This window comes from Manacus vitellinus, unplaced genomic scaffold (genome assembly GCF_001715985.3).
Source record: "Manacus vitellinus isolate BGI_N305 unplaced genomic scaffold, ASM171598v3 scaffold_12_pilon, whole genome shotgun sequence".
In the NCBI taxonomy this organism is placed as follows: Eukaryota; Metazoa; Chordata; class Aves; order Passeriformes; family Pipridae; genus Manacus; species Manacus vitellinus.
The window spans coordinates 9,634,515-9,778,693 of NW_021938949.1; the positions used below are offsets into that span (position 1 = coordinate 9,634,515).

General features: G+C 39.8%; 2 protein-coding genes across 4 annotated transcripts; one reads left to right on the forward strand and one right to left on the reverse strand.

Moving 5' to 3' along the window:
* Positions 1-12,919: 12,919 nt before the first annotated feature.
* On the reverse strand, positions 12,920-88,423 carry TRRAP (transformation/transcription domain associated protein). Of its 3 annotated transcripts, none has more exons than XM_029957781.1 (71): positions 88,372-88,423; positions 87,354-87,498; positions 86,965-87,014; positions 85,897-86,007; positions 85,227-85,331; positions 84,512-84,595; positions 83,749-83,805; positions 83,045-83,170; positions 82,637-82,714; positions 82,317-82,405; positions 81,616-81,712; positions 81,116-81,254; positions 80,195-80,273; positions 78,942-79,176; positions 77,857-78,184; positions 77,643-77,740; positions 76,809-77,003; positions 76,065-76,256; positions 74,475-74,640; positions 72,977-73,233; positions 72,250-72,450; positions 71,159-71,310; positions 69,918-70,117; positions 68,673-68,890; positions 68,350-68,547; positions 67,185-67,445; positions 66,044-66,205; positions 65,712-65,808; positions 65,148-65,269; positions 63,876-64,046; positions 63,089-63,157; positions 59,123-59,242; positions 58,679-58,798; positions 58,159-58,323; positions 57,586-57,767; positions 57,121-57,319; positions 56,581-56,709; positions 55,702-55,968; positions 54,925-55,131; positions 54,049-54,207; positions 53,828-53,962; positions 53,519-53,629; positions 52,514-52,660; positions 51,182-51,395; positions 50,369-50,494; positions 49,013-49,159; positions 47,638-47,840; positions 46,867-46,988; positions 45,818-46,031; positions 44,905-45,084; positions 44,395-44,541; positions 43,607-43,726; positions 43,028-43,315; positions 41,593-41,730; positions 41,191-41,303; positions 40,571-40,706; positions 37,418-37,609; positions 35,156-35,351; positions 34,639-34,904; positions 33,813-33,913; positions 31,040-31,241; positions 29,768-29,932; positions 28,564-28,654; positions 26,861-27,060; positions 25,837-26,098; positions 19,066-19,291; positions 18,287-18,504; positions 16,557-16,741; positions 16,102-16,305; positions 15,004-15,198; positions 12,920-14,251 (listed from the first exon to the last, which is right to left on the reverse strand). In XM_029957781.1, the coding sequence occupies exons 2-71, from the start codon at positions 87,451-87,453 to the stop codon at positions 13,967-13,969; spliced, it is 11,514 nt and encodes a 3,837-aa protein (XP_029813641.1). In that variant the 5' UTR covers positions 87,454-87,498; positions 88,372-88,423; the 3' UTR covers positions 12,920-13,966. The 3 variants fall into 3 exon arrangements, with proteins under 3 accessions (XP_029813641.1, XP_029813642.1, XP_017922821.1); XM_029957782.1 differs by lacking the exon at positions 88,372-88,423 and adding an exon at positions 88,050-88,068; XM_018067332.2 differs by lacking the exon at positions 88,372-88,423 and adding an exon at positions 87,858-87,885.
* Positions 88,424-89,591: 1,168 nt separating this feature from the next.
* TMEM130 (transmembrane protein 130) lies at positions 89,592-98,146 on the forward strand. The gene is made up of 8 exons (XM_029957836.1): positions 89,592-89,679; positions 90,912-91,202; positions 92,452-92,620; positions 93,642-93,811; positions 94,451-94,535; positions 95,512-95,714; positions 96,727-96,839; positions 97,583-98,146. Exons 1-8 carry the CDS (start codon positions 89,592-89,594, stop codon positions 97,757-97,759), a joined length of 1,296 nt encoding a protein of 431 aa, XP_029813696.1. The 3' UTR covers positions 97,760-98,146.
* The last annotated feature ends 46,033 nt before the right edge of the window (positions 98,147-144,179 follow it).

The window sequence follows — 144,179 nt, forward strand, 5'->3', positions numbered from 1 at the left end:
ACTACATGATTCACAGAATTACTTTCCTCCAGATATCCATTTATATACTTCCTTTACCCGCTTTAATCTTTCTTTGCCTCTTTTTGCCCAAAGAGAAGCTGCTTTAAATTTATATTTTCGGCTCTGTTACTTTTTATGCTTCAGAGAGTCACAATGTTAAAAAAAATATACTCTTTCTACTTAGCCTGATACCAAATGACATCAGATTTATTTCTGCCTTTAATATGGCATCTAAATATACCCCCTTTCCTTCTGAGACATGACTTCCAGTTTACTAAGAGGGCCTTCAGGTTTCTTCAGGCATATTATGTAGTATTCCCTTAAAGGATAATGATGGGGAAAATAATTGTAATCAAGTTTATATATTTCATTGGAAATGGGTTATTTAAAATTCAAATGCACATTAAATAATAATAATTATATAAGTAATAAAAATTCTCCTTTGCATAAGGGGATTTGCTAAACAAGTATTAAAAACTCATTTTTCAAAGTGCCTGCAGATAAGAGTTTCAAGGAAGCATGTTTATTTTCTCACATACAAGGTCTCTCACAGGTGCTTTTTTGAAAACCCGTCTCCATCTCGGAAGACCTGCGTGCTCACAACTCATTGTGGGACCAATTTACAGAAACCCAAAGCTGCTCCAGGCCAGCTGTGCAGCCAAACAGAGCAGTGGGCTCAGGAATCCTGGCCAGAATGGGAAAGAGCCTGGGCACAGTGTTTAGCCCTTTCCATCATTACAGGTTCAGTCTCCCCCTGGGTGGCTGTGCTGCTCTGAAGCAGCATCAGCACATCACCCTGTGTGTGCTCTGCTTCGTGGTCAAGGAGGCACCAAGTTATCAGGGAGGGAATGGAGGCTTTGCCACACTCATTTCACAGTCTCCTGACACATTCCCAGCAATTTGTACATTCCCAGCCAGCTGAGTTGGTGCATCAAATGTGAAAACTGCAGAGAAGCTGAGCTTCTGCAGTGGGAAATCCAAGATAAGCCTTTTCACTTGATCCAACAAGAGACCAAGAAGAGGGAGTAGAAAGGCTGAGGAGAAGAACCACAAAGTCCCACACTACTGAGTGATTCCAGACAGAGCCAGAATTGCTCTGTTTGCACCAAAGACAAAGCTCAGGTGCCCCCCAGACTGTGGGAAGGTCTAATCCCACTCACAGAAACCAACTGTTTCACAAAGACTTGTCATGTAATAACTGACCAAAATTCTTCTTGCTTTCAGGTGTGATACAGGGGCGACAGGGCAATTAAATCTTAATTGTGCTGAACATGAACATGTTGCCATTTGGGTGCCCATCAAACAATCATCATGTGTCAACAGAAAATCATGAAAATCACAACATACATTAAACAAAGTCCTCTCTCTCCTCTGAAATATTAACCTTTATTTTCTCAAGAGTAATTACAGTAGTAACACTTTCTGTGTCTCTGTCTTTCAACCTCCTAAAATTGCCAGAAAAAGACAAAAGCAGCCTTTTTCCATCTGTTGAACAGGCAGTCAAATTCCTGGCATAATATGAACATGAAAAATATTATCGTGGAAGACTTGAAGTTGTCTAGAGTAGAGAGAGCTGAAGGTGAGAAAAAAGTGAAGCCACGTTTGCTGCTCATATATTCTGTCAAATTAACAAGAGATAATCTGTGGATGGTCTACTGCCTATTAATATTGGTTTGCAATTTAAAATGAGATCTGGGGCTTTGAATGTCACTGACTGAGCCTAGATCATGTCATTACATAAAACCTGACAGCCTTTGTGGAGCTGGGTCTGTAGGGGCAGCCTTAGTGCAGCACTGATAAATGGTTTTTAGATTTCAACACTCAGTAAATAGCCTTACAGACCTACTCAATGCCTTATTTTCTCAAGTCCAGTCAACCCATATATAAATTACAAGAGGCTCTTGTCTTTTTCACTGTTATTATTTACTTTAAAAGAGCTTATTTAGAAGTTCTCAAGAATCCATACACACTTATTCACCAACGTAATTGCCTGGAAACTTTTCAGCCTTTCTGGTGTGACATTTCTCACCTTGAAAGGGACATTTGCATTGAGAGTTGAAAACAATTTTAAAACTCAAGGCTGAGAACACCTAGGATTGCTATTACTCATCTTTACCAAGCACTGACAGTTTTAAACCTCCTGAGCACTGAGATAGCTCTGCAATTTCCTGGGGGAGTCAAGTATTGTGAGACACCATTGTTTTCGTGTGATAGCACTTTCAAATCATTAGTCCACAGAATTCTATACATATCTGTAAACAGGTATGATTTATAGCTTGTAGGGTGGAAAAATCAGATTTAAAATATTACATTTTTAAAAAAAAATTGTACTAAAAAGCCCCTCTGGATTTCTGAGGAAAATGCCTCATCACTTTACATTGGGACAGCTCAGATGAATAAATACCCCGCTGTGGTGGGCAGCATGTAAATCTAGAAAATGACAGTTCCTTCACAAAAATTTTAAGCTCTACATTTAAAAATATCTATTTGAAACATCACAAGGGGTGGATAATGCAAATATCAAAGTATAATTTATTATATTAAAAATTAAATTGGATCCACAACCTTTTCTTTTTTTTTTCTTTAAAGAAAAATAAATGGAAATAATGTACTCTACCACATTTCAGGAGAAAGGATACTACAAACAACTCAGAATTTAAATAAACTCCCAAAGGCCACCAAAGCTGGATCCATGTGTGATTTGGGATGATGTTTTCAAACCTTTGGAAAAGGACAACAGGTTTGAGATGCAAAATCAAGACAGAAAGAAATCAGGTATGGACATTAGACAATAAAATGTCTAATGTCTTTAAGGGGTCCAACAGCCCTTCTAATAAAATAGACTAAAGCAAATCAAGAGTAAACATGAGACTTCTGAACTGTACCACTGTAATTAATAGAGAGTAATAAACAAAAGTTCTCAAGGAGCCACACTGCAGACACAAAAGAGAGATGCCAAGAGGAAGTTCTGAAGGACAAACTAAACTCAGCCCTCCCTAACTCCTGCCAATATTTACTCAGGAGATGTTCAAAGGCCTGCCCCATTTAGATCTCAATTAATTTAACTAGATTATTATAATCCATCCTGCTTAAGTTCTCCTTCCCTTTTAAACCACCAGTCCCATCCCTGGACACAGCTCCAGCCCTGGATGGTACCCAGGGGGAGGCAGCTCTGGCACAGAACCCTGGGCAGTGTCACCATCAGTAATTAACAGCCAGCACGGAGAAGCTTAGAATGAAACATCCCAACTTCCCTCATTTCTAGCATTTCACCCCACAAACACCTCCATAAAGCATAGGAATACAAGTAACTCAGTCAATACCAGTTGGTTACTTAAAGCCTCCCTCAGTATGTGCAAGGCTTCATCATTTTTTGGAGAGATCTTCTCAAATTCTTTGTTAAACACACCTCGGTCCAAAGTTGCCCTTTATTTTTTACCTCATGCAAATTCATTCTCTCAGAATAACTCTTTACCTTTAATCACAGTGATCTGCTCCCCCAGCACTGTAGCAGGGTCACAATTACATTAATTAATTGGGGAGCCCCAAGGCAAAGCAGCCCCAAAGCATAACGTAGGCCAGTGCAATTTAGTAAGAACTAGAGGTTCTTAAAATACCAGCTGCAGATCAGCAAATATAAGTCCACAGTAACCCAGTAAGAAACAACAACTTTTCTACCTTTTAACATTTAAAAAGGTAAATACAATGTCAGACATTAAATTAGCATGAAATAGAGTGTTTGTGAAGCTGAGAACATCCCAACTGCACCCTGCCAAAAAAGCTGCATTTCACTATGTTTCTGGTTGAACTAATAGAAAAATAAATAAGTAAATGGATTCTGACTATTTTTAAACTTTGAAAATAAAATTTTCAATATAAAAAACCTGTTTGAAATAAAAATATAATCACAATATTTTTTTAAACTGGTTAGAAAAGAACAACCATTCTATTGAAATAATTTCATAAAATTTGAATGAACCAATGAAATGCTTTGATGGTGCTGGCTCTGTATTTCTCATCACTTTCTGCTGACATTTTGACCTGTTTTTACCTTGTGTACCAGAAATACATGGAAGGGGTGAACTCTGGCTTCCCACAGGATGTGGTGGTGGTGTGATACCACATCTGAAGCCTGGCTGAGACAAGGCTGGAATGTGCAGGACCATGACCTAAAGTGACCACATGGATGTTCACAGAGCAGTTTAGAGAGTGGAGCTTCAGTTAAACACCAAATTATCTCCCAGCAATAACAAAACTCTTCTGAAATAACACTGATCATACTGAGAGATCAATGGCAAGAAACTGAGCCCTGGCATATTCCACTAATAACAGTGCCCTTATCCAAAGATTAGTTTGGCTAAAGGACAGGAAGACAGTATATTTATAAGGCTTAATCTGTCAAACCCCCATCAGTCTTTTTCCTATTTAGCCTCCACAACGCAGCAGACTAAAAAATATTCCCCTCTGCTGCTGTAATCAAAGTGATTGTGTTTCAGATCAAAAACATTTATTTACTGAATGGATTAAAGGCTTAAATTGTATAGGAGCACTCTGTCCAACGTTTTGTGCTTGTGCTGGAATTCAGCTGCCCTTAATCTCCATATCATTGACACAGTACGTTGATAAAATGGTTTTCCCATTGTGGCCTGTTTGTTTGGGGTGTACACAGAATTAAACCAACCAAACTAAGATTCCTGGGCCATTTTCTCCAGCGAGGTTCACTCCTCAGCCAGCTTTACTCACATCCCATGTCCTGCACCCAGCAGCTGCATCCACAGAGCACAGAGAAGCCTTGGCTGTGCAAAGCCACCTTCATCCTGAAAGCACCGTGGCCAAACTGCCCCATTGTTTTGCCTCACCTGATGAGCTCTACCCTCCCCCAGGTTGGGCAGATCATCTGTTTGAGAACTTTATGCTGTTTGTGAGTCTGGAAGTGGCTCAGGGATCTCACAGTCAGGGCAAACCAGATGTGCTGTAGTTTACAGACACCGAGGTGGTTCAGCCCAGGGAAAAATGGAAAAACAGGCAAAATCACTGCTGAAAGGGCAAAAAGCCAATGGGATACAAAGTCTGCCATTACAAAAGCCAAAATGTGTCCTTGCCTAGGCCAGTGTCTCTAGACTTATACTGCTTCTGATCTCCAAAAGATACACCTATGGGCATAATAAAGTACTAAACATCTGTTCTCCTCTCTGTACCTGGCTTCAAGGAAGGCTAGTAATTGAAATGTATCTAAAAAGTAAAAATATTAGAGCTATCCTTTCACAGGCAAGAGGAATGAATTTCGTTTTGATTATTAACTAACTACAAAAGACATTCTATCTCTTTATGACAAGCATCCACTGCATGACTCTTGCACTCCTTTCATAAACAGGGACAGAGTTCACAACGCTGACACCCAAAAAAATCCATGACTGACTCCAGTGTCAGCAACCAGCCACTAAAGATGAAGCACTTTTCCCCTCAGCTCTATTGTTTCAGGCTCTCTGCAAATCCAGGCAGACATCAGGTGATATCTATCACACAGTGATAGCTGCTGCAAGAAAATACAGATAAATACCCCTCCTTTTCTTCTCCTCTAATAGGAGGAGGTACCATCCACGTATCTCCCTTTGCCAATAAGTTTCCAGTTCTCTGCAGCTTTTGCTACAAGAATTGTTGACTTAGTAAGCAAACAAGGTACACCAACCTAGTGTTACTGTCTAATGATCACGAAAGAGGAAATAAATTAAAAAGTGTCCAGATCACTCTTTTACTCATGTTTTTTCTATTTTACAGGGCACACGTTGGTGTGTTGCTACTGTTGTTTAAGATTATGATGCCTTTAAGGTTTATTCTGTATCTTCAGGCCTCTGCTCTTCTGTGATTAAATGCATAAAAGCAAGCAGAATAATAATTATGTAATTTATGTTCATACACTTCCTCCCACTGGCACGCTGCTTCTTGACTGAAATTTTATTTGATTCATGAACAGCTACCTATTAAAGATGGTGGAAACAGATACTGCAAATCCCTAAGAGCAATCATGAAAAAATATTTCAGCTACACCACTGATGTCAGGTCCATTTGCACATTTTTATCACTGATTCATGTTCTGTAATCTACCACCTCAACTGACAGCATTCATCCCTGCTGGTTCTGAATAACATTAAAAGCATATAGAGAGGTGAATCATAACTGAGGGTGCAGTTCCTACCATGGATTCGGGCAAAATATAATTGTTTACCAAATTTGCAAACATGGGAAGAAAAATGTTGCAACCAAGGCAATTAACTTGGTGTTTGTGTTGTCTTTTGCTCCAAGAGAAGTGTAATACCTAAAAAGTCCTAAACTAACACAGATAAATTAAATGGGAAGAACTCTGCTAAAGGTAAAAGAGGCAGCTTTTCTTTTCTGTGTCTGCATCCAGTTCCTGGGTGGTGAAACCAACCCCAGCTGAAGAGCAACACATTATTTATACAGGAAGGACATTTACTGTAAGTAAGGGAAACACTGGGAAGTTGAAGGCAATGTGTCTCGTTGCAAAGGAAACGCATCAGTCCTTTGTCTTACTGTAATCTGGAATGAGGGGTTATGCCACTAAATTGTGAGTTGCTCCTTAACAAATCCCTTGAAATCTGTGGTTCTCTTATTTTACAAAAACAGGACTAAAAATTGGTGAAAATCCTCTTCTCAAGCATTGCTTATCATGCTGCAATAAACACACAAGCACAGCCTAACCAAGTATCCAGTCTTATTCAGCAACAGCCTAAAAAGTTGCAAAAAGTTTTCTAAAATAAATCTTCTTTTTAAGAAGTGGGATTTTAGACACTAAATTAAATTAGATATTAAATCAACCCCACTAAAGAACTATTGCATCAAACTACAAACTTATTTCACAAAGAGGGCACGTCCAGGGTTAGAAACAATTACCAAAGCAGAGATCTCCTCCTGGGGTGGTTTCAGGAGAGTGCTACAAACAAAGCTGAGCACCCTTGTGTGTAACTATTCCTACAGCAAAGCACCATTTTCAGAACTTCATTCAGGTCGCAGAAAAGAACTGATGAATCCCATAGTACACATAACTCCTCAGAAACACACCTGAATGAAAGCTGAACTTGTCTTACTAGATAACTCTCTTTGCCTGACTGACAGCCTGTTCTGAGAGCTGAGCACAGAATTTGTCTGTGCTGAACCATCCCACAGCTCTACAGCATCACATCTGTCACAAAAAGAAGGAAACAGCCATTTCTGCCTTTTCAATTGTTACCTTGTTCATAACACACCAGCTCAGTGAAACAGCCAAGGCAGAGACAAGCAAGTCATCATCTCATCCCAAACTAATGTTTATTTTCTTGAAAGGCTGTGAAAGGCTCAGGAGGTTTGAGCCCTTCCCAAATAACCAGATCAAAACCAAGCAGTAGAAGGTCAGAGAAAGGGTCTCCACTATTCCAGTCTGTTTAATGTCTTCAGGTTTAGATCCATTTCCAGAATACAAATGACCACAATGCATATTTTGACAGGCCTATTAAGATGTTTTGCTGAAAGAGGGGAACTGTCAGAGCTGTAGAAGACTGGACTAGTCTGCATGACAATTTTTGTGCCACACTGTACTCAATTCACAGGTTTAGGATTAAATTATTGCCCCACCACAGTCATTTAAGGACCTCTCATGAGCATATTTAGTATCTATAGCTACACTCAGCAATTAAGAACCACATCTTTGCAACAGGGCTGGTTTAAGTTGCTTACTGTCAGATTGGCTCCACTGGGATGGGTCAAGTTCATCTGAATGCCACATAGTCCTGAAGCAGGACTGTGGAATTCTGTGAGGGAAGCTCTGTGCCAGCTGACACCCCAGAAATAGCCAACCTGAACTGCAAGTGCCACCACAAGAGGAGGGTGTGCTTCCTTAGAGGAGAACCTTGATTCTGGGCAACATTCAAATTCAAGTTAAGAGGGTACTAAAAATGAGCTATTTTCGTAGAGATGCAGGTAAATCCTTTACCAAGGTATCATTCAGACACTTCTCCAAGCATTCTTGACTGCACAAAAAACCCACTGCAGTTACAAGCCACATAAGCAAAATGCAGAAACTGCCTTCTAAAAAGCCAGAATCCCAACACTTCCACCAAAAGCTTATACACCACACTAAAAAAAAAAAAAAATACTATTTTCTCTTCAGAAATTCCCAAAGGCTAAAGCAAGAGCAACACATCTCACACAGGGTGCATCTAGCTCCACATCTGGAAACCAGATACAGCCTGCAAGGCAAATTCTTCTGACACGCCTCACTTTTCTTATTGTCACAGATACCTCCTGGGTATCTGTGCATGTCCATACATTTACTCTCTGCTAGTTGTTCCCAACCATATGCAGTGAAAGGGAGAAGAGGCTAAAGGGGCTATGGGAGACCACAGAATTTTGGACACTGCCTCAGAAAAGTTTCTTCAGACTCATTTAATGCCAACAAAATTGAGTTTAGACCACCCAGACTGCAGCATCTAAACAAGAAAGGCAAGAGGATTATTTTAACTGAGAGCCACTTTTTTTTCACCCCCACCCCCGTAAGTATCAAAAATAACAAAACCTTTTCCTCCCCTTCCTTCATAGTGGGGAGTTTGCATCACTCACAGAGTTAGACAAGGAACTCTGAAGCCCTGACCCCCAGCCCTCCACACAATCTCACAAAGACAGGGAGTAGTTCCTTCACATGCTCAAGGTAAAATATTAATGGATAGCACAATTTACTGCATGAGATTTTAAAAAACAGCCTTTACAACAACACATGCAGATAATTCACAAAATTTTAATATGAGTCTTTCTCTACTTGATAATTGCTTTTTTATTATTATTATTATTATTACAGAAAGGACTAGGGGCAGCTACTACACAGAGAAATAACATTTCAGTGACACCACCAGACCTCAATTAAAAGTTCTGTGCTGCTTAGTATTGCTTCAAGGGATGGTAAAGCAATAGTGACCCACTCTAGAGTGGTTTATGAATTGCTACTGATGAGAACTCTTGCTGAATAAGCAGAATAGATTCTTTAATGCCAATTTCTTACAAACAGCAGCAAGGAGCGGAGAGACAGTAATTAATGTGCTAGTATCAAGAGAAACACTGAGCCTGCAAAGGTCTGCCCTTTCCAAGATATCAGACCGAGAAAGCTCCTTTAGTACAGCTGGTACTGTAAGAGTTCAGGTGGGCTCACTGAGGGTGAGCAGTGACTGATTGATTAAGGTACAATCCCAACAGCATCTTAGAGCCTGGATAAGCATCCTTTCCCAAAAAAATAAAACCAGGCTGCAGGCAGCAAGTGAAGCCTGGTATCAGGGTGTGGAGCACATGAATTTTACAAACCAAAGCTAATATCACCTCCAAATACAGCACATCTATAACATGTTCAGAAGCACAAGAATCAGGTGGATTGGAAACAAGCTTCGTTATGGGATAGTCACAGTTTTCTTCCAAGAAATCCAATCAGCACAGATAAAATGTTAAGATAAGTGTTCATACAAAGCACTAACGAGGTTTGCATTGCTGAAAACGATGAGAAATAAACTGCTCCTGCCCTGGTCAGTCCAGCAGACCACACTGCCGAAATGGGGAACAGGGGAGAGGCACCCACACTCCTTATTGTTTCTCCCTTGGAAGCACAGACACAGCAAACTTTGCCACTTCATTTCTTACAAGCAGCATAATAGGATCCTCCAGGGCTAGACAAAGTCAGGACAAGTTTTATGGCTCACTCAAGAAAGATTTGCCCAGAGCACATTAACCACATGTAGTGCTCCAGCAGAGTAAGAGGGAAAAACATTACCAAAGGAAAAAAGAAAACCAACAAACAAGCAAACAAAGCATTTTCTAACATCAAAATGTCCCTTAACAAGCTTCCATGTCCTCAGAGTCCTGGCCATGCAAGACCCAGCCATCAGAGTAAGTTACCACAGCTAAAAACATTTGCCAGGCTGCTCCCTGTGGTCAGCAGAACAGTCTGGGCTGCAGGGATTTCACTCAATATCTCAACAATTAACATAAACCTCAGTTTTTGAGGGGAAACAAAAAAAAAACCAATGAAACCAACCTTAGGGGCAGCCTCCTTCTTCCCGTTTCACCAGGCTCAGCTTCGCCTCTGCCACCTCTCCTGCTTCCTTGCCTGAAGTTCCCTTGTTTTTGCAGTGGATTCCACTTGGTTGCTCCCAGCCCCTTGGAGAAGGGCAGGGGCAGCACGTAATGGTGCCTGTCAGCCACCCCTTGATCCTTTCTCTTCTCCTCCACAGGGATCACCCAGCAGGATCCCTCCTGGCTGCTGCTTTCCCTGGGCACAGGTGGGATGAGTTACCCAGAGCTCCCTGATGAGTTGAGGGGCCCCACCTGTTTCCTCCCACAGCCCCTGTGGCCCAGGCCCAATTTACACCCCCTACACTCCTGTGTCATGTGTTTTCTGAGGGGTAATTGAAAGAAATAAAAGATTTTTCGGAGTAAAGCATGAGTTGATAACAGGGGAGGGAGAAGTTTGAAAGCAGAGAGGGAGTGCTACATGCCTGACACAAATGGTGCTCCCTCAGCACTGCTCTCGAAGCTCTCGGGGAAAGGCAACGCTCAGTCAGAGAAAATGAAAAGGCCACAGTCGAGAGATGAAATTCTAAGTTAACAGTTTCACAGATTATTTTTTTTCTGCGTTTCCACACCTTGAGCCCTCCTTTAAGAGAGATCCCAGGTAGCACTGCCATTTGACCCCCAGCCCAGAGCGAGCCTGGAGCAGCTGCACACGGGGCCACGGAGACCCCAACACATCCAGCCACATGCCAGACCCCCATTGTTTCACATGTGCTCTCTTGAACCTCTTAAATGTGAAATGCACCCACACTGAGCTGATTAAAAGCTCCTGTGAGTGTGAATTCTTCTCTCTGAATAGGTTTCCACACCACAAAAGAACATTTCATACATCATATTTGAAACAGATTGGAGCCTTAAAAGCAACTTTATTCTACTGCCATTATGAAACAGAGCTTTCATTGTCTGCTGCTGAAATGCTTTGAGTCATCTTCTTCCAGTAATAACTAATCTCTCACTCGCTCTCTCTGTATCTGACAATTCATGGACAGCCCAATTACAGGAGAGGAAAGCAGCACACCAGTTTCAGAGGGTGGACTCAAACACTCAACTAATGTTAAATGATTTTGTTTTGGAGCATAGTTCATTTAAGCAAATAAATTCTGATAATCTAATTTGAGAGCAGACTGTAATAATAAAAAGTTAAATTGCAGCAGCATTGTCTAATAAAGACAGAGCCAAATATGATTACAGAAATCAACAAATAATACAGCATAATTTGAGAAACCTGACAACTATTTATTCTCCATGTAATATCCACAGCTTACACTTTTGTCTATAGTTTTTTATGCCAAGTTTTCTTCTTAGTTACCAGTATTTCTGTGCCTTGAGTGACTTCCCATAAAACCCACTGCACACCAACACGTGTATGTGTGCCAAGGTCTACCAACATGTACATCTCTGCATTTTATACAGACTTAAAACAGGGCTGGCACAACTTTGGTGTCAAGGACTTGTCACTAGTTACCCTCATGAAGATCCAGCTAAATCTGTTCAGGGCTCTACAGCAGTTAAAAAACATAAACACAACAGGAGGGATTTTCAGAATGGCATAATGCCTGTGCACACAACTTCAGAGACAATTTTAAATTTGACCTCTCTTAATTCTCAAGCATTTGATTTTGTGGAGTAATAACATGGGCTTTTTTGGTGTAATATCTAATCTGAGCGAAGATATCTTAAAGGGAATACTTAGAATGAATTGACAATTAGTGTAGTTCACTTTCAAGTACCTGCTCAGCAAGATGCATTCTGAGTGCAGATCTGAACTAACGTGATAGAGGGAACCCTTATCTACAATCATAAAATATTAAATGCAGCAAAGATAGATGTCACATGTTCGTGAAGGTAATCAGGAACTTCATCTCCTGTACTATGTCAAACCTGCTAATGGGCAGCTGCTGATGAGACAAGATGTGTCAGAGATTTCCTCCAGGCTCTGGAGAATGCTCATGGATAACTAAAAGCTTTCAGATTCAAAGCTTTCAGATGGAGCTGGTGGTAAAACTGTGGGTTAAGATTGTGTAACCCTTCTCCCAAAATGAGGTAAAGCCATAGCATACACTCATGAAAGAAGAGAAACAGGTGTTAACATTTGCACATTAACACCATCAGGGACCTCATTAACTCTTTTTCTCTTATTGCCTCTGCTCCCTCCCACCCCATGTTTTCTTTTAGAAATATATTCGACTAAACAAGAGATGGCACAAATCTAAAACCAGCAAAGTTTGTCTCTTTTAACTTGTTCCCATTGTGATTTCTATCACGGAGAGAGAAGTGGCTGAATTATCTGCTCACTTCCTTTCGGGGAATGCTGCAATCTCTCAGAGTCACACATATCTAAGACGTGCAAATGATTAAGAAATGACACTGCAACTCCTCTGACACAGCCTGTGCAAACGTTACAATCCTCAATAAAGGGAAGCCAACAATTCCCTTCAAGTCATGAAGGCTCTGAGCTGTGAATGACTGCAGACAGAGCATGTTGTGACACATGCAGGAAGCGCTGTTTTATAAGAAAGTTCAGATTATTCTTGCCAACATGATTTTGATCAGGAAGCAAATCTTTGCCCACCCCCGAAAAGATATGTTTGTTTTCCAAATCCTGTTATAATCCTTAACATTCATTTATTTGAGCTTCCACTTGTACATACTGGCATTCAGCATGACTCCTTCTATCCTACTCACTTCCATACATAAGGAACAGAGAAACCAAGCATGGGAGTGAAGAGGTCATGCTTGATTCATTATACAAAGAAGAACCATACTCTTATTCTGGTATTAATAATGTTCTAAATGAAATGAATACCATACAGAGTTTTACAAAATATTTATTTTGAAAAAATCACTCTGTACAAATTTAACATTCTCAACATCGAAGTTTTATAAAAATGCTAACACAACAGAAAGACAAGTGAAACATTAACTGCTCTTTTCTTAAATTACAAAGGACCAGATTCATTCTAAAGAAGCTACTGTAATTCTAAACAGTAAAGAGAATTTCATAGGATTTCATTTTTTATCTATTACAGCCAAATACACGTATGAAAGGATGGCTTTTTCCATCCTTTTATAAACTTCCCCCCCAAACACTGTCCACAGCTAACCCAAATACTCTAAATGGTTTACACTTTTACTGTACATAGCTTGTGCTTCAGGAAAAGTCAGCACAATTTGATCATCATTTTCTCAGTGCCTAACAAAAACTCACCTCTATAACATTTGGTACAAAATTGTCTGTACAAACTAACATTGCTCATGTAAATTTGAAGCAAACTTAAAGGAAGAGAATTTATTTGTGCCTTCAATTTGGCATAATGAAGAGAGAGTGATTAAGTAAAATTTCACAGAGTAAAATTCAGTAACAGGAATACTGTATCTTTCTTTTTTAAAATTACTTACTACTGTATAAAAAATTTATATACTGCAGGTTATTAGGAATGGCAGACCCTAAATCTAACAATGCTAGTTTCATAGTCTTCATCATAAAATAAGATTTTTCTGTATATTATTTTTCTCTCCTCACTTTAATCTACTTGTGAAAGCTGCTGTTGCATATTAAAACAAACTTCTTAAACAGAAGGAAACATCTAATGAAATTAAAAAAACAGTAAAACCACCGTACTACTGTAAACACAACAATAAAAACTGACAGAAGGCAGCGTGACAGGTAAGCCACGGGCTGGAAAGCGGTTTTTTTCACATTTTCTTAACACAATGTATGGCTCACACCACAAACAACAGCAAAAAAAAAAATCAAAACCCAAAACAAACAACAACAAAACAAAAGAAACAAAAACGAAAACAAAAAAAATACAAAAAACCAAACCAAACAAACAAAAACTAAACTGTTGAAACTTTCAAGTCACAGCCAGGGGTGCCAGGCGGGGTCCATCCGACACAGATTATCCAGGCTGTTTGCAGCTGCCACCAGAGTGTTGACTTTGCTTTCTCCTCCTTCAAACTGAGCCAGGTTGTGCAGTCGAGTCATGATGGCAGTGACAGCCTTTTGGACCAGTGACACCAGCTGCTGGCTGTCCATGTTCTCGGGCTGCCCAGCTGCTGAGAGTGGAGAGGATGTGTCCTCTTGGGTTTTTTTGTGCCATGCAATTATTTCGTCCCTCAGCACAGTTTTTAGGATGCCATCAACCTAAATGAGGAAGAAAAATCAGACTGTTACATTTAATCCAAAGAACCATCAGGTTCTCTCAGATTACAGAATTGTAACTAGATTTTAATCAACAGCATTTTGACACTTCTGCAATTTCAGTCTTTGCAAGATGAGTGTGGCTTCCAACAGTCTTTTATTATTTCTTCTCAAGGTGTTTCTTTACATAAAAAAGTCGTGTACATTCTATTTTTAAGTGACTCCACTAAATTCATGACTTTCCCCACACACACTCACAGAAGTCTTGGGCAAAGATCAGGAGTATTTTGCAAAGCTGGGTTTTTTTGCACAGTCATTACACTCTCAGGGAATACTGTTTTCTGCCAAACAGGGCAAGAGCATTGACTACAACATACATACATATATCTATTATATATGCATGTGTGTATATTGGCCAGTTCTAGACTTGGATGAAAAAGAAATGCCTGCAACAAATAGTTTCCTGGTTTTTCTCATCACTGAGTTGAGTTATTGATATTAATCTGTCAACTCCAACAGTCTCAAGCTTCTAAACCAAACTTTTAGGTGTCCAGTCTGACTCAAATGTTTTCCCGTAACAACTAAAACGTTTCCAAAAAGGCACCTTTCCAGCATTTCAGCTGGCCTTTGTGACAACCTCTGGGTAACATTTCAAAACAAACACACACCTTTCGGTTTCTACCCGAACCAAAAATGTTTAGTTTATAAAGTGCCAAATACCAGCCAGCAAATAATCTTGCAAAAGGTGCACAAACCTTGAAGTTTGGCTGTGCAAAGCAGCGAGCTACTGCAATCATGGATGCAGTCAGGGGCCCAGACACCCCGATGGTGGTGAGGAATTCCGAGATGTTTGGCGTGAGCCGGAACGGGACGGGACGGTTGGCGTCCAAATCTCCGGTGGCATCGTTAATGTCGAAGCGAAAGTAAGCCACGTTCAGCTTGCCAGTGTCCTGGGTTTAAAAGAAACATGCCCCAAAGTAATTAAAGGAACAATTTTCCATTCATAAAGCCAAAAGAAGATGGATTTTTGTTTACTGTTAATACTCAGAGTATCAATAGTATTTCAATAGCTTTTCACTCGTTTAGCCAAATGGTTTTTGAGGAAAAAAGTTATAAAAGTATGCAAAAATCAAGTATGTATTTCTCTCAAAACATTGTGTCCAAACCCCTTACTAAATACAGGTTATTGTTATACCAAACTTGAGGAATAGTTTCTTCTGTAGCACAATCTGTAAGGAGTCACTGCCAACAGATCTCTGGGTCAGCGTTCAGTATCAGCAGCTGATTTTATCTGGAGGGATTAAAGAATCTTAATTGCTACACAGACTACAGCCCTCCATGCATTAAAATGACATTGAGACTTTTAAAAATACCACCTTAGGGTGGCAAGGCTCATTTTAAATGTTGGGTTAAAACAGAAAAAAATCTCTATTAATAGGAGTTGTAGCAATGCTGAAAAGAGAACAGTATTTGAAAAGGGATATGGCCCTTTAAGAAAATAAAGCCCCTAAATTTTATTTTTCTTAAATCTGTTTGACACAGAGGTATCTTCAAAGCAATATCTTTGAAGGAGGACTAAAAAGAGAGACTTATCAGTCATTTACATGAAGAATCCCAATATCTAAGAAGGGTTTTACAGACAAAGTTCTAAATTCACAGAAGGTAGAGTTGATGCCCACAGGGACTGCAGTTTAAATTACTACCTACAAGATGTGCAATCACATATAAATGAAAACCTTACTGAAATGCACTTTTAATTATATATGTTGAATTTTGACTCATTTCAGAAGTACAGTCCAAATTTCCACCTGATGAAGGACAACAGCACACACCTAGAACAAAGTACAGCATACCTGGGCAATCTGCAGCATTTCAGGGTTGAGTCTATTTAAGTGAAAGATGAATTCTGCAAAGCCAATCAGGGCCAACTGGATAGTGAACATCTTCCTGAAAGTCCAGTAATCCGTGGCATTGGGGAACGTGTGCAGGGCCCATTCCTTCAACATGCTCCGTGGGACCATGTTACTCTGCACTTCCTTAAGGATGTCCCTGAGAACCTACACAGGAAAAGTATCAGTTGAAAGAGGTCATTTTTAATACACTTCTTAGCAGCAGACAAATAGACCAAAAGCAACTACCAAGCTTCTCTTAACTGCTGTATCTCATTTCAGGAAAAGCACCCCGAACTTGAACTCTGAAATGTTTGGTGCTGTTTCTGCCTCACACCTAACGAGAGGTGAAGAGTCGGGCTGGGGCACAGGGACCAGCAGAGTGCTCAAGGAAAGCCCTGGAATCAAATTCGTTCTACCTGATGACTGGCTTGAGTGCCCCGGGCCTGCACCGTGGCCAGCCGGTCGTAGTAGCGGGAAATGGGGTTGTCGTGCTCGATGCCCTTCTTGGCACAGCGCTGCTTGTAGATCTCCACCAGCGACAGCGACGACGGGTTGTCCTCGACCAGACGCATCTGCGGAGAAACCGCCACAACACGGGGCACTGGGAACGGGACAGAGAGAGCAGAACAACTTAGCAGCTCATCAGAGCCCAAACACTGAGACGTCAGCCCTTACAACGCTCCTGAAGTGTGCCAAGAGAAAATCTTTATTACTGCACTCATAACTCACAAGCTCAGTTAAAAAAGTATTACAGCAGTGTGGTGGGGTTTTTTTATCTTAACAGAAACATCAACAGTGTTGTCAAAAAAACCTGAGCACCCATCATTCTTCCTACTTTTCTTTAGCTTTAGTACCAGGGTAATGCTTGGTGCAAACAGGTTCATAACGTCTGATTACATGAGACTGGCATTATGTCAATAAAAATTATTCTGAAGGACAAAACTACTTAGCTTAATAGGGTATTTAGAGTGATTCAGAAAAACTGGAGGAAAAAAATCTGGACACGGTTGAGGAATAGATGTTTAAATGACACTGTCTGGAAGTAAAATACTGAAGACAGAGAAAAATACTCAATAATAAGAAAATTTAAGCCACTGAGCTTTTCTTTGATGGGCAGCAAACTTGCAAAAACCCTATTTGTGCTTTTATGGTGCTTAACTGATTTATTATTCTACCAAGTCTTCTGTGCATCCCCACCTACATAAAGACAGACAAGGCCTCTTCCATAGCTGGCTTTTCCAGTGACACTGTTGGCCCTGTTTGACAGCGACCTCCAGTTACCACCAAAACTGTTCTCTCATCATTAACCTCAGAAATATAAGGAAAAGTTGTTTAAATGCATTTAAATTGTTTGATGTAACTTCTTCAATCTCAAAGAAGAAAATGCTTGCTGCAGAAAGGGTGTTAATGAGCTGTTCCTCCTGGTCTGCTTCCATTAACCTCTGGCAGCAGAGAAATGAACGTTCTTCAGGTTCTTTCAAATAGTATCAAACCACAAAACACTATAGTTTAAAAACAGCTCTTTGAAGGAAAACATGCTATCTAATGAAGCTTGTTATATACAGGATTTATTTTTCTATCAGTGGCCACGTTTAGCATATTTTTCAAGGCTTTATCTATTACATTTCTGTTATTCTTGCCTCAGACTGATGCAAAACCCTAACCCTCTGTTCTTCATTGTCCATGTTTCTGATTCTTTTACACTTCAGCATTGTTTACAGGTAATATGCTACACCTGCATGTTTGTTTGCTGGTTTACCTCAGTAAAAAGAAATTGGGGGATGGAGGCTGTCAGCAAGATTTCCTTTATTAATGTAAAGCTTGCCAGCAAGTGTTCTCATTCATGAAGAAATCTGTTCAAAGGGAGTGAAGCTGACATTAGACAGTCAAGGCTGATGAAGCCAAAGCTGCCTGAGGATAGACACCCTCAAATTACAGGAAATTCCTCCCAACACACAAAACACCCCTCTTCAGAGAGGTGCTACAGTGCCAGCCAAGACTAATCACCTGGGCATATATGAATTTCCCTTCTGAATAACCAAAACCTTCACAATCAGCGATGAGCAGCGGTCAAAAAAAACTTCAGCAAACATAACCTTCGAGTATAACATTTAAAAAACAATGTAAGCCTCTCTCTTTTCGGTACCTGTAAAAAACAAGTGTCTCTTTGTGGTTTCCTTCCTCTTCTCCAGGCAGGGGTTGAGGAGGCGGAGGAGCTGCAGCACCCGCTCCTCCCTGCGCGACTCGGTCAGGCACGCGTCGTTCATCACCAGGTACGGGTAGATCTTCCCGTTGTGGCCTCGGATGTACAACCTTCGGGCTGCAGTGTTGTGCTTCTGAACTATCTCCACCCTTGGCATAAACCTGGCAGGAAGAAAGGGGCAATAAAGGCACCTGGGATAATCTCCTCTGATATTATATCGTGATGGAGAAAAAAAAAAAACCCAAACCCAAACCAAATAAAAATAGACAAAATAAATAAGGCAGTACAAGTGTATTACAAAGTACAATTCTATTATCCAGCTGGCCTGTGGTTTCTATTTTGTAGTTTAAAAAGCTGTCCTGCTGCATTTTATTTGCTTTTAAGAAAACACAGTTCTTGAGCACAATTAATCATTAGATGAGACCTTTACCACTGTTTTGAAGAATAGTATCTCTATTGATTACAACAGAAGCACTAATCTCAACTTACATCACTATACAAGAAAACCAAATATACTCTTCTTTTAACTACACTCGTTTAGTGATGCAATGTAAAATTATTGAAGGATAAAATAAAAAGGGTGTTAAAGTATGACTCTCTATATGTAATTTATATATATAAAATGTACACAACATCTACTTTTGCAAAGTGAATGGATGGGAAGGCTTTAATTTCTCCTCTGTTTTCAGAATTACATCTACCAAAGGGTATTTTTAGGTTACCTTGCTATCTTGATGTAGTAATGTGTTGGCTTTGGCATAAGGAATTCTCCAGGTATCTCTACTTCTGCAGTCTGAGCTGAGAAGTTACTTAGAAAGCGGCACTTTTCCTCTATGAGGAAGAACTTTGGAAGCTGTTTAGTTTTTGCCTCCAGAATTTTGATCCATTTCTTTAGTTTAGAGATAAGGTTGTGAAGTTTCATTGACCCTGGCACACTGAAGTCAAAATCTGAAAAAAAACCAAACAAAAACAAGTCACCCAATTCAATAGTGCAAATCAAACACACAATCCCCCCAGAGCTGCACTGCCTTTAAAAGACAGACTCTTGAATGTTTCAGCTCCACAGAAAACCTTTCAGCAAAGACCTAACATTATATATACCTTAAACCTGTCAGAATGTGCTACCTCTTTTCTGCATACAGCTCTAAAATATTCTGTTATTTGGTATATAATGAACCTCCCAACATTTTCCTGGTTTAGTCAAACATTAGAAAATATATTGTGAAAAATTTAAATACTATTAATGTATTGAATTGTCTCCATACTGCAACCAGATGGAATAGAAAAAAAACAGTAAAAACCCTAAGTTATGAGATCAGACCATTTGTGAAAGAGGAAAAGTAGGCTTATTTTACAGTGTAGCACTATAATTTTCTGCCTGTTTCATTACACATCATTCATTTATTTATTTAAATCAATGGGGACTTTTTGCTTCTAAAAGGGATGAAAGAACCTCAGTTGAGGACACAACATGGAATCTGTGAGGACAAGGAATAAGACTCTTATTACTGTTATTCTCCTATTCTCAGCTGCAAGAAAATTCTTATTCTTTCCTGACTTAGATAACAACTGAAAGTCACTACAGGAAAAACAGATACAAGAGTCTAAGCAAAAATGACAACATTATGTGAACAGCCCAACGTTTCCATTGCAATATTAACAGCATTACAGTGTGAATTATCTCCTTTAGACTACATGCACATGAGGAAAGAACTTTCTCAAGGTCAGTACATGGTCTTCAGTACATCATGCAAGTAATTCTGTAACAGAAATCACTGCAATACTGATCATTTTCTGGGTCACACCAATACCATCCTCCCAACATTGCTCTCACTCCAGCTTCAGAACAAAGCAAACAAATAAATAAATAAATGTCTTTGCATTTCCCAAAAGAGGGGAAATGAATAAACAAATAAATGAAAGGATGGTTGGGCACTTCAATACCACTACAAAGAGATTACACACACTTGGATAAGAAGACAAACTGCTCTCTGCAAACCTCATCAGTTATGGCATCCAAACTGTGCAAGTGAACTAACAGACTTGAATTTTTAAAACTCATTTCCACACCAGTCTGAAAGACGCCATTTTAAGTTCAACATCTCTCAAGTGAAAAGGCAACAGCAAGAAAAAGAGAATGTCAATTTGGTATTTTTGATATTTACAACTAAAGAAGAGCAGAATCATCATTATGATGCAAATACAGCAGAAAGCTAACACAGTCTCAAAAATGAGTTTAACTCTTATTGCAGAACCTTCATTTCAATATTACGTACACTCAGTATTTTTCTAAGTTGATAAAAAACCCAAAACAAACATGAGTGCTGCTAAAAGAAGAAATTTTGACCACATAAATATGCTACAAACATCTATCTGCAAGTGTGCCAAGAATGAATTAAGTATGTGCACACAGCAATTACTGCATATAAAGTTTCTTACAACCACAATTAAACCCCTCAGAAGTCTGACAAGCTCAGACCATTCATTCTTTTAGCAAGAAGAGTTCATATCATTCCATACATACACTCTTAGTTCTTTTCTTTACATGTAAAGATGCCAATAGCAAAAAGAAACAATGCAGCCCAGGATTCTTTCATTTTGCTATTCTGATACCTAAACAAAATATCAGAGAACCATAATCCAACATATTTCATTGTGTATCCACAACATACTGATATGTTGAAAGCTTTCAGTGAAAGTCCCAAGTCTACTAGTCTAAAACTCAGCAAAAACCCACCACATACAAAATCCTTTCCATTTCTGTAAGAAAAAAAGTCTATAATGAAAAATAGAGTTTCATATTTATGGATGAGGGAAATTAGCATAACTCTGTGATATTCCCTTTTCTTTCTCTGCCTGGGCAGTGCATCTATTGCAATACCACTGTAAAACACTCTTATTATAATCCCAAGCCTACCCTCTAGTGAGCAGTGGGAGTAAATCATTTCATCAAAGTGACAAAATTATTGCATCATTTATCTCCTGAATCTCTGAAGTGCAGGAGAGTCTCCTCCAACTGCAACTAGTTTTTGTGCTAATGTGAATCCACCAAAGTGGTAAAAATACACATCAATATATATTCCTTACAAAAAAAAAAGTCCTTCAGTTCCACAAGAGCAACTCTAGTTTGTTGAATGCCTATTTTGGGATTTTTGTTGTTCTTTTGTTTCCCAGTGGCAGATGGGAAAAACAGAGTTCAATTAGTCTTTCTGCTCGTGTCACAGAGAGCCCATCTGAGAAGAAAAATCACTTCAGCTGGAAGAAGGGGAAATACAAGACCAAACATCATTTGTGTACAAAGTCTCTCTGCTTTGCAGACATCTTAACCTATATAAACAGTATTTTTGTTTCAAAAAAATCCATTTTTTCAGTACACAGTACTGAAGAAGAGCTTTCTCAAGTTAACACACGCTGGTCTAAAATACTTTACTACTTGCACCATCTTTTTCTAAACAGGATGGGAAGTTTCCCCCCCATCTTTAATGGAGATGTTCCCAGAAGCCCATGACACAGACTGCAGCAGAAGCAGTTTGCTCTCTCTTCTCAAAGCTGCTCAAGTTTCTTGCCACTCCCAATGCAAAGACAAACAGGGCCCAATCTTCCTCCCAGTGAGACAGACCTAAAAAAATCCTGATGGCTCTTCACACAACTAGATAAAGCTTAACACATTTTGATTGAGAGCTGTACCATCACTTGTCATGAAGTAACACCAAAAAATACACTTGAGGTAGCAAAATTAGAGTACCAAATCCTCTGTGTCATCCAAATCCTTGACCTACAGAACATTAACACAGCATCAGGAAAACAAAGAAAAGACTTCCAAACTAAGTCTCCAGAACTAAAAAATAAACCCCTTCTGCAATACTGTCAGAAAATAGTTCTGATCAATGAAAAGCAACTTAATGCTTTTAGAGCAAGCACCAGTTGACTTGAAGATTTTAAAGATTATTCTCAGCATAGGCAAAGCATGTTTACACTTTAAAGTTTCCAACCCAAGGATCTCCAACAAAAAAAACGTGACATCCATCATGTAAGATATTATTCAGGACTGAAATACAAGCTTAGCTTTATAGAACAGGTCAAATTTTTTATGCACATGATACTGAAGAACATCCAAGTATTCTCCAAGAGAGAAGCACTGTCTTGCTTTAGAAGTTATTATTCAAACATTTATATATTCTACAGTTTCCCAAAACTTCTTCCTAATCTCACAAGAACTTTTGGAAAGCACCAACAAAGATGAAAAATCTCAGTGACAGGAAAGCAGAATTATGAAGCAGAACTTCAGGTTTATCACTCAGCTCCAGAAAACCAAGCCTGCATAGACCAGACACCAAGGTCAAATATGATGCTAACTCCAATCTCTTGATCTGGATTTCCTGGATAACATCCTGTTATCTAAAAATTGGAAGGGAAGCAAAGAAAGAGCTACTAAAGGGATGCTATGCTCAAACTTGGGGGGGGGGAAAGAAGAAATCCTTAAAAAAGCTGAAAACTATTAACAGATCTTTCCCTTGCCCTCTCCCCACAGTTCAGAGCCACACCAGGAGCTTCCTTCTGCCTGCACTTTCCACTCACAGTGAAGAATTCATTGTGCTGGGTGACAAAACTCTTGAGGAAATTATCTTGCTCTTTAAGGGTATATTTTGGAATTTTCCATTCGTATTCAGCCTGAGTGGAGAGATGGCTGCAGAAGGAAGCTGATCCAAACTCTAAACCATCATCTGCCCACAAAAGGACAATTGAGGCAGCTTTTCTTCTGCTTTCACTGCTGAGAGAGCTCTCAAAGGGAGCATTTTTCAGCATTTGCCTGTTCTTTGATGTCAAAGGTTTAGCAGAAAAGGAGAGAAGGAACAAAGAACAGATGGTCAAAGAACTATGCATTTGAAGTTACAGGAAAAAAAATTCAAAGTAAAATTTGTTTTTATAATACAACATTAGGATGGATAAAGTGACCTATCACAGCTCCAACAGTCCAGACTGCTGCAAAGTATTTAGAATATAAGAAATGGTGTGAGAGTCCCCAGTGGCTCCAAACAGGAATCAAGATGCAACTCTGATATTGATGGAAATGATTAGGCAATCAAACCCAGTTGAATGTATGTATAGAACACAGCTGTCAGCATTAATCTGGAAATAATTGGAGAAAAGAGTTTACTCCAAGACAGCTCCTCAGTGTGGATACTTGTGAAATGGAAGGCAACCACTGTAATTATCTGTCCATCACCCAGATGCAAGGGGTACTGAGATTCAGAAAAGCAAACGTGAAGGTTCTACTGTGCCAGAAGGACACATTAGGAATGATCTACAAATGGTTTCTCATAGTGTTAAAACAGCCTTTCCTAACTTCAATACAATAATTACAACCCCCTTCATTTATTTATGTATATTTTACCGTTATTACAAAATCAATAAAAAACTTATTTTCATTTTCCACATAATGAATTACATTACAAAAATTAGTATGTATGCTGATTGGTCTAATTTCTGCTATTTTCCCACATTTAAATTGTGAATTAAAACACTGAATGTATTAGATTAGAATAAAATCAATTCCAGCACTAAGCAAAATAATTATTTGTATCCTGCAGACACTTGTATTTCATTATACTTAGAAAATAAAACATGAAACCTTCAACAAAAAACTAATTACCGTTATTAAACATAAGTTTACTGAGAAACACTTTGCATTTAATGACTTTACATGATTTTTATGTCCAGGCCTATGTTGTTGTTCTTCGAGTTTTACGTTGTTCCATATTATTCTTTATAAATGCTGTGATTAAGAGAGAAAAAATCTGAAAACCTTAACTGCCATTTATATATCCCAGATATGCAAAAAATTCACACCAGCATAAAAAAACTGGAAATCCTTCCCATTTTCTATTTTAATTAAAACTTGTAACTGAATTGTAATTAAATTCTCTTAAATGTTTCTCTAGAAATGTTCTGAAATATTGCTTCAGATATTGCAGACTTGAGTCTGGTGTTGTATTTACATTTCCTTTACACCTTTGAAATCTCAGACCTCTCTGATGCTCACAGGAGAGAAACCAGGAGATACTACAACAGACCAACATTTTTCTTATATTTGAGTTATTTTTGTTGAGTATATATGAGTGGTTATACTACTATTGCAATGCAAACTCATATAAATGATTACTAAAACTGAAAAATAAGTCCAAACTTACATTTAATGTAGAGTATTTCAGCTGGAAGGGATCTACAGCACCCCCAGATCCCTGTCTGCAGGGCTGCTCTCCAGCCACTCCTCTCCCAAATTACACCTGTGCCTGGCATTATTACCCAGCTCTAGGTACAGAATCCAATATTTTGGATGGATTACATTTCATCCCATTAATCTTTGCCCAATAATTTTTTTTCCTCCCTGTATGCTCCCACTGAAGACACACAAAATGTTTCTACTTCCATTTTCCTCCCTAGTACACTTCATCCAGTAAAAATTTCATCATATGGTTCAGGACTTTCATTATCTGCTGTCATGCAACTGTTGTGCTCAGAAAGGACATCGTGCAATCCAGTGTGCACAAAATATGTAGGTCATGCCTGCAACTGAGTTACTCTCACAAGATTCCCATCAGATCACTTATTTTCACAATATTATCAGTAAAACGCTTGAAAAAACATCACAAGTCTACTTGTCAAATGCTCTCAAATGCTTCTGTTTGAGGAGGAATTGATGCAAACCTCAGAATCCTGGCAATCCAAAGCGCTGACGCCAATCAGGGTCACCCTCAGCTATGTATGAGCTGGGTGGCCTTCACACCTTTCACCAAACAAATCAAACCCATGTTCTCCTGTACACAAGCTTTTCTCAGAATTTTAAATCAACAGCAGATACTCAAATATGTAACCACTGGTTAAGAGAAAATGAATGAAGCAAAGAAGCTACTTCCCTTAAGTATCTTTTTTTATTAGATCTGATTAAAGTTATTGATTCAATTTACCAAATGATGTAAATTTGGGTAATAGGATTTTTATAATCTAGTTATCCAAAACACTAATCTTACTCATCAGAAGTAGACTGTTTTGAAAGACCTCACATAATACTGTCAGTTTGGAGTTCTGCAGTGAAAATTGCATTAAATTCTGTCATGATTGTAAAGCAGAGATCATTATTGTCCCTCAGATCCAGCAGGCAGTTCTATGCAAATGGCAAAATATTATAGTGAAGTAATCTAACTTATCTTTAAACACATCTGTGATCAAACCACAGCTTTAGGTAATAAAAATACAACAATATACTCATTCTCTATGTTGATGTCTGTTTTTCACTTGAATTACCTTTATTACTCCACAGAAGATTGGAACAAACTATTTCAGGTTTGGTGCATGACAGAAAGGTGCTGTTTTCTAAATTTTCTCTCAGGAAAGATATTGGAATAAAAGAGCAGAATGCCTTCACAGCTGAACTGAGGGAGATTTCTCTGGAGATTAAAAGTAACATTTAAGAAAACATTTTAAACATTTACCTGTTGTAAATTGCCCTTTTAATTTCTGGAACACGGGATCTTGAGCTGTTGCCTGTGCTCTCCTAGCTAATGACTCTGAGGCTGCACTAGAAAACATGGTGGACACATTAGAGACGTTCTCAAGACCTACTCCAAAAGTGCTGACTAACTTCTTGACGAAATTTAGCGTATGAGGAGTGATTTTGGCATCTGAAACGGCTCCACTTTTCTCAAAGGCAACTGAATAGCACTTGGCCAGGCCCTGTTGCAGTTGTCTAAGAACCTAAGGATGAAAAATAAAAGAGGCAAAATAGTCAGGAAGATTTAAGCCTTCTGATTTGACACCAAATATTTATTCTTGCACTACGTTTTGTGCAGTAAAATTATCCTCTCAGAAACATCTACTTAAAACTCTGCTCTTCAATTGCATCAGAGGGTCAATCAGAATGACAGCACCGATTCTCACCAGCACTGCAAACAAGCTGAGCAGGGGACATGCTGCAACACAAAGGACACCTTGCTCTTCCAACAGCAGCTAACTTTCAGATTTCATATTTTGTGATACTTGAAAAGATTATGTGATATGAGGAAACCTTCTTCAAATAAACACTGTTCTAGCTAGGCAGAACAGAACAGCCCAACACTTTGAGAGGCAAATCAGAGTCAGAGTGGCAGGTCCATCTGCTCTCTGTTGTAATTCAAACTTCAGGTCATAATCACAACCTGTCACAGAGCACCAGATCCACAGGGAAACTGTATCTGTGAAACCCAGTGTAAGAATATACAGTTTCAGTTAGTACGAGGAACAGCTTCAATCCTAGATGCATTCATCAAATTAATAGCTTTGGAAAATCTCTGTACTGCTTCCAGAAATAACCAAGACCCTTCAGCTCCAATCAGAACAGTCAGTTCTACAGATACATCAGTTTACTAATCCAAACAAATAGTTATGTTTTAATGCTTAAAATTAACTATGGATAAATATTTTGCAGTTAACTTTTCCTGAGACCATACACAGATATGAAGGTGTATTAAAGCCAAATACCTCTTCATGCCAGTTCTCTCTGAACCAGACCATCTGATCCACAATGCCTTCCAGAGAAGACAAAAGTGTTGGATGCAATTCCCGCTGCATGTGCATAATTCTGCTGCATCTCCACATTGGTGCAGTGGCTCGGATTGGCCCCGGGTCTGAGGCAGAGTGGGACTGATTCCCAACTGAACTTGGCTGCTGTTGCCCAGAATCTGGGAAGTGAAAATTAAAAAGAAAATAAGAATTACCTTTCATGAACTTGATACATTCATGTATGAAATAAAATAAATTGTTCCAAGAATTGGCTTTAGATTTACATTAGGTATTAATCATGTTAATTAATCTGAATTTCAAAAAACTTCTGTAAAAATGCTGTTTAATGGTACAGACCTTTCAATACTAAAGCAAAATAAACACTCCTCAAAGCCCCACAGGAGGTGTGTAGCCTTGGCTTTTAAATTACCAATCCATGCTCTTGAAGTAACAGACATTGTTTCATATAGGATCAAACTATTTGAATTATGGGCATTTCCTTCCCCTCCCTTTTGGGGAGATCTTTCACACGTAACTGAAGAATAAATATGCTGATGCCAACAACAGACAAATTGTCATAGTGTGTATCTTTTAGTACAGAACATTCTTGCATGACAACTTTGTCAGACAGTGATTCAGGACAGAGCTCTGCTTTATCAGATGACCCCCACTAACTCACACAACCCACAGACAAAGCATTAGTTTGTGGCAGAGCCTACAGGAAAATATTTTACTGGTTATTATATATGTGCGTGGGGCAATATCAAGAATTTGCACAGAAACTTCTGTTGCTGGATGTGAATGAATTATTAGGGTATGTGGGCACCTCCTCCTTCTGCAAAGGAGCAGCCAAAGAAAAATAAAACATTATTTAATTAGTGTCCTGCAAAATCTCATGCAGAAATTTAGTGAACTAATTCTCAAGTGAAAAAGGCAATTAAATAAACAATGCACTTTGTAATAAAGAACACACAACTGAAGGCAGAGTTCTTCAAGCAGCTCTCCTGGGATTCCCAGGAAATTAGGAGACAAAAGAACAACTAAATTCTGTGGAATCATTTGACATAACTATTCTAAACTTGATTTGTTCTTGGGGAAAAAAGGTGTTGTGCAAGTTGCTGAATGTTCTCTCCACTTCCCAAACATTTCTCAAAGTCAACATTGATTTTATTTTGTCTAAACTTAGATGCTTATTTTACTTGATAATTCACCATAAGAAGTTAATATGGAGACATTCATTTTACAAGCGTGGCTCCTTTGAAAACAAATTGAATGTTGCAAGGTTCATGCTGCCAATGAAAATTAGACTAGAACATCTTAGAAGGTTGTGATGCTCTCCTGTATTTATAAACCAAGAATTTTCTACTTCTCCACAAATTTATAAAGATAAACATCCATGAGAGAACATTTGATTCTCAATTAAGGTGACAGGAAAATGAAGGAGATGAAAGTCCTCTTGGTGAATATTTTTTACAAGAAAATTCAAGACAGCTCAAGCCATCTGTAGATTTAACTTCACAGAAACAAATCAATGCAAGCAAAGTTTATCAAGAATTTTCCTCCTTAACCTTGCTGATTTGGTACATTTTCTAGAGAATCTGTTTTCTCAGTAAAATCAGGTGAAACTCAAACTAAAACTAAATTACAAAGAGCACAAATAATTTCATCAAGATCAAGCTCACCACTTTTGTAGCGCTCTCGCTGTTCTATCTTCAAGGTCAAATAGAGGGTCCTGATAGGAAAGTAAACAGCTTGGGGATAGACTCTTCCCACCTATTTGGAGACACACATATACTCAGGCAAGGAATACTGGCTACAGATCACACCAACATGTACAGATTGTGTGGTAAATAAGTACAATTTGGTAATAATCAGCTCTTTGCATTAAATAACAGTTTATGGAAATTAAAGATTTTTTCAGTAACAGAAACACGAAGAGAATGAAATGATAACTCCCTACACACACTGTTCAGGCATTACCTAATTAGGGCTTCCAGATCATATTGCCTAATAAACCTGAAAACAGCATAATGTCAGAGCACCAGCTGGGCCAGCTCAAAGATCTTACTCATGTGCATAATGGAAGAAAAACAGACATAATGACAGTGGTTAGTCTTTAAATTAGGCCACAATTCCCAGCAAGCCCCACGATACTTGGTAAGAAAGCCCATTAGAGAGTAACCTTACTCCATCTAATTGTAGCACTTAATGCAAGGGGATACCAATGGCACCCAAAAATAAAAAGGATTTTATGGCTTCCATTAAAAAAAGAAAAAAAGCTAAAGAGATGTTGACATCCAGCATCCCCTTTAAAATCTGTAAATCTCAGTATCTATTAAAGGAAAGAACCACGTCTACTATGGTTCACACTACCCATGATAGAGCACTTCTTAAGACATTGTTTGAGGCTTCTCCAGCCACAATTCTATTAAATCATGGATCCCTTCTTCATCCAAATGGATAAGGTAAGAGGTAGAAATTTTGCAAAATGTTCAGTAATATGATATTCATGGCAGCTCACTAACCTGACACACAAATGCTTCACGCTGTAGTTCAAAAAGTTATTTGAAGAGTTTTAAAATAGTAACACAGAAAATTTGGTATGTTTTAGTTTTATATCCCTTCAACGGACCTGAAGTCTAAAGGCAAGATAAACAGGAGTATCTGTGACTTTTATGAGTCTAAGCTCCAACTACAGTACAACTTCCAAGCAAGCAGTCACATCTAAAGATTTTATACAGATCTCAACAAATAAAAAAGCAACTACAACTTGTTGAAATCTGTTTTTTTCTGTCAGAAGACAGCTGAGCACACTGGGGTTGCAAGACATCTCATTCTAAAAACAAAGATTACAGCCAATAGAGAATTAGGGATTATCTTCTGCACCTGACTGATGAGGTTCAGGAGGAGTTTGCCCTCTGAGCCAACCAGGCACGTCAACAGCTGTGGGATCCAGGCCAGCCACTGGATGGGTGGGACACCAATACAATATTTGTCCACTGCATCTGCCAAGGTGTTCTTATCATCATCAAAACTCAGCAGCCAAAGAACCTAGAAGAGAATTTCAGGGCTTAAATTTAAGACACATCAATCATTATGATGCAGAAAAACACAGAGCTATTTTACTGGTATGACTGTGGAGTCTTTGTAAGTGTTAAAGTTGCCTCAGATACAAGAACTTACATTCATTATGCTTTGCCAATGTTATTTTTTCCCTTAGAAATAATAATTAAAGGATGTAAAAATAAATATAAGTGCACTCCTTGCTATGAAACAAGACAGAAAGAAGCAAATGAACATGACTGCATTCCAGGAATTCTCTGGGTTTTGTTTGCAGGTGCAAATAGAAAATAAGGGCATGTTTCTAGAACCTAAAATATGCAATTCAGATAAATGAACCTTGATGCAAGAACCTGATTATTTCTTTGGGTGTTGTTAATTATTTTAACAGTTCACCCTTAATGATACTTTTTCTAGTTTAATTTAAATGTAAATATATTAAGCATTGACTAAAAATCATTAATTGTTATGCAGCCAAACAGGGAGACTAATAAACTTCAGGGTGCTATTGAGGTCACCTTTAATCTCAAAGAGCATTTTCTGTGTTTTTTCATGTTCAGAACAGATCTTCCATGGCCTGCTATGATTTTTTTAATTTTCTTCATGAGAGAGATTAAATATCCCCAAACTGAGCAACATATACTACAAATAGCTTTTTTTGGGCAACATTTTGTTGCATTTCAGGATAAAAATGCACAGAAAAGGCCTATCTGGAATAAAATGCAATACTGAGGTAAAAGTTAATATTATTTATCCATAGTAATGATTAAAAGAGCTCAAATTATGTTAGTTTTTAAAGGACCAAGGGATGCCTTTCTGCAGGTATTTCACTGCATTATGTAGCAAAAAGGCTGGATGTGATTTGTCCTCTTCCTTCTACAAAAAAGTTCCACAACTACAGGAAACCCCAGACTTCTCAATGAAGTAAAAAAACCCCAGATGAGTTACATGCAACCAAGAGCAGCCCCATGAAGACTTTCTACCAAAATGAAAGCTTTCCCTCAGTAATTGTTTCTCCAATTGCACAAATTTGGGCACCGAACATTATCCCAGCCCTTCCTGAAGGCTCCAATTCTTTTTGAAACCTCTAGCTCTCACCTTTGCTAAGTATTTCCTTGACTTGCTCTCGTTCTGGTGCCGGCAGGCGTGCAGGTAGCAAGTGATGGCAGAGACCCCCAGGTGGAGCTGCCTCTCCTTCACAAAGATGTTCTCCAGGTAATCCCCCCACATGGCCCAGGCTTTCACCAGCACGTCGTGCATTTGCACAGCTGCAGAAAAAGCTTTGTTTGCTTCTTCAGACCTGCACAGTGACGAGGAAGAATATGAGTTTTATGCTAAGAAATAGTTACTACATTATAGAAATCAGATTTCTGACAGGGCAGGCAATTACTTTCTTAGTACTCAGTGTAAGTTCTCTAGTAAGGTCTCTTATGACTGTTTTGTCATTGCAGTCCTTGATGTTCAGCACCTACAGAAGTAAATGCTTTATAATGGAAACAATTATTTAAGTGTTTAAGATCTCCAGATACTCCCTTAAAAAAAAAAAAAAGAAAAAAGCTTCCAGTGCACTGCAATGGGAACTCAAGCAGTGACACTGGGAGTAAGAAGAGCAAATGATAACACAAGGGGAGCAGAAGCAAATGTATTTAAGAATGCTGCTCTGCTGAACATAAAAAGGGACTAAAGTGACATTAGGAAGATGTTATAGTAGTTATCTTTTAGAGAACTGCATCTTATTTAACTCCTCTCCCAGCAAAGTCGTGAAAAATTTTACAATCATTTTCTGGAAACAGTCAGGTCCTCATCCCCACAGCTGTAACAGTTTATTTTTTCAGTGGGAAAAGTGAAGGAATTTAAAGGTTAATCACACAGTTCTGGGTAACCAAAAGGTTATTTGTTTGATACTTCTGAAGTTTTCTCTACGTTTCCTCAAGTGTTCCTTGTCCAAGATGAGGCATGATTCATCCCAATACATATAGTCCTTGAATCTATGTTACTTTTTAGGCACAAAAATAAAGGATGAGAAAACTCCCATAAGCATTACTGAAATGAAGACATTTTTAAAACATTTCAAGCCTCCTTATTAACAGAAAGCCTCATTTCTCCCTTATAGAATAAGCATTGAAATCAACCATACAAAAGTAATGCAATGCTTGTTCGACTCATTTTTGTAAAATTGCCTGTACTTTTATTACAAAAATATTAGCTTGGAGGATAGTACTTAATTAAAATGACCAGCTATTGAGCCAAACTATGAAAAGGAAAACAGCTTTATCTGTCATGTATTAGTTTCTAGGCTACATTAATGTTCCTTGCTTTCAGAGGCTTCCTGCACCCTGGATGGAGGTTTTGAAGTGAACTACTCCAGCAGCAGCTGATGGATGACTTTGTATCACTGCTTCCCCTCTCTAGAAAGGGAACTTCTCTGTTTTCTTTTCTCCTTCTCTACAATCCATCATCCTTGACACCTCAGATGACTTTCTTAAAATGGTTTCTATCACCTTGCCCAGCCACTGGGCAGCACAGGGTGATGCAAAAGCAGAGGTGACCTTTCACTTCAGTTTAGTTGACACACAAGTAATCACAGTCACATTTTCAGGTTCAACATTGCCCTTGGTCCCAGCTGAAACCTCCTTAAATTCCTCACCTCATGGTCATGCCTGCATATTTTTTGGTAAGGTTAAAAAACATCAGAACCATGTTTTAAACAGAAACCTTTATCCATTTTATCCTAAAGGAACGAATAGAGACAATTTAGCTGCTTTTATCTGAAAGAATTTAAAAAAATTAAAAAGCATAGGGGAGGTACACTTCCTTCTCTTTACACCTCAACTAAAATTAAGCCTGTGACCATATAAAAGCCCACTGCACTCTCCATCAAAGTAATTGCATTCTGCCTATTTAAAATTCTCTCTTGTATCCACAGAAGATATTCATCATTTCCTGACTTAAATTGCTATGTGAGGTTGCAATGCACAGCTTAAAACCTGATGGATTTCATTCTTTAAGTGGCCACAATGTAGTGGTAAAGGAATTATTCCTTCCATATGTAACACGTAGCAATGTTGCCATTAAATCCCAGGCATATTAAAAGCTGTTGAAATTGGAAGGGGGTTTTTTGGCATCGCCAAACAAAATTTGACTGCTGAGATATTTGTTCACTGAATTAAAGAGAGATCTTTCTCAAAACAGTAAAATGCCTGTCAGTATAAAGCAAAACCATCACAAAAGTCGTTGTGTGAAAGCAAGGCTTGAACTTAGGTGTTTAATTGCTGCAGTGCAAGATGCCTCCAACACACACCATATGAGGCTTTTCAATTCAATTATCTGAAATGAATGTTCCATTTCCACATTCCACACACCAGATTTACCTGAGAACTCTGAACTACATCACCACACATTTCCCCATGTCTTGACCAGTTGCAGCTATTACAGGGACACAGTCAATGACAATGAAACAGAAATGAGAGAAACAAAGCAACCTCCATTTGCCAACTACACAAAGACATCAGTTAAACATCAGTTTTTCTAAGCACTCACAGAAGAGAAGAAAAAAAAAAGTATCAATTGGGCAAACCTATTCTCCCTGCCTCTTCCATCTCATCCCATGAAACATAAAACCTGGAAAAAATCCAACTGGCACAATGTTTGCTTTAACCAGATATTTCCTCCAATACTTTGAAATACGACCAACTGTTACATCTTCAAACTGCAAAGAAACTCTCACAGATACTTTTACTTTCTTATACAGTTGTGACAAATTTTAGGCTGGTAGAAACATATGGACCAGCTTTTCTGCTCCCTGTGTTGAAATACTTCAGCTGCATTTTTCTCAGCTGTGTGCTGGTGCCTCTTCCAGCCAGATACTCACTTGTTAATCTGTGCCAAGAACATTCCCTTCAGTGCATAAAACTCAGCAGTCATCTCCTTGGTGAAATACTTCAGATTGGTTGATTCAATAACTTCAAGACCCTGTTAAATAAGTCTTAGTGAGAAAAGTCTTTTAAAATGGAAGAGTTTATTAAGATGAAAGTGCCAAAATATTCTCTTGAAATTTAAATAGCCTGAGTTTCTAGCATTTAATTTTCATTTAAAAAAAATAGACTGAAAACAATTTTAAGTTTCCACTGGCCTATGCAAAACAAATACGCATAGACAACATTCATCAGGTTATCTTTTTCACTTTAAGTTATAATATTATTTATTTTATGTTATATTTATTACAAGGTCCATTTGCTGATCACGTGCCAGTGGGTTTTGCCTGAAATCACATTTTTCCCCTTTCAACACATACAATTTCACTTCAGTTTGACAGCATTCACCACTCATGAATTAGGCACTTAGCATTGATTTGGAGCTTCAGTTAGTCTTGCAGTAGTGGGGCTTCTTCCTATATAAGTAATTTAATTTTTCAAGTCCCTTCCATTTATCAATCTTGTAAGATTTCAAAAAATATCCTTCCATTTTACTTTTGGTTCAGCTATTTTTAATATATTCACAGTTTTCAGTTCAAAGGGGACATTAAATGCTTTGGACTATAACAGCAGTACTAAAACACCACTCCCTGCAGGGCGTAACGTGGCCAAGGAAATTCAGCCCCTGTCCTGGATACAGGGAGCCTGTTTAAATCAATACATCTCATGGCCCCTGTAATCCCACGAGTTCCAAGGACACCTGCAGTGCTAAAGCTGCTGTACCTGCATACATTCATTCTTGCCCATGACTCCAGCCAGCTGCAGATAACATTTCACTTGCTGCCGAATCTTCTGGAAGCAATCCACGATGGGCACGGTCGGAATGGTGTGGATGCGGCTCAGGATGTCCAGCGCCACGTTGACCAGCCCTTGTTTCCGAGCTATCTTTCCATACTGGATAATTGCTGATGCAGAGGCATGAACTCCCAACATGGCATTGTTGGAACTGGGATCATGCTGAGAGCTGTTTTCGTAGGCAGTCACAATGGCTGGAAATACACCACGAAATGTTTGTCGTTATAAATAAAATTATACATACAGTGGCACCTTATACAGCAACACATATGAAATGGATGACTTAAGGTAATGAAACACTTAAATGGAAACTGAGTAAAATCAAAAACTTGTCAAAATCAACACTCCTGTACGTTGAAATAAAAAAAAAAAACAACCAAGAACTTATTTCAGACAATGTCTAGAACATTCTATGATGAATGCACACTGGACCAGGCAGATTTACCTTGGTAATGATGTTGTCTCCACATGAAAATGCTGCTCCAGTGGGATAAATCATCTGACACAATAGGTAACCTGTTTCTCCAAGTCTTTACAACAGTCTTCATATCATGTAAGCTGTTGTTCCTCCCCAGATTAGTCGGTTGCAATCCTGCATTTATTTGGGCTGCTTCTTGAAGTTCAATTATTTGCTGTGCTGCCTAGAAAACATTAAACAATATAAATATAAATTAAGTATCGATTCTCTGGTACTTGATAGATACTGATAGATACTCTGACTTCTTGATAGAAGCCTGAATGTCCAGAGAAACAGTATCTACATGCCCCTGATATGTTACTTAGATTCTGCAAAGACCTGAGCTTTGGGAAGTTACTGAAGTTTAGAACAGGTTTTCACTGACCTCTCCTATCCCCAAATTAAGGAGAGGAACAAACAGAAGATGGCACTAGTCTCGAACCTACTAAAGGCAGCAGACAGTTTGTTAAAACTTCAACCACCTGAAGAAAAGGCCCACAAACTTTAATGGAATTTAATTACCTGTAGTACAATAAAGCCAATGTAGTATTCTCTAAGCTACCACTTGGCAGATAACAGTTGTATTCATTGTTAATCAACTAAATGAGATAACTATTTGAGAAAAAAAAGGCAGTTCGAATTTACAGAGTGAAATCTCTTGAAACAAAATAAATTAAAGTAATATTTTCCTACAGTCATCTCAGTATCAGCTCTCACAATAGCTTAACCTTCATCCTACACCCATTCATCACATAAATTTAATTTTCTCATGGGTATTTAATCACATACTATCTGATATTAAAAAAAAAGTAATTACTGCAGTGCAAATTCATGCCTGCATTTGTACCTCTGTCAGTCACTGACTAATTTATCATTTCTTCATGAGGGATATATACATTTTAGATTGTTTTAAAAGCTCGTTTTAATTGATATCTGAAAGCATTTTATTTAGCAATATTAATTCTTTCATGCTACAGATGCTGCCATTCTTGGTGGGGGAAAAATACTTGAAGTACGTGTGAAAACTTAGTAGGAAGGAATTAAATTCATCAAGAAGCCTCTTTCTGAGCTCACAAACTGAACCTATTTACTTGACAACTTTCTCTGCATATGGAGAAAACTTCCATATTCATTCACTTTATCTGATGCATCTACTTATAAAAATTCCAAGGTATGAGTTGCTGTGGGAGGTAGTTTTAGTAGAGGTAATTTTAGCAGAGGTACCTTCTTAGATAGTGTAGATTACTTACTTATGAATCACACCTAGCATGACACACAGGATGAAACTATCCATTTTAAACAGAATTATAGAAGCCACTATATCAAAGAGAACTCAGAAATCAAGGTCCTCTGCACTTCTACAGGTTCATTCATAGTTCTGAGCAATGGCCCTTCAAGAAATGCATCCCTGTTATGAAATTTCAGATCATGTTGCACTGAGATATTCTATAATTGCTCCCCTGGGGATGAAAGGTTTCCTCCACAGGAACAAGATCTAATCTTCATCAAGTATATGTTTATAGGACACTTAAACAGGGACAAAGTCAGCTTAAATGAGAAATGAATAGCATGTTTTGCCCAGATCCCACACAGCCAAGCACAATCCTGCCCCAGCCCCACTTCCACACTGGCTCCAGCTGTATCACACAAGTCAGAGAACACAAGGTTCATTTTCAAGAAGCTGCTGAAAGCAACTCAAGGCCAAATTCAATTTTTTAAAGATGGATTTAGGCACCTACTTCCATTAAGTTCAATTTGGCAATAATATCTACTCTCAAAAAGTCTTCTCTTACAGTTGCAAGATGAATTATTTACATAATTAAATCCAAGACAAAACAACAGCATGTTGATATTTTACACATTTCAAAAGGAAAAACCAAAGTCCATTTTTGTTATGGCAACATATGTATGAAAGTTGCAATGGACACATCCCATACATTTTTCACCATGCAATGCACATTATTTCATTTCACATAATAATTAAACTGCATATTCCATATAACCAGAATCATGCCAGCAGCTTCCCAAAAGTATTTCTGGAGGTCTTAAAAAAAAAAAAATGGTCTCAATTTCTCACGAACTCTTAGAAACAAGTACACTGAAAAAAAAAAATTAAAACATGCACTCTGCATGTTTTAATCAAAAAAATACCATTCTGAAAAAAAACTATCGACTAAAATATTTTACACTCATAGTTAATAAAAGTTCTCAAACCTGCTGCTGGAAAACAACTGGCCTTTTCTCTCTTACCTGGAGAAGGGGGGTGTGAACGTGTGAGACCACGTGAGGAAGCCTCCTCCATTCCCGGATGGCCAAGCTGCTCGCCATCTCCACCAGCCGCTCGATGAAGTTCAGCTGCTGCTCCTCGGGGTGGCAGATTGCCAGGTACCCTCTGTACATGTTCACCTTCCAGGCCATCTCCTTTGGGCAGCTCAGCTCCACCTGGTAATAAGATGGTATCTGGTAAAGCTCATTCGTACTCAAACAGTTAAATGACTTTTTTAAAAGCCTTCTTAAACAAACAGTTTTGATGTTTATCAATATTATCTTGTTTTCTAAAAATATCAGGTTAAAGCATCAATATTTATGTCACTAGAGGAGTTTCACCTCTCCTAATGTTACTGGCAAGGGCAGGCTGGCAAATAAATTGCCAGTTCTGCCCAAGAGTAGAAGTGCCTGGGTCCAACCTGCTCTTGGGGTGTTTTTACACCGACAACTGTAGTGCAGCTCAAGGCAGCTGAGCAGTGAGAGCAGCCCTGCCACAGGAGCAGGAAGCTCACAGCAAACCAATTCACCTTGTAAAAAGCAAAAAAGATGCTTCTCAGCAGATAAAACAACACACACTACCTCTGCAATGCTTCAGGGGCTCCAGAACAAGTAACATCAGCTTCTCACTTAAAAAGATCCTGTCCCTTCCTGTCAGCACATTATGCAGCATTATACTCCCTACTGTCTGCTCTAGGGCATTGCTTAGTTTATGAAAATAAACAGCTAGTGTTTTTTCAAGTAATCTACAACTAACCTTCCCATTTATGTTAATTGCTGAGCACAGGTGCAAAGTCAAGTTACAGTGCTAAAATAATTTAAAAAATAATTTTAAACCACTTTCTTAAATCTTGGAACAGTAGAAATATGGCAACTAAACTCAGCAAGGCACCTGAATTGTCCAGCACCTAAATTCTGTGAGCATTTTACAATAAACTTGCACTGAGCCAGTGCTCACCAACTGACACTGCAGGTTTTTAATCTACAACTTTTCCACTCCTCTTTCTTCTGCTTTACATCACGCCCTTTATGGTTTGATGTGCAACCCAGAAATCCCTCTGCATTACCCTGTTGTTGATATACTGTATGGTAACCACTGCAATTGTTATTTCTGTAATCCTCAGCTGACTTTTACACCTGAGCCAGCAAAGAGAAACTGCCAGGTAGCAACCTTACACTTACACAGTGAAAACAATCTCTTTCTTTATTACATTATCTACTGCATCATTAAACACAATGGCAATGTGAGCAAATGGAAATGAGTCTTGGGTCCTATCAAAGGCTACTTGCTGTTTTAATAGCTCAACATTAATGGGTAGATTATTAAAAATCTTTCACAAAGATTTATGAAAACTGATAGATATTTGCCATCCTTTCTGGCCTTTCTTGTGAATCAACCATGGAACTTGATAAAAAACAGCCATGTTAAGGAATATCAATAGAATTGGAGTAGTGAGTGCAGCAGCATAGAATCAATTATTCTTCCAGATCCTAATATTTATGCAAACGTGTCCTGACACTTTCACAAGAACCTGAGTAGAGCCACAAAAGCTCCATTTATGGCTTCAGCAGCACCTTCTCCTTAGTCATTTAGTAAATGTCTCATTACTGAAAATACCTCATTTAATATAACTGCAGCTAGAGCATATCAGCACTTACTCGAGGTTGGCACTTCCACTCAACTTGCAATTCTCCAAACCCAGAACCTGTCAGACATGATCTATTTTATTCTGTTCGAGCTCAAGGTTTATAACACACTGTACAATACAATTTTTATTTTAGCCTTTAAAAGCTCCTCAAATAAACTTATTTTTAAAATTAGCCTCTGAAGCTGCACAAAATACCAAAAGTTATAAGAACAAAAGAAGTTAATCAAAACGTAAGTAGTACCCTAAAGAAAATTTTTGTTGCATATACAGCTTGGTACTTACAGATTTGGTTTTTCACAGGCTGATAAATGATAAAATCCATATTTAGAAACACCTATTTAGTTTGAACCATCAGTACTACAAACATAGAAAAATACCATTTCAAATGCAGCAATGGTTGGAACCCCCTTAATTTAGGTTCCATCAAAAGACAACACTACCTTTAATCAATGTAATAACTTTTATGGTTTTCACAGTTTAGCCTTTAATGCAAAACATACTGATTGCATCCACTTATTTTCCCCTCTGACAAAAGAAAGTGTCACAGCAGAATAAATATAACTACATTTTAAAAAAAATGCATAATTCAGCCTGATTTTGAAGGAAGTAAGAGAGACACACAACTCTCATATTTCTCATGCGAGACTAAGCTGTCACAATGAAGCAACTGGCTGGAATATTTTACATATAGAAACTTAACTCTGCAAGATACTGGAATTAAAGGATGCTCAGCATTTTTCATAATCATGTTGTATCTTTTGCAAATTTTATGACACTATACAGCCAACTGTCAATTTGATGTGTAACACTATTAACTGGTAAGTATTGGTTCAAAACTTAAACAGTACTGATGAAATAATAAACTCTATTTAACTGAAGGACTAATTGTTCTGGTTCACTCCCTGCAACATAAGAAAACACAGCCTAAGGCTTTGCTCAGAGCTCTGCCAGTAAAATTGTATGTTAAATATGCAATTCACCCCCTTATTGCAAATTCTGGCATCTTTAGCAGAGTAACTCCAGTAATGTCACAGCAAGCTCCTTTCCACTTGTGATTTAATGCAGTATTCTCACCTTTCAGATTTCAGTTCTACATCTGGTTTGTGTTTCTATATTAACAAAGTACAAATGAACAACTCTACCTACCGTGAAAAGAGGATGTATTTCCTTAAAATTAAATCAAAAAAAAACACAGCCAAGAAAAAACAAACCAAAACAAAAATCCCCCAACATTATCCATCTTTTATAGAACAGCAACACCACATACAATGTTAAAAAGAGTCCCAGACAATCCAGTGGTGACTCCAACACAGAAATCTGTCGTTTGCCACAGGAAGCCCAACATGGCTGTATGGCCTGGCTTTTTATAGCAGCTTCAAGAACAATAACCACCACTTTACTCACATGGAATGGCTCTTAAAAGAGTTGGGAAAATACCTAAGAGAGGATGAGGAGAAACTAAACATGAGCACAAAAAGCCCCCACTCACCTGCACCAGAGCCTCCTTCATAGCAATCCAGTTTGAGACCCTCCATGCACACTTCAACACGAGGTAAGGATTTATATGACCTTTTGACTGGCCATACTCTGTCAAAGGCTCCCACTGGTTCAGTTCTTTTGAGCAACTAAGAAAATCAAAAGCAGTGTCAATTTGGTTACAAAAAAACCCCCAAAATTTCAATAAAACTGACTACAAATGTTGTATAACAGAATGTTATCTGCATATTTGTTTGTCTACAAACAGCTTTGCAAGCACTGCAAAAGTTTTATCCAGATGGGAAGATTTTTTTTTTAATTTATTTATTACCAGTTATAATATAGAAATCTGTGAACAGGGAAAAGCTGCATTTTGTGTGTCTCAGAGCAACCATTTTAAATAGGAAAAACAAATTTTAACTCCAGTCTTTTTCCACCAATAACAAATTACATTTTTATAGCAATTCAGGCATATCACTTCTGAGGCTCTGTTAAGGGAATAAAAACCAGCTTATTTAATTCCCTTAAGTTTTCCCTGTATCTGAGCTAAGTCCTAAGTTTATTCTTTAAATCAGCAGCAGGGTATTTCCCTTCCATTGCAGGGTAAAATACTTGTTCTGCATTCAGTCTTACCGAATCCAGTGGTCTTCCCAGAGCTGGTACTCAGGAAAGATGGAAGGGGAAGCGTTGTTCCGTTCGTGCTCCTTTTTAGCCTTTTCCATTGCTTTTTCATAAGTTTCTTGTGCCTAAAGAAAATTCAGCCATTCTACTTTTCCATCTGCTGTATACACAATAACTCACTCTTTTCTTTTTAAAAAAATAGTGATAAGAAAACCTTTACAAATGAAAAATTGGTGGACGTGCTCAAAAATCTCACCTTACCTATGTATTACACGGCCTTAAACTACTACCATAGACAGTAGAGAAGCTGTGGTACCTTATATTTTAGAAGACTAAAGTTAATAATTAATGTTCAGAGTTTTTTCTTGCTGACCAGAATACTCATTCTCATAATTTCTAATATCAAGACTGTACCTGTTCAAAAAAGCCATGCTGTTCATAGGCAATGGCTGTTGCTGTCTCGGGGAATTTACAGCGTTTCTGCCACAGTCCAGCCCACATATCCTCTTCTTGTAACAAGGAGTAGAGCTCAGCAAGGGAGTCCAGTATTTCCTAGAATGTTAAGAATATGTATTTCTCCACAGTCAAGCTGTCCTTATAAAGCACAGCAGATAGCAAACCTTCACATTCTACACTGAGGCAAGCTGAGAAAGACATGATATAGAGATGTCTCTATAATAAAAGCTCTTTAAAACTCTAGAAGGCAAGCACTTATTAACAACCACGTACTGAGAACACTGCATAACAAAAAAATCCTAAGGCTTGTACACCGATTCTTAACACAACAGATGAAATCATAGAAAACAGAACTGTTCAATGAGCCAGCAACTTGGTCTTTATTGTAAAAAACCATAAATCTGTCATATTAAGCTTCCTCAGCTGAACTGCATAAGCAGATCATACCTGCCAGACTATTAAAAACACAACAGCACCTCAGCAAGGAACTCTATTTTATTTAACTAATAATTCTTTAAAGTCACACACCAACAGATTTGATGAGGGAAAGTATATTCCCTTTGAGGGAGATGGGCAGTATTGACTTCTACTTCAGATTTAAAATTGGGGGCAGAAATGGTTATATCTAGTTCTACAGTGCTGCAGGGAATTAGTGTCAAAAGCAGATGGATAAGAGGGATCAAGAGAAAAAATTGTGAAAATATCAATGACAGATCAAAGAAAAGCATGAGAAGTAGGTAAGACAAAGTACTAAATATTTCATCTATTCACAAACATGCAAGGACAGGAATTCCTTCACTGAAGGAAAAAAAAACAACACCACTTTAACAGGCTTCTAAATACAAAGATTTAGAAGCAATTGCTCCTTTGTACTCAGCACTGGTGAGGCCACATTTCCAATCCTGGATTCAGTTTTGGGCCTCACACTACATGAAACATTTTGAAGTGCTACAGCATGTCCAGAGAAGGGCAACAGAGCTGGGGAAGGGTCAGGAGCACAAGTCTGATGAGGAGCAGCTGAGGGAGCTGGGGGTTCAGCCTGGAGAAAAGGAGGCTCAGGAGGGTCCTTATCATTCTCTAAAACTACCTGAAAGGAGATTGTACCAACGTGGGGGTCAACCTCTCTTTCTAAGTAACAAGCAATAGGGTAAGAGGAAACAGCCTCATGTTACACCAGAGGAGGTTTAGATTCGATATTAAAAAAAATGTCTTCACCAAAAGGGTTGTCAAGCACCAGAACAGGCTGCTCAGGGCAATGGTTGAGTCACCACCCCTGGAGGTGTGTAAAAAACATGTAGATGTGGCATTTGGGGACATGGGTTAGAGGAGGACTTGTCAGTGTTACATTTTCCTCTTCATGTTTCATAAGGTATTCCAATTAATATAACACTACCTGTTGAGGAGGAGTTATGCTTTCCTGCTCATAAAATTCTGTTGTCTGTTTAGGCTTAATCTGTAGACTCAGTCCTTTTTCAAAGGCTTGGTGTTCCAGCATCAGTGTAGAACGAAACCAGAGGTTGTGAGTTTTACCCAAGTATTTCAGGACACAAGGTCTGATGGGAATGGGAGGAACACACTGTGACATTGCTTCCACAAAGCAGTTCAGGGCACTGGGCTGGCAGTCTCGCTGCACCTGATGGCTGCCACTGCACAAGAAAGGGCTTATTTCACCTGCTAGAGCCTAGAAAAAAAAACATAATAGTTATCTGATTATTCAGATTCTTCAATTAGAGAATCTAGATTTAAAATCTCTTTAGTTCAGGGAACAACCCTCTGACAAGTATATTTCTCTTTGAAAATTGAAAGGCCCTATTTCTTTCAAAAGATGTGTTGATAGAGGTTACAGCATTCACTAGTCAAAGAATGGCAAACTTCTCCAGGTAAGTGAACAAAGTCATCACAAGAATACATTTTCCTGAAACAGCAGTCATTTAGAAAGAGGAATCTGTAAGTGGGAGAGAGAGATTCTCACATGTTGTTGTCTGTCAGACAGGATTTTCCAAAGTCGTGAAAAAAGCTGTATCCAAGTCTTCTCTGCCAAAGGTGTAGAAATGTGACATAACTGAACAAAGGCACTCAGCAACGCTCCAGTCTGGGAACAAAGAGATTCACATAAATAGGAAAATACAATTAATACCGTGGAAGGACAGTTCAGTTATACTGTACTAATACAGAGTAAGCAGTAATGCAAATGCCTTTTCCAACAAAAATAAGTTTCCTTTAGCAATATACACTTGTAAGAATAAATTCATCCTATTTTCATGTTGATAAAGACTGATTCATTACTGTAACCATTCTGAAAAAACAAAGGAAAAAGGAAAGAAGATGACTTTGGTAATAGGAATGATCAGGTTAATTGGACAGAGCTGTTACTACTGTGAGAGTTATTTCAACATAGCTTTCAGCTACAATTATTTTCTTAGAAATTATTTAATCATAAGATGCTGATACACATTTTTGATTCTATACCCTGTCTTTGCCATCATTATTTTCTGAACCAAACAGTCAAAACACACTTAGAGGTGAAGGAGGATGAAATTCAATTTTGTAGGAAAGGGATACAGTAACAACTATTGACGAAGGCTTAAGAATTTTTTACCATATGCAGATAAGAAATTACATCAGATTATAAGACATGTCTACACAAGAAAATTTACTTTAAAAAAATCAGAAGTGTGAGATGAAAAAAGAAAAATACACCTCAGATCAGTTAGAAGATTTCAGTATTAAAGGGATTTGTCACCAACAAGCTGTACCAACCTTCACTTCTCGAAGAGAGTCAAGAAATTTGTCATGTCGGTTGGTCAACATGTGCAGCTGATTCCCAATGTCCTTCTCCGAAAGTTCCTTGGTTTTTGGTGTACTGGTCTGATCTCCTGGAGCCAACTCAATGTCTATTTCAACATCCTATACAGAGGTAAATAACTTAGTAAGTAAACACAGTTATCTTCTATAGCTTTTGTTACAGGTACTTTTGCTTTTTTTTCCCCAATACAAAATATACAAAATATTCTCCTTATCAACTTATTTCAGGTCTCACTATTTCTGCTACTTCTTCAGGTTCAGATATGTAATTGCTGGAGTGCTCTAGTAAAAAAAGGCTCAATGAGTGAATGCAAGTTTTGAGAAACCCACGCAGGCTTAAAACATGAGATACACCAGCAATCTGTACACATCATCTTCAAGACACGTTCTCCAAACTTATGTGCTGAGAAACTAAGAAGATATTCCATCAAAGACATTTTTTCCACACTATTTTCTGTCAGTTACCTCTTCTTTGGATTCACTGTTTTCCCTTTCCCGAGGCTCTTGTTTGACGTGGGTCACCATAGCAAAGGCTGCCCTGTCGTGGCTGTCAGCGAGGTTGATGACATTGGTGATGGAGGGCAGCATGGCCCCCTGGCAGCTTGTCCCAATCGTGGTGTTCCTCTCACACACTGCCAACAGGAGCTGAGACATGGAAAAGCAAGAGGAGTTTTTAAATATACATTTTATTGTAGTATTTCAAAGAAAACATCACTACGGTTTAATTTTTAAAAACAACGGAAAAGTTGCAATAGTGTGTTTAAGGTCTATTTATCACCTTTATTCAATAGAATCTTCTGCACCTAAAGCCTCCATTTTGTACTTTTTAACACATATAATTAGTGCCCTCAATCCACTAACGTATACAGACTCTCACTGCTATCCTAAAAAGGATGTTCACAGTCCTTAAACTCATGTTTTAATGCATACATTCTTAAAATAAAAAGGTTTGGTCCCACCTTGTTTTAAATAAGCAAAGATGCAATTTCATTTCAATGCAAGCCCACCTAACACCTGTCATACCACCAGAGCAAACATTGTAGCTTTAACATTGTAGTTTTCTGGAAACCATCTACTATAACAATTCTTGTAGTTTTTATAATCATTATCAATTGTGAGAGAGGGCTTTTCTTAAGAAGTATTAACCTGGCCATTAAGCTTTTGGCAGAGAAAATAGATTTTAAACATTTATATTAAAGCCCCTTTCCAAGCATCAGCATCTCAATGGTTTAGACATTGTATTTATTTTTAAGCACCACAGGAAGTATCTGAGACAGCAGACCTGGTATTTTCAGCTTTGATATGGATAATACACACTACAAGCATAGGGAACCAAACATATTTCTAACTGTATTTCTGATACAAATAACTTCCCTACCTCGATGCACTGCTTTATCCAGAAGTGATTTCCCATGGCTTCCCAGTTTTGGGAACAGGTCACATAAAGCAAACGCTCATAAACACGACGTTTCATGGAATTGTCGAAGACCTCAAAAAACTTGGCTCGGATGAGCGGCTGGGCACAGCGCAGACCCGACAGGAACGCTGGCTCCAGTTTGGCTGTAAGTTCACTACCAGAAAGATTCTCATCCCTAAAGTGAGTAAAGGTGAAATAACAGAGACATTAGAAAGAGAAGCCTCCTAAGTTTTGTATATAAAGCACTAAAAATCCAGAGAGGTGATACTCTGTAAAAGCCCCTGTGGTGTTTTGAGAGAAACAGCAAAGAAAATATTGCTGCTCCTTAGAAAGCTGCCCTAGAACAAAATCTTATCATACTTGTAAACCACTGAGCCACATGTGTGTTCTGTCTGAAATGACAAATGTTATTCATTGATAAAAACTTCTGAGCACTGTGTCCACACAAAGGCTTTGCACAGGGAACCAGCAAACAGTCCAGCAGCAAACAGGGACTGCAAAATAATGGGAATGAGCAGCACAACATTAAATACCTGGCATTTGTTGATAAGGTGACTATTTAAATTATTTCATCATGATTCAAAACTTGTCAGTCTACCTAGCAAAGTAAGTCTCCTGAAAGTCTAATTTATAATAAAGTTTCCAGGAAAAAAAAAAAATCTTTATATCCTACAGATGTGAAAACACAGATTTCAGCTGTCACCACGGTGCTGAGTATACAATCAGCTATGAGGATGCCCTGGGATCTTGTGAAAGGAAGCAGTTGGGATCGTGGAGATATTTTATCAGTGCCAAAAAGGAAAAATCCTTTCTATTTTCAAATTGCTTTCCATAAATATGTACTGTGGTCTCACTGAAGTGAATGGATTTTGCATTTTAGAATAAAAAACATGCATTTAAAAAAACTCCTTAATTCAGACCTAAAAAGATTGATGACATGTTATAAAGGTCATATATGGTACAAATTATGAACCAATAAGCTGCAATAAATGATTAATTGCTGTAATTACCTATAGACATAGTTAACAAGGTCTAAGAACTGGGCATTTAATTCAAGGTCTTCTGGAAAACGCTTTTCAATGTAAGTCATCATTTTCACCAGTAAAATGGACTTCTCCCGGAGAGTAGGTGTCTGTGTTAAAAGAAGACATGATTAATTTTGTCAATTCATCTTCAAACATGCAGAGGACTAGCACATTCAAAGTACCACTCAGCCATCCTTTATAGGACTCTTGCACTTTTGAAGTATTGAAAAATAGCTTATTAGGTCATAGTTCTTAAAAAGAAAAGTAACTCAAGCATTTATCCTTCTAATATATGTTGGAGAATTTTAAAATTGTGACTTTACCAGGGTTAAGCTGTTCAATGATTACAAAAATCTAACACAGCACTAGATTATCAAGTACTCAGCTCTAACAGAAAACATGGAAATTGAGGAGGTCACAAAATGTTACAGAGTAGCATGATATATACCAGTATTAGTCATCTTCCTCCTGAAGAATCTCTCTGTCCAGGTTAACGTGAAACATATTTTAGAACTTCCATTTTAAAACTTTCTCAACAGCACTTGAGATCACACACCGAAAATAAGCCCACAAAATGCCAAGCATCTATAACTCCAGCCATTTTCACAGGGAATGCAAGGTAGTCCAAACCTCATTGAGAGCATCTAAACATTTTTAACAGATCATTACAAACCTCACTGTCAAAACTGATGAATAAGAGTGGCTTACAGTTATTTAGTATTTGAGAGCAATAATGATTTTATCTACTCTATTTACCTGATTAGCTGCCATTGGGGAATTGTTTTTCACCCACTCTTCCACTATTTTTACCACTGCACGAAGAATTTTGGCATCAGTAGATTTTTCAATGAGAGATGTTAGAATGGCTTGTATAAAATTTTTCCTCATTTCCATGCTCATCACAGCCAGACGAGTTTTCACAAGATCCAGACTGAGTATTACCAGTTCACTTGTACCTGCTATGGATGCAAAGAAAGGATTAGAATTGTGTACACAAAACACCTTGGAAAAAAACCTTCAAGATAAGCTACTGTAATTTGAATAATAGCAACAACAATATCTTTTACTTGGAAATACATCCCTAGAAATAATGTTTTCAGAATCACTACTTTTCATTCCTAAACAACTAAGACAGACCCCAAGGCCAGACTAGGTGGGGCTTGGAGCAGCTGGTCCAGTGGGAGGTGTCCCTGCCCATGGCAAGGGGGTTGGAATTAAATGATCCTTAACATTCCCTCAAATCCAAACCATTTTATGATTCTATGATTCCTTCTAAAACCAAATCCATTCAAAAATTCTAAAGGCAAACCTGTGTGATTTCCTTTCAGTAAATCTTTAGTAAAAGGTATTATAGACCCCCAATACTGAAAAAACTGCCATTATCCCTGTGAAAGAAATTCTCTATGATGCAGCACATCTAATTCTGTTCAGCTAATTTCCTGACCTGCTTATCTGTCAATTTTAATAATTTTCCAATTGTTTCTCAGTTTTAATAAAACTTGCAAGGTTCTCATTTATCTAATCAAAATATGGGCTGGAAACCTAACAGCAGCAATTCTTTCAGAGTATTTTCTTCAGTAGCCTATTCATTAGTAAATTATAGAGCTCTTTACTAGCACTGAATTTTCTTCTACAACATCTGATTTTTTCAATGATTCATGACCTAATTCATTTGATGATAGAATTGTACAGACTGAAAAAGATGCTATTTTAAGAAAAAAACACCAGCTCCAACAAATTAATTCACACACAGTTGTTCCAATATTATAATACAGGAAGGAGTAAAAAAAAGTGAAAGCACAGAACAATCAAAAAAATTCAGCCCTTCTTCCCTCAACACCGTAGTCTCAAAGAATTTCACTATTTCTATTTATGCTACAGCTCAACAAATATTTCACTAACCATCCACTGGAAAGTTTGGGTTATATTGATATTCATATATTAAGCTGGAAAATGGAATTTGTAAGTGTATTTTTAGTCTTCAATACTTCAGTAATGCTTCTCACTAAGTATTTTCTAACATGTAATAATGCACACAAACTCTGAAAAATCATTTAAATCTCTTTGAGGTGAAGAGATTTTAATACTTTACAACATTTCTAATCATTAACAGGTGATATAATATAAATACCTGTATTTGCTTCTGCAGTTCCTGCTGTTGCCTGTGGGTTCAAGTGTTCCCTGACCATCTTCTGCAGGGATCTCATGAAAACCGAAATCAGCCTGTCAATGTAGCTGGGATTGTTGCTGCAGGCAGACTTCAGGATCATTAAAGTCCCTAGAGATAAAAACGTGACTTTAGGAATTAAAACCTCTCTTGGATGTGACCTGAGTAAAATACAGATGCCATGAAAGAAGCACAGGACTGCCCAAGTTACAAACACTAGAAATCTAAAAAGATTTCAAGAAGCACACACATCCTGTGTGTGCCCATCAAAAAACATACTCATTAAAAAAAACATTTCTTTTTGTGCTCAGATGGGCACAACATTTAGCCCACAAATTCTGGGCCACAGAATTACTACAATATGCACGACCTGACAGCTGGATTGTGGTGCTGCTTTTAAGGGAGCTCTGGACAAAATGTAACAAACATCTTTCTTGGTTAGTTTGTTGTAAAGCTTGTCCTGACATCTGACAAATAGGCAATTCCCAAGGCGAAATTACAACCATCTACAAAGCTCACAGAATAGAATAGTGAAGGACATTTGCCATTTAAATCAGCAACTTTTCCAACATTGTACAATTTCAAGTCTGTATTACCAACACAACCAGTCCTGGACCACACTCTATTATTCCAATACATCTTTGTCATTCTATTATTCATCTGAGTTCTCTACCAGTTAAGTAAGTACAAAAAAAAAAAACAAGAAAAAAAAGAAACATTTCAGCTCTTCAGAACTGTATACACTAAAAATTCGGATTTTCTCAGTCAAGAAAAAATAGCATTTTTGTACTTTCTTGCTTACTGAGAACTTAAGACCTATGAATACATAAATCTTTCTACACTGTCTAAATCTGATAAATGAGACTTTAAAAAAACTGGAAAAGAAATTATAGGCAGTAACTGTGTACACAGATTCCTTGAACCATTCTACTCTATTTCAGAGTACTCTGCAGGATTTGGTTTTTTCCATGTAACCAGCTTCCAGTAACTTTCACTTTATTTTTTGGTTAATTTGAATGCTGCACCTTTTTTCCTATGCACTTTGCATACAGAAGGCTTCCATCTATTACAGCTGCAGCTCCAATAATTGCTCCCAAACCAGCTACTGGGAGAAGACAGAACACAACGAACCCCCCTCCAGTCCCTTTCCCCACAGATGAGACACCCCGAGCTCATCTCAAGGTAGCTTGAAATGCTTCCCACAGCTTCCTCTGCATGATATCAGATTGCAACTTCCTCATGGCAAATGGAAGCTCATGGTAAAGACCTGACTCATTAAGGGCATTCCACATCCAGCTCCCAGAGAAGCGGGACACGTACCGAAGAGCTGGGAAGGGTTGGCGTTGGTGGCTTTTTCGTAGTTGGTCAATCCTTCATAAATAACCTTTCCAACTGCAGCATAAAGGCACTCCAGCTCTTCATACTTTGAAGCTACACTTGAGGTACCTGCAGAGTAGAGAGAGGTGTGTTTGCTTTTGGTAAGATTAGCCACAGAACAGGCAAGGAGCAGTTACACTCTGAACACTCAGTTGATAAAACATCACTGGAGTTTCATCTTGTCAACAAACCAAGGTAACACAAGGAGATCTGTCATTTATATAAATCTTTTTATTATAAAACCAGTATGTATTTTATAATAGTAAACCACTTCTGAGTAACTCAATTTGAGGAGCAGTTTTACATTATAGATTTATTTTTTTCCAAGAGATTACCTAAATTAGTTTCTATTAAGACACAGCATATTACCTATTGCCTTTCTTTTTTACACTTTATCTCCCTTCCTTTTTCAGCAAAACAGCAAAGCTTAACAACTAAAAAATTGCACTTCTGAAGCTGAAAAATTCTAATTGCAAAAATACATTAAATTTATAGCATGCATTCCTTGAACTAAAGTTATGACAGCCACAGGTTATTAAGTTTTTATGTCAATGGATAATGATGTATTCCACATGATTACTTATTTCATCTTTTCCTTTTTAAACAGAGGTTGAAAGTGCAAGCTAAAATGGACCATTAAGTGTAGGAATCATAAAACAGAATATTCGCACACTCCAAAAAGTGCCTTCACCCCACCCTTAACCACTTCAGTTATTCAGCAATAAAGGCCAAAAGGAGGAAGAAAATCCCACTTACTTGGTTCTGTAGGGAAAATACCCATGAGGCGAGAGAGCAAACTGTGCACTGCTCTCAGCACCTTGGTGTTCCCACAGGTCATACAGGCTGCCACCCCTCGCTGCAGGGGCTTGAAGCTGCTCAGGATAGCAGGGGGCTGCTGCACAGTCAACAGGAAACTTAGGACCTCTAAACCAGTGCAAATGTTGGCAAAGTTGGCCTGGTTGGGTTGTTCCTAAAGAGAAACGTGCAAAAAGGCAGTGAGTGGGGGATAAAACACGTAAGAATTACACAGATTACCAAGTTCAGCTCAAATCTGTTGGAAGTCTATAATAAAGTTGAGGTTTCTACAACATTGATGCTTCAGATCAATCTTTTGGATAAGTCATGCAGTATAAAACTGTAAAAAAACAAGCACTACAAAATCTTTAACCACAAAAGTACTACTTGAGCACGTACAGGTATGTTCCTTCTGGTGTTTGATGTGATGCTCAGGTTGGAAATTTGCCTGCAACCTTGCTGGTTAGAAATGCTGTCAACAGAGAAAGGTGTTCCTTGTCAACACCTTTCAGACACAGGCCTTCAGTGAAGAGCTAAACCAGCATATTTTACAATAAGTTATAGTTTAAAGGATAGAAAAGGGAATATTTGGACCCAATGAAAAAAAATTCCTGGATGTATCTTTGTAAATAAATTAAGTTATCATTAAGATAGTAAATTATTCATAAATTATCCATTTTAATGGCAATTTTCACTCACTTTGCACACTACTTGGGAAAAGGTGAGCAAAGCAACAAATATGAGCTCCCTGGAGCACAATCAACACTTGTAAACCCAAAACAAATGGAGCCACAATAAAAGCTCTTCCAAAAGGAGAAGGAGAAAAGGATGGAAATAGTTATCTGCCCTTTCAAGGACCATCTAGTAACAGTTACTAGTTTATTAAATATTTGTATCTAGTATTATACAAACAAAATAGTTGTAGAAAAACTTATTATATGGCAGAAAGCACACAAACAGCATAAAAACTATAAATAAAATGTTGTGCCATCAATTACAGAGAGCTAGCCTTTCAGTGAACTTCATAGTACCATAATGTAGTCAGAAAACCAGGAATCAATAAAATCAATCCGTAAAACTTCCTATTAAGAAAAAAAAAATCACAAAAATAAAAAGCCCACCAACCATTAAGTACTGCAGCTCTACAAATTATAACCACTGATGCCATTCACACACTTCACAATTTATCTATTCCGCTACAGTGAAGAAAAGATCAGTACTGTAAAAATCAGTATGCAGGTATCTCACGTGCCAGTGAAACCTAAAGCCCTCCAGGACTAGAACATAACTTACCACAGTCATGAGCAGCTTGTCAAACCACTGCAGCTTCAGCTCTGACTTGGGACACATGTCTGGCCGTAAGGCTGTTTTCAGCAGGTTGACACAGCGGCGAGACAGCAACTCCGCAGGAGATCCAGCAGTGTTTGAGTTGTCATTTACCTACCAATTCACCAGAATTACACCCTTCAGTAACCAACTCATTCATTTATTATGTATTCTAAGCAAGCATATCATTTCTTACTTCTGCAACAGATAGGCTTAAGTAGTTTTATCAGTACGGTCACAGAGCCTTTAAATGCATAAAAAGCTGACAACTAATAGTAAACACCAGAATTGGTGTCTAAATTGCCAGCTAATTACCCCAAATCACCCATCAAAGGTGTATTTAAAAAAAAAGTTTCATCCCATACTTTATTGCTACAACTCTGAACGTGCTCAAGATGGTTAATCTTTACTGTTTGCAAGGTACCCATAAACATATGCAGCTCTTTACTCAATTCATCTATATACTTAAGAGCCCATCTACTCTGTGCAATAGACTGTGGTGTATAAAATCCCATGCTAATTACCAGCTGAGTCTGCTGCAGGAGCAGAAGCCATAAAACTTCTCAGCTTTGAGCTACACCCAGCTAATTTTCCCCACTCTAGAAAAGTTAGTTCTCTGAAAATTTGGTGAAAAGCTTTAGTTCTACAAGCTGGATGAAAAACAAAAATAATCCCATGTATTGGATCTTGAAAATACAACTACAGTCATTATCCTTACATATGTAATTGATAGTCATTCCCTATTAAACCCTCCAAATATCTAGTTTTGGGGTGAAGTATTCTTGCTCTTTAACCCAGGCAATAGCACAACCATACTTGGCAGCACCACGCAAACACATAAATGAATCAAGGAAACAAAGTATAGGAACACTAGAACAATCCAAGCATAAAAGGGCCTGTATGAAGAGAGGGGTTTATGGTTTTGGCTACTACTGCCACACTGGTATTTGCATATCAGAACAAACACACTACCTGGCAAGCGATCCTAATCAAGAAATTCACCACTGTGTCTGTGTGCTGCTTGTCAATCGGCTTGGCAAGGAGGGCATCGGCTCCTGGCAGGGACTGGCTACGTCCAAACACCTGCATGCACACAAAACACAAAACCCATAAGCAAGATTGAAGAAGGAAAACAACAAGAACGGATTTAAAATGTTTTCTAAAGCTAAAACCTTCAATTTAGGGACTTTGAGTTATGGGGGGAAAAAAATTATGCTGAATTGCTTAGTCAGTGCAGGTTGTAATTTCAGAGTCTCTGAACAAACCCTGATTTTTTCTTACAGCACTTATTGCTCCTGTAGCTGTCCTGAATCGTTTAACTTCTTGGCCAGAATCCACAGACAATCCTCTTTTAACAGCAGATGAGGCAGAACTTGCTCCTTCTCCACTTGCACTTGAGTCCATATCTGAATCTGGCTGAAATATCAGCAGTGTGCATGTTAAAAAAACTACACTTAACTGTGTAACAGTTCATTCTTTAACCATTTATTTAGACTTCCTACCTGCTGGTCTTTAACTCTTTGCAATTCCCATTTAATAACCACTTCAGCAAGATCCACAGCTAATTTTCTTTGCTCTACTGTAACACTGGGAGTGAAGCCCAGTCTCTGCATGGCACTAACCACATGCTGAACCAAGTGATGTCTCACTGGATAATAAACCTGAAAAAATGGTTTCACAGAAATGTTAGTCATTAACCAATAAAATTCTACAAAAAAACCAGAAAGTTGAAATAAAGCAAAATGGTAAAATAGTCATCAATCCCAGAGTTTGCTAAATCTGTACCACGTTCAAATTTTGCCATCTTGAAAAGTAACTGGTGCTTTGAAATAAAATTTTGGCTACAATTTTCAGTAGGGACTCCTGATTTCATGTACCCAAATGAACGTGTTCTTTTTAAGAGTCACGATTTTTCTCCAGGACCAATCATGCCAATTTTTTGCCAACCCTTTAGAGAGCTTCAACTCACATTTGAACACACTCAGACATTCTTCAAAAAGGGCTGAGGCATCTTTCCTCAAAAGTGCCTTAAATGTGTATTAGCTGTCCCTTTGGACTGCATTTTAATATGCATTTTCAAGTGATCCTATGCTGACATTCTGCAGCATTCCCTCATTTGTTTCGTGTTTGTGCAATGAGTTCATCTCATCTGACACTGAGTTTTAACTTCAGTCATGATAGAGCTTAATAAATTACTTGCTACTAAATAGTTGTTTTCAGTTATAGATAAGTATCTTTAGAGACAGATTATACATTACATATTATATATTTTGCAGCTAAACCATATACATCAGAGTATGTTATTTTTCTAGTCAAACTGCAGTTTACGTCCTTGATATGGGAGATACAGTGACTACCAGAATCACTGGTACAAGTACCTTGAAATGTAGTATTATCAAGTACAAAATATGCACTAGTTGGGGAACACTATGACCCTCTTCCACAATGATTTTTCGCGTCCAGTGAGTGAGCATCTGATGTCCATCCTCCATCCGAGCAGGCACAGCTGGAGTCAGAATAGCCATGGCCTGCCTGACAATAGCTCGGGCCTCCAAGGCATGAGCCTTCAGAAGACTGTGAAACACCTAAACACCAAAGTTTCTGATCAACATTAATACTATATGTATTTACAAAAACAAAGCATTTACAAAGAAAGAGAAACTACAACACATGTTTTCTAAAAAAATGCACTTTTTCCTTAAAGGTCCGTAATTTGTTAAATATACGACGATATATCATCATCAGAAGTATACAGCATGTACTTCTGTTTTCTTTACACTCCGTTTTCTTCCTCCCTCTCCACTGTCCAATTCAAAGTTTTCCCTTGGTCCCCATATTCTGTCTCAAATGAAGTGTCTGCCTCTTAAATGAAGAAACATTTCCAATTTTTGTTAATTCAACCAAGGACTTTTCATTGTCCCACTTATCCTCCCTGTTTTCACTTACCTTCAAACTTTTTTCTACACTCTCCTATCCACAAGGAAATCATATTAAATATTTGGCCTGCTCCTTCTGTAGTTGTGGTATTTGAATTTAACTGTTCCCTTTATACTAAGTATTCAAACCCACTGTGCAGCTTCTACCCTGAATCTTAAAATAAAGCCCACTGCAGAACTTACCCACATCCCTTAAACAAACGAACACAAGCCCAATACCTGCAGAACTATCTTCTTATGGATGGCAAATTTGGCAATGATGTGTGCCAGAAGCAAATGGCCACTGTATTTGCAGGCTGGGTCCACACAGGCCTTGGACAGGAGGCAGGGCCAGGCGAAGGTCATGAGGCGCCTGAGTTTGCTGTTGCGGTTTTTGTTGTTGTCGTGGATGTGATGCGGGGCGTGCTCGACCAGCAGCGTGGCAAACTGCAGCAGGTGTATCCTCAGGGAATCCAGCATGTCAGCCTGCTTTTCTGGATCAAGTACCTATCAATGAGGAGAGAAGGAAAGCGAGGGAGGGGAAAAAAAAAAAAAAGAAAAAGAAGACAAAAAACCCAATAAGTTTTATTATTATAAAAGCAAAGTCTTAGCCTTTTGCCTTTTGAGTGGTTTTTAAGAAGACTAAAACCTGTAATTACTTTTTTGACTCGGTTTAGTACCCTCAAAACAAACTCCTGAAGTGTGAACTTTTAAATAATGAGCACATCTGGGAATTTCCAAAGTGCTAGCCTATAAAAATAAATAAATCAAAAACCCCAAGCTTTATCTTCAACATTTTTTTTATAATTGGTTTCATGAAACAGCAGTGAATTAGAAAGGTACTGCTGTTCAGTCATGGAAAGCTTTCCTTATAAGACTGGGATTACAGCCATGTTTAAAGACAGATATTCAAGTTCTGAAGGTATCAAAGTGAAAATTGTAGTCCAGCCCTACTGATGACTGATGGATCTCATGTTCAGTGCTACGAAGCCATTTGATGTAACAGATCATAATATTCAGAATAGCACAACTAATTCAAATTAGGATTGAAAAGCCAAATGAGAGGAACAACTTTTTGTTTTAATTTTCAAACACTTTAGTGTAAACAAGGATTGTTACCTTTGTAATAAAAACACTAGTGATGCTTTCTGGATTATCTCCTTCTGGGTTTGAAGGTCCTAACAGCTGTTCACCTTCTCCCTTTTCAAAACTGTACAGGAAAGCAGGATTCAGGATATGTTGCAGCACCTACAGAATATAAACAAAAAAAGTTAGCCTGAACTATTGCATTCCTGTAATGGCAGCCAACATTCAAATACTTTCATATGCAAAGCTGCATGTTGGACACACTCACCGTGTTACAAAAGGAAGCTATAAATAAAACCCTAAGAAAAAGACACACACAGATTTTTTTCCCCCCTCTTTCTCCCTTCCAAGGGCAAAGATTCTTAGAAAGTGTAACCTAGTCAGTAATAAAAGCAAGATGAATTGCTGTCTCTGTTTATTATCACTCTTCTTCAGGTATGATATTTGCACCTAAATGGCTCTGCCAATTATCGAACTCGTTGACATTTAAGTAAGCAAGTTTTGTTGCCCTAGTTCCCAAGAAGAAAATTAAACCTAAATACCAGGCTTCTTTGATTTAATTGCTTTAGTTACCTTGGCTTTGAGCTCATCTCCAAAGTTTGGGTCATTCAAGTCTACAAACCGGAAGAACAAAGCCCGTTTTTGGGGAATACTGTAGTTTTTAGGGATCTCTTCTTCCATATATTCCTTTAAGAAAGTCATATTGCAGAGAAATCGACCCGTAAAAGCTCGTAGCAACTGGAAGAGTAACTCTATATCTCCATAATTCCTTCTGTAAAAACACATAAAATACAAAGCTTCTGTGAAAAAATACACAACTTATTATGTTGATGAAACTAATCTTGCTTTTAAAGGAGCAGAGAGGCAACAGCAGGTAGTACCAAAGGCATGGGTTTAGAGGAGTGGCAGTATTATGAAATATATTACACTTTCCCTTCAATAACTGCAAACCATTTTTAGTAGCCCTACATACCTTTCTAGCACTAAAATTTTTAAAACAATTCATGCAAAGTATAGGAAATCAACATTTTTACTTACTTGCAGTAATTCAATAAGCAATAAGCCAACAGCTTTGGTTCCTTCCAGTTTGTTGCAGCCATATTCTCCTTACGGTGTCTCTCCTGGAAAGCTTCACTCACCCACACACGTTTCAGCTGATTCACCAAGGAATGCTGATTTGCTAACCAACATTCATCATTCTTAACAATAATACTTATGATCTGCCCAAAGAAAAACAAGACAAATGCACAGTCAACACACAGCAGGTCTGTCAGTAGAAACGGTGACATAAAAACACTTCTTTAAGGGCAATTAAGAGTTCTAAAATATTCACCAGTAAAAAAAGTGAAATACAAACTAGTTGAGATCAAAAAAAAAAATTTCTGTAACAATTGTTTCTGCTGCCGTGTTTTCCTCTTGTATCCTACTTGATAAAAAAGTGTAGTTAATTTGAGTCTCTCTTTCCTTCTCAGAGTGACTCCAACTACAAACACTTCACATGCTTTTCTGTGAGCTACACACACACACACACTGAAAGCCTGTAATGTAAGAGGTTTGCAGCTGAAGAGGTTTTAACTGTCTAGAGCAAAGATAAACAAGAATAAATGATACCTTGATGGCTTGGAACTGCAGATCCAGACGCATTGTGGTGGTGCTTGGAGACCCAGGTCTCACGGCTGCCTGGGTACCGACGGGTAAGAGCAGAGTGATAAATCGGTTGGGATTAGCTGCCAGGACATCTCGCAGGGGTTTGGCATCTTTATGCTTTAAGAAACTCTGCAAAAGGGGAAGAAATAATTTTAATAACCTTTAAAAGCCAAAATGCCAAGAGGTTATATTATCCTGAAGCTTTTATATCCCTCACTAAAGTTGCAGAGGTCGTATTTCACGTATATAAAAACATCGCCTACAACTTCAGTAACAGCCCTACATGATGTGGAAAGGTATAAAATCAACAGTTCAGGACAAACAAATACAAACCCAAGAATAGGCACCCTACAGTCAGAGTAAGACCATGATCAAGGACTACAAGGTCATACAGCAAAAAAAGGTGCAAAAGATGAAAAGCTTTTTGTTCACCAGATCTGTGAAGTTGAGGGCTTTCTCCTGTTCCCCTTCCCACACAGCTTACCATAAACATTCTGCTCCACTGGGGATCATTTAAAGTGGCTTCCATCATGAACAGCTCCACAGTCTGGGACGGATGACGTGTCAAAAATTTTATCAGTGGTTCCCTGAATGGACTGCCAGCCTGAAAAATTCACAAAGCTTAAATTAAAAATGCAGAGTATAGAGTATTTTCAACTAATTTGCTACCACTCAGAAAAATACATTTGACTTGGCATTTATGCAGATACAAAATGTTCAGAACTTTCATGATGACAATTTATTGACACTTTAAAAACTTAACTTCTAAGAGTGTAAGACAAATGTTAATACCTCCTAAAGGCTTGAAGAGCACATTTTATCACATCAAATATTCCCATGCCACATTTAAAATATTATAATTATTATACACTAATGTTTAAAAATACCATAAAGCAAAAATTTCAGCAATGTTAACTTCCACTTTTACCTCAATTAACATTGCTCGTTCTGTTTTCATAACAACTTCCAGGAGAGGTTTAACCAGAGTCTGTGGGGCAGCTGGGATCAGATGGAACAAATTTATAATTGCTGAACAAATCTTCATTTCCTACAGGTAAAAAGAAACAGGGTTGAATTAAACATTGCCAGCTACAATGTATAAAAACAGTATCTCACATCTTACTTATTTGTTCCTCTCTGGATTAGCATAGCCAGCAATCAAATGTAAAGGGTTAACATTTATACAGCATCTACTTACCACAATGTATGAAACAATTGCTCTTGTGGAAGTCTGCCCTGCCCCCCCTGTAACATCATGGTTTAAATTTTATTTTCTTTGTCAGTATAGTGGTGTTTTACAGGTAAGAGTTAAACACTGTGCAACAACACTGTTGATGGGGGAGTTCCACAGTGCTCACTGCACCACACCAAGTGGTTTGTGCATCAGACAGCCAGACCTTCCCATCTAAACAATTTCTCATACACACCCCACACCCCCAGATTACATGTGAGGGAAGAGAGACAGTTTTCCCACAGCACTGCTCAGTCTGTCTTGCAAACAGCTTGTTACTTCAAAGAAAAGTCAGCTCTGTTCTCCCACTAGATATTAAATTCTCCAGAAGTCTAAGATAATTTTGCATTTCTTTTTCATTGTGTGATTTAAATGGAGGCTGTATTTCAGTCAGCTAGAGTGTGGATTTCCTTCAGTAAGAAAAGGGAAAGGAAAAAAAACCAAAACATCCACCTTCACCTCTCTAAAACCAAGTTCTAATGTGCAAAATATTATCAAGGCACTGCATTTCCTCAACTGAATTTAAACACAAAGCATTAGGCCCCACTCCTTTAACATGATCTGCACAGACAGAACCCTACAAAACTACTCTCCTGGATTGAAGTGCAGGACTGAGAACAAGAATAAAAACTTTTGAAACTACATATGCCTTCAGAGAAACAAATTCCTGCTCTTCTCAGCATGAACATGCTTAACACCCTTAACAGCAATGGCATCAAAACAACTCTGCCACAGACAAACAGGGGACAATTCACAGCACTGCACTCAAAGGCACAATGCACTCTGCCCAAAACACAACAACAAAACTAACAAACCACAGTTTAAAAGAAAAAATAAAAACAAACAACTACAACAAAAAAACCCATGACAACAAAAAAAAAATTCCTGTGCCTCCACTGATTTTCTCACCTCTAGCCCTTCTGCAGCAGGCTGAACCAAAACAGAAGTCACAGCATGAAAAGAAAAAGCCCACAAAAATATCCAATAAATGTACAAATTAGTACATGCTATTCTTCAGGCTGCAGTCTAACTTCAGTACAGTTACTTTCTCATCTCATCTCAAATGGAAAGAATTGAGACAATGAGTATCTCACATGCTCCAAATTGCCCTCCAAAGAACTAGGATGAAAAGTATCCTTTTTCCTACTTGTACACTGATTAGACACAGTTTCTCAAATATTTATACTGAATAAAGAGATATTAGAGATTATTAAGTTAGGGGAAACCATATTTTAGCATCTTCAAAGACAAATTTGGCCAGCATCAATTATGAAACCACCAATTATGAAACCACTTTCAGTACTCCAACTGTCAAGCTATAAAGCCCCCTAAAGCTACAAAGTCCTCTTAGGCTGTAATGCAGAATATCCACCATGGAAATTCCACCAAGGAAATTTCCACCCTCTCACAAGAGGGACAGCTGGAGGCAACCATCTAGTCAAAACTTAAATCTTTCAATTAGCAGACATGACCTAAAATCCCATGCCTTTCCTTAGGGAGGTAGGGAAGAGAGGAAGAAGGGTTTAAATCAAGCATTTCACTCGCTGGGCCAATGAATTAGATTTTAATCACTAGTTAATATTTTTTGTTTTAATTTGTTCATTTCTCTAAACAGCCAGGTCACAGTTCAGGATCACAGTAGGACTGTCATAAATTATTTAGGTGAACAAAAGGCTTAGTTATTCTGGCATCAATGTGGATCTTTATGATAGTCATCAATTATTATGCAGAATTTTTAACTGAAATGTATGAAGTTTTTATTTTGTCTACAGTTACCATTTACATACGAAAACTCATTCCCCAGACTTTTGAACCATTCATGAAGAAGCCTTGCTGACCAGGCACTACCTGCTGGAGAACTGCATGACACCAGCATTGCCATCAAATGGCCCCTTGACCCAGTGCTGCTGGAAAGAGATGAAATGATTGTAACAGCCCCCTGTACAGGTAGGGAACACCAGGCTTTCCCAATCAGTTCTCTCCTCCAAGGTGTTTTTACCATCATCAGTATTTAACCATGTGGTCTGAATGATCCAACCCTGATAACACTCCCCAGCACTGCTCCTAAGTGAGTATCTCAGATTTTGGAATCTCATTATGATCAGGAAAAAACGAGAGTAAGTGAAATGCCAGCTACAACAATTGACCACCAGTCTCACCATTCCACTTTTTCTACATTTAGAAGATACAATGACAGCAATGACACCTGCTTGCCACAGCAACTGGCACATGGACCATGCTGTCTGTGTCCCCCTTGAGATTTTATTTTTTAAGGAAACTTTAGAGCAACAACTAGGGAGCAGAAAAGTAACATTTAATCAGCTCTGCAGTCACACAGTCCTATCTGAAATGATTCCAGAGACTTCTCTCCCTCAAGATGTGACAGTAGATTCTTTCTCAAGTGTCTGGTGTGCACTTTCCCCTCAACATACCACTGTTTTAAAACAACATTAAAAAAAAAAAATCACAGATTTAGGAGACTAAACACACAATTACATAGAAAACATTAATAAAAAACATTAAAAGCAGGAGAATTCCCAACTAAATATGATTTAGGCACAACTAAAAACTGGTCTAGAGGTGCCACATTGTGGTCTAAAAGACTGTTGCTATAAAAAGATATGCAAGATATCTGTAATCATCACTTTTGAAGAGCAAATCCCAAGAGAAGAATATAAAGGCCTTAGAACTACTCTGACCCAAATAAAATGTGTTTAACTGAAAAATGGACAGTGTTTTAGCTAAAAACATAAGAAAAATTCTATTCACCTTCATTAGAGAACATCCAGGACTAATACAAAGAAATTATCAAATTCACATTTAAAAGCTCTCTTTGCAACGACAGGAAAGACAAAAGAAAAGCCATTAAGCCATTTCCACATTTTAAGGGAAATAAAAAGCCAGTCTAATTTCATCCTAATTTGAAAAACAAAGATATTAATGAAATTCCCCCCATTTTTTTCCTAGTTCCAATAATAAATCTCAACACTTAATATAAGTGATAAGTAAAACATTAATAGAATTATGGCACTTCTGACAATCCACATAAAACTACACTGAAGCAGGAATTCCCATCAGTGCTGTATTGCTGAGAGCACACAGCATTGACATTACTGTACAATTTTCCATTTATAAGACAACTAATCAGCTTCCCATAGTTAACACTGAGACCATTAGTTTCAATGGAAGAGAGATTTTAATGTGATCTCAACAAGTAAATACTGAACTTGGTTTTAATAAATGTAATTCACAATTAACTGGGATTATATTATCATTATGTATAATTTTCAAAAGACTATGTTGGGAACATCAAACATATTAGTGAAGAAAAGAGGGATTATGCTGCTGAGCTCATCAGCCATTCCAATGAAGAGCAGATTTCTAAGCAGAAAATCCTGAGGGGGGAAAAAAAAAAATCCTTGAGCTGTTCCCACACCAACCTGTAAGTAAAGTCTTTAAAGTAACCCTTTTAAGCAGATAAGAAGCTTCTCTTGCTGAGATTTCTAACAGACATTCAATATAGATACAAGTTCATTAGCTTGTAACAAAGCATCAGTGTGTAATCAGTCATGGCAACATTTACAAGTGAACGAGGTCTGTAATTCTAAAACGTTAATACCACTTATTTCTTCTCTTCTCACATAAAAGCTTTCATTAACTCACATTTCCATCGCTCCGTTGTCCACCTTTGTGTGTGATAACTACAACTTCCATCCATTTACGCAGGTGTTGCTATAAAGAGAGGATAATCAGTATTATTCTTCTAATTAACTGTTCCATTTTAGCATAAACTAAAAGAAAAGAAGTAGAGGCAGAAATAATTCTTTAAGAAAACAAGGGGGAAAATTATTAGCTATTTTCGTTCCCTCAGATTGAAAAGTCTTCTGTTACTAAAAGCCCTCTCCATATTCACCTAAGCAGGGATTATAAGAGTACATACATTACACACCACAAAAAACCTAAGTCTGATAGGTTTACACTTGTTTAATCATTTGCTTGATATAGATGCATTTAAATATCCATGCCAAAAGGATAAAGAATTCCCATATACAGTTTAAAAACTGCAAATAAACACTGCAATACCTTCCAAAATTTAATAAATCAAGAAAGCACCAACACAGACTTAGTCCATTAGGAAGTAAAACATATTTTCAAGGTACTGGTGGCACCTTGCTTAAAGATAAATTTGTCCAAGCAGACCTTAGCATAAGTAGGTATGTCTTCACTAAAAAATAACATCTCTTAACTTTTTGGTTTAGCAGCTCTTTCGAAATTAACTCAAAATGTTTAAAGAAATCGCATTTTTATTAATTGTGAAACAAAAATCTTTCAATTCCAATACACACATTGAGTCACTACTGAACTGTTCTTTGACTTTTCACCAATACAAACAGTAGCTAGAAGAAAATTTCTTTGGGAAGAGCTAAAGAAAAAACTTGAATAGGCTTACCATCATCTGGTCACAGAATTTATCATTGAAAGAGTTCGGGAAAAGTCTGGTAACTGATGTCAAACGATTCACAACGTTCAGGGTCAGGCTTCGATAGTCTCCCAACATCATCAGCAGTGGCCTCATGTGGGTGTGGATTTGATCCACTTCTATGGTAGCTCCTTCCAAGAACTGCAAGAGAGTACATGACTAAGATACAGGTGGGGAGGGAGGCGACTTCTGTGCAAGCATCTCTCTTAAAGAAAGCTGACTTGGTTTTTCTTCTTGTATTTTGCACTTTCAGAATGCAATAGCTCAAACAACACTTAGTGCTGGAAAAGCATCCAGTGACAAGATGGATTTGGGAAGCACTGAAGTATTTCTGACACACGGGAGGATATTCCATAAAATAATCAAGTAGGAGATCTTAATACAGACAGATTGAAAAACTGCTACAGCTATAAATTCAATACACAGCTATGGATGAACTACTTAGACACTGCTTTATTAAGAACTGCCTGTGAATGTGGCCAAAGGCAATAGAGCAAATTTCTGTGTTACAATCTGCATGCATCCTGAGCAACATAAAAGGTCAAAAGAACCTGTCTGCAAGCAGTCAGAGACAATATTTCCTGTCATAACCAAACATCCTGTGGGTGTGAATTTATCACAGGAAAAAAAACTAGAAAAATCTGATGTATAGGTCAAACAATCCTTATTTGCTCCCTCTTACATCTCAACCCAACTGTATTGTCAACAAGCCACAAATAATAAGTACATTCCCTCTCATGACCAGAGTGACAGGAAAAGACATCTGACTTTTGGTCAGTCAATGGCATAAACAAATGCAAACAGTTACATTCCCTGTTACATGTCAGCCAATCTACACAGCATTACTTACAGCATCTTTGTAATTTCATTAGCTTTGTTTTCATTTAGAAGAATAGTATTAAAATCTTGCTGAATTGGAACTAGGCACAGTTACTGGATAACAAATCATGATGAACAAATATCTTTTTCCCTGCCCTTCCATCTGGACAGAAAGACTGAAAAGATTTACCATGGTCCTTATCCAAGAGCTTATAATGCTTAATTTCAAGATGGATAATTTTTATGGCTAAGTTCAGGCCCCCAGAAGACCACATCTGACAGAAACTTTTAACAGAGTCAGTAACAAAAACTGAACAGAGCAGCCAGTATTCCCTGTAGAGAACTTTCCCAAGAAGTTTTGTACCAAGGAAGTAAAGCAGAAAGAACAATGGCCTCAAAAGGAATGTTGTTTAACACAGTCACCTTTCTCATGCATGCTTCTCCTGCCTCCTGCAGTTCATTATTTGTTGAATTCAGTGCCTTGAAGAGTGCAGCAATGATCTTCTCTCTTGACTGAGGCAAGTAATTGCAGGCAGCTAGAGCATCTGCAAATATCAAAGGAAATTTGTTCTCTTTGTTAACACAATTTCAAAAGAGAGGGGAAAATAAACCCTAATTCTATACCACTTCTAGTTTCTTTTTATGTCATCTGAAATTACAAACAGCTAAAGCATTACATGCATTGCCAAAACCAAGATACATCATAAAACAGCAAAAGAATGGGAACTCCATTAGTGTTCTTAAGTTTTCCTAATGCTATAAAACATAATTAATCTCAAACTGTTTAGGGTTCATTTCAGAAACTAAATTCTAGTCATTAAGAAAGCAGCAATACTTTCCCATTATTCTCTCCATTAAACTGTGACCTCTGGAAAGCAGTCATCAGTCTTCCAGGGCTCAGGTTTTCTGCTGATCCTGGGAAGCAAACTGCCCATTGCTCACAAGGACACTTAACTACACCAAACTTTGCTCAGGAATTTTACTTACTTAAGGCCGCAATTCGAAGAGGTACAAGAGATGGAAGACTTTTGTAACAAGGTAGTTTCATTAAGGCAGAATCTTCAGCCTCACATAAATTCAATAACTAGGAAAAAATAAACAAGCCTTTTTAGGCATCGTGACTCACATTTGAAATGGTACCTTTTGAGTCTTGTTTCCTCAGAGCCAAGTTTATGGAAACACATTAATCAACCTTCACATTTCACCTTTTGAAAGTTTTAAAATGCACAAAGAAAAATGCGTATTTTTAACACTGAAAGTACTAACACCATCACTGATAAGTATCTGCATTCAAATATAAGAACATAAAGAGAAAGTACCTCTGTGTAGAAAACCTTGTGCTCCACAACATTTAGATCCATTGTAAACAATCGGGGTTGCAGGGTTGTGCAAAAGGTATTTCCCTCCATCAGGCCAATCTGGGCATTTGCAGGTTGATGCCTAAGTAAATGCTTTTTAGGAGGAACCATGTCTTGGAGAACCTACACAACACAATTTAAATGACTGAATTAGTATCCTATTCAAATGACCCCACAGACCCAGGCACTGAGAAGACACCACTAGTCATGGCTGCACATTTCTATCCATTTGCTCCAGATGTATGGCTTGAGAAATCATTAAGTAAGAACAAAAGTATTTCTCTGAACTAATTTAATTCAGCCAGTTCACAAAACAATGCAGTATCTGTAATTAATACATATTTTCTGTTAAATATATCTATTATATTTAATAACTTCACATGGTGTTATAAACAACAAAGAAATTCATAGATTGAAGCATTTCAAACATTCAAGTAAAGAAACAAGAATATATTAAACTCCCGAAACATCAGAAAAACAAAAAAGTCAGTGTAACTTCTTTCCATTACACCAACTTCTCACTCTCCTCCATAAACATCCTTAGCAAAACAAGATATCAATTAGGAGGTTTGTCTGTATGTTCCCAAACTACAGTAATGACATCTCTAGTTTGGTATGTTGCCATGGTCCTTAGGGCTCATGTACATTCACTTGTCTTTCAAGAGAATGAATGCTATTAGCATTAGTATCTAGCTAAAAGTTATTTCAACACCAGCTTGGATCTTTATAGTCCCTTTCTGGATAGGGAAAGGCATAGCAATAAGCCTCATATTTAGAGAATAACACAAAGTGGACATTCAAAATGCAGTATCTATACAGCCTAGCTTGGTGGTTGGATGAGCAGTCCATAATTTAAGGAAGTAAATTAATCTGAAGACACTATAAACACTGGCCAAGAGTCAGGCACAGTTGTATGAATTTCTATAGTGCTCCAGCCACTATGTACTTTAAAACAATGAAACTCAGCAAATGACAAACATATGCTATCAAAGCACAAAGAACTTCATTTACTAATGTGGAAAAATGTACCCAGGAAAGCATTTCTGCAAATCCAAACTGGAAAACAACTTTAAACTCAGGTTCAGTAGGTATTTCTGCTTACCTCTTTATGTGGCTCCATAATCACTGTGACACTTTTCCCAGTGACCTGTGCAAGCACCTGCAATGAATGCATGGCTTGTTTTCTCACAGTAGAGTTTGGAGAGGTTACTTCTCGAACAAGGTCATGTGTTACATGGTGGAAAGACTTTTCCTGTGCTGCCAGGATTTCTTCTGTTTTTTCTTCATCTTTTAAAGGAGTTGCACACCTGATCAAGAGCTGTTCTAATGTGGTCTTTGCCATAGCAACTGCTCCATTGGAAACCTGGGGCATCACAGATTATTTTTATTAACTAAGTACAGAATAAAGATCTCAAATCTACACACTACTCACCAACAAAGTTAGAATTTCATTTTGATGAATCCTGTGCAAATGGCTAAAACCATATAAAAATAAAACTTAAACAGAACACACATTCAAACAGTCTTCCCATCAATCATTCCAAAATTTTGAGCTGCAGTGCAACATAATTTTATAAATGACCTCAAGCACTGGAATCCTTCACAATGTTGTCACCAGGTGATTCACAATGAGAAATGACCAGGCAGATGGTTCTCTAGGTACATATAACTACATACAGTTTTTTGGTAAAACACAAAATGAACAAAAAAATCAGTGGGTTTTGTGCATGTTTTTCAGGAAAAGAGGAAATGTTCTCAAGTTTCACCAAGGGAGGTTTAGATTGGATACTGGAAAAGAAATTTCTTCAATGAAAGGATGGTCAAACATTGGAATAGGCTGTCCAGGGAAGCAGTAAGTGTTCAAAAAATATATAGATGTGGCACTTGGGGATATAGTTTAGTGGTGAAGATGGTAGCATTTCATTAATGGCTGGACTTGATAATTATTTCCAACTAAACAGTGATTCTATGACAAGTGACAGTGAATCCATGTTCTTTTGGTGACCTGCATGGGGCCTGTACCTTTCTACTCTGAAAGAAACAAGTGTAATCCCAACAACTTCAGCAAAGTTACGTGCAAAATCTGATCTCATTCCTAACTTCAGGTCTTGGTTTAAGTTAAAATGACTAAAACTCACTCCCAGCAATTGCAGATCCGATGCATTCTGAAGTTCAATAAAATCAAGATTAACAAGAGTTCAATCTGTGTGAATTTAGGAACAGAAGTTTTTCCCCACACCATTTGATATAATTCATTCATTACATACCTCTCCAGTCAAATCCATCATAACAAAGAGAAGGGCCTTCAGGAAAGTTTGCTGGTTCTGGAGAACCCAAATTAGTGGCAGCCGTTCCATAAGAAATTTAATGGACACAACACCTCCCAGTTTAGCATACCAGGCTTGTTCATAACAGCAAGCACATAAACGCTCCACAATGTACGAAAACAAGGGGAGCTGACAAGCCTGGAAACAAAGAAATGGGTCAGTTTGCCATTTTCAGCTCATTGGTAGCCTCCAAAATTTTAGAAGCAAAATTGCATTGACTGAAACTACACCATTTAAATGCATTTAAAAAAAAAAAACCTCACCCTTTCTTTTGAACCCAAGATGATGCTCGCAACATCAAATATCACTGCTAGAGCCACCTCCCCTATTTTGCAGAGCTCCTTCTCCTCATATGCCATGCAGATTGCTATGGCATCAATAAGCACCAAGGGATCCATGCCTTTTGACCCATTTTCTTCGCTGTGAAACATGGCTGTGCTAGGCTGGCTTCCAACCTGATAGCACTGCAGCAAGAAAGGACCTGCAATTTGTAAAGGGGCAGAAAAGAGAGAGGGGGGAAACAAAGATAAAACAATAGATATTTCAATATGAATAGTCTTTTAATTAAATTTTACTACTCCTCAGACTAGCTAGCGGTGGAACCAGTAAGCCCTGTGCCTATTTGCATATAAATGAATTGTAAAGCATTCTTCACTTTTAGAAGAAAAAAAAAGATTACATCTACTTGAATATTTTCTTCTATGCACTAGACTGTGCACTGCAAGATTTAATTAAAATGAAGAATCATAAAAATGCAAGTTACATTAATGTGACAATGAAGAGTGATATGTCTACCCTATGTCTTTTCCCCCATTACTTGTCATGCAGCCCAAATCCAAACAAAAACATAGATACAAGACACTGCAGCACTCTAATGTTCAGTTAGTTCCTCCAATGGTCCTTCAAAACCACAAGTGGAAACAACCCAATTAAAGATCATCCACAAAAATGACTGTGAGCATCAAGTTACACAAATGCTCTGGAACTAGCATAGAATCAACAAGGTTGGAAAAGACCTCTGAGATCGAGTCCAACCTTTGACCCAACATCACCTTGTCTACTAGACCATGGCACTGATGCCACATCCAGTCTCTTCTTAAACACCTCCAGGGATGGTGACTCCACCACCTCCCTGGGCAGCCCATTCCAGTGCCCAATCACTCTCTCTGTAAGGAACTTCTTCCTAATGTTCAATCTAAACCTCCCCTGGTGCAGCTTAAGACTGTGACCTCTCATCCTAAAAACTATATACAGCTCCAAGCTGCAATTATTTCATTGGCTGCAGCATTTTGAAAAGTATTATTAGGTGATTGTTTTTTAAAACCTGCTTAATTTTCACCACTCAAAAGAATTAAGACATAATTCATCCATCAGCAAAAAAACCCAACACAGTTGCACAGAGGCAACTGCAATATCATGGGTTTCTTAAACAAATTACTGTAAGTAAAAGCACAAACCCCTCCACTCCCCTCAGGAGAGGCCACAGGATCTGTGTCCCCTTTACTCACCACACTGCTGAGCCACTGCCACCATGGTGTAGTGGCGGATCAAGCTGGCTACAAAGGGCAGGGCACTGGGCCTCAGGTCCTTGATCACCGCGGACATGAAGGCCCCCGTGAGCGCCTGTTCGAAGGTTTTCCGAGCCGGAGTGTCCTGTGCTTTGTACCGATGGGAGATGATCACACTGGGTATGGACTTCTCAGTAAAGCTGAAAGACAACAGAACTTCATTATAATCCCAAACTGCAGCACTGGCACCTCCTTCAAAACCATTGGAAAGCACTTGATTTAAAGTTTGCTCTTGATATCTAACTCCTTCTCTACCTCCTGTTTTCCACTTATTTTGATAGAGCTAGACCAGTTCAGTTGGTCCATATTAATTTTGTCAACCACTGGTCTCAAACATGATGGATAGCTCAATTTCATCAGGAACATTTCAAGGCAGTGGTTTAGAAGAAGCCACGTATATACAAATAATAGCTATACAGGCACCACGCAGTAACTCAATTACAGAACGTCATTTTCAATATTTTGACATTTTCCCCTTTTTTAAAATGACATTTGATTTTAATCTTGAATGATTGAAACAGTATTTATCCAATCACTGCCCAACAAAACCTATTCATTGCAAAGCCATATTTATGTCAAATTTAAGAAGTCCAAACTGTGAAAGCTATTATGTTCTTCAGCAACATTTACTACACTTCAAGAGTAGAAGTCAGCACACACTTTTTGGGCAGAGATATTAAAGCTGTTTAAAAATAATACACTCATTAAGTATCAATGACTAAAATTGTAGAAGAGATAAAACAGAATTCAATAAAAAGCTCCCACACCAAGACAAATGGAGGTTATGTGTGTGACTATGCTATAGCTTAGTGATTAAACGAAAGTGAAATTTGTTTCACTTTAGTAAAAGGTTAAATGTATATACAAAACACCCCAGCCTAAATTAATCTTTAAAATACAATTGAGTATCGGACTATTCCAACTATTTAAATATATGAAACTAAAATTCATTTTAAAAAGAAGTCTGATCCTATGTAATAGATTATACATTAGACTGTGATTAGGGGAAGAAAAATAAACTATGAAACATTAACACAAGTCACCAGCATTAAATACTATGCTAACAAAATTCCTTTTTGCCAGCAGTTAAAAATCCCAGGAATTGCACTGCCTCTAAACCAGGTTGTTCTATAGACACTATAAATTCTACATACACATTTAGCTTTAAAGAATTGTCATACTTGGGATGTGCAAGGAGCTGGTACAATGCATGTTTATTGTCATCCAGGCTCATCATAGCCACCAGGAAACACTTGATGACCTCCCACGCCTGCCTCCGGTAATAGGGCTCCGTGTTGGCGCTCTTCAAACAGTCCAGGGCAGTCTCGATTGCCTGGGAGGGGAAAGGAGAGAGTAACCAAACACTTCTGCTCTTTGCATTTACAATTAATCAAGGGAATGGTATCATTAATATAGATTAAAAGTAACTTTTAAAGTATGTACAATTTGGAGTGCCTACGTTAAGAAATGCACAGAGTGCCTGAGAGAGGGGGCTCGAAACCATTATGGTATTTGCTGTGCTTTTATACGTGTTAAGTTTCATGGCAGATACATTTATTTCCACAGTCAGAAAGCATTTCAAGTTATGAGTGAGGTAAACCTTCACTCTCTCTCTCTCCTCTCCCTCAAAAGACATTTTCTTCACCTTCCCTCCAGCAGTAATTGCTGTTCCTAATCCCTACATACTATATGTGTACAGTGCATTTATATCCACATGTAAATGTACCAAAAATACTCTGTCTTACAACAGAGTAATTTGTATTTTCCACGCATGATGAAATGTCCCTGTAAGCAACTTCTAAACACGGCTTCTTAATGGAAATAATAGTATTCTTTTGCAAGATTTAATATATTTGAGAATAATTCAAAGAAATTTCTTAAGATATGAAGATGACTAAAAAGGGGGGGTACATCTCTTTAGGAAATGTCTATGCTTTATATATATATATATATATATATATATATTCCTGCTCCTCACCTAAGCAACACACTGAAAGTTGCAACCTTACCCAGTCTGTAATTGTGTGAAACCATTTACTTGTGCCAGTTTAGTTCTCTGTTCTATCACTTTGTAAGAGCAGAACAGCATGTCTAAATCCATTACTTTGGGGGTGACATATGACACAGTTTATATGGGAAATAAAGAAAGAACTGGCAGACACACCACATATTGTATGGAGGTTTTACAAGCAAACAAACTTAGTAAATTTTCCTTTATTACAGATACTTTTCAAGTTGCTTTCTCAGCACTGAAAGTAAGTGAAGCCCTTACCTTTTCCATCGGGAGCTGAATGGATGCTTTGCAGTCTGAAAATTCAATTGTAATACTGGGTCCTTGGATTTCTGTGACCACATATTGCAGTTTCTGTGATTCCTTCAGCATCTTCCTGTTACTTCCCCCAAACTTGCCCAGCACACGATAAGCCACGTGAGAGATGCTGTCGGCGGGGTTGCGCAGCGTGCGCCACAGAGCCTGCATTCCAAACGGGACATGGGCTGAGCAGAACTACTGCAACTTTTTCAAGTTTAATGCAAAAAAACATCTCGAGGATAAAGCATGTGCAAGCACTGTGTTAGGGGAAATAGCCACGTTTAAAACATTGTTCTGAACTTCAGCCACATCATCTTCATTGCATACATAAGACTTAATGACGTGTTGAAGGTAACTGGCTTTCCTTGGTTTTTGTTTTGTTTTTTAAATGATCCAATTCCAATTATTTTCTCATTAATCACTGCTCATTAAATTATTGCTACTGAGTCCCACATCTTAACTTTAACCCTGTAACCAAGTATATAGAAGGAACAATTCATTCACTTCTAATTTTCAGAGTTTTCAGCTTAACAGCACAACAACAACTGTCCTTTTACACACACATCTGGCTGGTATGGTTCTCATGACAGATTTTTCAAGTTTTTATAACCAAAGTTTCATACAAATTTCTAACAATATTTAGCAAATCAATGACCTCTTGTGGTCTAACAGGAAACAACACATTTACCTGCATTAGCTCAGCTCGAACTGGCTGAATATGATCATACAGGAAGTCTGGTTGCAAGTTATCCACACACAATTCCAGAGTTCTTAAGCCTTGGCTAACCAGGGTCTGGGATCCATTGAGAGCTGACACCAAGGGGTCCATCAGCATTGGCAGATAGGGCAGCAATGAGCTCAAACGAACAGGCACAGTGAGGCAGAGCTCTACAAACAAGTCCTTCATGTGTTGTTTATGAAGCCCACTTTGTAACATATTAAGTCCTGAAAATCATGGATAAGTTACACACTCAAAGGAAAAAGATAGTACCCAGCTTATTGTTACAAATTGCTATTTCCTAAATGCTGAACAACCTGACATTTTTAAATTCTGCAGAGCTTATAGGTCTGTAAATAATGGATTTACAAAATATTATACAATCCATAATTCTAACTTACATCGAAGGATTTCATGCAGAGAATGCTTTTATAGGTACATGCATACAGAAGGGAAGAGTATCTATGCATATTGCAAAGTTTGATACTAGATTCAACAAAGCAGCATTTGAATACAGCAGATAAAAAAAGAAAAAAGATAACTGGACTCAAACTTCAGCCTTGTAACTATAAAAAAAATCCCACACAGAACAAATTGTTTTTAAAATATTGGGAGTCCTGAAAAGAAACATTTAATGAGTTCAAGTACATTCACTGTCCCATACAGCCTAAGCATATTCCCCAAGTTATTTTTCTCCCCATGAAGATTCCACATACTCCATAAACCAAGCAACCTCTTCTACACTGACACGTTCGACATAATGATTTATTGTTAATGGACATACTTCCTAACCACAATAAAAACTGTTCCTACAGCTGTAGATGAGAACCAGTTACAGTCCTGGAATAGTTCCAATTAGCTTGTCCTTAGGTTTAAGTAGTTCTCCACATTTCCTTGTTCACCCTCAATATCTCTGGAACACAGTCCTTGCAAGCACAAATGCTCAATTAATCAAACTGATTGTTATTTCCACTTCTTTCTGCAGACTGGCACTACTTGCATTTCTATTTATAATGCCCTTGCAGGTGCACACACATGCCCTCGACTGCAGAACCACCAGAGCTTTGCTGCAATGCTCTTCCCACAAAACCAGTGATGGCCTGGAAACGTTGCTTCTCCTACTCACTCATCCCTCAGTGCTTTATGCCAACAGTTACCCACAGCCAAAAAACCAAAAGAAACAAACAAGAAAAGCCCACAAGCCCCACAATAAAAAGCAGAAAAACAAGCAGCAGAAATTGTGAAGCAGCCAAAACTATGGAGCCTGAAGCAGCTGATAATAAATGAAAATAAGCCACATTCAAGATATTTAATCAACTGCTAAGCTAAAAATCAGAAGCTACTTATCAGGGTTAGGGCTTTAATTTTGGGGGGGGGTGGGTTTTAATTACAGAACATAACTTTATTACTACTATTTACATAAAAAAAAAATCAGAAGGTGGGGTGGGGAAAGAAGGTATTGTTCTACCTTGCAGTAAGTTTGGTAACAGCGGCAAGAATTCTTGGTATAACAGATCATGACTGCCTCCTCCAATAGATCTGAACAGTGCTCTGAGCAGCAGGAAATAGTTATAGGGCTCTTTGGCAGTCTGTGCAAGTTCCATAGAGCTGTTCACAATCTTGTGCAAATGTGGCTATAAAGAAAATAAAGCCTGAAGATTAATAAAATACCCATTTTATCATCACCATACTGTACAGGAGTTCAGCATGAGATTCTGCGAATTTGACGCAATGAAAAATCTTTGCTCTAGAGAACCTGGGGATGTGGAGCTGAAATCAGGTGTCAGAATGACAAGAGAAGACACTTGACAATATTAATTTACTCCTGATTTAACTTCATCACTAGTTCTTGATTTCATTTTGAAAGCAAATTCTTTTAAATAAAAAAAAAAAGTTACAGAAGTGGTGGCCTTTCTAGAGCAGAAGACAATAACAGTTTGAAGGAATCATTAAAGAGTTGATAAATACAAGTATTCTCACAGATCAGGGACAAACAGTAACACAATTCTGGATTTTATTAACATCTAAAAAGCTCTCCACATTGCTATGCAAATGTTGCAAATGGCCTCCATCATTCAATTAAATTGTCTACCCAAGGCCCCTATCATCAATCCTGCAGAAACAAAAAAAGTAACAGAAGCATGAAACTGTGAAGGTAGTAAATTACACTCTTTAAATTTCATCTCCAGCTTATAAAATCCAAATGACCTTGATTCTGATGACAAACTACAAGAACTTAAGCAAGATTACATAAATACTACTTCATATTACTAATGAATACTGCTTCATATTATTGTTATCTTCCAAAGAACCTGGAAATATTGGTGGGCCCCACTCTGTTCTACACAGCTGCCTGTATCAGAAATTTTGTTTGTCATAAGGTAGAAGGAAGAGAAATGAAATGATGAGAGAACAATCAGTGTTCCATTAAAATCTTAAATATCTTTTCTAAGTATAGGCAGCTGTTGCTTTTAGGAGAAGTGCACGGTCTTGCTTCAAGCTCAGCATTTCTAAATTCACTGAATAATGAGATGATCTAATCCACATAAATAGATCCCTGGAATACACAGACAATATGTTGTAAATGGAAAAAAGCAGCATTCCTTAAACCCAGACTTTTCAAGAGCATAGAAATATCTGACTCAAGAGGTAGATGTCATTGAATATGACAGGAGCAAACAACATTCACCACACACAAAAAAGTGATTTCAATCCAAGCAAAACTTCTATGTTAACATGGAAACAAAGGTGAAAAATATGTTAGATGTGCATCTTCTGACCATGAAGTTACATGGGTTTATGGCAATCACAGAACACAATCATGGGCTGGCTATTTATACTCAGAATTAGTACACCACTTCAGAGTTCCAAATATGAAGCAAACGTTCACAGAAACCACCTCTCATAAATAAGACAACCTACTTGGCATTTGGAAAAAATGGAGATGTATCATTAGGAGTGCTTCAAACATTAAAAGACTCTCAAATGCTAGACAGCATAAAACTCTTAAGAGCCTTGTTTTTAAAGCAGACTTGTTTTTAACACAAATGACCTTTACCTTCAGCATTTGTTCATTTTCAGCTGCAAACAGTGAAACAGAGCCAAAGACTAACTTGAACAGCTTGAGATACAGATTGGAGAGTTCCACATTAGAGCCCATTTCTGGCAGCCGATCCAGGAGATACTCCACCAAAATTGTTGCAAAGAGGGCAGAGGTAGTAGGGTTTGCCAAGAAGGAATTGGCAACAATCTATAAAAGGAAAGCAGAAAGAAGTTAATACTCCTGTAAGAAAAAGAACAAAAGGATAAAAGCACTATCCATTAAAAAAAAAAAAACCAAACAAACCCTAAGACTGATTTCCTTCCCCATCTCCACTGCTACCCAAGTGATTCAGGTTGTCCTCAATGGAAAACAATCATATATCTAAGTTAATGTTCAAGTTTAAAGTTTAATTTTAAATGGATATTATAAGATCTGCATTCTGTAAAACAGTAGAACATTAACACAACAACCTGAACAAAATAGCAACTCCACAGTTTTCAATACTGTTCAAGAATAAATTTCATTCATATCTTCTAAAAGTGCTCATGTTTTTACTGCATCACTTTGTCTGGTAAGGTTTTTGAAAATCCACGTTCACATTATTTTCATAGACTACTTTTTCTATAGACTGCTTCCAGTCCTACATGCTAATTTCAACATTATTAGTTATAATTCCACTTCAGCCATATGTCCCTCAAGGCATAAGCTATTTCCTACATGCTTTTTATTATCAACTTTAAAAAGTGAACAAAAACATACCTGAAGAGCATAGTTTTTTGAGATTCTCTCCACCATGTAAGGAACAGTAGTTTGAAAGATTTCTTTAAAAGTTAAAGGGTTCATCATTGTAAACACACCAGCAAAATGCTCCAGAACTTCCTTTTCCTCTTTCATCCTGACTGTCTGACAGTTTGCTACTCGAACATATGTCTGTCCATTTCCTGCTATTTGAACCTAAATACAGCAATTGAGAAAACACATATACTAGTTACAGAATTTGAGTAACTTACCCCCCCGTTATTCTTAAAAGTCTTTTGGTAAAAAACCCTTAGATTTAACAGGTTTCACATGCAAGCCCCATACAATTAGAAGTTGGGCAAAAGAGCCAATCATGACAAAAATATTAAAATAGAGCTTTTTCAGCACAGATTTTAAAACTGTGACATTAGGAGCGGAAAAAGATGAGAGCAGGAGATATCAGTGCATTTGTAAAGCTACTTAATACCCAATCACACACATTTACATTTCATCAGTACTGTGTGTAACTGCAGAAGATTAACACAGACATGTGAATGCTTGGACTGATAGCTAAACTATCTGTTTCAAGAAAAGATTTAATCCACTATGTGAAAGAACTATTTTTAGTCTGACCTGCCTGCATAAACACAGACAATAATGGTTGTTAAGAAAACAATCTAGTCCTTGCAAGTGATACTTTGAAATTTGGAGAATTTCTCAATATCCTTGGTAAAGACTTACTGAAAAAATACTACATGTGAAATTTGTCTTTCAGCTGACAAGTAAATCCTTATTAAAAGATCTAACACAAAATCAACTGTATAAATCAAAGTGTGATGTGGGCAGGTTACATACCTGATAAATATCCAAAGCTTGCATTGCATATTTTACCAGTTTTATATAGATCTGTGTCTCCTTAGGTTGCAACTGTTTATTGGGAATGAATTGTGCTTCTGAAAGAAGAATAAGATAGTAGTTAGCCATTAAAAATACTATTTGCTTTCATGCTAGAGAGTTTTAACTGTAGACTTATGAAAGATAAATATAATTAAATATTAGGCAGCTTTACCCCCAGGAGCTTTGCACGACGTGATGCCCCACGTGATTGTCTTGACACCACAGACCAAAGTTTTCACCAGGCTCCGGCAATCTGTGACCTGGATTGTCTGTTTATCTTCTTTTTCCTTCTCCCCTTGTTTTTCTAACACAGGTACTGGCGTAGGGGCCACTGGAGTGGCTGGGGCAGGAGATGGAACAGGAACAGGGGCTGCATTTGCTGCTGTTGGTACCCCGGGTAACGCGGCTTCGGCAGCGCCGAGCTCAGACTGGGGCTTGCATTTCTTAAAAATCACAGACAGCTGGTACCGGGCTATAGTGTGGAACTTCAGAACAAACACCTAGGGCACAAAGAGGAAAAGCAAATGAAAGAGGAAGGGAGAGGGAAGGAAGAAGAAAATGTTTATTCCTCAAAAATCAATCTAAATTTAAAAATACTAATACTGCAAGTCAGCATATCGAGATCAATAAAACAACCATTTCTGAAGTCATTCAAATGAAGCAAACATTTTTAAGCCTATGGAAGTAGTTTGCTTAGTTTAAACAATTGGTGCACTCCCCATTTATAAGAAAAAAAAAAAGATCAGTAGGTCTTCAAAGTGAAGATATTTCAAATTTTACACATTTTGTTGGGCTATACCAAGGACCTGTGAGAAAATCCTCTTTCAGGTTTAAAAAAAAAAACAACACACCAAAAAGAACTCACACATAACCAGAAGGTATTAAAAAATACCAGTCTTATATGCTATTAAGCAATGAAAAAAGGTTACAACTACAATTTAAAATAAAATAATAATAAAAAAAAAACCCAGCAGTTAAGCTACCGTAAAACAGACATTCAGATATTCAGTTTCCTGCTTTGAAACAAGTCCCTGGATGAAGCCGATTTCACAAAGTATCTCCACTACACTTGAGATATTATCTGAGCTGCACAGCATTCTAAAAAACCCTTCTCTGAAGCACTTAAGTGAAATACAGTCCACGGGCTGTTTCTACACATCCTCATTTCTGAAGAAAGGAGAAATTAAAATGTGATTGACAATGTACTATAAAATAGGATATTCAACTTATTATGAAAAGCTTCAAACAAATCAATACCTCCAGCATTCTCATAAGAATATCTCTACCATTTCCATTTTCCTGTTCACTTTTAGACCTGATACAGTCTACCAAATTTAGCAGAAGCTTGCAAGACATGGTCTGGATACTGCTGGGCAAGGACTCATCATCAATGTTCTTGGCAAACAACTGGACAGCAAGAGAGAGGTCATTGAGTGGCAAATGCTGCCGGACGTGATGAACCAGGTCTGCCAGAGTGCTGTAAGCCAGGGGTCTGTCGGGAAAAACAGGAAAGGAAGAACACACATTGAGTACAGCTAAAATTGTTGGTAACTGGACTTAACAGATAGTTCCTGCCTGGAGTTACTTCCAAATTTCTAAATGTAAATTTTCTATTTTCACATGCAAACCCGGAGTTCACAAGGCTTTTGCGGTTACACAAGAGAATTATGACCTGTGCAATCCACCCAAAGATGCAGCAATCTGTCCCACAACACTGCTGTTACCTCTCTGATCTTTCTTCCCCCCACCACAGAACATCCCAGCACATATTTTCATACAGTTCAGAGCAAATTAGCACATTTTAAGCCACCTTCTGAGCAGTGTTGGTGAGTTGTTTCACAATTAATCATTGTTGATTCATTATTCCCAAAGCAGTTATGAAAACTGTTAAATTTTAAAAATCATTTGCTTTTAACCACCAGGTTAAGCATCTAGTACAGCAAATACTTCAAAATCTAATACATGTTGTCAATAAGGTACACTTGATACTTAAGCAAGAGGAAATAATTCTCCTAGTTCATATACTTTATTATGGTCAGCAAGCTCACCTAAAATCTAGACTATTGAAGACACAGAAAGTAAGTATTGTCCCCATGTACTTTTTCAATTGCAAATGAGTAAGTTTTAAGGTACTCATTGATAAAACAGTTTAAATCTCATTCAGATTTTACACTGGACATAAGATTAAAGGTGTTTCATGAAATACTGGCAGATATTGAGTTGATTCCACTGTGACCACTGTTTTGCCTCTGCTCTGCCACTTAAAAAAATGAAATCATTTTCATTCACCCATTTATCTCATTCTGCCCTACACTCACCCTACCATGCTAATATTAAACAACAGCCTCTCTTTACAGCAGCACAAGTCCTGCCAATAAAACAATCTAATAAAATTAGTTCTTTGAAGCAAAGATTTAGGACCCTATACAGACATTCCTGTAAATATTAATAACTTCAAAAGTAACCACCCCTGCCAGGCACTTAAATAGCTTTTCTAAACTCTGTCCTACCTTAGTGTCTCTCTGGCAGTGTATCCAGAGCCAATAAGTAGAGATTCATCAAACAGCTTGTCCATAGATGGAATAAATTCTATAATTTAAAAAACAGAGAGAAAAATGAAAATGCTATACGTAATGATTGGCAAAGAAAATAATCAAAATAAGATAGTTAAGCATTACATCACTCAACTTAGGTATTCAAACCTAAGTCAGGAAGTGGGTTTATTACAAAATTAATTCCTGAAGCTTATAAAAGGTCATGTTATTAAGGAGAGGCTGAAAAATGTAGAACAAATAAGCTAATTTCTTTAGAAAAATAGCAAAGGAACAGTTTTCCATGTGACCACAATAGTAAGTTCCAGGACTAGGAAACAAGCTTAGCTTTTTCTTTTGGCAATCTAACAAGATTTGAGACATTGCACTACCCCAGAACTGCTGTTAGCAGAAGGAAAAGGAAGGGGACCACACAGTCAAGTAAGTACACTCATCTCCAGTTGTGCAACTCTGCCAGAATAGGACATGTCCACCAAACCTAGTTACTTCAGGCAGACCAGAAATGCTAGAGACAAATACTATGATGAGCAAACATATGGTATGAGCTTTTGACAGAACTACTTCCATTCAGGTTAACAAATTAGTACTGTAAAATATCCATACAATTGTAGGCACAATTACAAACCACCACAAATTTGTATCATCACATGGTGATTACGTGGAAAGCTAGAGAAGCCAGTTGGTCAGTCTGCCACCTTATTCAGATGACTTCATTTTTTAAGGAAAAAGAAAAAAACTCAGAACAAAAATCACACCTGCACCCAAAACAATCAGAAGTATGTCACAGCCCAAAACAAATAAGCAATCTGCCTCTTGAATACACAGAAATAGCTGAAATCTTCCCAGTTTCTAGGTACATTTGTAAGAAGTTCTACATACGGCTCCTCAGGTCTGTGGTCAGGATGTGTTTAGCAGCAATCAGAAGCTCCTTCCGGAGATGGGCTGTTTCAGCTGGACAATTGGAGAGCAACTGCAACATTCCTTTGACCATTTGCTGAGAATATTTAGTCACTAATTCCTACAACAAAAAAAATAACATGAGTACAACAACTACTAGGACATTCTGTTCTTGTTTTACACATGCAAAATAACGTTCAAATAAAATTCATTTGTTGCCCTTTAAAAAGTCTACTTCTAAAACTAAAATACAATAGTCCCTCCCTAAATGCCCAGGGAGGGGGAATGGAGCATTTTCACTTTGCATTCACATGAGGATGCTTCTGAGAGGATAACCAGGTACAGCCCTACCTTCAAATTTGTTACACAAATGCTCCTCTCTCCAGTCCCTGATGCACTGCAGTCATGCTGGTCACTTGCCTGCCATAAAGCAACTAGAAATCTGTTGCATTAAGTAACAAAGCAATAAAAATTCATCCTACCTGGTAAATTCTGATGATATAAGCCAGAAAAGACAATGTTTTAATCTGAGCAGCGATGAGATCAGCATACAATTCCTTGTTGTAAAGTTTGTGTTGCCTGAAAGTAAATTGAACAGTGGTTACGATTTTGTTCCTCCTCTTTAATGCCTTCACTCAACAAATTCCCCAAAGTTTCTAATTACATCATCTTCTAGTGAGGCTCTTGCTTCATAAGGGAATAAAATCACCATGGGAGAGCCCATTTTCAACAAGCCCTCTGTCATTCCCATTCCCAGCAGCACCATGTGCTCGGAGCAGAAATGCACAGCCCTGAGGCAGCCACACAATTTTCAGCTTCCTACAGAAAGCCAAGCCAATACAAAGCATCAAATATTTGGCTCCTTTCCCCTAACTGGGGCAATTTTTTTTCTCCAAGCAATACTCCCTCCCACACTTGTCTGTCTCTCTCAAGTTTCAACCACTTATTCACCACAGATTTTATCAGAGGTATATAAGGGAAATATTCAGCTTTGCTAATTACTTCATCTAAAGGACTTGGACTATTTTTAGTCAGATAACTGTTGCTACTTTCGAGATTAAAAGTAGTAAGACTATAAGCAAAAATCACAAAATATAAAACAACAAAATTTCAGGGCCTACTGAATGGCAGGTTTAAGTTGTTTATCCCAAACATCATCAAAATACTTTCAAAATGTTCTTACCTTGCTTGAGCAGAAACTTGTATTATAATAGTGTTCATAATCAAGGGCACAAATTCAGCTACTACATTATGAATGTTCAGCTTGTAGAGCTTAAAAAAAAAATAAAGTATTATCAGAGAAATTTACAAGTCACACTTGCAGTCAACTTATTTGAGAACTAATCAGAAAAAATTAAAACATCTCAGCAGCTTATTTTTAGATGATACTTTAATCTCAAAAATACATTACATTCATTTTTACTAACATGTGAGCCAGCAGAAGTTAGACAAACCATTCAGAAATAGGAAGTATTTACATACAAAATACTGCAGTATACTAACCTGATACATGAGAACAACAATAATAGGTAGCTCAGCCAAGACCTTCAGCGATAAAGATCCTCTGGGAATTATTGAATGCTGGAAGAAAGAATAGATGCTTTATAAACAGCTTAACTATTAATTCAAAAAAGTATTTAAAATACACTTTTACAAAAACTGCTCATTTTAATAGCACTACAATTGGCAATATTAACATTTAAAAAGCACAAAATCATTTGGCATTATACTAAATAAAAATCTTGTAATTACAGCTGCATAGAAAATACCTGAAAAGTGTCAATCAGCTTCCGAGGATAAATTTTTATAAGAAAAACAAGCAAAAAGAGTCTATTATTTTTACCTGGCCTTCTAATTTGTGGTATTGTGATACAGACAGTCTCAGAGGCAAGGAGCAGTTGGAATACTCACTGTTCTGGTCTCGCTGTCCTCTCGCTCAGGGTTTACTTTCACCACGATGGTTGTGATCATGCCAACCATCTCAGGGGTGGGAACAGTGTTCTCTGGAATCACCTGAGGATTCTCAAAATACCGATTCTACAAGCAAAGAGCAGAAGAAAAACACAATAATGCTACTAATAGTCAAAAGGCCTTTTATCCCCTTAGAACTGCCCCATAGAATTTTTCCCCAGAGCAGTTTTTTCCTCTCCGTGTGTGATGCTCCAACTGCAGGGTCTGTCAGGGCCGGACACACAGCCTGAGACCTCCCCCACCACAGAGAGCAGCAGAAAAGCAACCCCACCCAAGGGGCTTCTTTTGCTACACAAAAACACCCAAACAGTTACTCTGTATCAGAGAGGAAGCTCAGACATCCACCTCCCTCCCTTCCCCCAGAAAAAGACACATTTGGCTACATGGAAACAATTGTAGCCACAGCACTGGCGCTTTAGTGTCTTACTAAAGTTCGCCTCTGTTTTCTCTGTGCTAGAAACAGAAGGTTCTCCAAATCAAAAATCTAAATGTCTCCATTTTTAGACGTATTTTTTATAAATATAGCCACTAAAACTGTATTTAAGTTGGATCACTAGATACAAAAATAATTATGAGATAAAATAAAGAAATAAAAACTAGTTTTCTGACTGTAGCAAGGGCAATTTAAGAAATAAAAAGCTTACCACTACTTTTGGAAGTTCCTTGTAAATCTGTTTCACAAAGTCCAAGAAATGATGGATCTAGGGAGGAAGAAGTCAGTTTACCATAAATAAATTTTAAAAAACCCCCACCATATTAGAACCTCTGTATTTACAGTACAATCACATAAAATCTCTACTCAACAGTACAGCATATTTTTCATGATAATTGAAAATAATCTGAAAGTGTTCTCCTATTTCCTTCTGTTATGTCAATATTAATATGAATTTCACTTGGAAAGACTCCAATCCACCTACCATCTCAACATAGTTCCAAACACAGTGTTATTAGAAATTACTATGAAACAACTAAGTCTTCACAGGAAAAGACCATGGAAAAAAGGCAACTTTTAAATACTCCTTGATGAGTGACAGGAGAAAAGAAGGGGATAGGGGGAAGACAATCATAAAATTCCTGTTCCAGGATTTTCCCTTCACAAACCAAAAAGGCATCAGTTCTCTTCCTTTGTATGGGAATTCTATTCCTTAGTCTGATCATATTGTCCATAAGCCCATAGGACAACTAGACCTAAAGAGTTTGGTTTTTAATCAGGGTTGGTAGCACTATGCAATCCTTTTAAAAATTACTTAATGGTCAAAAAAAAAATTAAATACATGGCTTCCATAACAGGTCAGGCAACATAAAAGGACAGCAGGAAAACAAATCAACCAACCCACTAGAAGAAAACAGCAATTCTGAAGAGCATGGCAGTAAGTTCTATAGCACATAAAAAGATTTATGACCTACTTCTTGAGTGACTGGTGGTCGGAACTGTTTGTGCAATTCAATAATTATTCTTAAGCAAATCAGTACATTTTCTTCATTCTCCGTCTGAAAAAAAGAATCTTTAGTGAGTTCACTGCTAAATTCTTCAACTACTCTGCAAGTACTTCAAAACCCTATAAATTATATTCTTCTCAATAATCTAAAGTGCTCCATTAATATGAATTTGCATGAGCAAGATGCCTTTCCTTTGATACCTTGTAGTCCTAGAGTGGCTAAAATTAAATCCAACCCTATGGGAACAAAACCCAGAACTTTCAACCACTCTGTACCATCAGACCTGTTCCTAGTGCCTCTCAGACAGAGAGACCCATGTGGGGCTATTTAAACACCTCTGCCTAGAGTAGGCTCTTTTCTGAGAGCTTCAAATGACAGTGTTTTCAATTCCAAGAAAGAAAACTAACTGTCTAGAATAAGCTCTCTGCCAAGAAATCTTGTCCAGCATGAGAACAGTTCCCTGCATTTGTAAAATCCACATTTTCAAAGGGCAGAACAGAACATGCAGAAAACCTGTTTGTGCTAAAAGATGACATGGGTGAAGCCTAAATAGAATGCCCTTCCACTCCTGATCCAGTAGCACAACTATTGAAAATCCTACTCCCAGCAAATTTTGGATATGAAGAAAGTAGAGGAAAATACTTCTGAAAATTTGAAACAGTTTTAAAAGGAAAAAAAGTACCTCTAGAAATCTAAACATCACAGACAGGATATTTTTGGTATGAAGACGAAGATGTTCATTGGTTGGGATTCTGTGAATTATTTCAAGCACAAGCTTTCGGAGTTGCTGTAAAAAAAAAAACAAAAACAAAGATATGACAGAACTTTTTTAAAAGCCCTCAAAACCCACCAAGGGGTTACAACATCTTTTTCAGCTTAAGACTTCTGCATGCTTAAATAGAAAAAAAAAGCCATTTTATTTCATGTAGATATAGGCTTATATACAAACACATAATGCTTCCTACACATATGTGAATTAAGGGAAATTTAACAAATTTACAGTTGAAAAATGAAAGTTTTCAAACTTTTTTTAAGGAATGCAATTTAAAGTATTTAATGACAAAGATTCAACTTTTGCCTTTCATTCCTAACCCTCAGTAAAGTCAATAATTTGTAACATAACAGTGTAGAGTATTTCTGCAAGAAAGCCAATCCTGTCACACCTAATTTTTCCTTATTTTTCATAGAAGCCCAGATTTGCAAAGTTTATCTGTAACTTACTTAGAAACTGGACTTTTTCAATTCCACTCCAAATGACAGATCTATTTTTAACAAGCCTATACATAAATCAGTTCATTAGGTTAATCAAGGACTTCACTGCAAAAAGACAAGAGATGCTCCAAACAGTCTACCTGTGCTGGCTTCTCCTGCAGAAACTGAACTTCTCCATCCTGTAGAAAGGTGAGAAACCGAGGGATGATGTGTTCCAGGAACGTAGAATATTGAGGGGATGATGTCACATTCTAATTAAGAACAAAAAATGGAGAGGTATATAATAGACATTACACAGATTAGATTTAGTTACATTCTGCTGAGGCACTACAGAGCACTACCAGTGAAGCAAGCAAAGGGGAATACAAATTAATTCCTTTACTCTCTATGAAGAAACCATGAAGAAAAAAACTCATGCTCAAACAAAAACTTTTTAAGAAACAAGAATCAAATCTATCAAATGTTTTCATCCAGAAATTGCTTTAGAAGAGCCATATGCTCTGCTAGCCCAGAACAACATTCCAACAGCCAGCCCAACTGGCACTGCCACGTAGGTAATACTGTGGGGAAGCACCTCAGTTTTAAACCTCACCTCAAGAAGTCTTCCAGAATCATCAATCCATGTTCAGTTCTACATCCAAATCAATAATGCACCCAACAGAATTTGATCATGAATTTCAGAATGGCCACATCATAACTAAGTATTCACCTAGAGTATAATTTCTGCTAACACAAGGTTAACTTGAGTCCCACATTTTCTCTGCTGCATCTGACAACTCCTCTCTCACTTCTATACTATGGAATTACTCAGAGGAATCACAAGGGCCTCTGTTTCACAAGGGCACAACACACATTTGAACCAAATAAAGGAAAGCATTAAATACAGAGATTTCCATTCAAAAAATGGAAGAAAAATCTCTGACTTCACTTTTTTTTAAATGTTTACTGAATAAAGACTAGGGAATGAAAGCTATATAAGTTCAAACATAATTCCTTCAACAACCTGCCTAATTCCTAAATACAAACCTAAAATCAATGACCTGTAACTGTTTAAATTATAAGTCACAAGATACTAACATTAATCTTTCAACCACATAAAACCAGAAATCAAGCCAACATACACTAAGCACATGAAAGGCTGCCACTGCAGAAGGTTGGGGTTTTTTTGTTGGGGTTTTGTTGTTTGGGCTTTTTTTCTTTTTATTTACCTCAAAATTCTCACTGACTTCTTGCATCATTTTCAATTTGGTTTCATCAGCTGAAAATGGAAATTGAAGCAAAAAAATGTAAATGTAAAACTAGATCATGAAGGAAAACACCAGGCTCATTGATCAGAGAAGCAATCAGATCTTATCAGTTTAGCTATCATTGCCCAGTTATAAGGCACACCATTCTCTCAACCACCACACAACTACACATACACTCAACTCACTCACTTTGGCTCAAGTAAGTATTGCTCATCACTTTGCTTCTTCAAAAATCAAAACTCAAACAAAATTCAAAGTGAATTTGACATTGATCTACTGCCTGAACAGTACTGCAACATTTGTGAAACTACTGAAGAACTGTAATTTTCAATAAGAAAAAACTCTCTTACGTGTATTGACATCTGTAAGAGCAGCCACAAACTGAAGGTATTTTTTCATCAAAGTGGTTTGGTCCACCACCGTAGGCCCTTGTGCTGAAACAAATGCCATCTTGAAGGAGGAAAGGTCAGCTTTCAGTACCTAAAATCAACACACCTACAAAAGAATAAAGAAGTATTTGTTAGTTTATATGGCTGGTTAACAGCCGCTATCAGATCACTACATCCATTTTTCTGACCTATTGAGGGGGACCACCTTTTCCATAAACCACAGCTGTCACGTTTACTTAAGCTTACCAATACAATGCCAAGCATGTACAGCACTCACTGCAACAGGAATGCACTAACAGATACAAGTGGTTATTGGGCTCTTTCCACCACAGCCCAAACATCCACGCGTTTTACTTGGTTCCGTCTCTCCCAGCAGCAGGCTCCAGGCTCGGGAATGCTCCCAACACCGCACACCTGTTATCCTGTCACCCAGGATCCCAAACTTACAGCTCCCCTCGGACACACCTCGGCGGGACTCACTCCCAGCGGTACCCGAAGTTGTCCACGAGCTGCCTTTCTCGCTTGTAAAGAAACCTAAAACCACGTTCATCTTGAGAGACGGGCGGCCTCCCCGCTGCCCTGGGCGGTTTCTGTCCGCGCTCCTCACGGCCTCCATGGCCGGGGACGCCCCCAGACGCCCCCCGGGACGCCCCTCACCTTCCCCGCCGCAGCGCTGCTCCACCGCTCCTCCCGCGGCCCGCGGCGCCATCACGCCGGGCCCAATTCTCCGCCCCTTTGCGAAACAGGGGCACCCCTGACGGCCCGCCGGCCGCCTCCCCCCGCCCCTCAGCGCTGCCGGTTGCCGCGCTCGGCCCGAGGCCTCCCGGCGGCCGGTGCCGGCGGCGCTCCGGCCCGCTTCCTCCTGCCCCCGCCGCCGCCGGATCCCGCCCCGCCGGCCAGCGCCGCCCGGCCTCGCCCCACACCGCTCCGCTCCACCCCCGGCCCGGGCCCGCCGGGCGCTGCCCCCCGCTCTCCTCACCCCGCGGCTCCCGGGCCCGCTCGGCCGCCGGCGCCCCGGCGTCCCTCCTTTGTGCTCCGGAGCCGCCGGCAGCGCTGGGCAGCACGGAAGCGCCCCGCTCAGTTTCCGCCGCCTTCCTTCCTCGGTGCCGCCTCCCGCGCTATCCCGGGCGCGGAGGCCGGGCGCGGAGCTCCGCCTGTTACGCCCCGCTCCCTTTCATCACCGGCTCCCACCGTGCCACCCGCCGTGAGCCGCCCAGCCCGGGCGTGCCTGAGCGGAGGCCCCGGCCCGCCCCCTCGCCCCCTGTCAGTAACAGCGGTCGAGGTTACCGGTGCACACGCGGCCGCTGCCGTTCCTCCGGCCGGCACGGCTCGACCGGGCCCGCCGGGCCCCGGACGAGAGCGCGGAGGCTTGGAATCCGAAGCAGAGGGCCAGGCTGAAGTCGCCCAGGAGAAACGATAACCGCAACCAGGGTGACAAAGGTCCTCGAATGAGCGAGGCTTCTAGAAGAAAAAATATAACCAACTTAACATTAATTTTAGAATCCCCCAGCCCGACTGCGGTCTCTGCTCTGGCTCCCCGCGCAGCGCGCCCGTCATCGGCCCTCCGGGGCGCTTGCGGCCCGTAACCGCAGGCCCAGTGCCGGTAACCGCAGCCGGGCCGTCCCCGCGCCACCGGGGCCTCAGAAACACCGAACCCGTGCGTGTCATCCCCAAAGCACAGCACAAACCCCGTCCGAACCCTAAGAGCTGTCCCCGCGCTCTCCGTAGATGGGCGGCATTTGTGCGCTCTTTTATTGATTATTTGTTTAAACTCCCCGTCGGCTTCGCGGCCCCGTCACGCTGCCAACCAGCGAATCCCGCAGGAACTGCCCCCGGAAGCGGCTAGGCGCTGCCGCGGGACGGAGCGGCCGATGGGCCGGACGGAGGTGCCGCCAGACGAGCTCGGCGGGCGAGCGCCGGCCCCAGCGCGGCCAGAGCCGTGCTAGACCTGGTCTAGACCTCGTACCCGACCCGGCACGGCACCAGCCCGTGGCCCCCGCGGCCCCCAGCATGGTCGCTTGACCTGCGTGATGCTGCTCTCGGCTCGTTCCCCTCCCGGCGGCAGGTAAGGGGCCGCGGGGCCGCGCTGGCATCGCCGCCGGGGAGCGGGCGAGGGGCTGCGGGGAACTAGAGGTCACACATTAGCCGTGAGCTGCATTACTGCTGCGGGAGGTGGTTCGCTGCCCCAGCTTAATAGCTATGACCGGGGATGGAGGCAGCTCCGGGCACCTTTCCACCACCCCAAACTTTATTCTCGGGCGCTGCGACCTTGGAGCCTGCAGTGGAGGTGGGGCATCCCGAGCAGCCGGGGTTCTGCTTTGCACATCTGACCTAAAAGTTGCGCTTCTGCTCCCTCCTCTGATCCCGCGCCGCGGGTCACAAGGCACCTGGGCAGCCGCTGTCCCTCGCTGTGGGATTCGCAGAGCTGCGTTCTGCAGAGAGAGGTCGGAAAGGTAGAAGAAATCCCTGAACTGGATGGAATGTCTTGCTGTACCAATCACTCTTTGAGTGACCTTGGGTTTGCCACTGAAACTCCAGCTGCTGCAGCTGTTGGGCCGATATGGCCCTGGTTTGTGCAGCACAACGATAACCTCCAAGGAGAAGTGCTAGATAAGCATGAGGTAACCAGCTATTTTTTTCCTAAGTTCTGCTGAAGTGGAGCATAGCCTGAATATTCTAGAGACATGAAACCTCTCTGTGCCAGATTTCATCAAATCACAAGCGTTTCTCTGTTAACTCAAAAAACTGAACTCAGGGCATTTCTTGTGCTGTGAAATGTGAACAGTGGAGTTCTTGCTCGGGCAGTAATGTTACAGTTCATTTCTCACAGTCCTTTTGCCTCCAGAATTGCTCAGCACCTGTGATGAGTAAAATAAAATGTGGGCACTAAGTAGATGTTTTGGAATCTTCTTCCACCCTATCCCAAGCTGATGGGTGCAGAAAAGCCAGCACAGGAGCTGGGTGACCCCAGTGCTCCCTCCACATTACAGGTCACAGATGAGTGAGAAATGCACATTCTGAAGCTCAAGGGTTCCTGTCCCTGTTAGCAATCTGGTGGCTCCTGAAAGAGAGAAGGCACCAGCATGAGAACCTCCCAGCTCTGCTGCTCTCACAGCCCTGCTGGTGAGAGGAGAGCCAGGGAGGGAACATGCTCCATATTGGAGGCAACCAGATCCTCTGCTCTGTCCAAGTTCACAGCTATTGGTGGTTGTTGCCTTTCCTTTTGTTTTGAGGTTTTAGGCTTGGTTTTTTATTAATTTTTAACACATGCAGATCCTTTAGTGTTGCTGCACTGCTATTTTCTGGAAAAATTGAATCTATCCTTTCCATAAAACCCAACTTCACTCACACTCCATCCACTGCAGTAGTTGCAAGAGCTGAAGTAGAGAAGATAAAAGTGAGTCATTCAGAGCAGCAGAGGTGGTTCAACTGACTAGTTAAAATGTGCAAATAAATAAATAACATTAACAATGCAATACAACAAGGTTTGGTTTGCTTTTTTTCTTCTCATTTCCGCAGAGGCATATGGTCTAGAAATAACCAACAATGGTCCCATCACAACAGGAGCTCAAGCTACTGTTCAGGCCACTCTAAGTGTGAAGAATGAAAGTGTCACATCAGACATGTATCACTTTAACTGGATTTATGCTCCTCTGATTCTGATAGAGAAATCTGAGCAGGGGTTTAACTCTGTCATTAATGTGACTGGAGAATTTCCTGGGACTTTTCCTGTATCTGTCTGGGTGACTCACAGGAACTGTTGGCTGTGTCGGCCGGTTGCTAGAAATGTCACTGTGCTTCAGATCACAGGTAAGATTTGCCTTTACAACCTCTACACCTTCAGGAATTCAGTATTCAGGGTGCTGGCTGCTTTTGTTAGCACCAGGAAAATGAAAGTCAGTTGTAAATATGGCTCCTGACAACAGAGTTTGATTTGTGTAGCCCTTTGACTGCAGGTGAGTTTAGGTGACATTGTACAATTAGTACAGTTAGAGCCACACTGCAGCCTATGTACATCCAGGATAAAGTGTGATCCTGCCCATATTTTCCTGCCTCTGTCACTTGGAGAAACTGAACTAGAAAGCAGATGCTTCAGCAGCTGCAGTTCACACATCAGCATTGTTCAGAGACATCCAGACTCCTAAAACAATGCTTCCCAGCATTTCTACTTTTAAAGTTAGGATGACCAGCAGCAGTGACAGTCTGCTGATTTTCCCTGTTGCATGACACAGCAGATCTTAGGCCATCACCACAACAGAGCCTTTACATTTTCTTTTAAAGCTCTAAATGAGTGTACTGAAATCAGATATGAAATCATGGCTGCATTTTCAAATGTTGCTAAGTGCAATTTCAGCTTATTGGGAATATTCATAACCATATATATGCTTTTGTGTTTTTTTTACAAATTAACCAGTGGGGTGGTATGATTAACCCAATTTTTGGTACAGGAGGTTGACATGAAATCATCAAGTGACAGCTTTTTGCCATGTCATCATAATACCTCTTTATTCACAGGTTAGAGTGTTCCTTTTAGATCAGTCTTGTAAACAAATTCCAACATAAAACCTCTCATAGGCATCAAACCTTAATCCTTTCTGTATTCACAATATATAGAGCTCTGTTCTTCGTCACAGTCAAATTTTAATTTATGTAGAAATAGCTAAAAACTAAAAAACAAAAACCCAGCAACAAACAAATAAACCCCAGCACCCCAAACATGAAGGGTGTGTGTAGTGGTTTGGTTCTAAATCTAGATACTCATTGTTAATCCCACTTGTTTTTACATCAAGAGTAAAAGTTTATACTGACCTTAATCAGTCCAAGATTTCTTAGTTCTGTTAGAAGTTTTATCATGACCCACTGTATAACCCTAAATGAGTATTTTAATTTCACTGCCTCATTAACATATGTAACAACACTGAATAATAGATATAAAATACACTTAACCACTTGGAGTAGGACACAGAAAAACTTAAGCAGTAATGTTTTGATAAACACACAAAGTATGTTATGGAAGTGACATATACTGTCATTCTTTTCCCACCTTATTATTCTGCAGAATTTATCACAGGGAATCTCACCATTGCCCAGATAGAAGACAGTGAAGTTGTCACATGGGGTTCTAGTTCCTCCACGGGCACAGTGACCCGGATTTCCTTCTCTCTTCACGACCCAAGTCATTACTTCAAGTCAGCATCATTTGTCTACAACTGGGATTTTGGAGACGGGTAGGTGTGGTTACTTGGTTGGCTTGAAGGAGTATTCAAGATGGGTCTGATTCAGATGCTCATCTAGAGAAAAATCATAGTTAAATCCCAAGACAAAGCATATGCCTTTGTGAGTTGGTACATCCTTGGCATGTCACCCTGGTGAATTCTGAAAATCTAAATTCACTGGGTGCTCACAAAATGATGATGTTTTAAAGACCTAGATTTCTTGTTCAGATATATGCTTACATGTATTACCCTGTGTGTGTGATGAGCCAAACTGAGTGAAATGGAATAAGCAGCTTGTTGTAAATTATTTTAAAACATCATTGTGCCTGCAGATCTCCATTAACAGGTGGTTGTTGTGTATGTGAATAATTTGTGCACTTAAGGAGAATGGAAGCAGTGGTTGGGCAACAAGGAGCTGTTATCATGACCAGCTATCCATAACTATACAACAGTTTGGTGAGGAGCTTTTGAAAGTGGAGAGTGTCTCAACTAACATGCAGGTGCACTTTACCAGGGGTAGAACAGCACTCAGAACCATTAGAAATAAAACCATGGGTAAAGCCACACGGCAGTAGGGAGGAAAAAACCATTCAGTTATTTATCTTATTTGAAGATGAATACATGTATAGGCAAAGAGAGATGTGAGATGTAAGCTTTAGTCTTTGAATACTATTTTGTTTCTTTCTTTCTCCCCCCCACCTTACTTTCAGTTAACTTAAGTCTGCCTGCTATGAAAGTTGTTTTCTTAATATACTGACTATTCCTATTTCACTTTGTGAATTCTTTTAGCATAATCTTTAGTTTCTTTGATTAAAAATGCACAAATTTACTCCAGATCTTATGGTGATTTTAGTTCTATAGATAATGCCATAGACATGAATCCTCATTGATAGGGACATAAAGCAGAATTAGAATCACAGCGACTGGAGTCTGTAAAGAAAATATATTAGAGCTTGTCCTATTTTAAACCAGAAATCTGCAAGAACTTGGTAAAAGGCAATTTGGATTCTAAACCTTTTCCTGTTTCACACAGAGTTTACCAGATTACCAAGGAACCCTTTGTCTACTGTAACTGCTCTTCCCTGGGGAACCGCACGGTGCACCTGAAAGTCGTAGCTGAATGGGAGCAAATTGGAAGCATCATCCACGAAAGAGAAATTATGCAGAAAACTGGGGATTTTACCACAGCTCTGGAGCTCTTGGGTAATCAAAAAACATTTTGCATATTCAATCCACAACTTGCTATATTTGTACAGATAAAATCTAGCTTTAAAGTGGTAACACAACTTCAGCACAGTTTCACATGCAAGAACTGGCCAACATGATTCAATGAAGTGTTTTCATTGCAAAATGGACTTTGTGCTGTTCTAGTGCAGAAAAATGGGGGGAAAACATATAAAATCTTCTGTTTCTTTTTAACCTACAACAAAAATTTACTGTCTTTTTTGAAATCTCACATACACTTAAAACAATGTTGACCATAACTTTTGCTGGATTTGTCAGTTTATACCAGCTAATCCTGAACAATACATAAGTTAAAACAGGCATTAGGAAAGTCTCATTAATTTGGTCAGCTTCAGGAGTAAATAAACATGGAAGGAAAAATTTAAAGAATTAATAAAGTAGTTGATTATATATTAAAAAGAAATCATCAAAAATTCAGAAAACTTACAACATCTCTACTGGTAGGTTTCCTTTTTGGGTATGAGACAAATATTATTATTTGTGTGGTTGATGGAGCTCAAATCTGCTAAGACTCTGAAAACAAACCTTCACTGGAAAACCAGTGAGTTTCAAGTTTCCATGTGGAGTGTGACATGCTGCCTTTTTATTTCTTTTCAGATGCTGTTAAAAGTATTAATGTAGTGGGCTCCAGAGAAACTCACGTAATGGAAAACTTGAATTTATCTCTTCATATCAATGGCAGGTGAGTAGCAAACAAGACTTCATTCCCCAAAAAGTGAAAACAGCAAAAACCATTACAGGCAAACCTGAGGTCACTAAAAGCAGGCTTGGTAACCTCCTAGTCACAGGACTGGGGCTGATGCAATAGGAGTTTAAGATAGAGAAGCAATGACAAAGGCTTGAGAGATGGGTTATCAAAAACAAAGCTGGAAAATGAGCTAAGCACATAAACATGCTGCTTTCTTTAGCAGAGAACGTCATAAAGAGATAAGAAACAAAAACTAATAAAATGGGGCAAAGAAAAGCTCTATCTGATGTCAGAATCAAAGTCCATAGTGCATAAGGTGAGTTTGGGCAGCATCAGTTGGAACAGAGGCCTGGAAATGTAAGTGAAAAGCATCAATTAGACATGGTGAGAAGCCATATGGACATAAAGTGGGTTGCACTAGATTGCTTGATAACAAATAAAAACCTTTTGTTATTGTAAGGGAATGCTGTGGTCCTTGCAATTAATTTACCTTTTCCAGCTGTTAGCCCATTATCCAGAGCTCATCTTACATTCTTTCCAGTTTCAGCTGCAGGTTTTTTTAATTAGAAAAGTCTTGGGTGTGCTTCAGTAGCACAGACAATGATTTCTGTGTGAGAAGGACAAAGAACAAACAACATATACTCCCTTGGAAGTGCAGGGAAAAAAGCCTCCTTTTATCTTTTTTGGAGAATGACTGTGGAGTTTTCTACGCACAGTGGCCTGCCGGTGACCCACACAGGTATTCAGCTCTCAGCTGAAAGACTTACCTTCACAGGAGCACCACAAAGAACCTTTTCACTTGGCAAATGCTGTAAACCAAACACTTGTGAGGTTAATTACTTCTCTATTTGTATTTAGATTACCTTCATTATTTTTAAAATTATTACATAAGTTTAACCAAGCTCTTACCTAAAATTTTCGTGAATTTTTCACTTTTTTCTGCCGTGTCTTTTTGCTCTTTACCTTTCAGCCCACCACTGGCACTATGCTGGCTTATAAAATCCGAGTGCATTCCACTTGAAGGTGACAAATGCCATCTGGTGGAGATCAGTGGCTCCTGCTACAATCTCAGCCACACCTTCAGAGACGCGGGGCAGTATTGCCTCAGCATCAGAGTGGAGAACGGCGTCACGATGCTGCAAACCTACCACGGGATAAAAGTGTGGCCAACAGGTGAGGAGCAGGGAGAGAGGTTCCCACCTGTCAGGGCACTGACAGTCTCAAACAGGTTAAGGACAATTAAGAATTAACCTGCCTGCTGATGAGGTTTCTGAAAACTTTGTATAGATTCCTAAAAGGATAGGAATAAGAGAAAGGAGAGTTTATAATGTGCCTGCTGTAATTGCTCTGAGCTTCTTGCAGTCTGCTGAACCCTTAGTCCCAGGGGTGTCTTGAAGGTAGTAAGTTTTCTGGGAAGGCTATATTACTTAAATTACATATTTTTCAGTTTAAATAGTCCAGTTTTGGTAGTTAGAAAGGATAATTAGGAAAATCTACATCTGTCACACTCACTTAGTTAAACAGTCTCAATTCTCCTTTTAGTTTAGTTTAGTTATGGGGTTTTTGAGAGCAGATTTCTCCAGGCCTCCATTTCATTACACATTTCTGTCCCTCCCGCAAGCGATCCCTGCTGGCTCCCCCACACATGGTCACATGTGCCCCTCTTGGGTTCCCAAATCATCTGGGAAAGTGGTTAGGTGGCCAGATGAAGAGGACAGAGGGCAACCTTGTGATACAGAATAGTTACCCCATCTTACCATGGGCAGCACTTGTGTACAGACAGGGCAGATCACTCCAGAAGGCACTAATGTGCATTCAGGGCTAAATCCTCTGTCCTGGAGGCTGCTGTGAAAGTGAAACAATCCTGTCCTTTCCTATCCCCTTGGAGTACCACAGAGGTACAAACACCCTGTCCAGTCAGGGCTAACACAAGTAATGGGGTGGGGTTTTTTAGGTTGTTCAAGAGAAAAGGCAGGTAAAATGGGAAAGACCTTTTCCCTCTTCTGAGATTTCAGAAAGGCATGGAGTAATCCAGGATGGAAAATTTATTCCCTCTTACACACATCTCCTTTGTTCTATAAATACAAGAGCTTCTCCTAAAACTTCTCCATCTTTTCCTTCTCACTGTTGCCCCTTCTCAGGGTATTGTATCACTCCAGGAATGTGTCCTTGTGCTCTTTCCTAGGGATCCACCCAGCTTTCTTAGTCCTGGTCTGCATCGCTCTGGTTTCAGTGATGTTGCTGCTGGTGCTGTACACGACCTTCCGAAGTAACACACAACAAAAAGATCTTGTGGAGGTATTCAGTTACTCCTGCTTTCAGCTGGGACAGTAAATAAGTATCTTTTAGCCATGAAAGGTATTTAGTATGACAGGTTCTGTAATCCCCAGACAAGTGGAGCAGGAGGGAACATTTCCCTGGTATGTATGATCTGTTCCACTGAAAAATCTAAGCAGTGTAAGCAAACACTTTTAGCAACAGGCGTGTGTCTGGCCTATTGCAGAGAACTCTAAATCAAGTTTCCATGAGCAATTTGGTAATATTCTCAAGCAGATGCTTGCACTGAAATATCTCTCCCAGAGGATCTACCTCAGAGTAGTTACACAAAAGAAAGCAGAGAGATAGTGCAAGAGGATATAGGATAATAAAATAGGAGGGGTACATTGCCTAAAACAGCACTGAATTGTTACCTACCCCTAGTATGTGACCTTCATCCCTCCAGCTCCCTTCCAGCTTTGATACACCTTTTATTTGCTACAAAATATGTTTGTAAGAAGCATGAGTTCCTAAATCAAAAGTAGCTTCCATGGTGCTTTGCAAAGTATCTAATACCCTTTACGTTGTGCCACAATGAGAATAACTTACCTGTAGAGAGACTGCCTATGAGCAGCAGGTTTGAATCAGAAGTCTATTTGAAGTTGGTGACTGACTGAAAATGGTTGAGGACCAAGTGCCATTTCTGGCCCTATGTATTTTTGCTGGACTCACTTAAACCAGAAGGAACAAAACTAAAAATGATCTCTTTGATGTTCTTTTTCCAGGTAGCTGACTTTGACTTTTCTCCACTGTCTGATGAACACCTGTCTAATCATTCAGAGTCAGGCTGTGGCCCACTATGTTGCAGATCATGTTTTCTTCAGTCATCAAAGGAAGCTGCCAGGGAGAGTCATGAACTTCGACATTCTTTTTACAAGCCAGTCAAAATGTACACACAGTGAAGAACTCAACTGCACTTTGGTTGCACCAACTGTCTAACTTTCTCACTTAGGATAAGTTAAAAGCCCAATGTTGCACAAATGGTTTCATTTTGCCAGTGCAATGAGGTTCACCATTTTAAATCCAGCACTTGATTTTTTCATTCTCTGAGCTAAAAAAGAAAAGTAGCTTTGTATTTTTAACTTATACAGGTGTGTACATTTACAGCTGTAAATGCAGCATTTTATTCTTATGAAAGATTGTTTTATGTGCAAGTTTGCTAAACTCACTACCTCCTATAATTTTTCTGTTCCTTCTGCTGTCTGTTTCAAAGAAGAAAATGCTTCAGATGAACTTACCTCTGTTTCCTATGTTACAACAATATTACTGGAAATGGAAGTCACACAAAATGCTGTTGAATGAGTATTTCTTCTATAAGGGAACTGATGTGTCCAGGTTGAGAACAGCCTAGGTGCTTCCAATGAAGCAGACCACCTAATTATGTTGTCTTTTTTCCTCCTGTCTTAAAAGACCCTCTTTTTAAGCTAATAGACTTTAGTCAGACTGTAGTGGCTGATGACCTGCTCTTGGAGAGCTACCTGCTAGCAGTATTTTGGTGCTGTACAAGGGTCCACATGTCTACCACTTTGTGAAGTGACACAACACTCTAATCTTTTTCAGAAAGTTTTTTTTCCAAGCTGTTAATTCTTCTTTTCTTTCTCATATTACTCCCCAACTACTCATTAAAGCTTCTCTTCCAAAAAATGCAACAGCCAGTAACTCAAAGATGCTCAGAAAAACATATTCAATTTGAATTCATACTCAATGTTCAAGGCTGTATGAACTCCATGCCTGTTGCAGACTATCATCTACTATCAGCTTCCTGCTCTGCCAGGCTTTGCCCCCTGCTATGAGGCATTTCAGAGTACCCTGCAGGCTTTTAAACAAAAGTGCCTTTGTGGCCATTTCTTTTTTTAAATGTGACACACCTTCCCCACCTCTAATTTAAAGCCTATGGGTATTGTGGGCTTGGGGTTTTTCGTAATTTCTCAAATGCACTGATTGGGAGATAATTGTCTGAATGGGAGGGGATTTACTGTGAGGTTTTTGGGGTGCTCATGTCACACATTCAACTTCTGTGTTTCCTCAGAGAAGCCCAGATCTTCAGTTCCCCTGTGAACAAAATTACAGGACTTCAGAAGGGCTCTGTTAATAAGCGTGATACATTTAAAGTAGAATGGGATCATCTAAGATAACAAATTCTATAAACCCCAGTTTTTGTCAAAAAGTACTTTCCAAGGCAGAACTTCTCTTGGCTTTTCTTCTAAAGAGAAACTGTATTTCTATGCAAGCTTGTTGATTAGGAGTGGTGTCCTTTGTATTCCTCCTCAGTGTTCTGGTATCAGACTCTTATCTTCAGTCATATTCAGTTACTGTAAAAAATGTGCCTCTCTTTAGCAAACAAGCTACTGTGCCTGAGAGCTTCAGTTTTATTGTCTATTCCTGAGATCCCAGCCCTCTGAGCCACTGCCAAAGGTACAGAGACTTGTTATGGGATGTCAGTGTGGCTGGTAAATGGCTACATGGTCTTTGGGCACTGAAAAGATTTCTGATATGCAAAATGCAGCTGAGAGTGACAAAGCCCTAGACAGACTGCACAGGGGCTTTCTGCAGCCAGAAGTTTAGTTTGAGCTTCTTTTATTACATTTGTGACAGATATGTGGCCCTTGCTGTTGTAATACACTTAAAGACAACCCCTTGACATGCTAATGAATGTGTAAAAAGCCCTTTCTTCTCCATAATGCACTCCTAGCAAAGACAGTATCTGTGACAGCAGACTCAGATACATGCAACAGGGGTCATTTGGGTTTGAGAAAGATCATATAAAAGGATTAAGACCTATGCTCTGCCCCTTTCTCCATTAATTTTTTTCCAGGTGATTCAGAGGGTATCATGGGGTGTTAGGCCACAAACATTGCTGCTTTGGGTTTTTGCCTTTGTACTCTCCTCTGTATGTCCGAGCTGAGACACAGCTGATCATGTCCCAGTCCAAAAGAGTGAGACATGGAGTTAGTGATATAAAACAGCACTAACAGGCCTAAGAAAATCCCCAATTTCCTATTAAGGAAAGCAGAGCAAATGTCCTTCAGAAAAATATTGCCTCTTACTCTCTTCCTAAAATGAACAAAGGATGACAAAGGAGTCAAATGATTCAGAAGGGTAGAAAAGATAAAGTGCTGCAAAGTGGAAAGTCAACACTATCAAATAGTGGAAGATACTACTCAAGAGCAGATGGAAAAGTATAGAGGTTAGAAAGAAAGACTTCTCTGGCAAAAAATAAGCAGTGGAGAAAGTACACTTTAAAGGGCATGTCAAGAAGCAAATTAACCAAGGAAATTTAAACAGCCTTAGCAAATTGAGGTGTAAGTATGAGAAATATTCACACGAACACGTTCTTGAATCCAGTATGAAACTGCTTCCTGCACTAAAGACTGATCTGTGGGTTCGATAAATGCATCTGAAATTGAAGACAAAAGGTAATTGAGCGGTTCAGGATATAGCAAAGAGATTAGTGGGACGGAACAAGGAGCAGTGGGAGGATTCATTTTGTTAACCTTAGAAATCAATGACCTGAAAAAAGGAATGTTCAGCAAAACGATCAAACTCACTGATTCAAAACAAGAGTCCAGTGAGTGCAAAGCCAAAGAGAGATTAAATTCAGGTGATAAGCAAGAGTGTGGGCAGATAAAAAGTTTAGGCAATGAGAACTGGTTACAAGAAAAAATGTATTTGAGCACAAAAATGTTCTGGAAATGCATAGTATAAAAACACACAGTAAAGCAAAAGAACTTCTTTTATTCTGCAATTTGTCATATAAACAGTGGTGTCGGTCTGTGCAGCAGTTATGAGGGCAAACTGGACCTTTATCTTAACAGCAGAGCATGAGGCTCCGTGGCTAAACAGGTCAAGGCTGAATTCTGTCTTTCATCTCTGGAAAGGAGATTACACAGCCCAAGCTGTGACAACAATTTGAAGTCACAAGACCTCTATCGCGTTTGCTGTGTGCTGGGGGAATGGAAATTCTTTCAGCAGAAGGAAGGTGAAGAACTTCATATTTAAATGCTCAGCTTTATTATTAGATAATCAGCCAACACTTCACCTTGATTTTGTAGAGCCAGTGCCAGTTTCCATGGAAACTGAAATGCCATCCTGCAGCTGTCACAAAGTTGTTCAAATCCTGCAGATCTCAGCTTTGACAGCACACTGCACACTAGAAATGTGGATTTTTAGATTACAGCCACTAAAGTGGGGAATGCAGAAGTTCCAGAAACTTCTTTCAGCGTGGGAATACTTGTTGCCAGGGCATGTAATTCCTACAGCAGTGTGCACAAAGAGGGTAGTCACAGAAGATCGTAGAACCCAAAATATAAAACGTTTTGGGTTGGAAGGGACTTTAAAGATCATCTTGTTCCAACACCCCTGCCATGGGCAGAGACATTTTTCACTATCCCAGGTTGCTCAGAGCCCCATCAGTGGCCTTGAACAATTCCAGGGATGGGGCAGCAGCTTCTCTGGGCAACCTGTGCCAGTGCCTCACCACTCTCACAGGAAAGAATTTTTTCCTAGTATCCAATCTAAACCTACTCTCTTTTAGTTTGAAGCCATTCTCCCTTGTCCTGTCACTCCAGACCCTTGTAAATAGTCTCTCTCCATCCTTCTTGCAGGCTCCCTTCAGGTACTGGAAGGCTGTAATTTGGCCACTCCAAAGCCCTCTCCAGGCTGAATAATCCCAATTCTTTCAGCCTTCCCTCACAGCAGAGGTGCTCCATTCCCTCTGGACTCGCTCCAACAGCTCCATGTCCTTCCCGTGCTGGGCCCCCGGAGCTGAGGCAGCTCTGCAGGTGAGGTCTCACCTGAGCCGAGGGGCAGAACCCCCTCCCTTGATCTGCGTGTTTTACAAAACACCACAGTTGTACAACAACTAACACAACTACAGGAGCCAATTTTACCAGAGCACTAGGAAAAGACTACCCCAGCCAAATAATTCTCTAAAGCGTTTACTCACAGCAGTCCTGGGAGGCAGGGAAGCGATATTATCACCGCTCGCGGGAGGCAAAAGGGAGCCGTATGGAGATACGGCAGCTGTAAATACCTGCATTAAAAGTCGAGATTATAAAGGTGATGACCATCTAGCTAATGCCGGTCCTTCCCGCGGCCCGCGGAGTGAGGAAAGCCCCACACCCAGGTTTCCTTTCCCCCATCCCGGCCGGCTCTCCCGGGCACGGCCCGGCCATGAGGCGAAGGCGCGGGACGCGCAGCAGGGGGCGCGCGCCGCGCGGGGATGTCCCTCAGGCGCCGCCGCCATGGCCGCGCTCAGCCCCGGCCGGGCCTCGTGTGGGGCGGGGGAAAGCACAGCCGGAGTCGATAAAGCAAACACGCGTGTTATGCACGATAAAAGCACCGCAGGGCTGGTGCCGCCCCAAGTAGCCGTGAGACGTGACTCTGAGTCAGGGCTGCACAGAAACGCCGCCCTGTGTGGGGTGAGCCCCATGTCCCTCACTGGAAAGCAATGGATGGATGGATGGAAGGACAGACTAAACATGTTGTCCAGGCAGTAACGCTCCTGGAAGAGAACTTTCTGTACTTTATTCAGTGCACTTTGCACAACGACACCCCGTCCCACAGTCCCTCACACCAACGGGATGCACACGGCAGGATCAGGAACTGGATGGATATGACCCATTCCCGTGAACCAAAGCAGCATCACTGTCCATGAGGGAGAGTAACTGTGGATCATAGGATCATTTATGTTGGAAATTACTTTTAAGATCATCAAGTCCAACCATATACCCAGCACTGCCAAGGCCACCACTAAACCATGTCCCCAAGTGCCACATCTACACACCTTTTAAACCCCTCCAGGAATGGTGACTCCACCACTGCCCTGGGCAGCCTGTGCCAATGTTTTACAACCCTTTGGTGAAGAAATTTCTCCTAATTCCAATCTAAACCTCCCCTGGTGCAACTTGAGGTCATTTCCTCTTGTCCTATCACTTGTTACTTAGTAGAAGTAATGATCTTAGTGAAGTTTCAATCTGCAATGGCTTATCTTAAATTAAGGAAAATTAGAAAGCAGCACACAGTACAAAACACAGCTGAGTGTAAACATTTCTTGAAATCACCCATCACTTCAGTGTAAGGTCTCAGAAATAGGGAAGCAGAAGAAGCAACAAACAGGCATGTTCTGGTTTAATAATTCTATAAATGTAGTCTTTCCTGATAATATAAATTAGGACTTTGTTATTTAAAAAATCTTTTCTAGCTATAATTTAGATAAAAAATGAGAACAGACCACAGCAATAGAAGTTCTCTTATCTGATCAAAAGCATGTACTTAATAGCAAAAAAATTCATATTATGCCATAGGTTTTTAATGTCTTTTCAGTCTCCTGTCCTTAATCTATTCTTCTTTCATTACCTGCAAAGCACTCACAATATTTTGAATAAAATCAAAAAGGAAAAAATAATCTAAAAATCCAAATGCACTTGCTAATTAAATAGCAATGCCCTTACTTTCATTCAGGCAATCTAGATAAATTACAATCTTCCCATACTAATTAACTCCAAGTTTAATGGATTTCTCTCACCACCCCAAGCTATGTAACCAAACACAACATGCTCAACTTTACAAAAACAAGTCAATATTGAAACTGGATGCTTTGCTTCAGCAAAGCACTCAAATGTGTGTAAGTGCAAACACAGGGTCAGACTTGGAGAAGCAGCTCCTTGGGGTGGTGGAAAGTGTCCATTGGAAAGGTGAGCAGCCTCACTTCAGGAGAGCCCAGTTCTCAGGACCACATCGAACATCTGCAGCGAGCACCTGCACCTGCAGAGCTGATGTCTAGTGTAAAAAAGCACTTTTTAGCCCACTATTGGATTTTTTCCTCTTGCAAAGAATCCAGAGCATCCTCATGGGCCACAGGGGACAAAAGGACTGGATTATGACAGGCAGCATGGGGTGTTCTCTGCCCCCCCAGGCAAATGCCCCATGCAGGAGCACTGCAGCCACAAAGGCAGAGAGAGCTGCATTTCTGAACTGAACCCCAACAACACAGAACAGTTCCTGGGAGCCTCTCTATTTGCACGTTAAAGTGTTTTATTGTATTAATTACACCATTAAAGTAAGGTTACTATTCTGTTACTAAATAATCTGCATATTGGGCAGTTGATCAAGGTTACAAGAAAGGAAATTTGAGTTAAAATATTTTGAGAAAACATGAGAGCAGTCAACCAAGACAGTATCAGAAAATGAACAGCAGCCCCTGATCCTAGGAGAGAGAAAGGTGGGTCAGTATAGTTTCCCTGAACCACCAGGGAAACACTTGGATTTTTGTAACAGATTGAGTTGTGAATCTGAAATTACTCCAGGTAGCTCTACATTTTGTATTTTGAGTTCTTTGAGTGATTTTTTTCGCCTTCTAACAGCAGCAAGAGAGTAATGCTCTACCCTGTCAAACAACTGCAAGATTCCACTTACAGATAAAATTATTCATACTCAGTAAAACTCATATCACAGGTCCACCCCTGCAGAAGGAGCAAGGCATCCATTTCCCATGGATACCTCTCCACAGATAGGAGCTGCATTCTGAAGTATCCCTAAGACCAATTCAGAACATACAGTTTGGATGGGGAGAGGGAAAACTTTCAGGGCAAGTGGATTTGCAAATAGCCATTATTTTATTCAGGTACTACTATATTTTCCCTGATTTGTTCTTTCCTTTTCTTTGGCTTGGTAATAAGTAGTGGGGAAAACCTGCTTGCAGACAGGAAGACACCATATAATTAAAGGTAAAGTATTTTATTTAATTCTGTAGGAAAAACATCGATTTTCCAAATACAGTGTGTGAAATGTGAAAAATCAGGTAAGCAGTGCATACATTTTTTATGAACAGAAGGACCCTGAGCTGTTACTAATGAAGTACAGAAAGAAAAGACAGGACTCTGTAGGGAAATATCATCCATTAAATATCTCCCTGGGGATCAAATGACACAATTGAGAGACACTAACTACCTCCTACATTTCAATTGGTTACCAGCAGGAAGCCTATTTGTAGAGATTTGTGCTGCCTGTACTCTGTTAGTGTAAGATGCCACATTAATATTTTCTGACCTTTGCAGTAGATATTACCCTTTTTTTTTTTCACAGACCAGCAACCTGATTTTACCTTATAAAACCATTGATCCTGGTGAAGACTGAGCACAGGAGCAACCCTGTGAGTGTGCACAGGCCTGCTGAAGCCAGTGGACCTGCTGAACACGTGTTCTGAATGTTTTCTGATCAGGGCTTTAGTTACCCTTTACAACAAGACTTCCATGGTTCTTTTTGTAAAAGCATACCTGCCTTTTACTAAACACCTATCACCAGAGATCAAAAGGCTTTTGAAATATGTCCCCAAAGAAAAGCAAAAAGCGAGAGCTTAGAAATTCATTCATTTCAAAACTGATTTATCAAAGGCAGCTCTTTGATCAGGAAAGGAAGCTGTCAGTTCCAAAACAATGAGCGCTTTAATAGGGAACAATCACACCTCTCTGGGTTTATTGTCCTTGAGGCATGTATGGGGCTCTCATGAGTGTCACCATCAGGGCTGACCAGGACACTGAGGCACATCTACTTGCAGTGATGCACCACCTGAAAACTAAACAGCTCCATCCCATATACTGACTGCTGTCTCCGTTTGGCGTCCACGGTATGTTTGCAGTAGAGTTCCTTGTGGTCTTATTTACATATGTATGTGCATGTGTACATATACACACACATACAGGCATATGCATGGATTTCTGCAATATCTACTGCCATTGGAATGAGAAATGTGTGGTGATTCATTCCTGCAGTGGATTTTACATGACTCCTAAAAAAAAAATAAAATAAAACCAAAACACAAATAGCAGAGATTAAACAGCGATGTCAAGGTCTGAGAGGAGAGATTACAGATCCCACATCCGCAGATGTTTGCAGCTGCTGACAGAACTGTGATTTAAAGAGCTGTTCTCCCATGTCATTGCAGGACAGGCAAACGTCTGCCACAAATAATCAACAGCTCCTACCCTCAGAGCTTAGTTTGGATCAAAAGGAGCCTGTTCAATACTTGCCATGCCTGTTGCAGAGGTGGTCACAGTTCAGTGACAGGTGAACTGAAACTGTCCTGCAGTGTCAAGAGCTCTTCAAGATGTAAGGTACAATGAGGACACTTAATAGCCACACTAAACCAGCAGGAATTCACCACTTGCACTTGCTCATTTTGAGTTACCACAAGATGATGAATTGCCAATGACTTCAGGAGCATCACAGGGGCAATTGGAAAGCAATGGATATATGGTTGTTATTAACAACCAGCATTCTGCTGGTTTTCACACCCCAGACTGAACACAGATGTGCAAATTATGTAAAAGCAAAATAATTCCTGGGGACTGACTGTCATGGAAGGCAAAACAGCTCCATAGTAAGCTTTTAAATAATAATAATAAAAAAAATCTGCACTATCAGGGCATTACAAAAGGACTTTCTGTCCAGAAAGAGACAGGAGGCATTGAATCCTTTAGGGAAATATCAAAGTGAAGCAAAAAGCATTAAAACTGTGAGGCAATTCTATGACTTTGGAATTCTCTGGGTAACGTCTGTGCTTCTGTAAAACACACTCCTGAGAGTCAATGAGAAAGAAAATGGTAATCAAGGCTGTGTACAACATAACAGGGAGTTTTCAGAAAAGGTGGGTGTCATTCTCTGGCAGTGACACAGCAACCTAATCACCCTCTGAAAACAACAAAGCTAATGCACAGCGAGAGGGGTGTGAATTCACAGCTCCTTAGTTCCTCTGCACTCTCTTTTCAGGTAGATGCTCTTCCATGTGAGGTGCCATTAGCCTCGGAGCGCTGCCCTCCTCCCGCTCCAGCTGCGCCTCCAGAGCACTCATTGGCACAGGATCTGCCACACTGAGCAAACCACGGGAGCATTCCCTCATCCACATCAGCCGGTCCCCTGGGGCCAGCTCACACCAAACACACGGCCAGTTTGTGCCAGCTCTGCTCAGGTTGCCTGACCAAAAGCGCCCATGCTCGGGCAAACCTGCCAGCAAAGAGGAAGGGGCAGCAGCCCCTGGAAGAGGAGCACCGAGGAACACCTGCAGCAGTAGCATCTTCTGTCTGCTCAGCTGAACCTGCAAAGGGGCATCTGTCCAAGGCCTCACTGCACTTTCTGAGTGAAGTCAGCTGCTTCACACAGAGGACTTTGGGGCGCTAGCTGATGTGCTCTCAGTTCACACCCTGGTTTACTTGCTATTAATTGTTTACAACAGCTTTGAGGCAATTTACCCCTCTCTCCCTAGAACAGCAAATTTACTGTCAGTAACCCAGCAATACAGTATCTCCTGGGTACACTGAACATCCAGATGTCCCCCTGCAAACCCTGGATGTGTGGCCACTGTTCTGCTGTTTACTACAGTAACACATTCCAACGTTTGAGCCAGCAGAGAAACTTGAAAGAAAAGAGAGCTGAGCAGCCCTGTCAGACTCAGTCAATAAGTGTACAGCAGGTTTGTCATTTTACAGAGCTGCATCTCCTGTTACATTCCAGACTCTTAGGGAGATTTTAAATACCCAATCCCATGCTCATATATGTTGGACTGACTCCACTGTGGTCAGCTCTGGTTTACAGCACCCACGAGCCTAAGAAATGTTCAACCTCAAAGTGTTAAACACTCACACGACCACAGAGTCACAGGATTATTCAGGCTGGAGGGCAGCCCAGAAGTCTCCATGTGCAACCGGCTGCTCAAAGTAGTGCCAGCCTGAGGTCAGACCAGGTGGCTCAGAGGTTTGTTCAGTCAGGTCCTAAAACCCTCCAAGGATGGAGACTTCTCAGCCCTTCTAACAGCCTGCTCCACTGCTTGAGAGTCATCCTGGGGAAAACAGCTTTCCTTATACTCAGTATGAACCTCTCCTGTACAATTTATGTCCACCATCTCTGAGCCTCCCACCATGCACACCAGTGAGGAGTCTGGTTCTGTCTTTTGGAGCCTTTACTGTCACAAGGCTTTTTCTTCCCAGGCGAAGACTCTCTATTGGTGCTTATTGAATTTCATATAACTCCTGTTGGCCTTTCAGCCTATGAAGGTCCCTCTGAATGGCTGGTCTCCCCTTAAGCTACAGACAGATAGCACCTGGAAACTGGTGTTACCTGAAAACTTGACAGAAGCATGCTCCATCACCTCCTCCAGGTCACTGGTAAAGGTCACAAACATGACAGGTCCCAGGACAGATGCTGGAGTACTGCACTTGTTACATACCTATGAATGTGCCTGGGATCAACAACCTAAACTGCGCATTTCTTTTATCCACTGAGTTGTCTGTCCATCCAGAATGTGATGTCCCACACTAGCCAGAGGAGTGTCCAGGAGGCTCATGAAAGTCTTTCTGAACTCAAGGTAAATGACAGGGAGGTTCCTCACCCACCCACAAGTCCTGTTGGTTCATCACAGAAGGCAAGCAGGTCTGGCAGGCATGTGTGCTCAACCTGTGCTGCTGCTCATGAGGACCTTCTCCTCCTTGAGCCCACACATGTGTCCCAAGAAGAACAGTTACTTGATGCACAGGCTGTGGAAAATCCAGACACTGTAGGAGATTGCCATTCAACACCAACCACAAACAAGTTTAGAAGTATCTACAGTCAAAGCATTTTTGTTACAAAGATGGCCATTATGCAGCAGATGGGCTGTGGGTTGGCTGGTGCCAGAGAGAGCCCTCTCCAAGCTGAGCAGGACCTACCAGCTAATATGGATCAGTCACAAGACGTGATGAGACACTTCCATCAGAAATTCAGACTTGGAAATAGTTCATGATTAGCACTGAAAACGTAGCAGTTTTAAGCAGTGAGTGCATTTAATAAACTGCTTCAAGAAGAGACAGACAAAATTATTTTTTTGGAAATATTCTTTCCACTCTAGAAATTGCTGTTTCTTATGCCACATCCCAAATTTTGATGTATACTGTGGCTGGTTCGGAGTGCTGTATAATTTTTAAAACAGATGGGTCTTGTTTAGTTCCAAAGCACTTGAGTATGCCATTTTTAAATACAAATCTGGAAAATTTCCACCTAATTTATGCTGCAAAGATACCCTGATTCCATAGCAGCTGGATCTGTTTCCCCAACTCATATAGTCTCTGAACACAGCCTGTACCTGCATACACACATCAGTCTTCAAGACAGATACAGAACCACGGAATGCAAATGTTTCCTCGGGGTACATGTGGGACAGCATTACTACTTGCATGAGATTTTACTTGGGCTTTTAAGGCAAATCTGGCATTAAGGATTCACATTCTCCCCTTTATCTATGCAGCACATGCCACACTTGTGAAACTGTTGCAGAATTCTTTGAGACTTTACTTTCTTACTTAAGCAAGACAATTTTTTACATTCCTTTAGCATTATAACCAAGTGCCTCAGTACCATCTGTCGAATTACTCACATGGAGCCATAAAAACATTCTAGAGTAATCTAATATGCCTTTTATTTGCTGGTGAGTGCCACAATTTAAAATATTTCTAATTCAGTTTTGACATGGCTACTAATCAGTGCTCAATATCAGAGAACAAATCAGTATTTTTTCTTTCCAATGATGTACAGCACTGCAACATTTCAAAAAATACAACATATAAGTTACCAGCCCAGCACTGAATCTTACAAGTCATGAAGTTTTGGAGCATGACATTGCATTGTTCAGATGTGGGAGAGCCTGCAGAGCCACAGCCACAACATTTTAAATGTAATATATTTTGTAGCCCAGAAATGCTGGAGATATATGTGGCTATATATTTTTTAAAATTGCTTCCTTTCCCTTGAAAGGGAAGAAAGATTGTTAAGTGGTTTTATTGTGGCACAGGGGGAACCACATTGGCTCTGAGAGGAAATAACATTGCAATCAAAGAGCTTTCAGGAGAACATCAAGGATCCAGTCAGGTGCACTGAAACAACTTCTCAGCTTTCCTCCATGGATTTGAGGAGGATGAGCTCTGGTGCTCTAGAGAAGTCAAAGACACCACGGGGGAGGGAGGAAAACAAGGGTCCTCACATTCCAACACTTTAAATTCAGTTTGCCTGCAAACCCACTAAACATTCTGAAAGCTAAAGCACCAATAGCTAGAGATGGCATTATCCTCCTCTCTCTAATTCCTGAATACAGCATTTAATGCCAAGTTCACTGTCACAGCCTGAAAGACAAATGTCACATAGACAATCTGACAAGAAAACAGAAAAAAAAAAAAGTGGCTTTATTTTAGAGGATTCAGAGGAGTGTGCACATAAAATAAAGCATTTCTATCTTTTTTGCAAAATTGTGCCAAAAGTGCCTGGACATTTTTAGAAGCCCAGAGAGCAAGTAAGGCCATGGGCACTACTGAAAGCCAACAAAACAGGAGGGGTCCTACCAGGAACAGCCCTACCTTTGCTTTTCAAAGTTGTCCTTCTACATTCCCTCTTATCAAGATGGCTTTTATGAAGTGAGTAACCCAGGACTGCAGAATTTCACTTATTTTGAATGCATCTATGCAGTTTGTCCTTTTGAGGACTTTTATAACAACTCTGTTATTAAAAATGCTTATCAGAGTACCATGCTTGCTGTATGTTCTCAGGCATTTGGAAACACTGCAAATCTACCAGTAACTCAGGGCAAACAGCACAGATGCTCTTAGAACACAATGCTCTACAGACACACAGCAAACATATATGTGCATTCAAACATATGATAAAGTCCATGTTCCACCTGACTACTCCACAAGCACCATAGATGAACTCCCCCAGTCTGTGTTCTAACATTCAAAAGAATGCAGAGATTTTTCAGCAACACTGTAAAAAATATGGACCTCCACATAAAAATATGAATTTCCAGTTTCCTGTACACTCTGCAAGGTCTCCACTAACAGCAGTCCCCTCGGGTCCCTCTCCCTTGTCCCTGGCAAACTCAGTTATGCCTCTACCTCAGAAACCTGTGGGAGGGATGGATCCAGACACGGCAGATGGAAATGGAAGCTCAGTAAAACACTTCACTTCAAAACCTACCTCACCGTACAGGAAACTCCTGCATAGACAATCCTTAGTCATCATTGTTTAAACTCCAGTCATGGATTTTCATACACTTCCTCCTCACTCCTTCATATGTACTTTCCTTCAAGGCCCCAAACAAACAACATTCACAGATTTAACACGTAGTCACACAACTGTAGTCATATTGTAGTCACACAATTTCTAAATAGTCTAAATAATGTTTCAGACAAAATTAGATTTTCAGAACTCACGCTGATGTCGAAGGACTTCAAGGGCAGGAGACTGGTGGTCAGTAAGGTAAATCAGGGGTGGTAAAGAGGATAAAGCTGATATTTTGAACAGCAAGCTGCTGGGCTGGCACAGGAACCACAGCACCCTGAGAGGCACATGTGTTAACAAAAAGTGGTCCCTAACCCCTGGTTCCTTTATCTGTCATTTCATGTGAGCCAGGAACTGCAACATGCTGCCTCTCCAAGGAGAAGATATTAAGACAAGCTGGATGAGCATGTTGAGTTTTGATTGGAACCATCTCCCTTTTATACAAGATTTTCACTTACATGCTTAATGCCCAATTTGCAAAAATATGTATGTGTTCTTAAAGATTGTACTCAACAGGCTGCCAGCTCTTGTGCTGAGGAATGCAATCCAGAAATCCAGAGTTGCTAGGCTTTTTGTGGCTTGCTCTCTCTCCTTCTCTCTCTCACAAAAAAAAGTATTTCACTGCAGAACAGAAGGTTCCTACTGAAACTGTGTTTGTTAATGGAAACCTTCCATCCCTCCTTAGGGTGCTGCCTTGTAGAAAGCCACAGCCTAGTCCTGTATGTGACCAGGTCCCATCCTGCAGGTGTCCATGCTCCACATTCAAGGGATGTGGATGCTGCCGCCCTGGAAGAGGGATCTGCCTGTTTTTCAGTCCATGTAAAAGCACTGAGCCCTGGGGCTCTGCGTGTAAAAGGACCTGCCTGTGGTATTTGAGCTACAAAAGGAATCCCAGCAGTTCAAACATGGGAGTGTGTTTTGCCTTTGCTTAAGCAATGACAATGGGCTGGGCTATGGCAACTGGTCTCACACCAGACAGGTATTTCATAAGCCGGATGAAATTGAGTCAATAAGGACAAGTTTCAAAGCCCTCCCTCATTTGCTATCTACAGGCTTCCCACACTAAACAAAGATGAGGATCTCCATTGTTTGAAACCAGTCAAAAAGATGTTCCTCCGCCCTAAATCTCTGCCTATTTCCAGTACACCACCAACTTTTGGGTTTGGGCTTGAAACATGAATTCTGTGCTCCAGTGAAAACCTAATAAGTGTGACTTTGCAGGGGTTTCAGCCCAGGTTTGAAGATCTGTGACATTCAAATGGACGAGAGAAGCTTCAGAGAAGTGCCTGAACTTCAGGCTACTCTTCTGAACTGCACTTGGATGTCAGCCCCTAAGGAGTCCACCCATCATTTTTAGGACCTTATTAACTGTGTTCAGCAGGGACATTCTGCCATGTGGAGCAATACTCTCTGCATTCATTTCCTCTTCTGCAGCGTTTCAGTATTGCACATTATTTAGGCATCAGATCCGAACACAAATAATTGTACAATAAAAAGCAGTGACTCAACAGGTTATTGCCACAATAACTCTACACCTCTGCTGTGTGCAGAGTTGGCTTGGTTGCTTACCCTGCTTAGGAAGCAGATGTAGGTAGTCCCATTCCCAGTCACTGAGAGCCACCTGTCATCCCAAAGGCAGAAGTGTACGTTGCTCAGTCAGTATTATTGAGACCACTGAAGGAGGAGAGGTGGAAACCTCTGCTTACAACATTAGCAAATCTTTCATACACCTCTTTCTAATGTTGCTTCTCCCATTCTTTAGTTTGCAATTAGACACAGAGTTTAGGCAGGGAGGGTAGAACAGGAGGAAGCATTTCCATCCCGCCATACTCTTCACTCTGGTGTTTTCTCTTTCAATACCCTCTTTTATTTGACATTGTATCCCACAGACAGAGGGATGGGGTATAATTTCCTAGTCTTTCTTACTAATTTCTAGCAGATTCATGAAACTAAACAGAAGAAAAGGAAGAAAGAAACCATGGATTCATTGATATAAACACTCACATTACATCTACAAGTTTGTCACAGCACAGGTAGGAGAACACAGAACCAGATCTCCACAAAGAGATTGTGCTTCTAAAAGTGTGCAGAATTACAGAGCCTCAACACCACCCCCCCCCCCAAATTCATGCAACATGATGAAAAATCCCATATCTCTGCATTACAGCTTCAGCCACAGCTACAGCAGACTGGAAAAGACTGCTGTAAGACTAGGAAATAACAAACAGCTTTTCAGTGGAGTACAGACACCTAACTCTCCTCTTTTGTTAGAGAATCAAAGTCTCTGCACTTTACATGTAAAGAAAATGAAAAAAAAAACAAACAGTGAAGTAGGGAGGCGGCCAGCATGCAGAGCAAACCTCTATGATGTAGCAATTCTCCCTCTCTCCCTCCCTTTCCAGGCACCTCAGAATTCTCCCTGAATCCCCATGGAATTACACATCTATGAAAAAGGAGCAAGACTGAAAGCACCATGTGTACAGGCAGCCCAGAAACCACTGGAATCACCCTGCACAGAGCTGTTCCTGCTCATTTGACTTTTCAGTGCTTGTGACTCCCCTTCCAGGAACTCATTCCAGCTCCTGCAGCAGCAGCCGCTCTCCCTGTCACATCTCATCGTGCACCAGAGGAGGCTGCCCTTTCATGTCTCTGTGTTTTTAAGCTAAGCTTTAGCACATCAGGGGGAATATCTTTGAAAGCCTTACTGATTCCCACTGGAAACAGTGCCAAGCAAAAGAATAATTTCCCACAGACATTTTCTTTCCCCAGGGCCACAGGCAGGCTCAGCTCAGCCTGTCCATAACGTCATCTAGAAACAAAACAAGCCCAAACCCCAGCTTTACCTCTCTTCCAAACAACACTTTCTGCTTCTGTCCAGAGCCAGAAAACTCTCCCACCCCAGCCCCAGCTGAAAGCACAGTGGTGGCAGAGGGCATCAGCAGAGCTCCCAAGGCAGCTCTGACAGCTTTTTGAAGCTCATTTAGCCTCAGCTTAGAGAGTTTAGCAGGAATTCTGTGCCAGAGCTGGTCAGGAGAGGTTTAAGGTTTGGTGTTTGGTGCTGGAGCATCACTGGGGCAGGGCAACAAACAGCACCCCCAGACACGAGTGCAGCTCTGTGCACTGCTCCTCCCTGGGACACACCAGCCCCAGTGCTGGGGCCGGGCTGCCCCACACCCATCGCCTTGGTGCGTTTGGTTTTGAAGCAGCATTGGGAAGAAATATTCAGTTCTAGCGAGGAGCCTTGTCTCATTATCTGTGTGGCCTTTTTGATGAATTATAAAGAGCTCCTGCTGCTTGCTAAGCATGTTCCAGATGCCATGCCACAGGCAGATTTTTTGGGTTTTTTTTTAAGTGAAAGAAATATTTTTCCAGGGGTTTGCTCTAAATTATAGAATGAGCTTTGTGCACTGTGGACTGGGTGCTTTTGCCAGCATGGAAACACTTGTACAACACTCATGCCAGGCATACATTCCAGGATTTATTTTAGGGAATGCATGATCGCTCTCTCTATCACATCCACATAGCCTCATAGTCAAACTATTTGGTTTTTTCACAGTCTTTAATTTCTCCACAAAACACCCCTCTAAGATAAGATATTTTATTAGTCTCTTTTTTCCAAAGTGAAACTTTAAGATTTGTATGGATCACAAAGAGATTTAGGTACTTAAGTAGAAAGTGGAAGCCTAAATCCCACTGAAATGAACCAGAGCTAAGCACTCAACAGGACTGAAATGCTTTAATACTTCACTAAATTTCCACCTAAGTGATTTGCCCAAGGTCATGCAGGATTTCTGGAAAAACAGCTCCCAGCTCCACAACTTGCTCAGTAGTTACTCTCCCTTGGAAAGGTGGAAATTTAGGAATTTTTCAAGATCGTTTGGAAAAACAAGATACACCTGTCGTGTCAGCTAAACCCAACAGGCAGCAGGTATCTTTGTCTGAAAACAACAGATCAATGCAACCATTCTGCTTTCCAGCTTGTTTGGAAATAGCCTGGAAATCTTAGCACAGGAGTGCATTGTATCCAGCAAACATCACCAAGAGCAGAGCAGAGACTTGAGGCAAAATCCCAGGAATTCCACCCAGTTCCTCAACCACAAGGGCAGTTCTCCTCACGTCATCCCTCTGCCCTCTGGGGGGTCAGGATGAATGAACGGTGCTTTTTCAAACACCACAGAGAGTGTTTGATGTGGTGGGGCCTGAATTGACTCTTTCAGAGTCCCCAAACCTCTTCCATCCTCATAGAAAAACAAAAATCTTCAGATTTTTTGTTTTAAATTCAGATCTAGTTACTGCTGAGTGCTAGAAGCAGCATGTACACACAGGAAGCTTTATGCCTCCCTGACTGGTGTCAGGCAGAAAGTAAATTATTTATGAAAGCACTCCATGCAATATTTTATTTTGGATTTAAAGGAGCAGGATCGATGGAAAGGATAGTTAAAAAAATTTGCATTCAAACCTACGGCTTTTAGTCTTGTTCAGAAACAACTCCCTGCTAAGACTGGTTGCACAGAAGCATAAATACGATCTCATCTCTATTTACATGACTAATCCTATTCAATTTGATTGAGTTGCTCCTAATTGCCACAGATTTATAGAGGATAAGAATCAGTATTTTTCAAAAATCTTCTCTGGTGCCAGTGCTTTGGGGCTGAGTGGGTGTTTACAAACACAAACCCACTTTTTCTCCCACTGTCTAATCTAATTGTAGCTTTTAATTTTCCATGTACACAGTTCCTCAATCCATTGCTTAAATTAGCAGTGGCCAGACAGCCACAACCAGCCATTGCTACACAAAGTAAAATTACCTGAAATACTGTGCTGCTGCAGAAGGACTGAGATAGCAAATAATGGAGTAAAGCTGACAGTAATATCCCAAAGTTTGCTAAGTGTCATTTAAAATCAAATATTTCTGAGCGATTGTGGCTTAGAACAAAGCCCATCACCTTAACCATCATCAAAGGTTTAACTTCTAAAAGCAAGCAGGATTTTGAAAAGGACAGAACAGAAGTAATTCCTTGAGATGAAGACTAACTGTCTGGTACTAGCATATCTAGTAAGTCTGGCTGGAATTTCACAGAGGAGTTAAATGACAAAACATCTCAATAACTTTTTGACATGTCAGGATCAGGCCACTGGAGCCAAGGCATGAGCTTCACAGGACACATTATATGAAGTCGTGCATCAGTTAGCCCAAACACTCCAGGGAACACTCCAGGAGAACACTTCAGGGAGCAGACTCCAGTTTGCCTCTCTCCCCACTGACATGATAAATCTACATCTCAAACCTGGGGTTAGATCCTTAAATTACGTGGTTTTGCAGGGTTTTCCCCAAGTCCATGGCTAAGCAGTAGAACTGAGCTCACACTGACTACAGCTACAGCTGCTCTCAGATCTCATGAGATTGTCACATCTTTAATAACATCTTCCTGCCATTGTCCTAACCCAAAAATACCAGCCAAATGTAAGGAAAAAAAAGAAGTTGAACTGTCTTTCATTACACATCCTGCTACACGTGGCAGGCTTTACACTCAGACAGCAGCAGTGCAAGTGATACACAGCCTGGAGACACACTGAAAGGGTTTCATCTGATCCCAAACTCTGGACAAATCCAAGACTGGTGACACCTTGGCAAAGGCTCCTGGGCTGGTATCACCTGCAGTGTTTGGACTGGCCCCACCTTTGAGTTTTAAAACTCAGAGTCTGTGACATTCCACCTGGTTCAGATGCATGACTTTGTTTGGAGGCTTTCCTGCAACACAATTAGTATACAATTATTCAAGTGTCCTGGGGAAAACCTAAAAGACTGGCACCTTGTCTTGGTCATGAGCACCAGCATCAGCCATCTCTGCGCTAAAAAGAGCTCCTGCCCTTGACTTGGACTTGTTTTTTCTTTGAGAATGAGCAGTGCAAACCACTGGGCAGAGCTTGCAATGTACCCAGCACAGCAGGGAAATTTTTTCATTACAAACCTTCTCCAATCTCATATGGAAAAACAGCTCTGTATTTCTCAAGCTACTTTGATAACTGAGCAGGTGTTAAATTTTTCCCGAGTTCAGAGGACATACACAAGTGCAGATTCTACCTCACAGCAGATAAATGGAGTAGTGGCTTGTCAAGGTTCGTTTCAACCCTACAATAGGATGAGTTGCCAGGGCTGGGGTATCTATACATGATGGACAATCTGGCTGGATGATGAGACTAAAAAAAAGGCTGTATTTCCTCCCTATTGACTTCTTTGTGCCCACCTCCACTGTCAATCACTAGTGACGCTTCAATGAGGCCACCGTTTACACCCTAGAACTGAACAAGAAAACCCTTTCCTTCCCCTTAAGAAAGGCTGCAATAAACTTTTATTAACTTTAGTTTTGAGTTTCCATACTTCATGTCCTCTGGTGTCCACTGTGGTAACTCAACTGCGACTTCTACACTCGAAAGGCCCAGAGCTTACTTTCTTGTTGTGTCTTGTGCAGTCATGCAGACATTTACACTTCTGATAATTTAGGGCAATTTATTCCATCAAGAAGGATGTGAAACTTTGTGTCAAATCAATCCCAGGGCAGGCAGAGCACTCAGCTCTTCCCTCTCTATAGCTTACCCAGCAACCATAGAGCAGATTTGAACCTGCTGGGAGAAAGATGAAAATTCTGCTGTAAAGGCAATTTATTTTGTAACTCAATTGCAGCTAAACCTGTAGAATTGTGATATAAATCCTATATGAAATAATACTTTAATTTAAAAACTCAGTAGCATTTAAATAAGATTCTTCCACTTGGTGTGTGTAGATTTTTCTTCCCCATTTCCTAGTTTATTTCGGTGGGGTGATGTTTATTTCTGCTGCTGAGCTCAGATCCTGAATACAAAGATTTTGACATGCTTGCTCCTTTCCCTTGTTTTAAGCTGCATAAGGAATATGTCATCCTATTGGTAATAGGGCCACAAGATTTCATGTCAGCATAAAAACAAACAAAAGAAAAGTAGAGATAAACTTTTCTGTAACGTTGCAGCAGCTGTTACCATAGTAATAATTCGTTTCACAAAGCCACCAAACATCATTTCAAGGATTTCTCCGATGCCCACGGAAGAAGTAGCAGCCATCAATAACCTCTTTCAATAGAGCTTCCTAAAATTGTCACAGACCTTTCTCTTATGTTATTTGCTGAAAGCAGAAGCAAAACAATGAAGGCTAGAAATAACATCACAGTTAAGATGGATAGATGAGGGGAGAGGTAGACATGAAAAAAAACAAAGTGCTGCATCTTTGTGTACCCAAGGCCTAAGTTTCTCAAATAGTCATTGACACTGACTGTCAGCTTGAGATACGTCAGCACTGAGGCATCCAGGATCCTAAACAGGAAGAGCTTTATAGACCAAAGCCATCTCTTTTAATTGTCTGGAGGGCATCACTCATGGAGAAGTATTTTGTAAAACCAAGCAATGCTATAACAGCATTTTTCACTGCTGGAAGTTTTTGGGTGGGTTTTGGGTCGTGTTGCAAAGTAGAGCACAGGGCAGAAATGGTCTGCTCACCTTGTTTTCTAGTGCTGTAGAGATGCAGATGTAATTGCAAATAGAATCATAGTCCTGGTGGCAGAAGGACTGAGTTCCAGTTAAGCCTTTCACCTGCAGCCACAGAAAACTGAACACAGTGGGTTTTTTTCTTAAACTCACTGGGATTGCAGGGTTAGAGAAACAGTGGGGTGGCGAGCCAGAGGATCTGCTGCACCTGACAGGGCTTGGGGAATACACAGGAAAAATTCCTTCCCTATTTGAAAGTCATGATTGCTTTATCTTTGCATGTCTGCAAGAATGACCATTTTTCCCAATCTCCTTTCCAGCACACCAAGAAGCATCACTTAAGTTCCAGCATCTCAGTCTGGGTTTCTCAAAACCCTCTAACTCAGTTTCTCTAAGTGCCTCTTGTGATAAAGAATTAAAAAGGGGAGTTCCACCTCCTCAGTTTAAAAAAATGCCATACATGCACACTCAAATACTGGGTTTGTGATGTTCAGAAAAGTTATTTTGCCACAAAATTTACTTCACCTGAGTTCCAACGCAGAGATAATGTAGGGTTAAGTACACTCCTAATACATTCCTCGAATACACTCTTTTTCTCTCATGTTCCAACACTACCAGCACAACAGGTCATGGACTACAACTGCAGTACATAGCAACTAACAAGATACAAATAACAAATAAAAATATTCAGCAAAGCTCTGACCTTACAAGAACTTAAGCATGCTTAAGGAAAAACACTACTAAATCCAAGCCACACTAAGGAACCAATACCCTTCTGACCTCTTGTTAGAAAGTTTTTTTTTTTAAGCACTCCTGATATCTCTGCAGTTTGTATTCTGGAACTTGCAGCATTAGTCATTTCTCTACATCATTAGAGGCACAGCTTACAGCAAGCAGTGATCGTCATCTGACTGTCCCAGTCTCCTTTTTCATCACCTCAGGCTCACCCTTCTGCAAGTGTGGGAGGGCAGGGACTCGCAGCCACCAGGATCATACACATGGAGAAGGTCAGCAGTGCAAGCAAATGGCTAATTCCACCATATGTGCCTGGAGTTACCTGCTGGGAATGAGCAATCCCAGAAACCGAATGCACAATTAGACCTCCTGTTGCACGTCAGCCTCTGCTGAAGGTCTATAATTAAACTGATACAATGATAACGACTAGGAGATTTAAACAGCAGATTCAGGGACTGCAGAAGACATGGAGACGTGCTTAATTATATGAGTTTTCCCACTGGGTTTTACAAAGCAGCTTTCACTGGCTCTGTCTAAAATAGCAGAGCTGAGAAGGCTTCCAGATGTGCATGGTGGGGGCTCGTCCTGGCCACAGCCCAGCATCCTAGTGTGAGACCAGGCTCTGCTGCCTCCCTGCCCTCTGCCTTGCTCTGCACAGACAGGAAAAACAGGCTCCTGTGTGCAGTACAGGAGCTGGTGCAGACACAATAAACCCTGAGTGTTGCCATAATTTTTCTGTTGGATCAGGATTTTACTATTTTCTGTATCTTCACAGTGCTTGCATCATCAAAAACTGAGCATTAAATGGGGTCATGAAAACAGTCAATGAAACAAACTAGTAAAAAAAAAATAGACAATTCTATTTTAGTTAGAATAATTATTTTTGCATTTGATAGTAAAATATGGTTTTTTGCATCTGGGCAGGTTTTGTATTTTTGCAGAAGTGCATTGGCCTAACTTTCTAAAAGGAAGCCTGATTTCAAAGCAGGAAACAAAAAAGTTTCACATAAAACAAAATTACTCAGTTCTCATGTAGCAGGCGCAGGTAGAAGGCTGAATTTCCTTCGAACAAGTCTACAGTCAAACCAAACCTTCATTTTTCTGTCAAACAAATTTTAAGAAAAAATAATTATTGCCCATATAATTAAACTCTGGCAAGGGTCTCTAAAACTGCAAGCACAGAAAACAACAACGAGGCTGTGATGCTGCAGGCTGGAACAGACTCATGATCTCTGCAGAAAGATGCAGACACAAAACCTAAAATCCATTTCAACCAGGGGGTCACACATACAACCAGCACTAAATTGACTGCAGATTAATGATTCACAAGCACTTTGGTGTCCACATAACATTAATACTGTGAGATACCACTGATTTTGTGTTTCTTTAAAGATATCACATTAGACAGCAAGAAAAAAATACTTGTAAACTTCAAGGCAGCTTGTATGCAATGATATTCTGTCGAAAGATCTTCTTCCATGTCAATCATACAGCTTCAGGATAAGGAATAAGAAAGTGGTTTAGATATTCATTAATTAGTGCTTAGCTTTATTTGAAAAATACATCCTTCAGAATGTGTCATGTTAATTTGCCATAGCATTTTGAACATTATTAGTTTTATGCTTATTAGGCATATCCTGCTAGAAGAAAGCATTTTCAATTAGATTAGATCCTATACATGTTTAATGCGGTGTTCTCCCAATTTAAAATGCTACTCTATTAAAATAGCAGAGAGAAAAATTGACTCACAGAATGAGAATGTGAAAAGAATAGATCATGAGTGAAATGAATAATAGATTAACTGAATAACCGTATTACTACCTATATGAAGAGTATCAATCACAGCAATCTAATGCTGTCACAGCAGAAAAAGGGAGAGCAGCCCATCCAGTGCTTAACTGTGTTCATTATCCAATATGGAAAGTAAGGGACAAGTGCAATTGGAGTTAACGAGGGGCCATTTCATTGCGGCTGATGGTGGGTATCAATCCCAGAGCATATTGGACAAGAAGGTTGTTCTGGAGATTTTCTCCAGTCTGTGGGAAGTCATTCCACCCTCATTCATCCTTAAACAGCCCAGACTGCCCCTCAGCAAGCCTGGAAGAACAATCTCACACATTTCTCCACATCACTGACAGACGCTCACTTTCAGGACTGTCACTCCGACAGAGCACCCACCAACCTGACAGCCCTGAGATGGTCATGGAGGGACATCCTCTGTATAACTTTTAGTAATGAAGACAAATCTTTAAGAAGCCAAACCAAAGCCAGTCCAGCTGCTGACAGTTGGACTTGAAGACCTCAAAGATCTTCTCCAACCATAATGATTCTATGACAGCAGTAGAAAGATTCCCAAATATTTAAAAGGGGTTGGTTAAAACTAAGTCTCCATATACATCTTCACATTACAATTTTAAACCACCCTATTAAATATCTTTTATACATACATTTAATTTATTCACTTATATAATCGTTATGAGTGCATATCTGAAGCCATGCCTGCAGCACTAGGTTAGAGATTACTGTGATCATTAGATGAGAAGAGACATCACTCAAGTGCAGGGCTCTTACTTCAGCCTATTATCCAAAATACATCAGGGAGTTCATTTTCCTTACTGTGCAGGACACACAGCTTGAAGGTACTCAGCTGAGTTAGAGTCCCCAGCAAATTTCAGTGGCCCTTAGACAACGGTGGATTAATGGAAGATGCTGAAGGTGCAGTATAGGAAAACCAGAATTACAGTGTCTGAAATCAGGATTCCTTCACATGGAAAAGGTTTCGCTGTAACAACACAGCTCTGCAGACCAGTTGCAACCTGTTCATAATGCTCTCCATCCATCCATCCATCCACCCATGCATCCATTCTTCCCTCCCTCCCCCTCCCAATGTCCCCTGATCTGCCACCTCATCCTTTCTTCATTAAAGAGTGGAGAACAGTCAGGGTCATGTGAAAAATGGAATCCAAATATTAATTGCTATAAAAACTACGAAGAGCTAAAGAATGTGCACAGGGACACACTGACTCTTACACCACTCCCCACTCTGGTATTACCAGCTATTCAAACACAAAGCTTACGGAACAGAGCTGATTAAAATGGCAACTGGCACATACAAAACAGAAGTTGTCACCCAACGGGCTGTCTGTTAATGAGGAAGTAACATTTGTTAGAAGTTTCTAAACTTGACCTTGTCAACTCCAGACTGAAGGAAGAGGATACAAAACAGGAATAGCTGCTGGCATTAGGAGCTGATTGTCAGCTGAATTCAGCGTCAGAAGGGCTCGCGGTCAATCTGCTCTGTGCTCACTGAGCTCTTGGTAGGACGTGTTTAGATATCCAGGGACACGCGTTTGGAGGGAGGGAAAAAAGCAGGGAGAGATATTGCCCAAATGCCAAATAGAGGTCAGCATCAGCACAGTCAGCTAGGGCCAGATTCTGCCTTTCCAGCTACAGATGCACAGTATGAAAGTGGGAGAAGAGAAGCTCAGTGGCAGCAGATCTTAATCAAGGACAGTCATCAACTCTGGGGCTCCAAGAAATTTTCTGGGAAAGTAAGAGCTCTCCCAGGCATTGAAATCCACATTGGGAGTGTTCTGTAAGCCAGAGCTGGCTGTTGTCAGCCTCTCAGATAAGACTGTTTGTGCTTCAGGATCTCCTCTGGGGAGGTTTATAGCTCATGCAACACAGCACGATGACTTCATTCACATCTTAGGAGCTACCAAGTGTCCTCTGTCACGTGAGAAATCATAATGCCCTCTCAAATCCCAGAGAAGCTGCTCGAGAAAGATACTTCTGGGAGGGGGGGCTGCTACACAAAATTATGATTATGGTGTTCAGTGTGACCATGCTCAGTCACTAAAGCATCCTTTAGGGTGCATGGACAGGTGCAGGATAGAAGAAATAAGATTGTCTCTGTGTAGATCAGTTTGACTTAAAAAACCTTCCCAATCAGTCCTGGAGTCCAGGATCACTCACCAGACGTCTGTGCAAGGCCTGACGTCTGTTACGTAAAGAAAAGTTTCCATCAGTTAAGTGTCAGTGATTCAGCAATGACAAGGCAAAGTGACTCAGTAAGGCTCTGGTCAGGAATGAGAACTCAAACAGCCATGTTCCTGCAAAACAGTGAATTTTTAGCTTTGCAGCTTGCTGAATAGCTGACTGGACACCCCTGCAATAAGACCAAGATCATTCTGGCAGCTTGAGGTGCCAAATATTACCCAAAGTCACTGCCACAGCAGGAGCAAATTATTTCATAGCAGTTGGTGCAGCAGTGGCTTTGGATGCAGATCTGTGAGCAAATGCTGGGTTTATGCGAGCTCTCAGCATCTCACAGCAACAGGTCTCATAACTCAGCACCTCAAACAAGAAGTTTTATCCCTGTGATAGTCTCTTCCCCATATAAAAATACCATTGCAGAAGTATATTCCTACTGTCAGGAAACCTTGTTTCATGCAGTCTCATAAAAAGGATTATAACCAAATCCTATTTCCCAACAGTGTGCTGTAGGAATGTAAGGATGCAAGCAAGGTTTGCAGAAGTAGGAATATCCTTTGTTATGCCAATCAATGTGTGTAGAAAAACCCCACAGCTACAGCCTGAAGAACATGGGTACTTATTCAGGGTTGAAATGGAAGAACAAACTGGAAACAAACTGCTTGGAGTCCAACTTCATTGTATTGACTGAGGAAAGGATAGAACAGAAAACAGTCCATCCAAAGGCTCTGGACTATGGAAATATAGGACATGGTTTTCCAAGTGCTATGCGAACATATAGGTGAGACTGTTTTTGACCTGGATAATTGCAGTTTAATATCATACCATGCAAAACATGACAAAAAATGTATTAAAAATGAGGACAGAACAGAAAGGAGAAGAATAAATGTGACATATGCAATTCTATAACTGAAACTTCGAAAGAATTCTTGCCCAAAAACCCAAGAACAAAACAATGCCAAAAACTGACTGAAAAAGTAGACAGGGTGAGAATGGGGATTCTTGGAGGAAAAAATCACAAGATGGACAAGAGCCACAATACCACAATTGGAAAAAAAACCAACACTTTGGCTAAAAGCACATTTTCATTTGGTGAGAAGTGAAGGAGGAAATTAGGAACAAAAAGCCAATATAAAATGACTGAGAAAGAGAAATCAATAGGAATTGCTGTAAACAAAATTAGAAAAGATAAAATATTTATCAGTAAAACTAAAAAGGAGAGAAGAAAAAGTCATCGCAAGGCCTGGTTGAGGGCAGAGTTTACACAGAGCAAAAGAAGCTCAGCAGCACAGCAGCTATACAGCTGACAAAGTTTTCAATAACAATGTAGAAGAGGTAAAATTGTTCAATACGTGTTTCTATTCCATATATCTAAAAGGCAGCAGGAAAATTAAATATTTTCTGATTCTTCAGTAACTAAGGAGGATGTTAAAGGTGTATAAATAAACAGTTTAAGCCAGTTAAGGAGAGCCTGCACAGAGGAGTGGGAGCAGAGTTAGATGAGATCTTCTTAATTTTTAATAAACCTTCATGTCTCAGGGAAATCCATTCATATTCACCAGGTTCATTTAAAGCTAGATTTGTGGCTGTGTATCTAGGAACAAAAAGTGTTCAGCTGCAGAATAAGGGACTGCAACCTAGAAAATGATCCTTAGATGCACAAATAACAAAAAGGGATGTAAATATACTTCCATTTGCAGCACTTGCGAGACTGATAATGAAATATTCTATAAACCCTGGTACCCCAATTTTAAAAGATAACATTGAAAACCAGGAAAGGTGCAAACCCACAGAATTTCTTAGAGGACCAGAGAGTGTGCCTGGTTTTGCAAGACTAAGAGCCCCAAAGAGAGACCAAGAGCTGCCTGGTTTACACTGTATGGAGACCCCAGAAAAAGGCTGAAGGGGAACAGTTGTTAATAAAAGATTCCTTCATCTACATGAGATGAGGCAAATTCAAAACCGTGCCCTGTGAGACGTAATATAGAGAACGATTAAATGTTTGAGCAAACACTGGGGAAGCAGTAGATTGTCTCAGGGTGGTAGAATCTCCCTCTCTCCCTCCCTCCCTCCTGTGAGGGAGTCCTGAGACCTGCTGAAGGCTCCAGGTGTCAGTCAGAGAGCAGCACAAATCCTGCAGCTGGGCACAACTGCTTCCCACTGCCACGGCTGGGGGCAGGAGGAAGCAAGACCTGCACAGCTAAAACCAAATGGGCTCCTGGCTGGCTGCCATGAAGGTTGCCTGAGTATGGCAAAGCCTTTGAGCAGCCCTTTTCTGATTCAACAGGGCCTCATTTTAGCAGTTAAGAAGATTTTGTCAGGGACAGTACCCAAGTATGATGAAGTCCATGGATACCTTTATATTTGCAATCAGCAACATGTCTCTAAATAAAACAGTCTGGAAACTTCCTGAGCCCTTTGCCTTTTGGGTTTGTGTTTGCAGAATGAGGAATCCAGGCCCCTTATAGTGGCATTGCTACCACAAATGCCCAAAACAAAAACTAAGGGGAGGAGAATTACAGATATTCTTTAGAAGATGACGAGCCATGTGTCTATTTGAGCATCTCTGTCAAACTCAACCCAAGAACACAGCTGGAGGTAGATGTTTTGAATACAGAAAAACAAATCAAAATGGATCAAAGCCACAGAAATACCAATTTTCTATCTGCTGAACAATAACTTAGCAGAGCAGGACACAAACAACCCTTCCCTGAGTGCTAGCACAGCAGCGTGCTGCTCATTTATTCATTTCCTGGCTCCGGGGCCTCAGCCCTCATGTAAGTCTGTGCCTCCTGAAGCACCTCTCTGCTTCTCACCGTCACTGGGCCATAACATTGCTCTTTCTTACAGCTGTGGCACATTGAAACGACTGCATTAAGTCTGGTGCTGCTTTCTGCAAGGCACAGGCAATAAAAAGCCACCTGGGTTACACGATCTTAACAACGTGTGGAATTGGTTATAGGAAGGCAGAGGACCCAAATCATTTGCCCTTACAAATGGGAAAACAGGCAGGCTTCACTGCCTTCTCGAGTCAGTATGTAAGCCCCTGGTTCAGAGGAGCGGCTGCGCAGCCCAATGACGTGATGGTGGAGCCCAGGTAGCACCACCGAGGGTTGGGCTGCTGTGATGAAACAATAAAAAGCAAGGAGAAAGTATGTCCTTTGTGCATTGAAAATTATGTTTCACGTTTCATTATGTATAGCAAAACTTCCTCACGTCCTGACAAATCTGCAGGGCATTTCCTTTGTGCAGTTTTTTTTGCGTGAGCTGGCAGGGTTGTGCTGTGTTATCACTGATGCAATTACCCTTACACGGGCATCTCCCCAACACACTCAGTCCGAGGATGAAAGGCATGTCAGCTTTCAAATGTTCTACCTTGTAAAATTAAAGTTATTACAAAATGTAATCACCCTCCATCTAGTCTGTGTCTACTGGATATATTTACGCTCCCAAGAGGGGTTAAAACAACATTTTTAGCAGCTGCCTCAAAACGCAAATCGAATCTTTGTGAGATGCTACGCCGATTTGCATAGTATTAAGCATGATCCTTCCCCTCCACTGCAGGTTTGCTTCACAGTTTTGCTCCCGTGTGAAGGTTGCCACTGGCTGCACGTGTGACACCGTCCCCCGTGGCTGCCAACGCCGGCAGCGGCGACGGCGGTGCCACGTTAATGAGTCCCAGGGAGACGTGGTGGAGCTGGAGCTGCAGGCTCAGCTTTAGCAGAGAGGGAAAGCATAAAAAACGCTCCTGGCAACTTTTGGATCTGCTAGAATTGAGTCAGTTGGAGAGTGTTTACGCGATGTTAACGTTGAACCCGGTAACTCCTGGCCCCGACACGTTGGGTTTTTATTTAATCAGTCCTGCTGCGTGCAGAGTCTGACAAGGCAATGCAGTGGGCCAGGCTTTGGGCATTTGCTAAGTAGGGCACTGGGTGCTTTGTCTGCCTCCTTCTCCCCCTCCCTCCCACCCCTTTGCCATGAAATTCTGCAGTATTTGCCCATCAGACTCAGATGGGTCTGAATAACACCAGGCACAGCCCTCGGATGTCAGGTGGCAGCTCCGAGGGGGCTGTCGGACAGAGCACTCACCCTCAGGAGGAGAGGCTTTGGCAAGGGCATGTGACAGCAAAGGGTTCCAGCTACAAGCCGGGAGCAGTTTTTCCTCCTGCTAGGAAACTAAGAGCACTGAAGGGAGAACACGAAGGGCTGACAGGCTGCACACAGACTGCTGACAATTCACCAACACGGGGGTGAAATGAAGGCCAGAGCAGAGGGTGCCCTGACACTGCTTGTGGGGCTGCCACAGCCCAGGTGCGAGGTCACACTCCTGGAACAAGCAAAAGCTTCATGTTAAGTGGGAACAAGAGGAGCTGTTGTGCATATTAAAAGCTGAATTCTAGTCTTATACAAATTTGGATTTGGAGGCAAAATCCAAAATAATTCCCTGGCAGACAGACCATGGTGCTACTCCAGTCTATGGAGCGTTTCTATTACTGTAGCTAGTTTTCCTGCTGTAATCAGAGCAGAGGTCCCAGCTGTGATGTAGGTCCCAATTTGCTGGCACGAAAGGTCACCAGCAATTGAAGACTCGCTCTCCTGAGCACAAATCTGGCCCCACACAATGGGCTACCCACCCATCAGGCCCCCTCTCACACCCTGATACCCTTCTACAGGAGCCCTGTGCTTCAGCTGAAATGTCTGTCGATAGTATTTACCTCCCTTACAAAGCTGTTGGGAAGCTTAATTTACATTTATACTGCAAAATGCTTCAGGACTGTCAGATCCAGGCACTGCAGAAAGCACCATGTTCCTATCACAGATAGGATGGCTTCACTTTGGCAAGCAGTGCTGCTGCAGCTGAACATTGACTGGTACAGTTTTGTTGCAAGCACCAAAAATGATAAACATAGTTTATGTGCACCTATTACAGGACTATACACTCAATTTTTCTTTGCTTCTTGCAGGCTGCTGCCCCATCCCTTGTACATCTGCAAGTACTTTTATGATAAGGCTTCATAAATGAAATGATGGCTTTCAGCCCCTGCACTCCCTGGCATGAAGCCTCAAGCCTGGTGAATGATGTGTAGCTGAGCCTTCTGCTGCCTGTAACTCCTGAGACTGTAACAGCAACAAGAGGCAAAAGCTGCTTAACGGAGACTGGACAGTCACAAAATTGATTCAGAGTTCAAAAATTGTCTAGTTCACCCCCTCCAATGCTGCAGAGGATGGTGTCTGACAGTGAAAAGCACCTCTAGATGCCATTTAAGTGTCCACTATAAACCTCCATGGTAATAACCCCTCAGAGCACAGAAATGGAGACTTCACATAGATTTCTCTTTACTTTTCCATGAAGTTTCCTCTAGCAAAGAGGAGCACTTTTTGGCAGGAGTCCCTTCTATGCCATCACATAACAATTTACCTGATAAAAGCAAGTACTAGCAGAGGCCCAAACCTGGAATCTCTGCAAAGTCTGACATGTTACCACTTCAAACAAAAAGCCAACTTGAAAATACAGAGATGGATTCTGGTGAATCATCCATCTGTACACAGCACTGACGTGTAAAGTCAAACTTTTTTTCGTGCTGGAGCTTTTTATCATCTTTTTTCCTATCAGTCTTTTGAGGGGAAAGAAATGAGGAGCTGAGAGAGAGAAGTGTGATTCATTTTTACTAGAGTGAAGCAATAAAGCTCTTGTAAAGTGTGGTCACCCCTGTGCTCCATTCAATAATAGCAATAACATCTAACCTGCTGCTACTGCTGCCGTGCTCTCACCCTTCACATGCTAAGCTGCTTATTTCTAATCACAGGCTCCTATCACATTTATAAGGCCATGGAAATTGTATTATTTCTTTTCTCTCCCTTTTATTTTTTTTATTTTTTTGATCATTTGCTATGATGAAGTGAAAAGCATCCAGTGAGTCACTGATAGATCATCATCTCTTCCATATGCACTAGGAAGCTGCCACTGGGAGATGTACCCCTGCAGGAACAGCAGTCTGTCAGTTCTGCTCTGGAAAGCCTATTGCACGATTCTCTTTTTCCTCCCAGCTTCTCATTTGCAGTACAGAAAAAAGGAAGCATTATAACAGCACAATCCCTAGATAAGTCAGCAATAACGTTGCTTCAGTGCTGCAAGTTCCATACAGAGGTGATAAATAACTGCAGAAGGCCACTGCACCAGGCTCCATCCTGCCTTCCCTGCACCTGAGTCCTTGACCTGACCCAGCTGCCAAAGAAAAGTCAAATAAGTCAAGGGATCTGACCATAGGCTTGCTGCAGGGCAGCCCTTTTCAGCAGAGATCCCTGGGAGAGGGTTAAGTCTCTCTCCACCACAACCAGGCTCCCACAGACCACTTTCACCACAGGGTTTAGCCATGTCTCACCCTGAAAGAGCTGACAGGGACAAGATGTGGGCTCAGAGTCTTTTAAAACACCTTATCTGCTCCACTAACACACACCACAACTGGAAACCGGCCCTAGCAAACCCAAATCACTCCAGATCTCCACCAGTAACTGGCTGTTCAACTCTGTTATTCTTGCAGGAAACCACTGACACAACCAAGTCCAATCTCAGCAGCATCGCTGAAACTGGGAAAAAGAACACTGAGAATCCACTGCTTGAAATTGGTTTAACCCTTTCTCTTTGCAATCCTCTACAGTATTCCAGGCAGAGACATCAGTTTATCAAAGGGTCTGAAGTATTTCTGTGACTCACACTGGTGTTTCCAAGGTGCTGTATTTCTCCTCTGGAAAATCCTTCTCTCAGTGTTGCTCAGGCTCGTACAGTTTGGTATCACACACTTTGTCAAAGTTGTTGTGCAGAAATATTAATCCTCCAGCTGATTCACTTTGAGTAAGTGCCTGGAGCACAGGCAGTGCTTATAAGAGGGAAAACGGAGTTTCATGTTTAGAAAGCAGTTGTTTTTCAAGCCATGGGGCATCAAACAACCATTTTCTATTTGTGGTTTCTAGGCCACTGCACTTTTGTTCTGATTCCTCATATGACTTTACAAACTTCTCTATTTTGCTTTTAAGCTCTCTAGAGACAAATATTTATAGTATGAAAAAAATCTCAGGATGGTGAAAATTTTCAATTACATCTTGTTTTATGAGTATTAAACAACAACGATAACACCATGGGATTTCTGGTAATAAATATTAACTTTTGTAAGTCAATTACCATGGTTTTTTATCAGTATCTACTTTGTTTCTGTTGAATTGGCCTGTTGGTTTACAAGCCTGAGAACTCAGTAATTTACATCCTTCTTTGGTAAAACCAGTGGACCCTCAAAGTAAAAACAACCCCATCTCTCCCGCAGCCATTCCTCATAGGATTTACCCTCCAGACTCTTCACCAGCTTCGTTGCCCTTCTCTGGACTCTCTCCAGCACCTCATTGAAGGTCAGGTTCCCCTTTCTTGAAGGAAGGGACTCAGAACTGGGCACATCACTCAAGGTGAGGCCCCACCAGTGCTGAGTACAGAGGGACAATCCCTGCCCTGGTCCTGCTGGCCACATTATTTCAGTTACAGGCCAGGTGCCACTGGCCTTCTTGGCCACCTGGGCACACCCTGGCTCATGCTCAGTCACTGCTGACCAGCCCCTGCAGGTCCTTTTCCAGCTTTCCAGCCACTCTGCCCCCAGTCTGTGGCACTGCAGGAGGTTGTTGTGACCCAGCACCTGGTCTTGTTGAACCTCATACCCCTGGTCTCAGCCCATCAGCCTGTCCAGATCCCTCTGCAGAGCCTCTTTACCCTCCAGCAGATGAACACTCTCACCCAACTTGGTGTCATCTGAGAATTTACTGAGGGCACACTTAATCCCCTCATCCAAATCATCAGTAAAGATATTAAACATGACTGGCCCCAGTTGGATTTATTTACATAATAAATGTAAATGGGCCTGGCCATCCAGCCAGTTCTTAATCCAGCAACAAGTGAACCTGTCCAAGCCATGGACCGCTGGCTTTTCCAGAAGAATGCCATGGGAGACTGTGCCAAAGTCTCCTATGACTGAATTAGGAGTTTAGGGAGACCATTAGGAGTTTGGAGTTAACTTCATGGGGTCCTTTGTGAAGACAAAACTGAGAAAGGATCTTTCTTGTTAGTTCATGTTTATATTGCAGTTCCTTCTTCTCTTTTTTTAATCTTAACTAATCAATTTCTTGTATAACTGATATTTATGCATTTTTCAAACAGCTCTAGTTCTGAGTATCCTTTTATCAATTCTACACAATGCTGAGGACATTTCCTCCCCACTGCCACCACCACCTGTCCCCTCCAATTAGTGTCAAATGCAGTGAAAATCTTTGTGATACTGAAACTGTATTGAGACACGTTTACATCTGCTTAGAAAGGCATATTTTCTTTCTGCAAGGAAAGCAGCCATTTCAAAATTTGGTTGTATTTGGAACTGGAATATAAAATCAAATCTTTTATTTACGCGCAGAATGAGAATTCTGATTAAATAATTTGTTACCGACTATAAATATTTCAAAAGCAACAAAACTTTATAAAACAACAATACTATTATTAAAGGTTCAAAGTATATACTGTATTATTTAAAATACAGATTGGGATAGAAATGCATGAAATCAAGAAAATGAAAAATTGATTGATATTTATTCTGGTTTTTCCTTATCAGATTTCTTGGCCAATGTCAACAAGTTCTAATTAATATTCAATCCTAATCCCCACCCTTCATGCTACACTTTTTCAGACAAAAAATGGTTCCACTTAAACTACTCCAACTAGCTTTAGTTTGGGTATCCTGTTACAAGGTCCTTGCATTCCCCGCTCTCCCTATTACAACCTATAAACCAGACAAGCTATACTTCATATCTTGCAGAAATATCATGACAACAAAAGGTTAAAATAAAAAAAGGAAGAAAATAATTAGATTCTAGTTATGACCAGTGTGAGTTCGATCCTGTTTCTTTGGACAACCATGAACTAATAATTATCTGAATATCTCCAGAGTTTTTTCTTTTTGTGAAGAGGAGCTGACATGACTCAATTGCTTCTGAATCTGCTTGATGAGATTTTTCTCATCAGTGGGTAGTTTCTTCAGTTCTAAAAGGCTCACTAACCATTGGGACAAGAATGCTTGTTTTTAATTTCATCTCCTCTGAAATGTTCTGAAATGGGTTTCAAAACAGTAATTAAGCTGCTACATAGATCTGAAAGCCAAAGCAAATTAAATACTTCCTTTGTCAGAACTAGCATAGAAGAGGTAGTTAAAATTCTGCTGAAATACTATATAAAACTCGTGTTTCATAGATTTACGATAAAATAGTCACTACAGAGTCTAAGCAACTTCATTCCTCTATAGTTTATATATAAACTAAAGCAGTTTATATAAAAGCAATTTCATTCACAGACAATTCTCTACAACATCTATCATGTTCAAGCACTTGAATGCACGTGTGACACATAAGTGGTACCTGTGGCACCTCTTAGTAACTTATTAACCCGCACACAATTTGTGTGAAATGTTAATGAAAAACTGATGAGAGGGTCTTCAGGTAAACTTTTTGGCTGCTTCCATATTAGGTTCAATTCCATTGATTAGGAATTAATCTTCAAGTTTTGAACTGGCAAATGATGGTGGTCCAAGGAATAGTCATCACAGTGTTTTCAGTTATAAGAAACGTCCCATATCTTAGTTTTCTAAGGAGGGAGAAATTCCACATATCCCACTCTGCATCACCCATTTTCCTAATCACAAATAACTTGCATAAGAAGCAGAGTGGCCATTAATATTTCATCCACTGCATATTGCTGCCTGGATTTTCAATCGACTTCTTAGCACCCAAAAATGCAGGTGAATGAATTCTTCTCTGTTGAGATTCATTCCTTCACTCAGAAATTAAAGCCATGTAATTAGAGAAAGTGTGAAAGCTTTTAAAAAATGGTTCATTGAAAAGCTACTCACCACCACAAGGAATTGTCTAATTAAATATTATCATGCACAGGACTAAGGAAATCAGTTCATGGCGGCCTACAAAGATACTTTCATCTTTGATAGCTATTCCTGCTGAGAAGGAAGGGACTGCCACTATCATGAATGTGACATGAGACACATAAATCTCCTTTTGAGAGCAGTGAGCATGGGGGAGTTCTGTTCTCACACACAAATTCCTACCCATATACCCCCAGATGATCTTTGCATTGTGTCCATATCCTGTCAATAGTTTCCTTCATCTGTAAACAATTAATTTAAGATCTTATTCTCAGTAATACATTTCTTAAGGGCCCTGCAAAGATCCAGTTACTCAGTAATGGGAAATCAAATCAACAGGCTACTTCAGAAATATTTGCAAACCATGCAAATTAATGTAATGTGAAATCTCTTGGTTTCCTTAGTGGTACCAGGGGACACACACATCCTATTGATGTTACTGAGGGCTTGGGTTTTTCTGCTTCTAAGAATCAGGACAAACACAGGAGTAACTTGGAGCCCAGAAACAGAACTGAAATTCTTTTCCTGCCTTTAAAATTTTCATGCATTGCTTAGATTTTTAAAACTCATGTTTCAGAAAGAAGTCTTTTAAGTACTTGCTACTCAATTTAAACTTCCTACTAAAGCTGGAAAAGCTTCTGTTTTGGAAAATGGAAGGATACAAAAACTACTTTATGGTTAATTTGTTTCTTTTTATTTCCTCCTCTTATTTGAGGTAGATGCTACCTATATGCAGAGCAAGAAATGGCCCACAGCTGGTTTACTAGAAGATACATCTATTCATAAGTGTGTATCAGAGTGGAAAATATTAAAATTTTCTGCCAGATACTATATATGTCACATATATATATGTCACCTGTTTTCCAGCCCACTTGTTCTTGCCTTCCAAACCTGAGCAAGACCTTTAACTATGACCAAGGTGGATGTATTCAGCAAACTTCTTTTCCACCACCAAAAACTACTTAGAGTTCTTGATAAGCATTTCAAAGTAGAGTGGAAAATGGAAAAATATCATCTGTATTAAAAGGAAAGTTAAATTTTGTAAAAAAATTTTAAAAACCTATTTAAACCCTATTAAAAACACGTGAGATGTTTAGATGTTGCCAATTAAGTCTCACTAAGCTCTCCCCACTCCTGCTGATGTCTACTCAAGCAACACTTGCTTTGTTTTGGTTATTAATTGAGTTTTTCTAAGCTTGGTCCCAATCAATAAGCTAAACTGCTTGTGAATTACAAAACATTTCAGTTCTGAACTCTTCCACTGATTTGTTCAACATGGCAGAAAATCCAAGAAGACAAGAACTAGGCTAAAGCAGTGCAGGAAGGAGAAGACACACAGACCACACAACTACACTCACACAGCAAAGCACTTAGTTTGCAAAGGATAAACAGAAAAAGAAAGAGAATACCTTGCTGAAAAGAGAATACTTCTGCAGCTGAATAATGCACCCCAAATCCCTAGGACTTCATCTCATTGTGGATCTCAGGAAATAAGATCAGACCGAAAACAAAAAAAAAAATAAGCTTTTGGGCTGCAACACAGCAGAGACTTGAATCCATGGAGGGGCTTGTAAAGGAGTACCTGGATCCATCAGCTGTCTTGGCCTTCCAGTGCAAACAGAGGCGTTGCTACGTGCGAGGCTTCGCTGTGCTGAACCTCAAACACAGGTTGCATCTTTCACATAAGGATCACCAGGCCTTCATCACCCAGAGATTCCAATTATCACCTGCTGTGCTGGTGCTCGGCACTGTGACAGGCAGAAATGACTGACCCCTCCACTCTGAAGTGATAGAAAATACTTTTTCTTGGTGCTGATGACTGCAAACCCGCTGTGCAAACTGCTGGAGTGCCCATATTATTCTTGCAGTAGCCAAGAAGTCAAATCTCAGCTGTTACATGAATCTCTGCCAAGTGCTTCCATTTTCTATAGCAATTCATGAATATGCAGTAGCCAAATCCTTTTCCCTTTGACATTATGAGGCAACAGCAAAGGAAGACAAGGTTTTGCTCTTATCATAAGACTCTTCACAGAAAAATAGAGCAAAACTAGAGATGTCCATAGATAGAGTTGGAAATTTTATGAAATTCCATTTCTATTACAATTCATTTACTACTAAAGGAAAAAGAAGGGAAAAATAAGTTCCACTTCTGTTGAAATGGAAATCAAAAAAATATTCTGCCGTGATGTGTGCAAAGACATCTAGAAAAAGAATGATCTTATGTTGAAGGCACTTGAAAACAGAAAACAGAATTAATTCCCTGCCCTGCAGAATAGTACATATATCATGCTGGGTCTGATTCAGAAACTTTTGAGAGGAGAAGGAACCTATACATCTAGCAGGAAAGAAGGTAGCTTTGGGCTTCACCATTCCTCTTCTCCATGCCCTGGTGCAAGTTCCTCTATTAGAGGAAATGAAAGCATTAAAATCTTGGAAAAATACACTACAAATGAAATCACAACTTTTTTTTCTGAGTAATTCTAAATAAATGATGAGATCATTCTCACTTGCTAATTGGTTTAAAAAAAATCTAATTACAATGGACTCTCACTAATTCACATAATGTTCAGGATAGCCATTACAAATTACTTGCTAATTTGCAAAATTCAGCAAGGAAACTCACAGGAAAAAAAGCATCAGAAAATGTGCTTCATTTAGACCATCAACTGTAATTTATGGGTTCTTCAATTATTTACAGTGTGATAATACCTCCTATGATACAAACCAATGTATCACATTGCATTTTGCAAGAATAATTAAATCTTAATTCTGAAAGAATTTTCTGCTAGAAAGACACTGTTAATAGGTAAAGTAAAAGGACTTTTCTATCTATCACAGAGTTTATGGATGACTATCATGTAGCACATCTTCAAATGGGAGCTGGAAGAGCAAATTCAGACCCCAGCACTGCAGCCAAAATCCAGGTGTGCTTATTCTGAAGAGAAGTCCTTGGCCTCCTTGTACAGCCTTGTCTTCCCTACTTGGACAAAGTAACTAAATGCCAGTGAAGGATATGAGAGTCAACAAAAAGGAATTTTAAGTCATAATACAAGGTTCAAAGATATCTCTTATGAAACATAGAGGATTTTTAATAAGTTTCTGTAAGTGGAATGTATTTGAAGATTCTCATTCTCCAAGACACAGCATGAAATCTGACTTGAACCTGGAAAATTTAATTATTGGGAAGTAAGAAAAGCCCAAGACTCCAGAGAGAGCTGTTAACTTATGAATCTACTCTGGCTGAGAGGCTGGTGGGAGTCTTTTTTCTCTTTTTTTAAACTGTACTCTTAGTACACACAAAAAAATCCCCAAGCACTTCTTGGAAAGACCCAGTGGAGACTGAAGTTGTTCATACTCATGTTGCTTAGAAACTTCATTCATCCTGAGAACTAATTATACAAGTATAGTTGAGACCATCAAGGCAAATTAAATCTCTGAAGGGTCATGGACATATTCCCTTTACAATACCCTCATAAAAACCTGCCAGAGCAAACTCAGTAAAAAGAAGCAGTTGTTTCATCTTCAGTTACAGAAATTTATATTTATTTCAGCTGTTCCACTGTTCTCACACACATTTCATTGGAGACATTTCCTTTACTGTTAACTCCTTGCACCTCTAATCACTTGTTTATCCAGACAGGACTGAACTCAGCATTTTGAAATACCAAAAGAAAACATTTCAATTTTTTCCCTCTTTTCGTCCAGCAAAATCTACTTCCAAATAACCCAGATCTTGCATTTTGCAAGAAAACCAATATTGGTAGCTGACATTTTACCAAAAAGGCTTCTGAAGTTATTTTTTTATTCACCTCCTCTACTAGCATCCTGAGGATGATGAAGATGGGAAAACCAGGCCCTTCTTGGCCACCACAGCAGTACAGTGATGGTACAATGACACAGACAGAAAATGTGACTCCAGTCTGCTGTTTCACAAGGGTCAGGGCACAAAAATAATCACTGTGCAAAACAGCAGAACTATATTTCCTTCTTTTTTTCAAGCCTTGTTTTGCATTGAGCAATGAGAGCTTGAGAAATGCCCACAGCAAATGGCTCACTAAGTGCATTTCACCAGTGAGCAACAGTGTGATGGCTCAGTAGGAAAAGGCTTAACTGAAAGTTATGGCATAGTAGAATTGTCATTTGCTTCCCTGGAGTAAGAACAGAGAATTTCAGATCTATAGTATTGGAATAAAAATAATAGACCAGACAGAAACACAGTTACAGCTGATTTACTGACAAAAGTGGTGCTATAACAAAGGGACTAGTTTTATCTTATTACTCCAATGCAGTCCAAGATACAGACAGTTATTCTGGAAGACGAGTGGTTAGCTTTTAATTTATATCAGTAAAATATTGCTTTAGTTCAATCTGAATATCAAACCTTTCATCTGAAAAGAAATACAAACAACTTGCAGCAAAACAACAACAGAAAACCCTCTGCAACTGCTTTGGTGCAAACGTGTCCAGGCACTAGTGCTGGAGGACTGTGCTGGACCAGAAAGACTCAGCAGCCCCCAGGGAAAACATGGAAATACAGAAGTAGTGGAGCATCAAGTCAAATGAATGAGTCTCCTGACCAACAAGAGCAGATCTGTCAAGTTAAATGCAGCTTCAGCACAGGCAAGAGCAATTCCTAAAGGTCATCACCGTATCCCCTGAACAAGTTTTCTCCCTCACCAACAACCCTACTTGGCTCATGGTGTTCACAGAGCCACGGGACAAGGAGTAACCCCACCCCTGATGACCACATCTGCTGGAGGGGGATTTTGGAGAGAGAAAATAAATCAAGATGGAGAGGAGTCAGCTGTGGTGCCTGGACCAGAGAACAAAACCCATGCAAAACTATGAGGAAAGTAGAGACTGTTCTCTTTCATTCACAGCCAGAGCATCTGATTTTGTAGCTTTGGCAACGGGGTTGGGGAGCAACACGAGACGCCGGCAGCCTGGCGTTAACGAGGGATGGCGGCACCTCTCGTGGAGGATGAGAGAGAGAGGGAGAGAAATGTTTATCTCCCTGCAGCTGGCTTTTCATTCTACTGCTCCTTCCTGATAAGGCTTATTCATTTCTACAGACTCCAGACAGCAGCTGAGACAAAAGCTGATAGTGGGTAATTGCAGCGACTGGCACACGGGGACAGCAGCCCCCTGGGTCACTCCAGAGGGCTGCACCCATACAGACACAGAGCAAAGGCACCTGCCCAGGAGTCCTCTACCTGCTTTCTCCTGGAAAAGTAGCCAGAGCTGAGAAATGGAATGGTAAAGGTCAGCAGAGGTTGATTAGATACCCATTTAAAGAAGAGAGGGCAAAGGGTTCCTCTCTAAGTATTTCTCACTCGATTTCCATCCCAATTTGTTTCAATATTGTCATTTTCTTTTGACGTAAATGCTTCATAAAAGATTAAATAACCTACATAAAGGCCAAATTAAGGGCAGACTGTGCACAGAAGCCTGGAACACTCATATAAAATAACTACACAGAATATTTCCTACAAGACATTTCTACCTACAAGTCCTGCTGCACTTTTGTCCTCAACCCATCACAACAACCATGGAAGCACCTACCTACCCATGTCTCATTGTTATGCCTGTGACAGACAAAGAAAACTATTCCTATCTTTATGAGCTAAAAGAGACAGACCAAACCTCAAATGCTAAAGGACTTGCACATCCACGTTTCTTTGCAAACCCAAAAGCAGAAAAGGGTCGAAGGTGTACACAAGCAGGTGGGCAGGAACCTTGTGTCTGGAAGTACAGCTCCCAACTCAGCACTGCATGGACATTCCCAGAACAAGGACAGAACCAGGCACTGCATCCAGGTAGCAGAGCAAGCACATCTATAGGGTTTCCACATGGGGACTGTGAAGGCTTTGCCCCCCAGTTTTTCTTTTTTTTTTGCTGTTTTGTTATTTGTGGCTTGGGGTCTTTTTCAGTTCCACATATCTACCCACCCCCATCCAAGGTTTTATGAAGTTGAGTGAAAACAATGCTTCCTTTCATTAAACTTTTTTTATTTTCAGGCACTTCACTGTTGCAAGTTTGCAGCACGTTTCTTACTCTTTTTTTCCTCCCATATAAATCTTTCAGAAACAGCAGAAGACTGTTGAGAGTGCGACAAATATTACTCTCTGGTCCTTTTGTTCTTTGCGGATTTCTTTTTTTTTATCACTTATTTCATTTTGCTGCAAACAGCACCTTTGTACCTTGGACAAATTCAATAGCCATGACTCAATCCAAACCCATACCGAGCTGTCTTCTGTTTCATCTTGCCCATTAAAATCAGCACCCGGTGTCTGATGAGTGGAGAGGGGTCTGATCCCAGCTGCAGGAGCTCTGCCCAGGCGGAGGGTGCGCCAGGGCCATGAAAGAGCCGCGGTGTCACGCGGGGCCCGCACTTTCTTTGTCACTCTTCCCACCTCTGGTCTCTGAGAAGCCTTTTTCAGTAATTATGCATCCCCTTTTAAGTTACCTTTCATCAGCTGGGAAGGATGACTCCTCCTGCCCGGTGCTCTCCCAGCCCGCTGCCCCCAGCGCCGCTCGTGTCACTGGCCCGGGTGACAGGAGTGATATTTGAGCACGGCCCAGGCCCTGTTCCCTGCATTAAATGGCAGCAGTGGGGTGGCAACAGGAGTGGGGAAAGAGCACTATGGTTTTTATTACCCAAAGCCATCATCCTTTCAACAGCAGTCAAAGGGGTACCCGGGGGCTCTCATTTCCATGGAGGTGATTATTTCTGCTGGATTCAGTCCGAGATCCTTTTTTCTGGTTTTTGGTTGGAGGTTTTCTTTCTTATTTGTCTTTCCTTTTCTTTTCTTTGGTGGTTTTTTTTGTTTGTTTGTTTGTTTGGGATTTTGTTGCTTTTTGATTGTTTTTTAATTATTATTTTTTAGTTGGTGGAGAGGTTTTTGGGAGGCAGGGGTCAAATACCCCAACTCAAACCATGCAGGTGCTGGAGAAGAGCCCACCCCCAGACCTGTGAAGGCTCTTGCAAAAAGAGTTATAGGAATTAATGCCACATACCCACATTCCCAGCAAATATCACCAGCTCTTTCCCAAAGCAGTTCTTCCCAGACACTCCTATATTGCAGTTTAGCATTTTTAACTCCATGGATACTAGCTGGTCTCACAGCACTTTTCCAAGTCTTCAAAACCTGAATCAGAATCAGGTAAATATTATTTCATTATACCCCCATCAATATTTCTGCTTAGGATGAAGAGATTTTCATTACCACCAAGGAGTATCAAATGAGTTTCAGTAGGATTTGGGCATTAACTCCTAATACTATTTTCAGTGGCCACATAAATGGTGCATTCAGCTTTTTACTGCAAGTAATCATTTAAAAAAAGACTTCTAACTTCTGACCCCCTCATATCACAGGCAGCTAGACACAAAAAGAGTATTATCTTCAATTTTCATCAGCCCATGGGGCACAGAGGCTGCTGTTCAGTTGTACAGTGTTTGGTCCTACAGTTGTCAATAACCTGATAATGGAGATGGTGGCAGCAGGGGAGAGGCCAGGACTGTTGGCAGCACACACTGTCAGCAGCACTGAAACTCTGACAGTTTACAACTTCCAACACCTTCAGTTTGGGCAGGAGAAAGGGAAAGCAGTGGCAGCCTGGCTGCTGAAATGGTGCACTGTGCCAAGCTGGTCCCTCTGAAATCACAGGTGACACAAGACACTCAACATCTCTCTGAGCCCCAGTTAAGCTCCAAATACATTTAGGGAAAACATTTTTAATGTTTATAGATATGCAGTATCAATTATTTCTGTTGTATGAATATTGTAACTTTGTGGTTTTACAATGATTATAGTAAAAACACAATAATAGTGGTAGACAACATTTAAAGAAGCTTTTTCAAGCACAGCATTAATGAAAGGATAAAGGAAGGGTAAAAAATGGATAAAAATATCAATGTATTCAAAAAGTCTCCTAATCAGTGAAATCTGTCAATAAAAAAAGAACCAAGAAACCCCCACAAAACACCCCTACTAGTGAGGATACTTTTTAGGTAAGCCTCATATATATTCAGATATAATAAGCATCTCTCTTGAATTATAAATAGTGCTTAGAAATCCAGAAAAGGATATGTCCTTTAGTGGCCTAGTAAGTTATTTTTCTGGTATCCTACCAATTACAGCAAACATTCCACAAAAGAGTAATCAAATGCTATTTCATCCTCTGATTATTATTCCTTCTAAATGTTAATGCATAAGATTTTACAGCAGACTATGGGTAAAGCTGGAGGGGTAAGATTTCTAGTTCTGCAAAGACTTTGAGTCCTTCAAAGAGGCATCAGAAAACATACAATTTACTCATCTAATTTCTAACTCTGTGTCCAAGAACTGCTGCAGCCTGTAAAGAAGAGAGAAACAAAAACAAAGGCAGAGCTAACAAGACACAAAATGAAACAAGCCAACAGGATATATTGGTAGGAAAGGGAAGGTCAAAGAAAGGCAGTCTGCTACTCAACAGGAAAGAATGGCTTGATAAATGATGTGGAGCAGACCAAAGCATTTACTCTCTCTTCTGCCTCAGTCCTCACGAAAAAGGTTAATTGTGATCAGATGGATAACAAAATTGATGCTGGCACAGAGAGATTAGCGTATGAACTATGACAAAAATCAGAAGAGACTGAAGAATACTTGGCCAAGTTAGAGGATTTTATATCCATTAGTCAGGAAAAAGCATAACCTAAGGCGTGCTGAGGGAACTAGTTCAGTTTTTGGAGCAGAAGTTGAGACAGGTGAGAACCCAGATTACCAGAAGATAAGCAAGAAAGGACCTCAGGGTTTATCCATCATTCAATATGCAGAGAAATACTGACATATAAAACCTGTAGGAAACCAGAAGATGACGTGAAGATGAGTAATAGCCGACCTGGATTTGCGAAGAACAAATACGTGAAGCGAATGTAATTTCATTTTTTCTGGCACTTCTTTATGTTCTCCTACTAGACAGTTCATAAGAAACCCTGGGAAATACAGCCTAGGTCGACTTCCTGTAGCTTGGTCAAGAAAACTGAGCAACATAGCACTGAACCAGGAGTGTGCCCTGAGAAGCTGTTCAACAGATCCCATTCAAGGCTTTTGTTGCAAATTGATGCCTTGGAGCAAGACGTGCTTCCCACCACAGATTCCTTGGCAGCGTTCAGGAACTCAGGAACACTTCATTAACTGGGAAATGTGCTTTCAAATTAATTGGCTGCTTGACTTCAGTTGTTTGGCTTCTCTCAAGACCTGCACTTATGACTTCATTTGTGAGTTTACTGGACATGCTGGGGAGGGTGGCAGGGAGATATCTCATCACGAGAGGCTCCAGTTCATGCAGGGAGATAGTGCTCATCTTCTTTTAAAAACATGCAGCATTTGACAATGACATTTTCAAACATGTGGTGTCACATGTGATGTCACCTGTTTGGATGTAGGTTTCCTCTGTGCAGTTATTATGGAATGCAGAGCTGGCAATGCAAGACAGAACAGTATCGCAGAAGTTTGCCATGCAGTCTCTCCAAAATAAATTCACCTGATACCATCCTGACATGATCCCAGGGGTTGTTGAGTACCCTCAATTCCTAAAAAATTCAGTATCAGCTCAGGACACTTGGGAGCCCCCAGACCTCAGGGTATGTGGTCACAAGACACGGTGAATGAGTTTTCCAGCTCACAACTGCACTAATACTTGGGGCAGGGTTGGTGCCTGCAAAGTGCATCATCCTGCTTGAATCAGAGTCTGCAAAAATGGGACAAAGCATGCCATGATTTGATGTGATTGCCTAATTTCTAAAATGTGTTCTCTTGATGACATATGCTCACAGCCAAGTTGCCATATGGAGTTGCCTCCCTGGAGGATGCAGACCTGCTCCAACATCACAACACCTTCCTCGTAAACATCCCATAAGGGAGGAGGAAGAGTTGCAAGTCTCCTCAAACTCCACTCTTAGAGATCTCTGCAGGCTGCCCTCAGACTTCCCCTGCAAACATTGGTCATAAGCCCTTTGGAATAATAATCTCCATTTATTTTTGTATTTAGGTATTTAGGATTACCAAAGATTTACAGACTTTCAAAAAAATCTCATCCTCTGGATACACTTTTCACAGTGGAAACTGCTCATCTCTGAGGGTAGGTTATTTCTGTTGTGCTTTTTTTCTTTTTTAATCCAAATTCTTAGATGAAATAGCATTTTCTTCATTAAGAAAATAAATTGAACACAGTTTAAAATAAATATGGAATATTTATACTTCTGTTTCTCTACAGTATAATTTAGCCATCCTCTAGACCCATTTTGGAAAGTTTTTCTATCAACTATGTAATATTTTACAGACCTTAATGTATTTTCTATTGTTATACTGGTGTTTAGTTGGGGGTTTTTTCACCTCAAAAGGAAAAGGATAACTCAGGATGCCATTTCATCACTTCACTGTGGTTTCTTTATGCTAAACACACTCAACTCCCTCAGGCTGTATTTATGAATTCTAGCCCTAACCATGTTCTTCCAGATTGATGCAGTTGCTCTTCTCGAACTTTTGAAGACCAATTTTATCTGTCCTTGATGTCTCAGACTCCTTTTCTTTTTCACAGGTTTTCACATAAAATGACTCAGAACACGGAACGAACAGAACTTCCAGGTTTCATTATAACACCTTTCAAAATACGACCAGGTTGCCTCCAAAACATTACTAGGGACAGAGAAACAACCACAGACTGTGAGGCAAATGAAGCTTTATGGCTGGTAGACTATAACAGTTACCAAGCAGTTTGAAAGCAAAAAGTATTTGCAATACATATTAAAGTAAATTCAAACCTGTCTCTAAATACTGATCTCTCTCATTTGTAGTAAGACATGCAGAAACCATTTCTATTTTATTACCTGGCAAGGATTTTCACATAATTAGATTAGGTTTTTTCTTGTATTCATACTTCCTGCTAATTGGTGGTGCTGGATATTCCTAAATGAATAGCATCAATTTTCTTTATATTTATCAGGACACGATCATATGTTTTATGCTGAGAACATTCCTTCTGCAAAATAAATGAAGTC

Excerpts from the sequence above, each read along its gene's own strand:
- TMEM130 (XM_029957836.1), top strand. The coding sequence starts at position 89,592 with ATGACCGGGGATGGAGGCAGCTCCGGGCACCTTTCCACCACCCCAAAC. Across the intron at positions 92,621-93,641 it reads AACTGGGATTTTGGAGACGG|AGTTTACCAGATTACCAAGG; the intron begins GTAGGTGTGGTT and ends TGTTTCACACAG. Across the intron at positions 94,536-95,511 it reads TCTCTTCATATCAATGGCAG|CCCACCACTGGCACTATGCT; the intron begins GTGAGTAGCAAA and ends TTTACCTTTCAG.
- TRRAP (XM_029957781.1), bottom strand. The coding sequence starts at position 87,453 with ATGGCATTTGTTTCAGCACAAGGGCCTACGGTGGTGGACCAAACCACT. Across the intron at positions 57,320-57,585 it reads TGCTTATTGAATTACTGCAA|AAGGAATTATGGAGATATAG; the intron begins GTAAGTAAAAAT and ends GTGTTTTTACAG. Across the intron at positions 16,306-16,556 it reads GCACTCAAGCCAGTCATCAG|GTTCTCAGGGACATCCTTAA; the intron begins GTAGAACGAATT and ends TTTCCTGTGTAG.